The sequence below is a fragment of the Terrapene carolina genome, unplaced genomic scaffold (assembly GCF_002925995.2).
Source record: "Terrapene carolina triunguis isolate 2854851 unplaced genomic scaffold, T_m_triunguis-2.0 Scaffold66, whole genome shotgun sequence".
Lineage (NCBI taxonomy): Eukaryota > Metazoa > Chordata > Testudines > Emydidae > Terrapene > Terrapene triunguis.
In genome coordinates, this window is record NW_020664417.1 from 61,328,960 (window position 1) to 61,473,138 (window position 144,179).

General features: G+C 43.7%; 3 protein-coding genes across 5 annotated transcripts in view; 2 read left to right on the forward strand and 1 right to left on the reverse strand.

The window, feature by feature from the left end:
- UBE2K (ubiquitin conjugating enzyme E2 K) overlaps window positions 1-25,187 on the reverse strand; it is a 66,361-nt gene extending 41,174 nt beyond the window's left edge. The window contains exon 1 of the mRNA XM_026647976.2: window positions 25,031-25,187. Within this exon, the coding sequence (XP_026503761.1) occupies window positions 25,031-25,093 (63 nt within the window). The 5' untranslated portion in view covers window positions 25,094-25,187. The remainder of the gene's footprint in view (window positions 1-25,030) is intronic.
- Window positions 25,188-51,827: 26,640 nt separating this feature from the next.
- On the forward strand, window positions 51,828-113,714 carry SMIM14 (small integral membrane protein 14). Its single transcript, XM_024211702.3, has 5 exons — window positions 51,828-51,995; window positions 72,388-72,498; window positions 94,354-94,402; window positions 110,688-110,836; window positions 113,518-113,714. The coding sequence occupies exons 2-5, from the start codon at window positions 72,424-72,426 to the stop codon at window positions 113,548-113,550; spliced, it is 306 nt and encodes a 101-aa protein (XP_024067470.1). The 5' UTR covers window positions 51,828-51,995; window positions 72,388-72,423; the 3' UTR covers window positions 113,551-113,714.
- A 20,997-nt stretch (window positions 113,715-134,711) lies between these two features.
- The window catches only part of UGDH (UDP-glucose 6-dehydrogenase), a 21,027-nt gene continuing 11,559 nt past the window's right edge, over window positions 134,712-144,179 (forward strand). The window contains exons 1-6 of one of the 3 annotated variants that reach the window (XM_024211712.3): window positions 134,712-134,861; window positions 137,025-137,193; window positions 139,809-139,910; window positions 141,461-141,661; window positions 141,762-141,959; window positions 142,672-142,819. In XM_024211712.3, coding sequence (XP_024067480.1) covers window positions 137,032-137,193; window positions 139,809-139,910; window positions 141,461-141,661; window positions 141,762-141,959; window positions 142,672-142,819 — 811 coding nt within the window. In that variant the 5' untranslated portion in view covers window positions 134,712-134,861; window positions 137,025-137,031. Of the gene's footprint in view, window positions 134,862-134,896; window positions 135,286-137,024; window positions 137,194-139,248; window positions 139,297-139,808; window positions 139,911-141,460; window positions 141,662-141,761; window positions 141,960-142,671; window positions 142,820-144,179 lie in introns of those variants that run through there. The other 2 variants (XM_024211713.2, XM_024211714.2) reach the window with 2 other exon arrangements.

Sequence of the window (144,179 nt, forward strand, 5' to 3'; positions counted from 1 at the left end):
ACGATATCAGAAATAACTAGAGTTAAATGTCAGAGCAAGCCCAATGTGGTGTGCCTGGTGATCAGCATTAGCAAGAACACACAAATGTTTAGCTCATGAAGTATAACTGAGCAATTCCACCATGTAAAAGCCCACCAGCAGAACCAGTGGTGACATTATACCTGGTTGTACTGAGTTTACAAAAATTTGTATTACGAAGTTTATAAGATTTTTAATTACAATGAGAATTTGCATTAATTAATACCCATTTTGGACATTAAAGATGACTGGAAAAAACCTGCACATCAGCCATGCCCCTATATAACATATTACAAGTTTATTACTGGATGATGACAGCACGCAGATAAGTAGAATGGTGTGGGTTGAGCTAGAACTGATCTTCCATTTATTTTTAAATAACTACTGTTTGCCAAGAGTGACATAAAAGTTCAACATTATGCCACTCTTGATCCCAGGGCAACAAACTCATTCCAAATTCACACGAAGGTCAAAATTCTGCCCTAATTGTCCAAAATAGTCCAAAATGCTTTGATATGATAATGAAGAACATCTACTCAATAGTAAATAATGACAAATTTTCAAGATAGTGTACAGATTTAACTATGTCTTCCATTGAGGTCAAAACAAGTTCTGTAACTCACCTAAATCTTTGCATGCTACTTTGAACATTCACGCCAAACATTGGTGTACATATATGGAGCACACAAAGTAACTAAGTGCTTGTCTACACTTGAAAGTAACTAAGTGCTTGTCTACAGATGAAGGTAGGGTGTGAATCTGAAAAACTTTTCCTGAAAAACTCCATCTATAGAAATGCCCCTAACTCTACAGAACTAGAGTGTTTCATTTCAACAAAACTGTGCTATTTGCTATTTCCAGGTTCCGTGCATAACATTTTTTCTCCATGTCTTTTTAAACAGAGGTATCTTTCACTAGAAATGACACTTCTTTCTTCATATTTACTTTTTTTTTTTTTTTTTTTTTTTTTTTTTTTTTTTTGCTTTACAGCAAGTGCCTACTAGAAAAATCTTTAGGCACACATATATATGAACATAAACTATGTATGAGTTATCTATATAAACATGCATGACCACAATAAAATCAGATGGGCTTTAAAATTTGGCAGTGCCTTAGTTCTCGAAGAGTACAGCCTTTGAACATTTTTGGGGAAAATTTAAAAATAAGGTAAGTGACAAACGTGTTTAGAGGGTACATGCTAAGATTTCAGCAGAACTTAGTGAATATGGTCTGAAAAGTTTCCCCAATATCATCTGCTCACCCAAGGATGAAAAATACCAGTTCCTCACTCTCATCATTGCCCCACTCTCACTCCCCCAAAAAAGGCACATCTAATTTACTTCAGATTAGTTTTTGTTTGCTCCTCACCAAGTGAGGAACCTCTGCTCTGCACCAGTCTTCTACCACTTTAAAGGACACTCCTTATGCAGCACACCACATTCCTGGGTGCACAGGAAACCACTGGACACTCATCTCTTCATCTTCATTTGGACACACCTGCTCCTTCCCCTGCCTTCCAAGGAAAGCAACATATGCACTAGAGCCTTTGCCTTTTGCCACATACATAAGATACAAGTTTAACAAGAAAAATAGGAATAAAACATGCTAAGATATATACAACATTGCTAAATGTGCTGTTCTTCACTTGTAACAAGAAAACCGCAGGTTGAATGAATGTAATGACCCAGTAATTTCTATGAAAAATATATCTTCTCTTTTTTCTATCTTCCAAAAGAGAAAGTTTGTTAGATCATAAGCAGTACAGTAACTCCTCACTTAACGTTGTAGTTATGTTCCTGAAAATGTGACTTTAAACGAAACTACGTTAAGCAAATCCAATTTCCCCATAAGAATTAATGTAAATAGGGGGGGTTAGATTCCAGGGGGAAAAAATTTTGCCAGACAAAAGGCATTATATACATTTTAAACAATTTTAAACAAGCAATTTAATACAGGTATTAAACAGGCTGACACCCCCCCCCTCCCCCCATCAGCTCCCCTACGCCCCCTCACCCAGCGCCTCCCGCCCGCTGGCAGACCCCGCGGATCAGTGCCTTCCCCCTGCCTCCTGAACGCCACAAACCAGCTGATTGCCGCAGGCAGGAGGAGCATGGGGAAGGCGCTGATCCGTTGGGTCCGCCAGCAGGCAGGAGGCACTGGGGGAGAGGCATAGGGGAACTGATAGGGAGGCTGCCAGCTGTGGACAAAGCAGGTGGCCAAACGACGTTATAGCGGAGCATTGCACAACTTTAAACGAGCATGTTCTGTAACGGTGCAGGGACGTAACATCGAAACGTTAAGTGAGAGGACGTTAAGTGGGGAGTTACTGTACTTTCATCAGGTAAGCTGTTTCAAGAAAGATCTAAAATTTGATTATACTAAAAACTGCCAGGTCTTAGAGAAGGAAGTTTAGTTTCTCCGAACATCCAACAACATGGCACCCTGCTTATGGCCTTGAAGTCTCAGGTTCAGAGAACCTTTCATAAATTGATGACTATTAAAAACAGTTTCCTATAAGGATGCTCTCCCTTCTTATAATATTTTCTTTTACAGCCAGAAGAAGGATAACATTTAAGTCAAATTCTGAGTAAAAGATGCTTCTCTTTAGTTTGAGGCCTCTGTACGTAGCCATAGTAGCGAGTTGTACATGTTGCAATAGTAAAATTAATACTGTGGCACCCCCTTTATCCAATCTAATTGGGACTTGGACCAGATTAGATAAAAATTCAGATAATCTGAAGAATAGGCAAACAGCTTTAGCCCTGAGCCCCGTCACCCGGGGTTGACAGCCCGAGCCCCACTACCCAGGGCTGAAAGCCCCACTTCAGTTAGTACAGAGAGCCAGATAATGGAGCCTTGGATAAACGGGATTCTACTGTATTGTATTTTTCTTTTCTCTGTTAATTTGGACTAAAACCTGGCATGCTAATGTTTCAAGAAAACATGAAAGGGGGGGGGAGGGGAGGGAGGAAATCCATCACTGCCATTAGATATAAAATCAAGTACCAATATGCTGTTCAATATTATACAAGCCTCGGGAGACAGTCATAGCCTCAAGTACAATTAAGTTTAGTCTACTACAGTCACATACATATTGTACCTTGCTGCCACTAAGACTTGAGGCAATGTAGGCAGGTTGCTGGAGGCTAGTTTTGAAAGGCTTTGTGAAATAAATGTTTTTTTCGGAACCATTTACTAAAGGATGTGAGCTAAGGAAGACTGTTCCAAGCATAAGGGGTGGCATGGAGTATGGCATGAAGACAAACATAAGGATACAAAAAACATAGCTATAAGGGAGACTTGGAAGGAGCCTAGAGAGGAACAAAGGAAATGAAAAAATGACAGAAGTTTAAAATATTAGTAGAAATCTTAGTTCTCCTGTCACATTCAAGTTGTTGCTTTAATAAATCCTTATTCAATCTGGATCCTAGCTATCAAAGACTGTCTCTCTCCTTATGCAAAGGGCCTTGTGTACTCTGAGGGTTTGTCTCCACTTACAGTGCAGCTGTGCCACTATAGCCCTTAGTGAAGACACTACCTCTGCCGACGGGAGAACTTCTCCTGACAGTATAGGTACTACACCTCCCCAAGAGGCAGTACTACGTCAATGAGAGAAGCCCTCCCATCGACACAGCACTGTCTACACCAGGGGTTAGGTCAGTTTACATCGTTCAGATTAGTGGACAATCCCCACACCTGAGTGATGTAGTTATACGGACATACAATTGTAGTGTAGACCAGGGCTGACACACAACGGGACCAAGTTCTGTGAAAACCTAAGTTCCCTGTAAGCTGCATAGCCGTGCAGCAGCCTATTTAACACCACGCAGGTGCCCAGGGAACCGCCCGGCTAGGACCTGCCACGGCTGGGGGAGAGGCACCCCTCCCCTGGCCCCAACTCGGCCCCGGACCTGCCGTGGCCAGGAGAGGGGCAGCCCGAACACAGCCCCAGCTCAGACCTGCCGCAGCCGGGGAAGGGGTGGCCCAAACCCAGCCCCAGCCCAGATCTGCCGTGGCACCCCTCCCCCAGCTCGGGCGCCTATCCCACGGCCCCAGCCCCGGAGCTGCTGTGGCGGGGAGACACACCTCTCCCCTCCCAGCCCCGGAGCTGATATGGGGAGAGAGAGCTGTGGAGAGCCCTCTCTCCCTGCCATAGCCCCAGAGCACCCTCCTGCACCCCAAACCCCTCATCCCCAGCCCAGAACCCACCCCCCCAGCTGAAGCACTCACCCCCTGGCTCCCCAACGCTCTGCCCCAGACCTGAGCCACTCATTCCTGGCCCCACCCCAGAGCGCCAGCGCCCCCATCCCCTTCCCCCACACACACACCCCAACCCTCTGCCCCAGCCCTGAGCCCCTCATCCCTGGCCCCACCCCGGAGCTCTCACCCCACCCCCACATCCCAAACCTCTGCCCCAGCCCTGAGACCATCATCCCCAGCCCCACATCCCCAGCCGGAGGCCTCACACCCCTGCACTCCAACTCTCTGCCCCAGCCCTGAGCCCTCTCCCACACACCGCACCCCTCGGCCCCACCACATTAATTTTGTTGGGTGTACCAATATGAAGGTTATGTGTCACACATCACCTCCATATTGGTGCGCATAACAAAATTCATTCCGCACATGTGTGGGAAAAATTAGAGGGGACACTGGCTGACAACCTGTAAATTCTGAGCTCTGGTCTGTGCTACAGAGTTAGGTCAACACAAGGCAGCTAACTCTCTAAGCATCTACACTAAAATGTCACTCCTGCCAATATAACTCACCCACTACACCGACTTAACTTCACCTCCATGTGAGGCGTAGCATTTAGGTCAACATAGTTAGGTCAATGCAGTTTCAGTGCAGACACTGCATTACTTACATTGACTTCAGTGGCCTCCAGGAGGTGTCCCACGATGCCCCACCTTGACTGCTCTGGTACCCGTTTTGAACTCTGCTGCCCAGCAGCCAGGTACACATCCCTCCCAGTTAAAACACCACAAAATGTTCAAATTGCATTTCCTGTTTGCTTGGCTTGGAGAGCACTGTCCAGCTGACCACACTGCAGACACACTCTTGCTAGAGTACGTAGAAGGTGCTGGATCTCCTGGGTCTGTGGAGAGAAGACGCTGTACAGGCACAGCTCTGATCCAGCCATAGAAACCTTGATATCTATGAGGAGTTTGCTTGGGGCATGGAGGAGAAGGGCTACAAGAGGGACCTGCAGTGCCTCGTGAAAGCCAAGGAGCTGCAGCAGACATACTAGAAGGCAAGGAAGGCTAACAGTCGATCTGGTGCAGAGCACAGACATGTCACTTTTACAAAAAACTGCATGCCAACCTCAGCGGAGACCCCACCACCATTGCCAAGAGACCACAGATACTTAGGGGGAGCAGGAGTCACAGGCCCCCAATGCGAACAGTGATGAGGAGGATGGGGAAAAGGCCACTGGGGGATCCAGCAGCGCAGCAAGCCAGGACCTGTTTTTTACTCCTGGACAGTCCAGCCAGTCCCTACAGTCCAGCATGAAAAAGCCTGATGCAGGGTAAGGAACCTCTGGTAAGTATGCAGGTTTTTTTGAAATTGCAGGGACACATCTGTTGATTTACTCTTTTTTAACGTATGCTAGAAGAGGTAGCGAAAGAACCACTAGAGCTACAGTTGCTATCTGCTTCTCCTTCCCCCTGTACAGTTAGGCAGAAGGGGCCCTGCAGAACAGTTTGTTTATGTGAACCGGGATGTCCCGTGAATCCTCCATAGAGATCTTGAGGAAATTTTCCTGGAGTTAGTCTGCCATCTTCTGCCGAAGGTTTCTGGGGAGGGCTGCCTGATTTCTTCCGCCACCGTATGACACTTTCCCATGGCACTCAGCAATTACTTCAGCAAGCACCACTACAGCACATAGGCTAGCAGCATATGGCCCTGTCCTGCAGGACCCGTTCTCTTTCAGCCTTGGTTACCCTCAGGAGTGAGATACCAACTAAAATCACTACTGCCTGTGGAAAACAGTGCCAGTATTCAGTTCAGTTGCCCTATACCAGTGGTTCTCAACCTATTTACCAGTGAGCCACATATGCAGCTGTGTTATGTGGGCCGCATCCACACAATATATATACTACCTGTATGGCCCTGAGGTCACATGGGCTGCAGCTATATGCTGATTGGGCCGCAAGCAGCCCATGGGCCACAGATTGAGAACCACTGCGCTATACACATATACTCATACGTGTGAGCTAGTCCCCCCACCTTATGATCCCAACTCACTCCTTCCCTGCCCCAGCCATACTCACCATCGCTAGGACTACTGCCGTGCTCTATGAATCCCACAGAGAAGTGAGAACATGCTGCTTGCAAGTTGTGTGGGTCAAGGGGAGTGAGTTCAGTATATCAAGTTTCCATTTATCTTGTGAATACACTCACAATAGTACCTCTGTGCATTGTATCTTTTGCAGCTGGAAATGTGGCCTTGAGGGTCTCTCCATCCACATCAACGAAGCAGCTCAGCCAGATAAGGAGAAGAATTAAGAGGACATGTTCCAAGAGATCCTGCAAGCCTCTGCTGCTTTGGATACCGAGCACAGGACTTGGAGGATCACCCCCGCAGACAGCATGGACAGGGACAGAGCGGAGAGGAAAAAAGCACAGGCAAAGGAGAGAGACATGCAGCAGGAGATGCTAGCACTTCTCAGGCAGCAGAAAAGCATGCTGGAGACTCTAATTGACATCAGGTTCAACAGTCCCGTGCTCGCCTCCCTCTGCACCCCAGAGAGAATTGGATTCCAGGACCTCCCTACAACCCCCCACATTCCACATGGCGTCCAGGGCTGCTGCACTATCCCTACCACTCGCCCGGGGGAGAGTACAGGCAATCACAGCTGCACATACACCAACCATGTCTCTCGCACGTCAGTCTATGTGTTTGTGAAATGGAAATGACTGTTCTTTCCCCTTCAAAAGTTCTTTTCCCTGTATTTATAAAGTTTCATTCAGTTATAAATGTGTCTGTTTGCATGGGTTTGGAATAAAAGTCTATTTATGGAAACTTAATTGATCTTTCTTAGTTCACAACATATGCTGGCTGGGGCTGACATCATTCACAGATAATAGTAATAAGTGTATTTGCAATGTTATATTACTACACTCTCAGCACTCATCTCAAGGTTCATACCGGGGGTGCAAAAAAGCAATGCCAGGCAGAGCACACTACAGGAGCACACATTACTGTGGCTCACTATTAAAATGGTCTTTCAAAGCCTCCCAGAGCCAAACAGCTCTATGTTGAGCTCTTCCTTTAGCCCTGGTATCCAGCTACTCAAAATCTGCAGACAGCCATTCCACCTCCACCCTGGCAGAAACTCTTCCCCCTTTGCTTCACAGATATTATGCAGGACACAGCAGGCAGCTATAATCACTGGGATTTTTTTCACTGAGGTCCAATCTCATGAGTAGATAGTGCCAGCAACCTTTCAAATGGCCAAAGGCACATTCAACTGTCATTCTGCATATGCTGAGCCTGCATCTGAAGTGCTCCTTGGTGCTGTCAAGGTGGCCAGTGTACAGCTTCATGAGCCACCGAAGTAAGGGGTAGGCTGGGTCTCCCAGGATCACTACTGGCATTTCAACATCCCCAATGGTAATCTTGTGCTCTGTGAAGAAAGTCCCTGCTTGCATCTTTCTGAACAGGTCTGTGTTCTTAAAGATGCTTGCATCATGAACCTTCCCTAACCAGCCCACGTTGATGTCAGTAAAACATCCTCGGTGATCCACAAGCACTTGCAGTATCATAGAAAAGTAGTTCTTTCTGTTGATGTACTCTGTGGCAACGTGGTCTGGTGCCAAAATAGGGATATGCATGCCATCTATTGCCCCACTGCTGCAAAACCATCCACTATGTCCTGCATATTGCCCAGAGGCACAGTCCTGCACAGCAGGACGTGATTAATGACACTACACTCTTGCATCACAGCAACCCCCGTGGGTGGATTTCCCCAACTCCAGTGTCTCAATGAGTGGATTAGACCAGGGGTCTCAAACACACGGCTCGGGGGCTGCATGCGGCCCGCGGGGTTATTTTCTGCGGCCCGCAAGCTCCTCACGGCCCCCCCGCCCTCCCCCAGCGTTTACCTAGAGCGGCTCCGGCCCGACGGGCACTGGGGGCAGGGCAGGCTCCCTGCCTGCCTGCCCTGCCCCGCGCTGCTCGGGGAAGCCGACGGAACCTGGGGAAGGAGGGGCACAGGGGTGTGTGTGGCTGTTGCTTCAGGCACCGCCCCCAGCAGCTCCCATTGGCCGTGAATGGGGAACCGCGGGCAGCGTTGGGGTGGAGATTTCAGGGAAGGGGTTGGAATGGGGGCAGGGAAGGGGTGGGAAGAGGCGGGGCAGGGGCGGGGCCACGTGGAAGGGGTGGAGTGGGGGCAGGGCCGAGGGCAGCGGGGGGGAGGTGTCAGTAAATGGGGCCCTCAGGCCAATGTACTAGTCCTCATGTGGCCCTCGTGGTCATTTGAGTTTGAGACCCCTGGTAGACGATGGTGTAAGTAGAAGGGGTTTAGATTTATTAAGAACTGGGGAAATTTTTGGGAAAGGGGGCGCCTATATAGGAAGGATGGGCTCCATCTAAACCAAAATGGAACCAGACTGCTGGCATTTGAAATTAAAAAGGTTGTACAGCAGTTTTTAAACTAAGGGCTGGGGGAAAGCTTACAGGTGCAGAGGAGCACATGGTTCGGGCAGCGACATCCCTTAGGAGAGGATCTATTAATGGAGATTCTTTATGTCCTAGAGAGGAGGAGAGGATGGAAGATGATAAAATACAGGTAGGATCTTATGAGAAACAGTCAAATGAAAAGAAGTACCATTCAATTACATCATGTAATGATAGAGAACCAGAAAGTGACAAGTTTTTAAAGTGCTTATATGCCAATGCTAGAAGTCTAAATAATAAGATGGGTGAACTAGAGTGCCTAATTTTAAATGAGGATATTGATATAATAGCTATCGCAGAAACTTGGTGGAATGAGGATAATCAATGGGACACAGTAATATCAGGGTACAAAATATTTCAGAAGGAGAGAACAGGTTGTGTTGGTGTGGGAGTGGTACTATATGTGAAAAAGCGTAGAATCAAATGAAGTAAAAATCTTAAATGAGCCAAACTGTACCATAGAATCCCTATGGATAGTAATTACATGCTCTAACAACAACAACATAGCAGTAGGGATATATTACCGATCACCTGACCAGGATGGTGATAGTCACTGTGAAATGCTATGGGAGATTAGAGAGGCTATTAAAATAAAAAACTCAATAATAATGGGGGATTTCAACTATCCCCATACTGACTGGGTACATGTCACCTCATGACGGGATGCAGAGATAAAGAGATAGAGGTTCTTGACACCTTAAATGACTGCTTTTTGGAGCAACTAATCCTGGAACCCACAAAAGGAGAGGCAATTCTTAATTTAGGCCTAAGTGGAGCACAGGATCTGGTCCAAGAGGTGAATATAGCTGGACCGCTTGGTAATAGTGACCGTAATATAATTAAATTTAACATCTCTGTGGCAGGGAAATCACCACAGCAGCCCAACACTGTAGCATTTAATTTCAGAAAGGAGGACTACACAAAAATGAGGAAGTTAGTTAAACAGAAATTAAAAGGTACAGTGCCAAAAGTGAAATTCCTGCAAGCTGCATAGAAACTTTTTAAAGACACCATAATAGAGGCTCAACTTAAATGTATACCCTAGATTAAAAAACACAGTAAGAGAACCAAAAAAGTGCCAGCGTGGCTAAACAACAAAGTAAAAGAAGCAGTGAGAGGCAAAAAAGCATCCTTTCAAAAGTGGGAGTTAAATCCTAATGAGGGAAATAGAAAGGAGCATAAACTCTGGCAAATTAAATATAAAAATATCATTAGGAAGGCCAAAAAAGAATTTGAAGAACAGCTAGCCAAAGACTCAAAAAGTAATAGCAACATTTTTTTAAGTACATCAGAAGCAGGAAGCCTCCTAAACAACCAGTGGGGCCACTGGACAATGGAGATGCTAAAGGAGCACTCAAGGACGATAAGGCCATTGCGGAGAAACTAAATGAATTCTCTGCATCAGTCTTCAAGGCTGAGGATGTGAGGGAGATTCCCAAACCTGAGCCATTCTTTTTAGGTAACAATCTGAGGAACTGTCCCAGATTGAGGTGTCATTAGAGGAGGTTTTGGAACAAATTGATAAACTAAACAGTAATAAGTCACCAGGACCAGATGGTATTCACCCAAGAGTTCTGAAGGAACTCAAATGCGAAACTGCAGAACTATTAACTGTAGTCTGTAACCTTAAATCAGCTTCTGTACCAAATGACTGGAGAATAGCTAATGTGATGCCAATTTTTAAAAAGGACTTCAGAGGTGATCCCGGCAATTACAGGCCAGTAAGCCTGATTTCAGTATCGGGCAAACTGGTTGAAACTATAGTACAGAACAAAATTGTCAGACACATAGATGAATATAATTTGTTGGGGAAGAGTCAACATAGGTTTTGTTAAGAGAAATCATGCCTCACCAATCTACTATAAATCTTTGAGTGGGTCAATAAGCATGTGGACAAGGGGGCTCCAGTGGATATAATGTACTTAGATTTTCAGAAAGCCTTTGACAAGGTCCCTCACCAAAGGATCTTATAGCAAAGTAAGCGGTCATGGGATAAGAGGGAAGGTCCTCTGATGGATTGGTAACTGGTTAAAAGATAGGAAACAAAGAGTAGGAATAAATGGTCAGTTTTCAGAATGAAGAGAGGCAAATAGTGGTGTCCCCCTGGGGTCTGTATTGGGACCAGTCCTATTCAATATATTCATAAATGATCTGGAAAAATGGGTAAACAGTGAGGTGGCAAAATTTGCAGATGATACAAAACTGCTCAACATAGTTAAGTCCATAGTAGACAGCGAAGAGCTACAAAGGGATCTCTCAAAACCGGGTGACTGGGCAACAAAATGGCAGATGAAATTCAATGTTGATAAATGCAAAGTAATGCACATTGGAAAGCATAATTCCAACTATACATATAAAATATGGGGTCTAAACCCGTTCTGTTCATTACCGGGGCACCTGGCATTGGCCACTGTTGGAAGACAGGATACTGGGCTAGATGGACCTTTGGTCTGACCCAGTATGGCCATTTTTATGTTCTTATGTTAACTAACACATGCTAATTAACAAACACATGTTGAACTGATGAAGTTAAAGCATAGGGGGAACCTAAGACTTACCTTTACCAGTTAACACATTTAAAACTATAACTTAATTTATTGACGCTAAGATTTTAACGTGTGTTAGTTAACATATGTGCTAAACATACCCCTTGTCTTCCTAGTGAAGAAAGGACCTGTATGAAGGACACCACTGCTATAAAACAGACCAAACAGTTTTTTCAATCTAATCACTATTTCTCTCTCTTATGGTTTTCTCAATTTTCACATAATTAATCTCAGCCCAAAGGAGATTTTTTTATAGGAAGCTTCAAAAAGTCAGATTAAAATTTTACAGTTATGAAAGCATAGAAGAGTACATGCCTTTCTTGGAAAAAATAAGTGAGATTCCTTTCACACTTTAACAACAAAAAACAGCTCAGTCAGTAAATGGAATGTCATTTTTACTACTATATATGATACTAACAGAATATTTGAATGCACAGAATTAAGATGCAAACAAGAGTGTTCAAAAACATTAAGAAAAATTGAGTACTTGCATGGCCAGACCATTATTTTAAAATTTCTTATAATTTTAATTATGAACTAAATTTCTATTAATTTCCTAGGCAAGTGTAATTATAGAAAACTCAGTCCACAGCAACTTTAATTTTAATAACCAATGTACTTTCAGGTATCTGCAACAAAAACCACCTTAATTTTTGTTTAAACAAGATTACACACACACAGTTTAAAAAGCTCAATCAAATTTACTGAAACTGTTCCATATAAAAAAAGTTAGATTTGGGCTAATAAAGAGAGGTTTTAGTCCAAAAGGGAAGTTGTTGAAACCATTATGAAGAAGTAAAAATAGGTGTTTAGAACAGGATGGCCTCAATATGTTGAGTGTTGAGATATTACTATTACAAAATGTGTTGCTCCGATTACTCAAAGAGCGAATTAGTTTAATGAAATTTCAGAAAAGAGAGCTAAGAAGCACACACTTCTTCCTACCTTGGAATCTTATGCCTGGTCTATGCTGAAAAGATTTACTGGTATAATTATTTTGGCTAAGGGTCTGACTTTTTGACCAAAATAATTACGGGTAAAAGCATTTATATCAGTATAGTTATCCCCCTTCCAGTACAGGACCAGCTGTACAGGTATAAAGCACCTTTATAGCAACATAATTATGTCCACACTGGGTTGGGGGGGGGGGAGGGTTTATATTCCGTTAGCTATACTGCCATAGTTAAACTGTTACAACTTCCTAGCATGGATAAACCCTTGCAAACATGTTTTGGTAGGCATCACTAAACATTGAGAACCTGAACACCATTTGAGTGACAAAAGCATGCTAAATACTCTACAGGACACAGTGCAAGGGTTCCCTGCACCGAGGAGTTTACAACATAAATCATACAGAAAACAGTAGACACACAAAGCCCAGATGAAGGATCAACTTCACAGGGGCGTAAGATTGTATTTTTGTTTTGATTTTATACACCCTTTTCTCTTTGATGCTATAAAACTGAAAAGCTTCACAGACAAACTGTGTTTTAATGAGAAATATTAATTACCCACTATATGTGCAAATACACAAGATTATTGGTTACTTCAGACCTGATCCAGCAGTCAATTCCACAAGTTAATTCCCACTTTTGGTCACTAGTAGTTCTACATGTGAGGAGATTGCAGGATTACCCTTGTTTCAAAAGACTATACTCCTTCCTTCTCACCCACACAGTCTAAGACAAGACACCTTTAACTTCACTTTTAAATAAAAAGAAAATTAACTATAAACTTCTAACATGGAAGGATCTATACTATCTGCTTAAGTAAAATGAAGGAATTATTGATTTGGGATATTTTTAAACAATTATAAATGTTATTTTACAATTTGGCCATACATGAATTTGATTTTTTTTTTTTTTTTTAGTATGCAGACTCACTTATCAACCATATTAACTGTATTTTAGTCCACAAAATAGATTTTACTCCCCAAACTAAAAATATTCCTAAATCGGAGATTACAGAACAAATTTAGTCAGTCAGTTACAAGTGCAAAAAATAGACTGGGAACCCAGAGAGCACTGTACAATATTATCAAAATTAATGAACTTTATTACATAACCTTGAGCAAAATTGTTTACTTTTCTCCATAAAAAGGAGAGAAGTTTTGTTCAGAACTCTGTCAAAAAGTAAGACCCTCAGCACATTAGCTATGAAATATAATTAAATGTATTTTCAAGTATACTCATCTTTTCTTAGGCTACTATTGTTGGTGACTATTGTTCTAAAAAAATTTAAAAAATTACATGGACAGTGTAACAAGTCCTTAAAGATTATGAAAACAGGCTAGAAACTGGTTAACTCTTGACTATAAACTTAAAAATTACATAGTAAAGTAATACTAATTTAACAATCAGAAGGCAAAGTAATTTAAAAACTTGTTAGCACAGTTTGACATTAGGGTCCCAACCACTGCAAATGACATCACTTTTTTTTAAAGCAAAATTCCCATCAGCAGCAGTATCTACATCTAACTGTAATAGATCTATTTTCAAATACATTTCAGTTCAATGTAATGAAAAGTGTTACTCTTTTGGAAATTTCAGGCTGCTAGGTTACGTCAGATTAAACTAGAGGGTCATACACTTCATTGCTTATGTAGGTAGAACTGTACATCTAGCAGGGTCCTTCGCCTCCACTATGACCAGGCCCCTCACCCCTGTGTCGCCATTTGGTCATTCAGAATACAGGGGTAAGAGTCATGGTAAGGGGCGTGCTGGCCAGATCAGGGGATGAAAGGCTTCCAAGCATCCTGATTTCCACTAAAATCAGGCCCAGTATCTCCTTTTGGTGCTCTAGGCAAAGGAAGTTCTCTAGTACCCTAACCCCACCCTCATCCCTAACCCTGAGATCCCAACCTCATGCTCATCTCCATAGAAACTTTACTTCCCTCCCCACTGTCCTCTATGAGGTCGGTGTGTCACCGCTGTATCTTGAATTTAGTGAGCCTGATTTTAGTGGCTCTTCCAATTTTCCCCGAAATCAATAGGGTTCTGCCCATTGATATCAAAACATTTCCCTGAATGTTTGCAATTGATTAGCTGCAGTTTTCAAAAGTTATCATATTACATACATACAGGCAGAAATGCCATCAAGTTGAGTGGTGGACCTCAATTCATTTGTCCTATTATCCCGATTCCTTGGTCAACCCACAGGTCTAGTCAAATGGTCATGCACACGTTTAATGATATTTTACAAAAAGGGTTCTGAATACTTACAGGTCATAATGAAATACTACATTAGTGTAAATACTATTAATAGGAACATTAACACACTATCCAGTTATTCTATTAGCATTTGCATGAGAAAAATATTGATTTTAATAGTGAATACAGCACACTGGATTCAAAGGTCTTGAGGAGCAGCCATAAAATTCAGATAAACATGTTTAGGATAAAAATGTGAGTTAACAAGCAGGTTTTTAAAAGAGTACTCTCAGTTCTGGAGCACAATCTTCTGAAACCCTGCTAGTAAGTTCCTCTGCTTTGAGCAAGCTATTGAACACCACCTAACTGTAGTGCAGTCCCTTTAAAAGCCAGCTGACACTGCAGGATGATTTTGCATCTCATCCAGTACCATCTGCGGGACATACACCCCTGGCTTCCTGAATTCTATTTAACTCATGTTTGGGTATTGTACACTAAAGAGTGATAACATGCTATTAACTTTGTTTATGACAAATTGTTTGTTTACGTAATCAACATGGGCAGAGCTTGAAAATTCTACTTATGATTAAAGAGTAGAAAATTCCCTTCATAAGTGGGGGGTGAGGCAAAGAAGCACTCCAACCAATAGTTTCTGTAAAATTTAAAGATTGTCTTCACTATGACAAGTGACGGTCAAAGACAGACATTGTAGCATTCAATATCTACTCTCACTCCGTGATTCTAGTCCAAAAGACAGCTCAATATAAAAGCAAAGATATGTTCTTCCAACTGCTAACAATAAGAATTCAACCTGGGATCTGAAAATTAAGCATGGTTCCTTCTGGCTCATAACAATGGAAAATTCTGAAATCAGAGCAGAGATCCTAATCCGGCAAACTCGTAAAGTCTGTCTATATGAGAAAGCTTTATCAGTTATACCAACATAATTATACCAACCATGTGAGGACACTTGTTCTGGAACATGCGTGGGTTTTTTGGCTAGCATACACCCTTTCTCAAATGCCAAATCAACCATAAAAAGGCACTCCCATACTGGAATAAGAGCATCTACTTTATACCAGGGCTTTATAACAGTATCAGTTTAAAATTCACACCTCAGGTTATAGCCAAAAAATGTTAGCATGTAGACATGGCCTAACTTTATTCGTGCAAGTAGTTCCCTTATGCTCACCAACTGCACTCTGATTTCAATAGGACTACTCATATGAATCAAGTTAAGTGCATGTGTTGGCAGGAACATTATTGGTTCTGTTCATTAACAATTCTGTTGCTGATGCACAAGTCACAGTAGAAGCTACCTCACTCTTTCGTAGCTATATTGGTCCTGCAGTACTAACAGGAGCAAAAAGCAGCAATGTGCTATTTTTAGTCACTTTTCCAGAGTAGAACTGAATTTTAAGCTTCTATCTGCCAACCTGACAGGATGTCCCGGGATGTCCTGCTCATCCACCTGGGCACTAATGATATTGTCAGGTAGGCCCCTGCACAGTGACTGCACGGCTCTGGGAGCAAGGGTGATGTTCTTGTCCATCCTTCCCGTTCTGAGTTAGGCCCCAGGCAGGGACATCAACTCACCAATTTAGTGAGGAGGGCTTTAAATCAGGTTCAAAGGGGTCAAGTGATAAAAGCCCACAGGCAGGTATAAAAATGGTGACCTTAACAGAAGGGTCACAGGACCAACAAGAGGGAAACAGTGAGGGAATCTGCTCAACATCTTGAACGTCTATACAGAAATGCAAGGAGTAAGGGAAATAAACAGGAAGAACTGGAAGTATTAGTACATAAGCCAAAATATTACTTAACTGGCATCATGAAGACTGGGTGGGATAAATCTCATGACTAGAATATTGGCATAGAGCAGGGATAGCCAACCTGTAGCTCCGGAGCCACATGCGGCTCTTCAGAAGTTAATATGCAACTTCTTGTATAGGCACCTACTCTGGGGCTGGAGCCACCAGCACCAACTTTCCAATGTGCCAGGGGGTGCTCGCAGCTCAACCTCTGGCTCTGCCATAGGCCCTGCCCCCACTCCACCCCTTCCCGCCCCCTCCTCCTCCCCCCCGGGGCCTGCTGTACTCTCGTTCCTCCCCCCCCCCTCCCCCTCCGAGCCTCCTGCATGCCACAAACCAGTTGATTGGGAGGTGTGCAGAGGGAGGGGGAGGTGCTGATTGGCAGAGCTACCAGTGGGGAGGCGCTGGGAGCGGGGTGGAGAGCTGATGGGGGGCTGCTGACATATTACTGTGGCTCTTTGGCAATGTACATTGGTAAATTCTGGCTCCTTCTCAGGCTCAGGTTGGCCACCCCTGGCATAGAGAATTATTCCGTGTTCAGAAAGAACAGGCAGGGGGGAAAAGGAGGTGGTGTTGGGTTATACACCAAGAATACAGACATTTGTTGTGAGATCCAGAAGAAGGTAAGAGGCAGACCAGTTGAAAGTCTCTGGGTGAAAAGGCAATATCCTGGTAGGGGTCTACTACAGACCACCAAATCAGGTGGAGGAAGTGGATGAGGCATTTCTAGCACAAACAACAGAAATATCCAAAACACAAGTCCTAGCAGTAATGGGGAACTTTACCCAGACATCTGTTGGAAAAGTAACATGGCAAAACAAAAGATGTCCAATAAGTCATAGGAATATATTGGGGAAAACTTCTTGTTTCAGAAGTAACCCGGGGGGTGGGGGGGACACAGCCAGTTTAGACTTGATTCCGACTAACAGGGAGGAACTGGTTGCAAATATGAAGGCTGAAGGCAATTTGGATTAAAGTGATCACAAAACGATAAATTTCACGATTCTAAGGGCAGGTCTACATTACCGCTTAAGTCGATATAAAAAGTCACCCCCCTGAGTAACGCAAATTACAGCAACCTAAGCGCTGTCCATACTGGCGCTATGTTGGCAGGAGAGTGTCTCCCACTGACATTACCTCATCTCTGTGAGAGGCAGAAGCTATTATGCCGATAGGAGAGAGCTCTCCCGTCGGCATAGAGCATCTTCACCAGGCATGCTACAGCAGCGCAGCTGTGCCAATGTAGTGCTTCTGGTATAGATTAGCCCTAAGAATAAACAATGAGTGAGAGCAGAATAAGGATAATGGACTTCAAAAAAGCAGACTATAACAAACTCAGGGAACTGATAGGTAAGTCCCATGGGAAGAAAACCTAAGGGAAAAAAGTACAGGAGAGCTGGCAGTTCCTGAAAATGACCATATTAAAGGTGCAACAGAAAACTATCCTGATGCGAAGGGAAGATAGGAGAAATAGTAAGAGGCGAATATGGTTGCATCAGGATCTGAAAATCAAAAAAGAATCCTACAAAAAGAAGAAACAGACAAATTATTACAGTTGAATATAAAAGAATATCACAAGCATGTTGGGACAAAAACAAAATGAGTTACAACTACCCAGGGACATAAAGGGCAATAAGAAGAGGTTCTGTAAATACATTAGGAGCAAGAGAAAAACTAAATAAAATGTAGGTCCTCTGTTTAGCAGAAAGAAGAGCTAACAACAGACAACAGCAAGAAGGCTGAGGTATATGATGCCTATTTGGCTTCGGTCTTCACTAAAAAGGTTAATGAAGACCAGATACTCAACACAATTAGTATGAACAACAAAAGGGAAAGAATTCAAGCCAGAATAGGGAAAGAACATGTTAAAGAATATTTAACTGAGTTAGATGTACTTAAGTAGGCAGGACCAGATGAAATTCATCCTAGGGTGCTTAATGAATGAGCTGAAACAAGCTCTGAACTGTTAGCAATTATCTTTGTTAATTCAGGGAGGACGGAGTGAGGTCCCAGAGGACTAGAGAAGGGCAAGTCTAGTACCTATCTTTAAAGAGGGGAACAAAGAGGACCAGGGGAATTATAGACCAGTCAGTCTAACTTCAATACCTGGAAAGATACTGAATTAATTATTAAACAATCAATTTGGAAACACCTAAAGGATAACAGGGTAATAAGCAATAGCCAACATGAATTTGTCAAGAAGAAATCATGCCAAACCAACCTAATTTCCTTACTAAATAGGGTTGCTGGCCTAGCAGATAAGGGGAAGCTGTAGATGTGATATATCTTGATTTCAGTAAGACTTTTGACACAGTCTCCACGATGTTCTCATAAGCCAACTAGGGGAAGTGTGGTCTAGATGAAAATAATACGTGGCGGGTGAACAGCTAGTTGAAAGACCATACTCAAAGGGTCATTATCAATGGTATGTTCTCAAACTGGGTCTGAAATTAACAAGATGAAATTCAATAAAGACAACTGAAAAGAACCACAAGAACTGGGAAGAAAAAATTAAATGCAAAACTGCAAAATAGAGAATAACTGGCTAGAAAGTAGGACTACTGAAAAGGATCGGAGGGTTACAGTGGATCACAAATTAAATATGAGCTAACAATGTGATACAGTTACAAAAAACTAATATTCTGGGTTGTATTAACAGGGGTGTCATTTGCAAGACACAGGAGATAATTGTCCAACTCTACTCAGTGCTGGTAAGGCCTCAGCTGGAATACTGTGTCCGTTCTGAGCATGACACTTTAAGAAAGATGTGGCCACACTGGAGTCCAGAGAAGAGCAATTAATATAATAAAAGTTTAGAAAACATGACCTATGAGGAACTGTCAAAAAACTGAGCAAATTTAGTTTTCAGAAAAGATGCCTGGGGGGCACCTGATAACAGTCTTCAAATGTGTTAAAGGCTGTTATAAAGAGAACAGTGATCAAAATTGTTCTCTATGTTCACTGAAGGTAGGACAAGAAGTCATGGGCTTAATCAGCAGCAAGGAAGATTTAGGTTAGATATTAGGAAAAACTTCGTAACTATAACGATAGTTAAGTACTGGGATAGGCTTCCAAGGGATGTTGTAGAATCCCCATCATGGGAGGCTTTAAAGAACAGGTTAGACAGACACCTGTCAGGGGCGGTCTAGGTAATCTGGTCTTGCATCAGCACAGAGGGCTGGACTAGATGACCTCTCTACGTCCTTCCAGCCTTACATTTCAATATAACATTTCTATCAATGATGATTGAAAATGTTATGGTAGTCCAAATATGAACAAATATATAAGTAATGCAGTGCTGTCTTTCTGAGCCTGAAGACAATATGAGCCAGTGATTTGGCAGCTGCTCATAGCTTCCCCAGTTAAGTTAACTCCGGTCAGTTTCACAATTGCTATTTAGAAACTGTGGGCAAGATTCATCAGGACGCTATGAGCAGAGGCAAACACTGAAGCTATTCACTGGGCAACAGAACCGTAAAAGTGTAAGGGAGGTATACAGTACTAGAGAACTCACATTCCTTACAGCAGTTACTTTCCCCTTTCTTCTATATCCCCCCACCAAAAAAAACAGAAGCCTCCAAGAAGGAATGGGGCAAAAAAGCTCTCTACCTTTCAGCAACCAGAGTGAGGAAGGTGATGTTTCAAGTTCATCACCTATGGATTGTCTATACTTGAAAGATATTGCAGATTAAGGTAGACTGTGAATTTAAAGCACAATAGCTTTGCTGAAATAGCTACCCATGTGAACATTTATTCCAGAATAACAGTGTCCACATGGGGAGCTATTCCAGTTAGTTTCCGGGTGCAGCCAAGCCCCTACTAACTAGAGGCTGACACGAAACATTGGAACCAGGTAGAAAACCCAGCAACTTCCCAGTTGCTAGGAGGGAGCTGAGCTTCTCGCCAGCTCCTGGACCTTACTGGAAGTCCCATCACACCGTTTCTATCAGCCTGACTTATAGGTAACTAGTAAATGGTTAAAGTTAGATACAGAAACTATATTACCATTGTGCGTTTTCATGTAATCATGAAAAGCCTAAATTGGATTTGCTAGAGGCAGCACTTCTTGTCAATGGTAGACAAGAAATACTGTTTATTTTTAGATATATAAGGAATAAACTTGAAAAACTAAGTGAAGTAGTCTGTGGCTGATGTGGGGGCAGGGAGAAACGGGCAGAGACTGTTTGGAAAAAAAAATCAAGACCTTCTTTTCAAGAGCTAGAGACATCTTTCATCCACTGTACTACCACTACTGGCACTAGGAGAAGCTAGCTCAGGGGTCGGCAACCTTTCAGAAGTGGTGTGCCGAGTCTTCATTTATTCACTCTAATTTAAGGTTTCGCGTGCCAGTAATACATTTTAACGTTTTTAGAAGATCTCTTTCTATAAGTCTATTATATATAACTAAACTATTGTTGTATGTAAAGTAAATAAGGCTTTTAAAATTTTTAAGAAGCTTCATTTAAAATTAAATTAAAATGCAGAGCCCCCCAGACTGGTGGCCAGGACCCGGGCAGTGCAAGTGCCACTGAAAATCAGCTTGCATGCCGCCTTCGGCACCCGTGCCATAGGTTGCCTACCCCTGAGCTAGCTTATTCCTCCATCGAAAGTACTCTCCCTTTACTGGCTCCTCAGCCAGCCTCCATAACTTGTCCAGAGAAAAAGAACCAAGAACGAAAGTAAATCTTGTCATTAAAACAATATGCCAGCTCTTGATAGTGCTAGTAGCTCCTGCACTGAGTAAAGGTGCTGTTTCTCTAGAACAGTCTGTAGTTTTTCACCCTCCTCTCCATTTTCATCAGTTCTCATTTCCTGTGTTTGTCTAATTTAGATTGCAAACTCCTCAATGCTGGGACTCTGTCTTACTTCTGTAAAGCATATACATCTATAACACTACATAAAAATATTAGATCAGTGGTGGGCAACCTGCGGCCCGACAGGGTAATCCGCTGGCGGGCCGTGAGACAGTTTGTTTACATTTACCGTCCACAGGCACAGCAGTCCGCAGCTTCCAGTGGCTGCGGTTCGCCGTTCCCTGACAATTGGAGCAGTGGGAAGCAGCAGCCAGTCCGTGCCACTTCTCGCAACTCCCATTGTCCAGGAACGGTGAACCGCGGCCACTGGAAGCTGCGACAGCTGTGCCTGTGGACAATCAATGTAAACAAACTGTCTCACGGCCCACCAGAGGATTACCTTGACGGGCCGCATGTGGCCCATGGGCCGAAGGTTGCCCACCACTGTATTAGATCATAAGAGATTCAATGTGCCTGTTGAACTAAACCTGGTCCTCAAAGCATCTCTCCAAGTGACCACCTTATTTTTCAACACATACTCCCCACTGAGATTCTTCCTCCTCCACAAGCTAAATCCTTAGAGATGGACAGGAGGGAAGGGGCGATTCAATTACCTGTTGCACTGCTCCAGCAAGGCTACACTGAAATTATGTAAGATGCCTATTCTACTCGGCTCCCCATCAAAGCTACCTATCATATATGTCAAGTGGAAGAAAATTGGGCCTGTTCCCTTATTTGCTTCTTCATGATGTTTAAAGGCAACCTAAAAAAAATTTGCACAAAATATATTTTTGTGGTATTAGAAATTCTGAAAGTGTACCTTGTAAAACTAATGTGATGGAGAAGTAGTGAAATAACATCACAAGAAAATAGACTGAAAGCTGAGCAACTGAGGCCTTTTCTAGATTAAGATTTAAAGTGTGATATTAGTTAACACATGCTAACACATTATAAAGTTATAGTGCAGACAAACTATACTGCCTTTAACAACTACTAAACTGTTCAAGTTAAAAGCTGTGAAAGCAGACGCAATGAGGTTTTAACTTGACCAGTTTAATACATGTTAAACGCAGCTTGTGCCATGTCTATATTAGAATTTTTAATTACATTTGTTAGCACATAAACCAACATGTGCTAAGATAATACTCTAAATCCTAGTCTGAATAAAGGCAGAGAGAAGACAAGTCTTCCACTGTTTAAAACTCATTTTTGGTCATACCTGTTTAATTCAAATACACTAGGTTAAAAGGATGTCTGCTAAAAATTCAACATCCCACTCCTTTAGTTCAGGTGTGAGAACTCAAAATAAACTAATAGGCAAGAACAAAAAATATTTTTTTAAAAAGCATTCCAGGTCCTCACACAAAATAAGCAAAAGAGAGCACAAAATCAATTTAAAAAAAATCCTTGGCCCATCAACTTTAAGCCAGGAAGTAAAAGCAGGTCGGGGGGGGGGGGGGGGGGGGGAGAAGGGGAATTATCTTAAAGATACACCCAAATTAGCATTTCTCGACCAAAAAACAGGGCATTAGATATGAAAAGTATGGCTAGGAAATATACATTTTATAAATCTTTCATTCACCTCAGATTGAAAATTGGCCTGTATCTTATTGTAAAGATCTATGAATTGCAGAAGAAATTGAGTATTTGCCACATCCTCTTCTAAAACTGCCTCTGGCTGGCTCCCACTTAGCTAGGCCCAGAATGCATTCTGGGAAGAACATAAATGGAAAACTCTGTATGTTCTCTCTCCAAAATGCAATATGGGAGCAAATGCCATTTGGTGGCATTTATAGGGAAACAGATTGAGTGCCAGTTTTCATGTTCAGCTAAAGCTCAGCACACCACTCCAAGAAGGCTTAAGTGCAGATAAGATCAGCAACTTCTCCTTGATGCAAGACAATTTTATTTTAAAAGTAACACATTTTAGCTATATGATTTGTGACAACCATTTTTTTTTAAAGTCTGAGATTCAGATTGTCAATGCACAACTCACTTTATTTAAAAAAAAAAAAAAAAAAAAAAAAAGTTACCTAGCCTCAGCAGTTTCCTCCCTGGACCAGTAATATCTAGTCATCCCTCCATTCTCCTCCTCATATTGAATGTTTTCACACTACAGCTGAAAAAAAAGTTTACTCAGACTTTGAAAAATCAAGCCAAGGTATTCCCAATACAAGTATCCAGAATCAGTTTGCCATTATATTAAACATCCACAATTACATAAACGAACTATGTATTCAGAATACCAGTAGCAAGTGTGTAATGTAAACAGTGATTACTGTATATATGTATTGATAGTTTAACTACTAGTAATAGCTGAATACTGGAAAAGAGGCAATGCTCTCTTACATGTTTAATTTAAAAGATGAAGAAATCCTACAAAAGTAAGGGTTGTATCAAAATTCAGTCAACTGGGGGAGTATGTATTGTAATTTTTTTAATCTTCAACGCACTAAATACCTCCAGCACATATATTAATTAACCAGGAATTGAAAACAAAATTGCTCCCTGGTCCCAAGCTTTTTTATAAGAAAAGTCAAAGATCTGACTATGTTTATATCACTGTTGCATATATTAAGGTTTCTCTTTTCTAAATAATGCCAGGGCAAAATTTGGAGTGTTCAGTGAGTGCTTTCTAATACAAAGGCATATGCAATCAACTTTAAGCTGTATTGTTCAGAGAAAGTAAACACTATGGGCTATTCTAATTTCAGCATACGAATACACAGCTGACCACTCAGGATCACTTCTAATTTAGTATTTGGGTTCTGTAATCATTGTGCACTAGAACTCACATTGAAATCAATTTGAGTATCACACTGCACAACAGCTCTAGAAATTAGGCTTTAAGATTTTCTGGAGAATAGTTTATTTTGAGTTGCATAATAACAACATTGTTAGCACACTACATTCAAAAGCACATCAACTACAGCAATACTAAACATGTTTTCTGTAAGGAACACAAATCCTCAGGAAGTTACTACCATCTTGGTTTTCCGAATATGAATGTGCCTGATCTGTACAGAGTCTAAAACCATCAGTTTTCAGAGTCAAACTGCACATTAATATTTCACAGGCATACAACATGCCTCATCATCCTTCTGAGTATGATAGTGACGACACAGCCATCAAAACCTATCTGGCTGACAGTTACCAATAAAGATCTACAGACACAGTGAAAACAGCTCTGATACAATCACTATCAATCCTATTACACAGACCCTGGAAATAAACTGAAAGTTCTTTATCACTTCCCTAAAAGAAGTCAGTTTCTTTTCCCAATTACTGTACATCCCTGTTTCAGGGACGATTACATCTGATAAATAGGGCATCAGATAACTGGGATATCAGGGGGTGGAAGGGTTAAAGCCCTGCACACCCGGGTGACATAACCTGGTATAAAAGGAAGCCCCTGGATTAAGGAAATCTAGGAAAATAGGCTTTTACTTGCCTTCATTTAAAAAAAACTTATCATTCTCTGCAGTATCAGTCAGACGCCGACCAGGGAGCTGGATGAAATGCACCCGAGTCATTACCCGCCCCTCCTATCTCTGCCCCACCGCCTTTCAGATCCCATGGGAAAGCCTCTCCCCAGTGCCCCTGCCGCGAAATACAGGGATCACGAGCTGTGTCAGTGGGGAGCCGCCGCCCCCCACCCGCGCGCGGCCCGCCTTGGTATTAGGATCCTCTGAGCCTCCCTTTTGGGCCAGACCAACCCCAGGCTGGGTGGGGGAGGGGGCGCTTTACCCGGGGGTTTCCCGGCCTTGCCCAGGCAGCTCGCTCGCTGCCCAGCCGCACTTCCTACCCCTTCCAGGCCGGGCCTCTGGGTCCTTCTCCCCGGCCCCCGCCCTACCAGACTGCCGCTGCCCGCGGCGGGGGAGGACTCCCCGAGTCCCCGCGCTGTTGAGTCCCTCATCCCCGGGAGTCGCCGTTACCCTCCCCCTCTGCCGAGAGGCTGGGACAGACCCTCCCCCAGCCGCGGGAGGAGGAGGGGCAGGCGGCCACACCGCCGGGGAAGGGGGGAGCCTCTGACCTCCTCGCTCTTCAACACCTCCTTGAACTCCCGCTTGATCCTCTGCACCGCGATGTTGGCCATCTCCGCAGCCGGCACCCACTCGCCGCTGCCTCCGAGCCGGGCCCAGCGAGCTCCGCCGCTCCCGCTGGATAATTCCCGGCCCCACCAAAATGGCGCCCGCGCCGAGCATGCGCGCTGCGGCCCCCGGCGCCGCCGCTCAGGCGGGGCCACGGCAGCGTGTGCGGCGGAGATGCAGGGAGCAGAGCGGAGCGGCCCCTGAGCTAGGGCGGGAACTAGCGGGCGGGGGCGCGCTGGGGTCTGCTGGTGGGGGGAAGGGACTGCGAGAGGCTGCCCCCCCCCCCGTCCCTGAGGGGAGGCTAGTCCCCCCTCCCCCGCCGGTCCTGAGGAGACACCAGTCTCCCCGCTCCCTCTGCCGCCTGGTCCCCGGCCCTATCACACGAGGAACCGCTTTCAGTGCAGAGCTCGGGGCTCAGCTAACGCGCGATGTCCCTGCGGTGACACCTCCTCACAATCCACGGGTCAGAGCTAGGGTCGCTGTGTTGTGATGAAGCAGCTGTGTCATCCCCACTTAGGTGTTATACACAAATCCCTTCAGCCGCTTCGGGGGCCTTTCGAGCTCGCCTGGGAAAGGGTCGGCTAACATGCGTCCTAGCGTCCCCTCAGAGCCTGGCGTGGACGGGGCGAGGTAGACGCAGGGCTGAGTGGGCTCGAGGCTCGCCGCCCCTTGTGGCTGGAGCGCTGGGGAAGAAGGACTCGGGAGGCTACAGCGAGGAATGCTGGGGAAGGACCATTTAGCGCCCTGCCCTCCGAACAGAGATTGTGACCCCCAGGGGGCCGCCTTCCAGTGAGAGCTCAGGGGAGATGCCTGACCTGTGGTGGAGGCTCTCTGGAAGAAGTAGGAATGGTGTATGGGCCTTTCCAGGGAGGGGGAGGCCTGTAGGTTCCTCTACAAAAATAACCATGCCCTGAAAACCTGCCTGGCTTGCCTATGGAACCCTGTGAAAGAGGGGCTTTGGGGACTCAGCCCATGATTCTGAGCAGAGCTGGTAACCCCAGAGAAACCTGTATTTTGTTTACTTCTGTTGGTTTTGCTACAAGACTCCAGGAAGACAGAGTAAGGGACGAACATGCCAGTCCAGTCGATGCCTCAGAAGGGGTGGACTGTGTTTTCGCCAGAGGGCTAAATTAATATGCTGACAAAGGGGATAGAGCAGGAGCTGACGCAGTGGCTACACCTGATGATAGAAAGGTAGGCCACTGTTATAACAACAAAATATGAGGGTAGGTCTGGAGAACAGCCCACCTAAGATGTGATCTCACTCTTAGGAGTGTTGTTCACATGGGTATTAAAGTCTCCCAAGGAAATGAATGAGTTTCACAGAATAAGTTGGACAGCAACTCTTTTAGTAGTATAGGAAGCCAAGGACAGATATGTCACTTCCTGGATGATGCACAATGTGAATGTTGTACCCTGACAATTAGAGAATGATTCTCTAGTCTCAGTGATGCTACAAGGAATGGTTTCTTTAGAACTGACTCCAAACTCATTCATAACATGGCCGTCATCTGTGTGTGCTTTTATTTTTTTGTTTCCAGCAGCACACACAATGTGTTCAGTACTGCACAAAAACTAAAGGCACAGTACCTGTTGATGAAAGTGTGGGCAGCAAAATACTTGTTAAATATGGTTTCTTTTTGTGTGCCCTCTTCCTCTGTGATGTGCTTGACTGATGCATAGCATAATGGTCTGTTTTCTTCAAGCTGTATTGCACCAAGTGCATTCTTAGATGCATCTGTTTATAGAGTCCGCTCTTTTTTAAGATCAAATACCTTGCTTTTGACACAATAGGAGAATGGTATTTTACAAAACAAGCTTTTAGTTTTTACTTTGCAGGAGGAGGATCTTGCAGTTAAGACACTGGCCTGATAGGAAATCTGGCTTGATTCCTTTCTGTCTCAGACTTCTTGTGTGACTTTGGGCAAGTATCTTCATGACTCAGTTCCCCATCTATAAAATGAGGATAATAATGCTTCTCTACCTCACTAGTGTCTTGTGAAGCTAAATTAATGAATGTTTATGAAGTCCTAGGGTACTACCTAGATGAGTGCAATAGAAAAGCCTTTAAATAAACTAAATTAGCATCCCGGTTTTAAATGGATCTGCCTTTTCCCATCAATCCACAGTAGTAAGAAGCTGCATTTTTAATTTTCAGACTTTGCTCTGTAGGGAGCAGAGAAAACATTAACTCCACAAGTTGTCTGAAGTCTTTCTGTTTTTCCCATGAGATTGCCAGTACTTTCTGGGTGCTGGAAATCCAGTAATATCCATAATAATGTAAATGGCAGTGGATTTTGTCTGTTTTGTGTATGGAACTCTCATTTCCATTTGATAATGTACAATTCCCATAGTGTAAACAAACTGATCAAATTAATTCAGATTACTATAACACCTTTTTATAACACCTTCCATTTAATTTGCTGCACTCCTTATCCCTATTTTCCTCATCTTCTCCCATCCTTTATTCATTCTCCCTCTCATCTCTACTCCAGACTCACCTGAGTCTCACCATATGCTTTTCCTGTTCCTGCTCTCAGTTCTCCTAAAGGGGAAATAGGAAAGAATAAAGATGCTGAATTTAGTGGCATTCTGAAGGTTTGGTTGTGCTAAGGTTATTGCAAGAGGGGAATTTGTAGGATTAAATTATGGCTTTTCTGACTACCTGTTTTTAATGCCTTGTCCCTTCAATTTTCCCATTTTATTCTAGTCAGATTAATGGGAATTTTGCTACTATGACTTCTTAGGGTTAATTTAGAATTATTCAAGTTCTTCCTTGGGTTCAGAACATGAAAAAATGCATTTTTATGACAACTTTCCAGTGTGCAACTTTAGGCCCTGATCCTACAAATGTTTGTGCACATGCTTAATTTCAAATACATGAGTAGTCTCATTGGAAATAAAGTTAAATACATGAATAAATGTTTGCAGAATTGGGTTATTAAGGACTCAGTTTTCCAGTAGAGTCTGCATGGATGTCCACTCACAAGTCAGTACGTTTAAAGGCCATCTATGTGTATTCCTTTGCAAGCTTAGCCCTTAAAATGTTATTTCCACTTTTCTAATCTCACTAATACAGAGTTGTTGAAAACAGCTTAACGTTTCTTCTCTTCCTTCTGACACTTTGGGGGTTAAGTGATAAGTAAAGGCAACCTTCAAAAGATTTATTTTAAAAATTCTGTTTGCCCTTTTTTGCTTCTTTATGATATATAGTGAGGCCTGACATCCCCCCCACCCCTTCTTGCTTTTTAGCTTGGAAATATCAGAAATGTCAAATCCAGTCTTCCCTGGTTTTGTTAGCAGACTTCCTGTAAGAGGGAGGGATGCCTGAGGAGATACATACTGGGACTTCACACACTTTAGTAGAAGGAAGAAGTGTTGACTCTGTAATGAAGACATAGAACAGGTCTAGGCTACAAATTTTTGCCAGCATAGCAATGTTGTTCAGGGGTCTGATGAGATGTGACTTGTGACTGACATGGCTATGCTGGTAATGTAAACAGTTATACCTGTAAAACTGTGTTTTTTGACAGTATAGCTTATTTCACTTGTGGAGGGGGAAGCTGGAATAAACTATACTGGCAAAAGCACAGCTTGGCAGTATAAGCTGCATCCACACTAAGTGCATTGCTGATGTAAGTATCAGGCACTCCGAATGTAGACCTAGCCATGGTTTGATTTTTGTATTGTTAGTCCTTGTGAGCCATCCAGAGATGGAATAGTATTACTGGCCACAGTAGGGCTTTTATACAGCATGGTATGTTCATTTTATATCAAAAGTTATTTAAAATCTTTATTAAAAACAAATGATAAAACACAAAATCCAAGATGGGTGCAGAATCCTCAAGCTCTTCTTTATAATTCTTATCCCCCATCCTCTTCCTCTCTTTTTGTTACCCCTCATCTTCTCTTTTTTATATATATTAAGCTCTTTAGGCCAGAGGCTGCCTTCTTATTTGTGTGTAAAACATCTAGCACATTTTTGGGTACTGTAAAAATAGTAATTTACAATAACCATGCAGTCAAGTCTATCAAATGGAGTTCCTCCTATGGCAGCTTCTGTTTCAGATAAATCTTAATCAGGTTGGCAACTTTGTGACTCAAGTGATTCAAAGATCTAGAGTCAATAGAGTATTAGCTTTATCACAAAAATAACTGGTTCTACAAGTCTACCCAGTTTAAGCTGTCATCAGAACTTTCCTGTTGTTCCTCCTATAGGTTGCAATGTCCTGGTTTGTGTACAAGTGTAACACTGCCCTCTACCGGATGGAATATGTCAGATGTGCCTGCTCATGTAAAACAGATCCTTCTATTGACTGAGCTAAAGTAGCACTGCTATTACTAAGCCATCCAGTCTGTTTTGTGAGACAATTCAGAGAGAACTACAGGAGTCTTGCGGTCGGAGAAAAATTAAAAGAAAAAGGATTATTTGATTTTCACCATATGGAGGTGTACCATACAGTACTACCAGCTACACTTATTTTAAATAGTATCTATTTCCTGTCCTTACTAGCTTGATTATATATTCATACAAATATGGTTAGTGTATAATTGATATAATGAGCCAAATTCACCTGGTGAACTCAACTGACTGAGTCTAGTTACACAAGAGATTAATTTAGCCACTGAGTTTACACCAAATAACAACCTGCAACTTAAACAGCAAATTATAGAAAGAAGAAAAGAAAGAAGAAAGAAATAGTGGAGATATCCCATCTCCTAGAACTGGAAGGGACCTTGAAAGGTCATCGAGTCCAGCCCCCTGCCTTCACTAGCAGGACCAAGTACTGATTTTACCCCAGATCCCCAAGTGGCCCCCTCAAGGATTGAACTCACAACCCTGGGTTTAGCAGGCCAATGCTCAAACCACTGAGCTATCCCTCCCCCCCCTATAGTAAATTCTTTGCATAAGGATTATTTATAACTCATTTACTAGGATGAATAATAGTAGCACACTGCTACTATTTACATGTTGAGCATAACTGCAAGTTTTTATTAGAAAATGCACTCTCATCTAGATCTTTCATCATTTGGCTACCTCCCTGACTTTAGCTTCTAAATCAATCTGTCACACATGAAAACCAACAATATCAAGCAGCATTATTGTTTTCTTAAAGGTTTATTTTCCTGCCATTCGGAGGGATAGAAAGTGACTCCTACCATTGTAAAAAACGGTTACTTACCTTCTGTAACTGTTGTTCTTCGAGATGTGTTGTTCACGTCCATTACACATTAGGTGTGCGCACGCCGCGTGCACGAACGTCGGAAACTTTTTCCCTCAGCGGCTCCCGTCAGGCCTGCAGGGTCTCCCCTCCCGCCAGAGCGGCGCCCCGCTCTAGCGTATATATACCCCTGCCGGCCCGACCCTCCCTCGGTTCCTTCTTGCCGGTGACTCCGACAGAGGGGAAGGAGGGTGGGAAATGTAATGGACGTGAACAACACATCTCGAAGAACAACAGTTATAGAAGCTAAGTAACCGTTTTTTCTTCTTTGAGTGATTGTTCACGTCCATTACACATTAGGTGACTCACAAGCTTATCATTGGAGGAGGGTAGGAGTCAAGGAATAATCGACTGAAGCACAGCTCTACCGACCGCCGCGTCCTCTCTGGTCTGATGATGGATCGCGTAGTGGGCTGTGAACGTATGCACCGACGACCTGGTGGCCGCTTTACAGATTTCCTGGAGTGGAACCTGCGCCAAGAACGCTCCGAGGACGCTTGGGCCCTAGTAGAGTGAGCCCTGATCTCCGGGGCTGGTACATTAGCGAGCTCATAGCACGTGCGTATGCAAAGCACAATCCATGCCGACAAGCGTTGCGTCGAGATAGGTTGGCCTCTCATTCGCTCCGCAATGGCAACGAACAGTTGAGTCGACTTGCGGAATGGCCTGGTCCGTTCTAGATAAAAAGCCAATGCCCTACGGACATCGAGGGTATGCAAGCTGCGTTGGCTTGGGTCCGAGTGTGGCTTAGGGAAGAACACCGGTAAACAAACGTCCTGTCCCATATGAAAATGCGTGACCACTTTCGGGGGGAATTTCTGGTGCGGTCTGAGCTGCACCTTATCCTTATAAAAAACTGTATAGGGAGGTTCCGAAGTGAGGGCCCTCAACTCCGAGACCCTCCTAGCCGATGTGATGGCCACGAGAAACGCTACCTTCCATGAGAGGTGCATGAGGGAGCAAGAGGCCAGGGGTTCGAAGGGCGGCCCCATGAGCTTAGTGAGGACCAGGTTGAGATTCCACACAGGGACCGGCGGGCGCGAGTAGGGAAACACCTTGTCCAGCCCCTTGAGGAATCGGGCTACTGTGGGGTTAGAGAACACCGAAGCCCCCAACTCCCCAGGGTGGAACGCCGATATGGCAGCCAGATGCACCTTAATTGAGGCGGGGGCGAGCCCCTGATGCTTGAGGTGCAGCAAGTAGTCCAGAATCGATGGGACTGAGGCCTGCAGAGGCTGGATGTGATGAGGCTCACACCAGTGGGAGAACCGTTTCCATTTGGCGAGGTAGGTCGCTCTTGTGGAGGGCTTCCTACTACCAAGGAGGGCCTGCTGGACCTGATGGGAGCACCTGTGCTCCATATCGTTTAGCCAGAGAGAAACCATGCCGTGAGATGTAGCGACGGTAGGTTCGGGTGGAGTAGGCGACCTCGGTCTTGCGTGATGAGGTTGTGATGGAGGGGGAGGGCGACCGGAGTGGTCACGGACAGTTCCAACAGGGTCGTGAACCAGTGTTGGCGTGGCCACGCCGGGGCAATGAGGATGACTGTCGCCTTGTCCCTGCGGGTTTTGAGGAGGACCCTGTGGATGAGCGGGAATGGGGGGAAGGCATACCTCAGGCTCCCGCCCCACGGAATTGCGAAGGCATCTGCCAGTGAGCCCAGACTGAGGTTCTGGAATGAACAAAATTGAGGGCATTGGCTGTTGTCCTTGGTGGCAAAGAGATCCACCTGGGGAAACCCCCACCTCCGGAAGATTAAATGCAGGACGTCCTGTCTCAACGTCCACTCGTGCATGTGATAGGACCGGCTGAGGCGGTCCGCTAACCCGTTTTGGGCCCCCGGGAGATATGTCGCTAGTAGGTGGACTGAATGGGCTATGCAGAAGTCCCAGAGGAGGAGCGCTTCGTGACAGAGGGGAGAGGACCAGGACCCGCCCTGCTTGTTTATGTAGAACATGGCGGTAGTGTTGTCCGTCAGAACTGACACACTGTGGCCTTCTATGGTAGCGTGAAAGGTCTGGCAGGCGAGGCGAACCGCCCTCAACTCCTTCAGGTTGATATGAAGCAACTTTTCTTCCCTGGACCATAAGCCCTGAGTCCGCAGGTCCCCCAGGTGCGCCCCCCAACCCAGGTCCGACGCGTCTGTTACTAACGTCAGAACGGGTTGCGGGGTGGCGAAAGGGACCCCTGCGCAAACTTGCTGCCGATCGAGCCACCAACGGAGGGAGTTCGACACCCGAGCCGGGATCGTCACGACCAGGTCTAAGGGGTCTCTGTTGGGGCGATATGTTTGGGCCAGCCACAACTGCAATGGCCTGAGTCTTAAGCGGGCGTGTCCGACTACATGAGTGCAGGCCGCCATGTGCCCCAAAAGTTGCAAGCAACATCTGGCTGTGGTCGTGGGGAATTGCTGGATGGAGCTCACGACCTTCTGAATGGCCAAGAACCGCGATACGGGAAGACTCGCCCGTGCCGCCACTGAGTCCAGGACTGCCCCTATAAAGTCCAGTCTCTGCGTGGGGACCAGCGATGACTTGGGTACATTGACCAGTAGACCGAGCTTGCGGAACACTTGTAGTGCCAACGTCACATGGGAGCGAACCTCGGCCTCCGACCGGCCCACAAGGAGCCAGTCATCCAAGTATGGGTAGACGCGCATCCGTCTTTTTCGAAAAAAAGCTGCCACCACGGACATGCATTTTGTAAATACGCGCGGGGCCGTTGCCAGGCCGAAGGGCAAGACCGTAAATTTAAAATGGCGCTGGTTGATAGTGAAGCGCAGGAACCGCCGGTGGGCCGGGCGGATGGCGATGTGAAAGTAGGCATCTTTCATATCGAGGGCAGCGTACCAATCTCCCGGATCCAGGGACGGGATAATAGTACCAAGGGAGACCATATGGAAACGTGTTTTGAGCAAGTATTTGTTTAGTTTGCGTAGGTCCAAAATAGGACGGAGGCCCCCTTTTGCTTTGGGAATGAGGAAGTATCTGGAATAGAACCCTTTCCCTCTGAGGTCCGGAGGAACCTCTTCCACCGCTCCTACTGTGAGGAGGGTCTGCACCTCCTGCATGAGGAGTTGCTCGTGAGAGGGGTCCCTGAAGAGGGACGGGGATGGGGGGTGGGAGGGAGGGGGCGAGGAGAACTGAAGGGTGTAGCCCGCCTCCACCGTGCGCAGGACCCAGCGGTCCGATGTTATATGTGACCAAGCACGGTAAAAATGGGACAGGCGGTCCCTGAAACACAGAGGGGGATCCGGAATAGAGGTTGGTACTCTGTCCTTGATCGCAGCTTCAAAACCCTTGCTTGTTTCCCGGCTGCGGCTTGCTTTGGCCATGATTCTGGCCCTGGTTAGGCGTGTTGTTGCGTCTACGCCTGTTATCCCTGCCCCTCCTGCGGTACGGTTCCTGTCTAGGACGAGGGTGGTACTGCCTCTGCGGAGGTTGGGGCTTAAAGGGCTTCCTCTGCGTCACTGGGGTGTGCATCCCCAACGACTTGAGGGTAGCTCGAGAGTCCTTGAGGCTATGCAGTCTGGCGTCCGTCTGGTCCGAGAACAAGCCTGATCCCTCGAACGGAAGGTCTTGGAGGGTATTTTGCACCTCTGGGGGAAGGCCGGAAGCCTGTAGCCACGCCGAGCGCCTCATTATCACTCCTGACGCGACTGTCCTAGCGGCTGCGTCTGCGGAGTCAAGGGAGGCCTGTAGAGAGGTCTTGGCTACTGCCTTCCCTTTGTCTACTATGGCCGCAAATTTGGGTTGCGAGCCCTGAGGCAAGGCTTCCTTGAACTTGGAGACCGATGCCCAGGAATTGAAGTTGTGTCTGTTCAGAATCGCTTGTTGGTTTGCGATCCTCAACTGGAGGCCTCCGGACGAGTAGACCTTTCTCCCAAATAAGTCCAAGCGTTTTGCCTCCTTGGCCGTGGGGGCCAGGGCTTGCTGGCCATGTCGCTCCCGTTCGTTGACCGCAGAGACGACCAGCGAACATGGTGTTGGATGAGAGAATAGGAAATCAAACCCTTTAGATGGGGCGAAGTATTTCCTCTCTACGCCCTTTGCAGTAGGCGCACTGGAGGCTGGTGTTTGCCATACTGTCTTATAATTGGACTGGACCCTTTTTATGAGCGGGAGCACGATCCTGGAGGGGCCCTCCGGGCTTAGAATGTTGACCATAGGGTCCTCCTGCTCAACAGTCTCCTCTGCCTGCAACCCCAAATTGAGGGCTACTCGGCGGAGCAGGTCCTGGTGCGCCCGATGGTCAATCGGGGGAGGACCGGACACGGTTGTGCCCGCCACTGCTTCGTCTGGCGAGGAGGAGGAGGTCATGGCCTTTTGCGCGTCTTCCTCCTCCTGCAACTCCTCATCGGCTGGGTGCTCCTCTGGAGTGCGTTCCCTGACGTGGGTCTGGGATGGTGCCGGGCTCGGTGCCGAGTCAGCCCTTTCCCTCTCTGGCGGCCTGGAGACCGTGGCCTCTTTGCGAGAGGGTGGGCGCCACTGTGGAGAGCGGGACCGGTGTCCCGAGGGGCCAGATCTCGAGGTCCTGGACGGGGGGCCGTGTTGGTGGTAGGCCCAAGGGGTCCAGAATGGCCATTGTCCTGGATGGCCCCACTCTGGGTGCCAAGTGGCTTCGTGCTCCCTACTGGCCTGTGCTCTGTGGGCATATCTGCTGGAATGGCCCGAGTCTACCTCCGAAACTACGGACGGTGATCTAGAGGGCCACGGCGGTGCCGTGGAACGGTGCCAGTCCGGGGTCGGAGATCGGTGCTTTCGTGACCGGGAGTAGCGCCTTGCTGACCTGGACCTGGATCGGTACCCGTGACCCCGGGACCGGGATCGACTGCGGGAGGACGGTCTCGGGGATCGCGCAACCGATACGTCCCGGTGCCTACTCGAGCAGGGCTGCTGGGCCGGTGCCTTGCGCTTGTTGGGGCCTGATGGTTGTGCGGCCCTCTGCGCGGAGGGAAGCCGGGAGTCCACCGAGGCGGAGCTCGACTGGGACCGGCGCCGTGAACGGTGCCGAGATGGCGACTGTGATGTGCGCATCATCGCCGGCTTGCCTTTGGATGGCAGTCTCGGCGGAATGTCCTTAGCGCGGAGGGTGCCCTCAGCAGACAATTCAATGAGGTCCTTTGCTGCCTCAAATGTGTCCGGGGTGGAGGGCTGTTCCAAAAGTTCCTCCAGCCCTTCCTCCTCACTCGACGCGCCTATCCCGGGGCTCGGCGGGCCTTTCAGCGCCGGAGCCACTGGCACCGGGATCTGTGCTGGGGCCGCAATGGCCTTAGGAGCACTTGTGGTCTTCGCGGGCGCTACCCTCTTGTGCGGGGAACGTCCTTGGGCCTTGGGTTGGCCCTTCGATTTAGACGGCGAAGATGACCGGTGCCGGAGGTGTTCCCGATGATTCGGTGCCGTGGGCTTAGGTTGCCCCACCGGTGTCGGATCACGAACCAATGCCAGGGCACTCCGCACCGAGGTTGACGGTGCCGTTGAAGTGGAGGGCTGTAATGCCGTCTCCATGAGCAGCTGCTTCAAGCGAAAGTCTCTCTCTTTTTTAGTCCTAGGCTTGAAAGCCTTGCAGATCTTGCAGCGCTCCTTTTGATGTGCTTCCCCCAGACAACGGAGACACGAGTCGTGTGGGTCGCTTACTGGCATAGGCTTGCGGCACGTGGCACAAGCCTTAAAGCCTTGGGCGTGCGGCATGCCCCGCCGCCCAGGGCTGGTGCCGGGGTTGGTCAAACACCGGACACAAAAGAAGTTTAAGTCTTTCTAAATAGCCAGGGGCTTAACACTAACTACTGAAGAACTGATAACTGAAGATAACACTGAGTACTATGCTAAGGGACACTCTCAGACGAGAGATAGAGTTGTTCCAACGTCGCCACGGACAGTAAGAAGGAACTGAGGGAGGGTCGGGCCGGCAGGGGTATATATACGCTAGAGCGGGGCGCCGCTCTGGCGGGAGGGGAGACCCTGCAGGCCCGACGGGAGCCGCTGAGGGAAAAAGCTTCCGACGTTCGTGCACGCGGCGCGCGCACACCTAATGTGTAATGGACGTGAACAATCACTCGAAGAAGAACAGAAATTACGGATACTGACTTCTTTCTACCAACAATATGACCAAAAAAAGACAGCTGCCTTCTTAGGGATCCTTTAAAAAGTCAAAGCAAACTTTAAATATTAATGATACATTTCAGGACCTGAAAGAACTAAAAGTTGTATAGATACTGAAGTAATGATGGGAGAGAAGTGAGGATTTGGCCATTATCACAAAACATAAATTCACCATAATCCATTGGTGCTGTATTACATACCATTTGGAAACATTATTCACCACTGTGAGATAAGTATTTGTACTGGTATAAGTATTTTCTGCATTGCTAGTATTACCATCTAATAATTTTTAAAACTTATATAGTGTGTTACATTTTCAACGCCTTGTCATGTTTAATAAGTTAATGTTACAATCTCCCTATAGGATACATAGGTGGTCTCATTTTATCCCCTCCTAGCATCCTTTAGTAGAGTCCAGTAGGATGCATTGGGGGTGTGACTTGAAAGCACTGTGCTCAGACAATCCCTGCTCCTTCTAAAGCATGTGAAGTCACAAAATATATCTCTTGAGACATCCCTTCCTCTCACAATAAGTCCTTAGGGGTGCTCTGTTTTGCTGTCTTGCCCTGTTGTTAATGATGTTGCGTATGTCCTCTTCCCCTGCTGGTACTGCTTCCTCACACCAGAAAAGCTAGTTCAGAGAAGTTAAGAGCCCAGTTTTGCAAGGCATGGAATTGAAAATGCTCAATACCTCACATGACTAGGCCTCAAATGATTTGCCAAATGTCACACACTAAGTCAGCAGCAGAGCCAGGGTTAGAAATAAGGAATATCTGGCTCTTTGCTTTATGATTGTTCCATTACATCACCTTACTTCTCTGTTTAAAAATAACTTTTTGTATTTTCGAATTGCCCTGAAGCGTGCTGTCTGCCTTACAAAGCAAGTAAAGACATGGTCCCTGGTTAACAGGACACAATTAGTTAGGGTAATAAGAGAGGAGGGGAGGGAAGGACAAGGATGAGAATTATAAGATGATATGGCTATTCAGTCAGGCACAGGGATCATGGATCAGTGTTCACATCGCACTCCCCATCAGTACCTGGCCCAAGCTGGGGCTGCTAATGATCCAACTAGCGGACCAGATTCAGTGATGAATCCTAGTCACATGCCACCTGAGGCACATTGCACATCCGCTAAGAAGAAGAAATCAGGCAAATACACATCTTAACGGTTCTGTTGTTGGTTTTTGTTTACCTTTCCTGCCCCTCATCCATCATAGGCAAAATGGCAGAAGTGATTTTTTTTTAGGAGGGATTGAAATGAAATTAGGGAGGTAGGGTGATCAGATGTCCCGATTTTATAGGGACAGTCCTGATATTTGGGGCTTTTTCTTATATAGTCACCAATTGCCCCCTACCCCGATTTTTCACACTTGCTTTCTGGTCACCCTAGAGGGAGGTGACTTAGCCAACAGGTTTGGAGGGCAGTATTTGGGCATAAGGGACAGCCTGAAAGAAGACACAAAGACATTTGTAAGAGAAAGGATATCAAGGCTGAAATCAATTAGTGTGGGAGTGATGTGCAAAGGACCCACAAATCATAAATGTAGGTAGGGGTTGTGCCATATCATCCTTGAAGACTAGAAGTTAGAATTTAATGTGCAGTGTAGTGGGTAGCCCGTGATGTCTCTCACTGAGGAGAGTGACACAATGGAAAAGACAGATGGTTTGGCAGCAGTATTTTGGATGATCTGGTTGGGGTTGAAGTTAGGGTGCATTACAGAGTGCTGTAGAGTAAAAATGTGGACGTGGGACTGGAATAGCAAATGATGCTATAGTTCAGAATTGAAGAGCATTGGTAGATCTGCCTGGGAATCCAGAGAAAAGAATCTGTTTTCAGACAATAGATGCAATCACAACATAGTCACATTCACACAACACTGGAACTAGATCCCTGGTCCATCAGCAGCTAAATCAGATTTCTATTCCTTAAACTTAAAGGAGAGCCATAAGTATATATTAACAGATGTAAGACACTGTGTATGCAACAGCAAAGAACTTCCCCCAGCAAAGAGTTTATAATTTAAAGGCATAAATAAGTACAATACAAATAGTAATGAACAACATGGTATATGGATGTGAATGTGCAGGTAGACTTCACAGAATATGTGGGATTCTCAAGTGAATTGAAGGAAAAGCCAGTGTATTCCAGGGGATCGAACATCATCTAGTGTTGTGAAACCCTCTATGGGATTCTATATCCTGTAATGCACAAAGATCTGAATTAAAGATATTGCCACAGTCCTAACTTAGAATTTTCCTTAAAAAATACTTTAAAAAATCTAGAAATGTACTCGTTTTGTTCAGTCTACTAATCTTTTAATGTTTCAAATTTCAGAAGCACTTCCCACTCTTAATTTAATTTTAAATTACAGCTGGCATTTCTGAGCCTGTTTCTAGTGGCAGCCATCTTGCTAAAAAGGCAATATAATCTGTGATGGTAGGAATCAGTCTTCATCTGGTGTAAATCTTTTGTAATATCAAGTAAATCTTTTAGGTCTGCAATGTAAATTTACAAAAACGTGGAAAAATGTATGTTGTTTTTTATAAATTAGTAAAGTCTTGGATCTTGTTGCTTGCATTAAGATTGGCTCATCCCGAAAGTGACATGGAGGAATCTAAAAAAAGTTGTTGGGAACACTGATTACATTTATGTATGTTAATAGTAGCCTAGAACATCTGTATTTTGGAAAATGGGACAGTCCTGTATAAAAACTCTCCATTGATCTTATTGTGTTGGCTAAACAGAGTAGTAATATAGGGCCAAATCATGAATTCTTTCTCAGGCAAAACTCTTGTTGAAATTAATGGGAGTTTTGTCTCAAAACAAACTAAAAACCTAGCCAAGAATTCAGAATTTGACTACAGGGTTATTGGTTTTTGTTGTGGGTTTTGTTCTAACACTATATTAAGAATACATTTAGAATTGTGTGCGTATGTATCTGTCACATACATCTTCTAGTGCAGGGGTGGGCAAACTTTTTGGCCTGTGGGCCACATCTGGATGGGGAAATTGCATGCAGAGCTATGAATGTAGGGCTGGGGCAGGAGATTGGGGTGTGGGAGGGAGGGGGTGTGGGAAGGGGTGCAGTGTGCAGGAAGGGGCTCAGGGCAAGGGGTTGGGACAGAGGAGGGGTGCGGGGTGTACGAGGGGGCTCAGGGAAGGGGGTTGGGGTGCAGAAGGGGGTGCACAGTGCAGGAGGGGGCTCAGGGCAGTGGTGCAGAGAGGGGTGTGGAGTGCAGGAGGGGGCTGGGGGTTGGGGTGCGGGTGGGGTGCAGCAGGGGGTTGGGGTGCAGGGTGCAGGAGTTCGGGGTGCAGGCTCCGGCCCAGCGCTGCTTACCTGGAGCAGCTCCGGGGTGGCAGTGGTGTGCACCGGGACCAGGGCACGCTCCTTGCCTGCCTGTCTGCCCTGGCCCCGGCCCCAGCCCTGCGCCGCTCCAGGAAGCAGATGGCAAACGAGGCCCCTGGGGGAGGGAGGGCAGCACGCGGCCAATGGGAGCTTTGGGGGAGGTACCCACAGGCAAGGGCAGCACTTGGAGCCCTCTGCTTCCCCTCCCCCAGGGGCCACAGGGACGTGGTGCCAGCCGCTTCTGGGAGCAGTGCAGGGCCCGCGGTGCCATGGGGGTGGCAATCCCACGGGACAGATCCAAAGCCCTGAGGGGCCGGATCCGGCCCGCAGGCCGTAGTTTGCCCACCCCTGTTCTAATGGCTGCTACTTGTGGCTGCAAACACAGTAAATAGCTTTACAGAAGAAATAGTGATATGTTGCAGTGTATTTTGTTTAAAGATTTGGAATGGTGCTTGGCACTGGGGCAAGTTAAAACAACTGTTATTTTGTATCTGCAGTCAGAATTCACTCTTCAGAGCCTGAATTTTAGTGGAATTGAATTCTATAGCTAAGAGCCAAATAACACAAAAAACATACAATCTATGAATCCTTTTGCAAGCTGAAAAACAGGGAATGTCCTGGTGAGTAAGAAAGCAGAACATCTTATACAAAGTGGGAGTTATGCCAAATAAGCCTTACACAGCAAGTATAAAAATATTAAAATGAACCCTTTACTAAATACAGAAGAAATTCTTTTAGCATAAAGATAGGATAGGCAGACTTAATTCATATAGCCAATATGACTTTTGAACCTTGTACGAATAGAAAAGAATTAACTGGAAAACCTACAGACAAAAATTACAATAGTTAGTTCTTGATGTGACAAAAGCATTGATTAAAATGTCAACCACCTTGTGGCCAGATATTTTCTGTCAAGTATTAGCAGTGTTGAAAGAGGAACTAGACTATGAGTTGTTTCAACTTCTCTGACCTTTGAAGGTAAAATTTACAACCCCTCTGCATTAAAACTGTCTATTTCAAACAAAGCTCTTTTCAAAATAACAGGTTTCAGAGTAGCAGCCGTGTTAGTCTGTATCCGCAAAAAGAACAGGAGTACTTGTGGCACCTTAGAGACTAACAAATTTATTAGAGCATAAGCTTTCGTGGGCTACAACCCACTTCTTCGGATGCAACTTTTCAAAATAGTTTACTTATGTTTAGCCTATGTCTCTGACCACTTTCTTCCTGAGTCCTTTGGTTTATCACTGATTCAGTTCAAATATCTTATCCACATGTTCTCATGGTATCCCTTGTATATCCTGAAGACTTCTAACATATCCCCTCTTAAACACCTTTTCTCCAGTTAGAACAATCCTTGTTCTTATAGCATTGTTGCATAGGTTATCCTCCTAATCTCAGGATCCTGAAAGAGGCATCAGAGGAGATTACTAATCCAATAACAGGTTTTTAACAGTTACTTGAAGAGAGGGGAGATACCATGAAAGAATTGGAGATAAGCAAAAGAAAACACAATCCTAATCTTTGAGGAGAGAGAATAGGGAGGAGCAAGTAACTGTCTCATCAGTGGCAGGCCAAATTGTAGGCATTAATTAGGGATGAGATCACAAATAGGATTTATATATTTCCGTTTAAAACAATATTGCAAGTCTGGTGTTAAGATCAAGTCCTATCATTATTACTACTGGGAGAATTCTGTGCCAAAAAAATTAAATTCTGCACACAATATTTTAAAATTTTGCAATTTTTTTTTGTCAAAACAATGCAGTATAATCCAGCTAGTTTCAATTATTTTGGTAATTTATTTAAACTACAATACAATGGATGGAGAATGAGAGTGGGCAGCATTGGAGGAAATCATCAACCCCCCTCTGTCTAATAGTAATGTACCTAGTATTGACCCTTTACTTCTAATTATTAGTCAACAAATAATATGCAGCTGTATGCTCAGTGTTACATCATAGGGAACTGAAGAGCAAGTGATGGCTGGGGACTCAAACTCACAATTTATACTGGCTACTGACCATCTCCCAAAAGGTCAGTAGTAAACCGTTCATGGAGCATATTTTGTTAGGAAATTTTTTCAGTACAAAAATTTAGACCAATTCTAATCACTAAAGCACCATAAGCATTTATAAGGCCTTACTGTCCTGTACAATAAGGCTCCTTTCCACCACTCTGGCAATGTAAAGGAGCCTTAAAATGTTTATACCTGTTTTATACTCCTGGGGGAATTCACAAAGAACAATGGGAACAATTCACTAAGCAGGCAGGCTGCTACATTCTCCTCTGTCAGAGGGAACAGAGCCTGCCCTATGCCTACATCTTCAGAAATACACCAACGCCCTGCCCCTCCACGCCGAGCGTGCTGCAATAGTGAGCGAGAGGGACAGTGTCTCTCTCTCTCACACACACACACGTGACTACCCAGCCCCTCCCTCCAGGCGGTGATTTACATCTCTGCCGGTTGCTCTGGGTGCCTAAACCGACCCGTCTGCCTGCTGCTGTCATTTTTCTGCAGGTAAGCAAAGAAATCTGTGGCCGCCATGAATTCTGCGCAAGCACAGTGATGCAAAATTCCCCCAGGAGTACATTATGTAAGCGGGGGAATGGTCCCACTATTCGGGGGAACTTTCCTGGCTTATACACTACCCTGGTGAAACTGGCTAGTGAAAGGATCTGAGTCCTTGCTCCCACTCCCTTTACCCAGATGCCTGCCTGACCTTGAGGAGCTACCTTCCACTCTCTTGTGGTCACTTAGGACAGGGGCTAGTGTGTCCCCACTCTGGGGTACTCTCTCCGCTCTGGAAGCTTCACTGACACACTGATCATTGCATATGGTTCAAGCAAATACAATTTATTAAACAGCAATCCATTTTAAAAATAAGGGGAAAAATGGGAAAGGTTAAAGGAAAATACATAACCCTGCTCTGTGGCATGGGGATATCATAAACAGCAGTTTCTGGACTATAAGGGAAGTTCATAGTCTGTCCCTCACATGGCCCAGGCCTCCTTTTCGGGCCCTGACTGTGCTGCAGGAATGCCACGGATTGGACACTTGCTCAGGCTCTGGGCACATGCCCTCAGGCTCTAGGTGGCAGGACCCCTCCCACTGTCGGCCCCCCAGTCGGGGTTACGATCCCTGCCCCCCAAGTCTGGCCTGCCAGGCCTTTTCGCTGGGAGCATCTCCCTGCATTGGGCCCTCTGCCCAGGGTTCCCCTCGCTCTTCCCAGCTGCTCGCTGCTCCGGCTCCAGCACTGCTGCTGGTGCTCTGCCTCCACCTCCTGGGCTGCTCCTCTGGCCAGCGCAGCTCTGCTCCCCAATTCAGCTCAGGCTCCTGCTCTCTCCTTAGCTTGGCCCTGTTCTGGCCCAGGCAGTTCCAACTCACACGGAGAATGGGACCCCTGGAGTTCTGACTTCCTCATTAGCCTGCCGGCCGTGTCAGTCAGGCTGACCTGGAGCTTTGACCTCGCCCCATTGTCCTTGAAGGCTGTCAGGGTCCTGGTTTCCCATCAACCCTTCCCCTTTTTTTTTGGTACTGGGAGCTAGCCAACCAAAACCCCCCACTAAGTTTTAATAAGGGGCCAACAGTCCCCTTACAAATAAATATTAGATCTATCTATAATGCTGTGATAGCTGAGCTCCTGATCAAGATTGAAAAAGTCTGACATTTTTTAAATTTTCAAGTTTCTTGTAATTGTCATGCAAATAAATTTTAAGATTTCAGTTATAGATGGCTATATAATTACAATACTCTTTTCTAACATTATTCAATATTTTCTGTTGAAATAGGAAAATTCTCACTGAGCAAAAACAAATACTATGATCATACTGCAAAGCCAACAATAACTGAACTTCTGATGTTTTGTTTACTCATTTATATATGCATAATGCCTGTTGTATTCATTTAGATATAATATATGTGCCAATAGTGTTAACACAACCCATCACTGTCCAACATTAAACAGTGTTAAATAAGATCCCGGGTTTGTTATACAGAGACCTCAGCCTGCTCAGTACCATGGTGCAAACACCATTAAAAATCCATTTAACGTTTATTAAAAGATACAGACGCTCCCCGACTTACGCAAGCGTTCCGTTCCGGAATGCCTTGTGTAAGTCAAATTTTGCTTAAGTCGGGAAGGTATACCTGACAACTACGCAAAAAAAAAAAAAAAAAAGCTTACGGAACTTTTCCCGTAAGTGCGGATTTGCATAAGTCGGGTTTGTGTAACCCAGGGAGCGTCTGTACAGAAAACGAAACAGTTAAAGCATTTATAATCTAAAATATTAAGTAAGGCTTTCATTTTAACAACGTTCCTTGTTCCCTTTTCCTTTAGCTGAAGAGAGCTTTTTAAGAAGGAAAAAAAAAAAAACATTTTTGACAGTCTTTTAGATGGCACTAAAGGGAGTAACTGTCCTTTTGGGTGAAAGAAAGGACGTTCTTTGATATGGGCTAGAGCTGCTGCTGCTGTTGTTAAAGTCCAATCCTGTTTCATCCCAGATGGTGTTTGGGATTCAGCTGGAGCACCTGTAGAGGTGGTGAAGTCATCTGGGTCCCTCTCAGGCCCAGTCTGGTCAGGACATCTCTCAGGATGATGAAGGCCCTGGTTCTCAGGAGACAGTGGGGTGGCAGCCGCAGCCATGATGGTGAAGTTTGCTCCAATAGCCAATTTTTCTCCTCAAAAGCCTTTTCTTTAAGGACCCTGTCATAACTATAAAGGGAAGGGTAACAGCTCTCCTGTGTACAGTGCTATAAAATCCCTCCTGGGCAGAGACTCCAAAATCCTTTTACCTGTAAAGGGTTAAGAAGCTCAGGTAACCTAGCTGACACCTGACCCAAAGGACCAATAAGGGGACAAGATACTTTCAAATCTTGGGGGGCGGGGGAAGGCTTTTGTTTGTGCTCTTTGTTTTGGGGGTTGTTCGCTCTTGGGACTGAGAGGGACCAGACATCAATCCAGGTTCTCCAAATCTTTCTGAATAAGTCTCTCATATTTCAGACTTGTAAGTAAACAGCCAGGCAAGGCGTGTTAGTTTATCTTTGTTTTCTCAACTTGTAAATGTACCTTTTACTAGAGTGTTTATCTCTGTTTGCTGTACTTTGAACCTAAGGCTAGAGGGGGGTCTTCTGAGCTCTTTAAGTTTGATTACCCTGTAAAGTTATTTTCCATCCTGATTTTACAAAGATGATTTTTACCTTTTTCTTTAATTAAAAGCCTTTTTAAGAACCTGATTGATTTTTCCTTGTTTTTAGATCCAAGGGGGTTGGATCTTGATCCACCAGGAGTTGGTGGGAGGAAGGAGGGGGGATGGTTAATTTCTCCTTGTTTTAAGATCCAAGGGGTTTGGATCTGTATTCACCAGGGAATTGGTGAAAAGTTTCTCAAGGCTTCCCAGGGAAGGGAATTAGCTTTGGGAATGGTGGCAGCGGACCAGATCTAAGCTGGTAGTTAAGCTTAGAAGTTTTCATGCAGGCCCCCACATTTGTACCCTAAAGTTCAAAGTGGGGAAGCAGCCTTGACAGACCCTGTTACAGGGCTCAACATCCACCACTAGATTGGTGCCTCCTCCTGGTACTCTGAGGATTAGCTCAAGGCCGATACCCCCTCCCCTCCAATCCACAGTTTTCACGCTGTCACTCTGTCTCCGCTGTTCTCCTGAAGCCTCTCTTGCAGCCTCAGGAACCACAGTGTCCTCTTCGTGACTCAGCCCTCCGGCCATGTCACTATCTGTGTTCCCCTATTCCTGAGGAGTTTAGCTATTCAGTAGTCCTAGGCAGTCCTCTTGCTCGCTACTTCAGTGCCTCTCGCCTGGTGGCTGGTAGGGAAACCCAGGCCTGCCCTCTTCTTCTGGTTCTAGCCCAGAGACCCTCAGCTCAGCAGTCTGGGACTTCTCTCTCTGGCCTCACTACTCTATCCCTGAGTTTCTTCCTACTGCTAGGTCCCTTTTTCTTCCTGGGCCTACCAATTCTCCAAAGTCTCATCCCTCTTTTAGGGTTGCCAGGTGTCCGTTTTTTGACTGGAGCGCACAGCACAGCTGACCGGGCCACTAAAAGTCTGGCTAGTGCAGAGCTAGCAGGTTCTGTGCCCGGCTCCGCGCGGCTCCCGGGAAGCAGCTGGCATGTCCCTCTGGCTGCTAGGTTTAGGGGTGGCCAGGGGAGTTCCGTGCGCTGCCCCTGCCTGCAGGCACCGCTCCAAGTACCGACTCTGCAGCTCCTATTGGCCGGGAACAATGGCCAATTGGAGCTGCGGGGGCAGCGCCTGTGGGCAGGAGGGAGCCCCCTGGCTGCCCCTCTGCCTAGGAGCCACAGGGACATGTCGCCACTTCCTGGGACCTGTGTGGCCTTCCTCCATCCCCGAGAAATGCCGGGGCCTCCTAAGGTCAGCACCACCCGGAGCCTGCACCCCAAACCCCCTCCCACACCCTAACCCCCTGCCCCAGCTCGGAACCCTCTCTCGAACCCAAACTTCCTCCCAGAGCCTGCACCCCAACCCCCAGCCCTGAGCCCTCTCCCCTTCGCCAAAACCCTCAGCCGCAGCCCGGAGACCCCTCCTGCACTCCAGACCTCTCATCCCTGGCCCTACCCCAAAGCCTGCACCCCCCCAGCCAGAGCCCTCACCCCCTCTGCATCCCACCCCCTTCCCCAGCCCAGCGCTCCCTCCCACACTCCAAACCCCTCGGCCTCAACTCGGAGACCCCTCCTACTCCCCAAACTCCTAATCCCCAGCCCCATCCCAAACTCCACCCCTCCAGCTGGAGCCCTCACCCCACCCCACCCCCGCATCCCAACCCCCTGCCGGTGCTGCCTCCCACACCCCAACCCCCTGCCCCATCCCTGAGCATCCCTCCCGTATTCCAAACCCCTCGGCCACAACCCAGAGACCCCTCCTGCTCCCTAAACCCCAGCCCCACCCCAAAGCCCACATCCCCAGCCGGAGCCCTCACTACCCCCACATCACAACCTCCTGCCCCAGCCCAGTGAAAATGAGCAAGGGTGGGGGAGAGCAAGTGATGGAAGGAGGGAGTGAGCAAGCTAGGGGGTGGGGCTTCGGAGAAGGGCAGGACCTCAGGGAAGGGGTAGGGCAGAGCAAAGTGTTCCATTTTCTTCTATTAGAAAGTTGGCAACCCTGCCCACTTCCCAGGGAGTGACTGCAATTTCCGCTCACTCCCCCGTCTCCTGGGAGTGTCTGCCTTTTCCCAGCAGCCCCTTCTCTTTCAACTCCTGGGCTTTATAGGCCCCGCCTATTCCTGTCTAGCTGAGCCTCCTTAATCAGCTACCTAATGGGTTAATTAGCTCATCTGGCCTGCATTCAAACCTGCAGGGTGAGTGTGGGGTAGTCACCCCATCACAGACCCACGAAGGGAATGGTGGGTGGAATAGTCCATCCCCTCATTATTTTGTCTGCCAATTAGGCCTAACTTCTGACACACCAATTTTGGTTTGCTAATTTCTGGTTCTACATTTTTCTTGTTTACCAAGCATGAGCTTAACACCGTCTTTGAGTTTTATCAGTAGGCCTTTTTGTTTGGACTAATTCAGTTTTTGTGTCTCCCTTTCGTACCCTTTTCCATCAACATTTGTTGTTACAGGTTATTGTGACATCTTATGAATAAGGCTGAGAGTCTTTCACAGAGGTCACAGATTCTGGGACCTCCGTGACTTCTGCAGTGGCTGGTGCGGCTGACCCCAGGGCCACCGGAGCTCGGACAGCCCCAGGCAGCTGGTCCTAGGCGCTGCCCTGGAGCAGCAGCCAAGGAGCAGAAATGGTGGGGCCCCGGGCTGCCCCCTGCCTGGAGCAGCAGCAGTGGTGGGGCGCCACCCCCTGCTCAGAGCAGCAGTGGTGGCAGGGTCCCAGGCCATTCCCCCCCCACACCCGGAGCAGCAGTGGCGGTGGGGTGCGGCCCCATACCCAGAACAGCATCAGCTGCGGGGCCCCAGGTTGCCCAGTCTGGAGCAGCAGCAGCAGCAACGGGACCCTGGGCCGCCCACCCCCCAGCAGCAGGATCGGCAGGGCACAGAGCATCCCCCCAACAGTGGAAGGGCTCCACAGTGCCCCCCCCGAGCAGCATCTGCAGGAGTGCCCCCCCCCCACAGATTTAGTTAGGGGTGTTTTTAGTAAAAGTCATGGACAGGTCACAGGCAGTGTCTCTTTGTTTATTGACTGTGACCTGTCCATGATTTTTACTAAAAATACCCGTGACTAAATCATAGCTTTTTACTGTGAACTTGTAACTTATGGTAAATTTGTAGGCCCATTTATTGCAACAGGACCATTATACTTACTGGATAGCTTATATTTTTGAGTTTATTTACTTCAGCTTGGTATCAGTGTCACTGTGGTGGGGAGGGAAGGTCTGTTGTATGCAGTACACAATGTTAGTTACTCCTGGGGGAATTTTGCGCCACTGCGTGTGTGCATAATTAATGAGCTGTGCATACTTTTAATTTTTTGCGCAGAAAAAAGCTTCTGCTGAAAAGTTGCTGCAATGCCACCTTTTGCCCACCAAAGGGCACTGTGGCGCTAGAACACAGCAGCAGCTCCCAGCAGAAAATCTCTTCTGTAGTTCCTCCTTTTTCCCACCAGAGGGTGCTGTGGCAATAGAACACAGCAGCTGCTCCCAGCCAGCTAGGGAAGAGAAAAAGCCTGCAGAGTCTTCTCCACAGTGCCTGTCAGGCCACGTCAGGAGACAAGAACTATGGGGAGACAGACAGTGTGGGGTGCTGGGGGTTCAGACAGAGGGGGTGCAGGGCCACATGGGGAAGGGGGAGTGGGTGTCTGAGTGGGGATGGAGGGACACTAGTGCCTGACTGAATCGGAGAGGCTAGGGGTCAGCCAGGGTCTGCATGGGGGAAGCTCCCTAACAGTCCCTCCCCCCCACCCCCCAAAAAAACAACAACAACCTGTTCCATACTTTTCCAACCCATACCCAACAACCCTCCAAATTCACACCCAGGCTCCTTCCCAGCAATTATTTCCCTCTCCCTCAGCTCCTTGCACTGCTTCTGGGGGTGCAGGAAATACATTTCTGTATTGTAATTTAAATTAATTATTACTCAGAGAGCTGTATTAACATGCCTAGTAAGGAATCTATTTGTCAAGAAACATTTTCTGAATCTTTCTTGTTGTCTGTATTGTTCCAGACATACTTGCTGACAGGTATTTTGAAATAAATGACCAAAAATAATTGAAACTGGTGTGATTATATTGTGTTATTTTGACAAATAAAATATGCAGAATTTTGCAGAATTTTAAAATATTGTGTGCAGAATTTTTTATTTTTGTTGCAGATTTTTTTATTTTTGGTGCAGTAGTCCCCCCAGCAGTACTAGTTAATGATTGGGCTGTCTGTCAGGCAGCAGTCTATTGTCTCCAGAGGGCTGAAAAGAGTGGGTCATCTGTGGCTTCTCCACCCCCTTTCTCTTCAGTGTTGCTAAACTCACACATTGGGGGGGGGGGATACACTCTTATATGCAGCACAAGCTTTATGATTAATAAAACCCCAAGCAAGAGTGAAGACACAGCTTGCTGGGATGGAAATGTGAATTCTCCACTAGTTCTCAGTGTGTGTGTGGGAGTCTCTCTGTGTAATCAGTTACTGTATGCCTCTTCCTCCGGTTCCATTTATGAAAAGGGGCATCAAGCCATGAATTGCTTAGCCTATGCTAGATCCTGAAAATTGAGAGGCCCTAAAGTAGTTGCTTTCCTTGTGTGTATCACTAACTGTACACATACTGGTGATTTAAGGGCAGTGCTCTGCTCAAAAATTATATCACTTTGCACCCCTGGGATATGTAAATATTTTGAGCCGATTCACTAGTATGCACTGTGATGCAAAGCAGCTCCAGTGATGCAAAGAATTTAGATACTAGCATAGAAAGTACACTTATAAAGTTTGCAGACGATACCAAGATGGGAGGGGTTGCAAGTGCTTTGGAAGATAGGATTAAAATTCAAAATAATCTGGACAAACTGGAGAAATGGTCTGAAGAAAATAGGATGAAATTCAATAAGGACAAATGCAAAGTACTCCACTTAGGAAGGAACAATCATTTGCACACATACAAAATGGGAAATGACTGCCTAGAAAGGAGTACTGTGGAAAGGGATCTGGGGGTCATAGTGGATCACAAGCTAAATCTGAGTCAACAGTGTAACGCTGTTGCAAAAAAAGCAAAGATCATTCTGGGATGTATTAGCAGGAGTATTGTAAGCAAGACCCGAGAAATAATTCTTACGCTCTACTCTGCACTGATTAGGCCTCAACTGGAGTACTGTGACCAGCTCTGGACACCACATTTCAGGAAAGATGTGGACAAATTGGAGAAAGTCCATAGAAGAGTGACAAAAATTATTAAAGTTGTAGAAAACATGACCTATGAGGGAAGATTGAAAAAATTGGGTTTGTTTAGTCTGGAGAAGAGAAGACTGAGAGAGGACATGATAACAGTTTTCAAGTACATAAAAGGCTGTTACAAGGAGGAGGGAGAAAATTTGTTCTTCTTAACCTCTGAGGATAGGACAAGAAGCAATAGGCTTAAATTGCAGCAAGGGTGGTTTAGGTTGGACATTAGGAAAAACTTCCTAACTGTCAGAGTGGTTAAGCACTGGAATAAATTGCCTAGTGAGGTTGTGGAATCTCCATTATTGGGGATTTTTAAGAGCAGGTTGGACAAACACCTGTCAAGTATGGTCTAGATCAGTGGTTCCCAAACTGGGGTTCGTGAACCCCTGGGGGTTCACGAAATGTTACAGGGGGTTCTTGGGGAAAAACTCCCTAATGGCGGACAGAGCTGTCCCTAGGAACCCTGGGCAGCATGGGGCCAGCAGCCTGGAGCCCCTGAGATTCCAAGAGCTAAGCAGATCAAAGCAAGCATATCTATCACACTGAGGAGATTTAAACTTCAAGACTCCTTATAAGAAATGGAAAGGGAGGTGGATATTTTTTGCTGATTCTATAATTAAATAGGCAGCTAGTATTGTTTTTAAAATTATTATGAAGAACAAGTTTAAGCTTTGTTGTAACGTGCGTTGTTTGCCAGGACTGCTCAAGACCTGAATGCTTGTGGAAGGAGGAACTCTTTGAGTTGGCTTCTTAAATACCTACATGCTGTTTCACATCTGATACTCCTTGATGAAACATAGGAGTCTTGTCTTATAACAGACTTATTCAAAGTGATACAAGCTATGAAAGTGAGATCTGGGAAGAGTGTTGCCGTTTTCATAATGTATTAACAATACTGTTATGATAAATAATAATTAATAATAGTGTGGAATAAGCATGTCATAAAAACAAATGTTATATTTCCAGGATCACTGCTTTTATAATTTATACTCAGGTAAAGGAGAAAATCCCTGGAAATATTCATTTTTAGAAGCGGGTTCGCGAAACTTGACATTTTAGTGAAAGGGGTTCACAGGTTGTTAAAGTTTGGGAACCACTGGTCTAGATAATACTTAGTCCTGCCTTGAGTGCAGGGGACTGGCCTAGATGACCTCTCGAGGTCCCTTCCAGTTCTATGATTCTATAAGACATAAACCCAGTTTAATTGGTCAGTTAAATTTAAATTGGGATTATATATATTTGGCCCTTTGATAGGTCATATATAAAAATGTTACATGGTATGCCTGACACTGGGCAGGTAACATTCACAATCCAGGATTTCAGATTATTGGTGTAGGCAGTTTTTGGCCATGTAAATACAATTAGGTGCTATGTGTCACGTTGTGGTGAATTAAAGGATTGGCGTGGGGGATTTCTTTCCCCAGTGTCGTTTAGTGCCTCTCAGGAGATCCAGCTGTGTGTTTCAAATAAGACCTTCATAGCCCCACTCACCAGCTGTCTGTTTGTGCGTGTGGAAATCTCCCTGGTCTCATGATGGCCTGAGACACGAGCCCCTCACCAGTGAAGGATGCTGTGTCTGGCGCCGCTGCATCCTGGCTTTTCCTGCATGCTGGGGACACCCCCGTCTGCATGCAGTGGGCAGTGCCAGGCGCTCCGCACCGCCCAGTTAGACGTGAGAGCAAAGAGAGGGAGGCCGGGAAAGCTCTTCCCCCGGCTCTGAGCCGGCAGATCCGGGTCTCGTGGTCTAGACTGACGTGGTCAATCGAATCAAAACAGAAGGGGAAAGGTTCCGCAGGGCTGGTTCCTGGAGCTGAGCCGCGGCTGCTTCTGCCTGTCGAGCAGCCGGAGCGAGAAGGCGGCAGCAGACACGGCACCAGACTCCGCGGCTAGGTGAGTGTCTGCAGGTTTGAGCTGTTTCCACATTCACGGTAGGGTTTGGGGGCGACGGGGGGAGAGGGGCGCAAGGAGACTGCCCCTTCCAGCTGTGTTGCTGTGCAGAGCCAGATTCTGTCAAAAAAGTTTCAGAGGAACCCCTCCCTTCAACCCTTATTTACTCTGAGATCTGATAGACTGGAAAAGCCTTTCAGGGGAAGGGGGAAAAGCCCCAACGTTGGAGACGCTGAAAACTAGACTGGACAATAACAACACTGCACTTACAATAACAACGTTGCACTGACCCCAAGGCCATGGGTTAGTTGGATCCGGTGAGGCTTTGTGAGCTCTCCTTTAAATTTGATCTGTGATTTAAAGCCTGTTGAAGTACAAAAAAATCTCTTGACTTCTCTTACACAGACATCTATAGATGTCAAGAAAAGATGCACTGCTAACTGTCTGGGAGATCTTGTTTTTTGGGGGGGGAGGGGAACCCTAGTGAAACATCTCTACCCTTTATATTTGGAAATGTAATTTACATGCAAAGTTGTTAATATCTCTCAGGCAGTGCATGACATAGTCTGGGTTCAAATAATATTTTGTTAGCTAAATCAGTTTTGTATTCACTCTTTGGCAATGTAACTATTGAAATTTTGGGTGAATTTTTTTTGAAAAATAAGTTATTGGTGGACAGACAGGTAAACCACAATATGTAGGTATGAGCTATTATGCTTTCTGAAAAAGCACACACTACTAAGTGGGAGAAATCAGACTATATTTTGCAAGCCATATTATGGCAAAAAGATATAGTGTTATATTATCAATTAGTTCGTAGAGGTGTTTGGAATATTTGATTCTGCTCAGTGCTTATTCACAGTGCTATAGTAGCATGTGTTTATTATACTAAAGTAGGAACCTATTTCAGAACACACAGGTACCATATATGATTATTTATATTCATAACCATTATGAGGTCAAATTCGTAGAGAGGTGCTGACCTGAAACTCACCCAGTGACTTCAGTAGGAGTTCTGAGGGCTTAGTAGGTGCTCAGCACCTCTCTAGATTTGATCTGTGCCTCAGATTTTGGATATTTAATTTGAGTTACTGAAAACTAGCAGCCATTTTTTAAAATATTGGCTTTAATGCATGTTGTGATCACTGATGAAGGTCCCAGTCTTGCAAGGAGGAACAAGCACTGATGGGTTGCCCCCTTCTAAGAGATTTTTGCCAGAATGGGGCCTTACTGACCTTGGTCATTTCTATAAACAGTGCTTCACAAAAGCAGATCTCATTTGAAAGACCTCAAAATAAAAAACAAACAAACTAATTTTGATTCCTTGTTACATACAGTTACAGGAAATAAATCCTAGATAATCCCACTGAATTCTCCATATTCTCCTGACCTGTTCAGATTCAAGAAATCTGCCTAATTATTATTACTGACAATCAATTTAAAGTTTAACCTTGTAGTATATTCATGACAATCTTAAGAATGTGGTCTGAATAGTGAAAGCAAATGACAACAGAGAGAGTGTATATATTGTAATGGTTAGAGGTGAGGGCAATGAGTTAAATCCTGATTGTCATTCCTTCCCTTGCCACTGCTGACTTGGGAAAGTCAATTAATGGTTTTGGTTTTTATTTTCTCCTTAGGCAATATATGGGAATAACAATTCTTGCCCACTTCAAAGTGGTGGTGTGTGGATCAATTGATATTTCTGAGGAGATTGAAGATCCTTGTATGAAAGGTGCTATAGAATTGCAAAGTAGTACATATTAGAATTATTGGTCTCCTTACGGATCAGCTCAGCTTTGCTTAATTGCTAGTGCACTACACAGATCCACTGGTCATTCTTTGGCCCTCTTTTGGAGCATGAACAACAAAACCCTACCACAGATTTGAGATTGCAGTAGCAGCCACTGAGTGGCTGTAGTGTTTTTCTGTGGCCTAAATGGCTAATTTCTCCTATTCTTGATTCCCATAGAATCATATTAATTATATTTATTTCTATCTAGTTTCTTATACTGCACTCATCACCATGGTTTTAGAGCACCCGTCCCAACTTTATCTCCTCTGCGTTCCCAGCACACAGCCCAGTAATTTGGTCTATGTGCTGGGACCAGTATTGGATCCTGAATCTAAACAAAAATCAGCATGATAAGAATTACTGATGGCATACATAGTTATTAAAGATGTTGTCAGCATAAATGGCATTTTGCAGTGCAGTTTAGGATTTATTCATCATTTTATAAATGGAGAGATAAGGTCTGTTTTTATAAGGTGGAGTTCTGACTTTGGAGAAAGTTAGCTTCTTATTCACTTCTTGTTTGGTGGTTTCTCATTTCCTCCTTTCATATATTTAGACTTGAGAAGTACTGATGTGTGGGATTTATTTGCATAACAGACTTGTCATAAAAAAAACTGATAGTCATGCTTCAGAGTATATTTTAGCTGATATTTTAGGTACTAAACTACCTCCTTAAATGCCCAGTCTTGCTCCTGCTGAAGTCCATGGCAGCAGAATTGGTCACTAATTTTGTACATCGAGAGTCTCAGTAGGGCCTCAAACCAGAATAGAAGAAGTGGCATGACCATATCTCTGAATGTGACTGAATTTGATGGAGGAAACTAGTATTTGTTTGGCAATACAAAATATCACAATCTTATTTCTGTGTTTTTACACTGATCTAATAGTTCTTAATAGTAAATGCAAAAAATATTTTAACACACTATACATGGAGAAATGTATATCCTAAATATATCTTCAACCCACATTCTAGAGCAAATCAGAGCAAACTGAACATGATTTGCATACACTTAACTCTCAGGTAAACCAAAGAATGCATTTAATTCAAGCTTTGTAGTCTGCATATTCCATTTCTTAATATTTTCTTTATAAAGCTTTTTTTGCTTTCACGGACTGTTCTTGCATTCTAGTTGTTAATATAGAACCCAGTTTTGTAAGGTGCTGAATCCCTCTTGGGAGGTCCTGAGTGCTCTCAAATCCCAAGTCAAATAGCAGTTGAGAGTACTCAGTACCTTGCAGGATCTGGCTCGTAGAGTCAGTTCCTCCAGTTCCTTTTCAAGTAAGAATTGGATTAACTTCAGCAGCATGGCTCCCTTCAACCTCTAGTGTCTAGGTTCCCTTCATTGGCAGCTGCCTCATGAAATTTCCCTAGAAAGGTGTTCCTCAGAATGTAAGGCAGGGGTAGTCAATTAGTTTTTGCTAAAGTCCAGATTTCTTGGTCAAGGTAGAGTCAAGGTCCAGACTCCAGAGAAAATAATGACAATAACAAGTAAATAAAAAGATTTCGGAGTCCATTCAAAAGTATCTGGTGGTCTGGATTTGGCCCGCAGGCCGCCTATTGGCTACCCCTGATGTAAGGGATCCACACTCAGGAGCTTATACAGCCTTAGCTTGTATTAACTCTTTAGTGACTTCCCCATGGGATTCGATAGAGGTAGAGGGCAAGTTTATGTTTCGTGCCCTGGTCCTTCTATACCAGCATTTCTCAAATGCGGCCACCATGGCCACATGCGGCCATCAGAGGCTTTTCTTGTGGCCACAGCCACCTGGGTGGTGATGGGGGGGGGGGGCAAGAATTTACCCCTCCCCTGGGTCTGCAAGTACAGGTTGGTACCTGCCCCCGTCTGGAGCCACAAACGCTAGAGGAGCAGACAGCTGGTGTCAGTTCTCCACCTTCCCATGGGCAGTGGGGCTCAGGCTTCTGGCTTCAGCCCTGGGGCGGCAGGCGGCAAGCTTTGGCCATGTGGCGGCAGGCGGCAAGCTTTGGCCATGTGGTGGCAGGCTCCGGCCACTGTGCTTCAGGCTCACCCTTCCCGCCCATTGCCTCTGGCCCCCGTTGCCTCCCCCGGCCCGTGACACATCCACCCCATCACCCCTGGCCCCCAATGCCTCCCTACCCACCTCCCAATCCAAGGCGAAATTTGTCCCCCGGCTTGCCAGGGCTGAGTAAGTCTGCTGTGAAAAGTGATATTTGTATGTTTGTTAATATTACTTTTCACTGCCTTCCAGCTAGCTAACAAGTCTGTTGCTGTGAAAAGTGATATTTGTATGTTAATATCACATTACTTTTCACAGAAACAGACTTACTAGCTAGCAAGTCTATTAAAAAACAAACAGAAACCAAAAAGCAAAAGGAACAACAACAAAAAAGACAAGAACATGCAAAACACCTTATTTATGTTTCTATTCTGTTTAGGTCCAGTAAAGAATAGAGACAACTGTACATTGTTGTTATTACTGAGTCTGCAAAAAAAACTCTAAATAAATTACAATGATTTGGACAGGTATATGTGCATATTTATTTGTTTTTCCTAAAGCTAATTAAGTAAAAATTGTCATTCTGGCCACCAGCAAGAGTTAGTGGCTGCACTTTGAGGCCACCAAAAAATTTGTTGCGTGAACCCCTGTCTATACCATACCCATTCATTCAGGATCCTTAGCAGTACAGAGGGGCCACCTGGGACAAAAGAGAGTGGTGCTCTGGAGGTGAATGATCTTGCCTTTAATGTAAGTTAAGAGATCCTCGCACAACTTCCCCTCCAGATGTTGTTCCTGAGCAAGACGATTAGGGTGTTATACATTTGCATGGATGCTGCACAGACTTCAGTTAAAATAGTTACCTTATATTTTAAAGGTAATGAGACACATTCATATAACTCTGTTGAAGTAAATGGAGTTACACCAGGGACGAACTTGGTACTGAGTCCAATCTTGATTCTGGGGCTGCAACAGATGTACACTCATTAAAACTTCTGACTGTCTTGCATCAGAGTAAATACGGTTTAATTCTTACTACAGCTAACACAATTGTCTGATCCAAAGCATTTAACATCTTAAAAGAGAAAAATCCATTCTAGAAAAGAATAAAGCAGCCATTTAAAGATATAGGGCCAATTTCTGTCTTGATATAAGCGGGTTTAACTCCATTAATTTCCACTGACTACTCTCAAACATCTGGTGACCTCTCTGGCACAAACACAGTCTTTTTGGTGTAATCCACTAAGTCAATTTGTATATTTCTTATTGGTCTGTCATAAAAGCTTTATTTTTAGTAGGACAGTATTTTTAGAAAACTTGAAATATTTGATCTCTGCATTTTATATTTAGAAAGCCTAGTTAGAAAAAGAACAGTCCAGTCATATGAAGATGTGATATCTCTAAAGACAGCAGTTAGCTGTTTAAATAGTAAAAAAATAAATAAAACATGAATCCTTGTACCTGCCAAACCTTGCTCACATGAATAGGCCTTACTTACCCAATGGAAGCCCATTATAATTGTTGGCGTTTGCTCAGCACCCTTAATAGTCAGGCAACTTATTTAGATGCCTAAATATGAAATTAGGCACCTGTTACACTAATAAAATAATACCAACAGGATCTTATAAGAGGGATGAGGCAAAATGCCAGGTTTATTGTAAATACAGAGAGAGAGCAAGAAATCAGGATACGCAATTCAATATTATTTTACTACCATTCCTTATTCATTCACACACTCATTCATACAAGTTCTGCAGAGTTGTTATAGTTACCAGCCTAGAGGTTGCTTGTGGCAGAGTACTGGCCAGGTAGCCTGCACACGAGGGTGGAGCCAAGTCCTTGTCAGATGCGCATCCGATGCTCGTGGAGGGTGGTTGCAGAACCAGACTCCAAGTCCCTTAGTTTTTGGTGCTGTTCTTATAAGATTTTGTCTTTATACAAGTCTATGGGAATCTCTTCATCATGCTGATGTTTGTTTGAAGTGATTATCAATCAGCAGATGGCACATCCCTGACGGCTGAGTGTTATCTTGTTCTTCGGAGTCTTCAGCCGTCCAGGGGGGGGGGGGGGGTACTTGGGTGTATTCCGGCTTGCCCTGCGGGGTCATCCGGTTATCTCCGTGCTACGGATTCTTCGGCCATGGGAGGTCACAGTTATAACTCTTAGGCTGGCACCTTTGATTTGCTAATTATTTATTTGCATCACACATATTCATCCTTTATCTTTAAATCACATCTTACACTATTGTTTTACTACCTCCTCTTCCTTGATATCCTTATTTTACAATTCTGTTTTCCAGATGTGACAGACTTTCATCAGTCTATTTAACCTTTTTAATACAATAGCAGAAAACAAGCAGGATAATAAACGAAGGGGATAAGGGATTTCTGCAAGACAATTTCACAGCACAGTTGTTTTTACAACAACTCTTATCACCTCCTCGGATGTGTAATTTTTCACCTAGAGATACAGGGAGGATGGTTTTAATTAGCTTGTCCTTGGTGCTTGAGTGTCTATATTCCTTTCTGTTGGCTTGATTTGGTTTGGGGCCTAAAAGGGGATATATCTATACCTATGAAATTACAAATATATATATATATATATATAACTATCAATATCTCAACACACCCACGTTCAAAAATTTGTCAAAGCTTTTATGATAGACCTATAGCAAGTATATACATGTTCTTATTCATGGACTACACCATAGTGACTTTGTTCGTGAGGTTGCTGGATGGTTGACCTTCAAGAGATAATGGCAATGGAACCAAATGCGGGCACAAGATAATAGTCTCTCACTTCTGTACTGCGTAAAGACTAATGCAAAGCTGTGATGTGTATTTTGAAAGCAACTAACTCTGATCCTGCGCTAAAGCTATATTACAATGACTTATACTAGGTGATGCTATCCATTTTTTTTTTTTTAAACCTTTCATTAGTACTGATAATACTTTGCACTCATTGACAATTGCAATTCAGAATATGGCATCCATACTAGCCAGTTAGTCTGCTGAGTAGAGGGGCATCATTCTCTGATAAAAGCTGGGTTTTCTTTTAATTGAACATCAGTGAATAAATCAGGTGTCAAGAAATCCTATTGATTAGCACAGAATTCATGTGGTATACGTATTGATTAAAGATAAAGGGGTGGAAGAGTGAGGGGAATGAAACTGGACTGCCAGTCAGAAAGCAACTTGTTCATGACAATAAAGCAAAGTGAACCTTTTTAAAAACAAAAGCAAACATACTCTTATTGATAAACCAGTATTGGTTGGTTCATGTATACTAAGCATTTGACCAAACTCCTACTGAAGTCAATGAAAAGACTCCCATGGGCTTCCTTCAGGTTCAAAGGGGAAACATTTGCTCAGTGGCAAGTTATTAGAAATGTGTCATCTTTGGAGGGAAAAAAAAAATCAAAATATTCCAGAGAATTTCAGCATACTTGTGTACTTGTACAGGACTGGAGTGGGGCTAAGGATTCAGTGTGTGTTTGTACAGTTTAGAGGATTTATTATGTATTTTATTAACCTAGAGAATTGTTCAAGTATTGAACAAATCTCTCTTTCTATTAGCAGGCTATATAGCATATTGTTTAGGGCATTAGAACTATAGAATCTGGAGTTGCTGGTTCAAGACAACAGAAAAACTTTACTTTTTATTTATTTTAAAACTGTTTATTCAGTGGAGGAGTAAATAATGGCATTTGTATGGTTTTCTGTATTTTTCACTGCTTCTTTGAGCAAACTAGATATAAGGTAAAAATTTCAAAATGACACTTAAGCTCCTTAGTGCCTAAATCTCCTTTGAAAATAGAACAGAGGCTCCTAAATCATACAGGCGCTTTTGAAAATTTTACCCATAGGCCATGTCTGCACTACAAAGTTTTGCAGACAAAAGTTATGTTGGCTACTGCCACCGCAGTTAGTATATCACTTATGCACATGGATACTTTGGCTCCTGGCTTTAGCACAACTTGTATTCACAAGGAGTGCTTGTGTCAATGCACAGTGCAGTGCACCATGGGTAGGTATCCCAGTTGCAACCCGCTACCATTCAGCGTAATGTCTTTTGGATAGTTTTGGCAACACCTGGTGAGGCAGAAACGACACACGCAGTGATGACTGGGAGCAAGGGGGCTTCTACCCCGGGGGTTCTGGCAGCAGGGCTCGGGTGGCAATTTAAAGGGCCTGGGGGTCCGGCCGCTGCTACCACAGCGGAGCCCTGGGCCCTTTAAATCTCCACCTGAGCTCTGAGGTAGTGGCGGCAGCCGGGAGCCCCCGGGGCTGCGTCGGCAATTTAAAGGGCCTGGGATCTGCTCATAGATGTCGAAGTTTCTACAGCTGGTTTGGAGCTCTGCCTGCACAGCCTCTTATTCCCACAGGCCCAGGAGATCCAATATCTCCAGTCTGCTCAAGGCAGGAGCGCGTCTGGCAGTGTAGCCAACATGGTCAGCTTTGCAGTTGCACAAAACAGCAGATAGAGATGTGCTCACCAAATTGGATAACCAGGAATTTCCCAAATTTGCAGGAGTTCTAAAGGCAGGGCTTTTGGTCTGCATGACCCCAGGCAGTGGAGCTAATAATTGTGACCAGAGCAGACTACACAGCCGTATTAAAGCGCTGCCGGGGCAGCGCTTCAACATTGCTAGTGAAGACATAACCTTAGGCATTTAAATTCCATGGGAGTTCTTGTCTAAATGACGACTGCGGAATTTGGCCCCACATTTGTTCTCTAAGCCAATCAGAACAGAATAGGTCAATAACTTTACAGTGAACAGCACCCTGTATTGCTTTTGCATCCGTCAGGCAAAATGATTAAATCTCTTTTAGTCATTTGATATAATAGAAATAAATTCAGTGTCCTTAGAACTCTGTCACAGTCTCCTACTTTAGAAATAATTGTTGAAGTGAAGCTGAAACATTTATCTAACAGCAGGAGGATATTATCTTTGCACAATGTTCTAGTCAATTGATATAAAAGCTAATTAATGAAAGATGTCAAGAGATATTTCTTACAGAAGAATTCATCTTTTTAACAGAAGGGTGACCAGCTGCTGACAGTTGGATTTTGCCAATAACTCTATATCAAATAATATAAAATGGGCTTTAAAATGTTTAGATTTCTTTCTGAACCATGACTGGATCTGGCTAATTTGCTCCTTTTCAACTATTTTGACCACAAGAAATAAGCCACCTACATGTGAATAAGTAAATAAATTTTAAATATAAAAGTGGTTCTTATTTAGTTTCCTCTGTGAATTCAGTGCTAATGAAAGATGCCAAACTGTTATCCTTGGAGACTGAAATATTCTCTCTGTCTCTCTCCACAGAATGGGGAATGCCAATATGTATACCAATTGGAACAATGGTTTTGATATATAGACACTTGTCCTCTAGGGCAGGGGTGGCCAAACTTCTCGGTACCCAAGGGCCACATCCGGGTGGGGAAATTGAATGCAGGGCCATGAATGTAGGGCTGGGTCAGGGGGTTGGGGTGCGAGAGGGAGTGCAGGGTGCAGGAGGGGTGCAGGGTGCATGAGGGGGCTCAGGGCAGGGGGTTGGGGTGCAGAAGGGGTTGTGGGGTGTGTGAGGGGACTCAGGGCAGGGGGTTGGGATGCAGAAGGGGTGGGGGGTGTACAATGGGGCTCAGGGCAGGGGGTTGGGGTTCAGGAGGGGGTGCAGAGTGTAGCTGGGGGCTCAGGGCAGGGATTTGGGGTGCAGGAGGGGTGCAGGTGTACAAGGGAGCTCAGGGCAGGGGGTTGGAGCGCGGGGGGGTGCATCAGGAGGTTGGGGTGCAGGAGGAGTGTGGGGTGCAGCAAGGAGGTCAGGCAGGGGTTCAGGGTGCAGAAGGGAGATCAGGACAGGGAGTTGGTGCAGGGTTCAGGAGGAGTTCGGGGTGCGGGCTCTGGCCCGGCGTCGCTTACCTGTAGCAGCTCCAAGGTGGCAGTGGTGTGCACCGGGGCTAGGGCAGGCTCCCTGCCTGCCCTAGCCCCGCGCTGTTCCTGGAAGCTGCCGGCACCACGTCCCTGCGACCCCTGGGGCCCTCTGCCCTCCCCTGCGGGTACCTCTCCCAAAGCTCCCATTGGCCGCGGTTCCCCGTTCCCAGCCAATGGGAGCTGCAGGGGGCGGTGCCTGGAGGCAGGGGCAGCGCATGGAGCCTTCTGCCCCCCACCCCCACGGGCCTCAGGGACGTAGTGCCGGCCACTTCCAGCAGCAGTGCGGGGCCTGCAGCGCCATGGGGGTGGCAATCCCATGGGCCAGATCCAAAGCCCTGATGGGCCGGATCCGGCCTGCAGGCCGTAGTTTGCCCACCCCTGCTCTAGGGACTGAACTAAGACCTGGTCTTCATACAAACTTGTACCAGTTTAATTATACAGATTAAAAACTCCTGTGGGGACACTCTCTTTTTTCAGTATGCGTGGCTTATTTAAGTTTAGTTTAAATCTGTTCCTATCAACTTACTCTAAACGGAAATAAGCCCTGCTCAAACCAAAATAAGTGTCCACAGAGTCTTTTGGCACTGCACTTAAATAACACCTTGAGTTAAACAGATGTAACTTGGCAGGTAGACAAGCTTTAAGACTGTCCCGCATCTTGTATAAGATGCCAGACAGCCAATAAATGGAAGTGGTTTCAATTGCTACAATCTTGGGACCACATCCTGCTCCCATTGAAATCAATGTGAATTTTGCAGATACTGGAATGGGAGGAAGATTGTGACCCTCAGCAGGACATGAGCTGATCTACCATAGAGGTGGGAGATTCCATCTCATTACTTTTCTGAGGCAATCTTGTACCACCCCTTATTTTAAAGTCTATTTTGTAACCCTGAATTGCATTTCACACTCTTTGTGTCTTCTTGATTTTTTTTCCTCTCCTTCTGCTCGGGACTCTCCTCCCACTCTTTCTGACCTTGTCCACAGTGTGGACTTTCTGAAATTCTTCCCTCATTTGCAGCTCCATTGCATTGGTGCAGTGCTGCTGTAGACTGGTTTCCTTCCATGTGCCTCCAGAGCAGATGTAAATGACATGGTGGTAAAAATCCTAGTGGCATGACACGATTCACCATTGCTAGAGTAACTGGAGATGCACTGGTGCTAGAGAAACCATGGGAGAGCATCAGAAAATCCTCAGTGTAGTTACAGCTTCTGTGCTCAGAACTTTTCTCCACTTAGTATTCCCCCTCCTCAACCTGTCCTTGCTCTGGATCCCCTTCCTTAGCCAATGCATATCCCTGAAGTACCTCCAGTACTCCTTCATTGGCTGTATGAGCCCTTTTTTTTCGTTTTTATTTCTGTTCTTATTCTTGTTTCTTCTTCTTAAATGTTATCTAAAGTGAATTTGGTGCTTGTGAGAGGTGCCAGATGGACAATCCTGGAAAATGAAGTCCTAATTTACTTACAGATAAAGGGCTTCACAGACAGCAACAGTGCAAGCTTCCTCTTCAACGACCCCACTCTAGCATGCCTCAAACCTGACTTAGTTCGGAGTAGTTTACTCCCCAGGCCTATAGTATCCTTGGCCTCTTTGATCAGTGTTTATGATGTGTGTGTTTAAGTAGACTTTCCATAAAGAAATGAACGTCGTTTAATTTGCATTGAAAAGTTCAACTGGGATCTGCTTAATTATCCTGAGTAAAGTTTCAGTGCAAAAATAAACTCACCAACTCATCAAACTGCAGAAAGAGTTCCAGGGGACATGTGTAGCTGCTTTCAAGTACAGAAACGGCTTTTTCTTCTTGGAATAATGAAGAAAGGAGAGGGGAAGAATTATTTTAAACTTGTAAAAGTGTTGCTATGGCTGAGAATACCCACTGGGTCCTGTAGAAGCCACATAAACCCTTTCTGGGTTGTTGTTTTTTCAGTAGACAACTAAGTTAAGTGGCTAATTTGAATCTGGGAGGAGCAGGAGGAGAAAGCCCTAGCAGGAGCCACATTTGAGCCATGGCAGCACTCATGATGTCAGGATCCACTTTCACATTTGAGAACAGTGCTGCTGCTCTTCCTTTGTAGCCCAGTCAGCCAGTTTTTCTTTTGCCCTAAAAACTCAGCCAGGAGATCCTTAATGTCACCAGTTGAATTTCTAAATAAAGACTGAAACTGCACAGGTAATAGGCCATATGAGGAATGGCCATGAATAGTGCTCTGGAAACCTGTGGCTCTCTGTAGGGCACTAAGTCCTGGTTCATTGAAGGTCATTGGGAGTTGTATCACTTGCTTCAGTGGAACCAAGATCAAGCTGTAAGTGGGGAGAGATGCTGAGAGAGAAAATTGCTTTCCAATAGAAAGGGGATTAAAACAATACCATGGGAAAAAATGCAATGTCTGAGCTTCATATAGTGCAGAGGAATATTTGCTTAAACAGTTTGCCCTAGAATATAAAGGGGAACAAATCATGGAAATATTTTAATTGGTTTTAGGTTCAAAACTTCTTTTTACAAAACCTAAATTTGGACCAAATTTAATCCAAGAATGTCTCTTTGTAAAGGTCTTTGGCCCTTATAAAGACTTCAGGGCTGGTCTTGCCTGTTCTGGTGCTCGAACCATCTCCGCCAGCTCCTGAATAAGGAGGGCCATGCCATCTCCCCTTGGTTCCTGTGAGAAGGCATGACTCTGCCCCTACATTCTGGATCAGTGGTGGGCAACCTGCAGCCACTGGGAGCTGTGGGGGGCTGTGCCTGCAGACGGTCAACGTCAGCAAAATGTCTCACGTCCCGCAATCAGATTACCCTGATGGGCTGCATGTGGGCCTCAGGTTGCCCACCACTGTTCTGGATCATATTTCTAAAATGTATTGGGGATTATGATGTCTGTTGTGATATATAGTATTGAACCCCTCTACTGCCTTAGGGATGTGTATTCTCTAGCTCCATTCAGCTATGCAGCCTCCCCCCTCAACACATTGTCTGTTTATCTTTTCTTTCTACATTATTTATATCCACCTTCTTTTTGTGATGGTTCACACCTACTCTCTTCTATCCTCTGATCCTCCTTTTGTTACCCTGCCCTCTCCCCTAGTCACTCCTTTCTTTACTAACCTTTTTTTAAAAAATGTGTATGTTCTTTCTGGTACAGCTCTGCTCTTTTACGATTAATCTGTTGGTAGGAAATTTACAAGCTTTCTGATGCACCAGAGAATAGTGATTCAGAGGCCAGGATTCTCATTAAGGTTGTTGCAAGTGAAGTCACCCTGTGGTGGTTTAACACTCTCATCTGATTTCTTTATTTAGGCTACATTTAAAAGAATAAAAGTGCTACATAGAAAGAGAGACACTTACAATAAATTCATTTGTAATTTTTCTAACTATTAATTATGCTCTAGCTCAACCAGAAGTTATGTGCAGGAAACACTTGGTGCAATTCTATGGCCTGGATTATGCAGGAGGACAGGCTAGATGATCATCATGTTCTCTTCTGGCCTCAATTTTCATGAATTTATGAATATGTAGTACATTTCTGCACAGTTATGAGTGATGTTGTAAGAAGGGAGGGGAGAAGATGGAGACTTCCAAATATATTAGACTTAGGAAGCCATTCATCTTTTTGCTGATGTTTCCTAACTTTGTTTTGTCACATGCTTTTTCTAGAAAATATTTATATTCAGAGGTGGGCTTTACCCAAGACCATCATCTTGCAGTAAAGTCTTAATGCTGAATTTATGTTATCACTTTAGTTTCTTTGGCAACAGCCAGGATGTTACCAAAACAGCATTATGACTTCACTGACATAACCTCGGTAGAATGACTTAATTGAACAGAAATGTAGTCCATGATTCAGCACATAAGCTTGTGCTCAATTTAAAATCCCTTTGATTTCTATGGGGTAGGCACACATTTAAGAAATTTCCTGAACTGGACACTTAACAGGTACCTGATGGGGTGCGTAGGAGAGAGGTTCAATCTATTTATACTCTGGAAAGTGTGCACTTCATATGTAATTTTTTCCTTCTGTTAGTGGAATAGAAGTGACACACAGAGAATTTTTTAATGATTATGTCTAGTAAAGAGTATACTTCTTAAAGTAACTTCTTTTCCCAAGAATGAAATAGTGGCTCCAATGAAGTTAATGGGAGTTTTTCCATTGACCTCAAAGGAACCAGTAATTCACTCTCATAGTTCAGTCTTGGTATTGATCCTGTGGTCATAGTCAGTCCCTCTATCTGGTAGTTTCTCCAGATTACAACTCAAGTTGCTGGATAGACCAACACGTGCTACTTCCATAGTACAAGCTTAGTATGTTACTTTAGACAGTGGGAAGCAGGGCCGGCTTTAAGCCGATTCGGCCGATTCCCCGGAATGGGGCCCCGCGCCTAAGAGGGCCCTGCAATGTCCAGGGCTGCCGGCGGAGCGGGAAAAAAAAAAAGCCATGTCCTGCTTCTCCCCCCTCCCTCCAGCACTTGCACCGCCATACAGCTGATCAGCGCAAGCCTGGGAGGGAGGGGTGAGGAGGAGGAATGCGGCGTGCTTGGGGAAGACGCGGGGCCAGGGCGGGGATTTGGGGAGGGATCCAATGGGGCAGTGAGGGGGCAGGGCCAGGGCGGGGATTTGGGGAGGGATCCAATGGGGCAGGGAGGGGGCGGAGTCGGGGCGGGGCCAGGGTGGAGTTGGAGCAGGGGGAGTGCGAGACAATTTGCGTCCCGGCGTGGGGCCCCGCACCTGCTAAAGCTGGCCCTGGTGGGAAGGGAATATGTGGAAGCCATTTGGGTGAAGGGTCAGATTACTTGAAGTAAGGGAGATTTAGGACTTGTAAGATGCTGGGAAGGGAATGTTTGCAGGAAGGGTTGTGTGCCTAAAGGGAAGAGCTAGATGTGAAGACAGGTTGAGTGCAGGTGGGGAGGGGCCGGGCAAGACGTGCCCTGTTTATGGGGAGAAGGATTTTCTGGCAATCACGGAGGAGTGGGGAACTTGGCTGATGCACTCGACTGGATTCCGAGCTCACCCCAGGACAGAAGTAAACTCTCTGAATGAGATGCTTCAGACTTGTAATGGCTTGTAATTTTTAGCCCGTTAGCACTTTTCAACAGGGCCAAAACAGCTATAACAAATTGTTTCCTTTGTCTTTAAATAACTTCATTTGTACAGTGGTTTTTATTAAAGCTGATTTCAAAAGCAAAATTAATTAAATGATTTGTTATAGCATTTTGACAGGTGCTTTTAGATATTGCTGCTATCTGAAACCAAATAGCAAGGAGAGGATTAGGAGGACAGTCTCTTCAATCTTCTTATAAAATTCCACAGTAGCATCTGTGTGTAAAGACAAGACTCAGTGATCTAAGGTTAACACTAATGACAACAAATTTGGATAAACCGAAAAGGTTTAAAGCACTGTGGAAAAACTCCAGCATTCCTCCACTGAGTATAGTGGTATGAGGGTCCATGGGTCTGGAGCCTAGGGTTGCAGGGTCCTGGGCAACTAAAATCTATGTCACCACTAAGGAACTAGATGTAGTAGCACCCAACAATTACTAGAGGGGTAGACATCACAGGAAGTATTGCCAGAAGAGGCCAGAGCTACAGGACTCTGCAGCCGCCTGATGCACACCAACTATTTAAACCAGGAAGTTACCCCAGAGAGCCGTCTGAGCAACAACACAGACTCTGGCTTGCTACTGCTATAGACATCGTCACTTGCTCTTTACTCCTGCCTTTGACTCCGGCCTAGCTTGACCTAGGTACCCATCTCCTGCTCGGCTTGGTAACTAATCTCGACTCCTGCCCTTCAGTCCCAGCCCAATGGACACTACAGGTCCAGCTGTCTAAACCCCAGCCATTACCAGTGCGCTGTGTCTAGAGCTACATCCACCCAAAGAGCTTCTAGCAGGAAAGGAGCAGTACAATTGCAACACACATTGACAGGCAACAGAACAGTTTCCTGTGGTGGAAATATTAAACCAGTGTTATACACTGGCCTAGAGGATGTCAGATCATATCTCCCTGTAGTGGCAGGCCCTAGGAAAGAGAAGAGCCTGCTACTTACTCAAAGTTAATGGAGTTATTTTGGTAGCTCAGGGAGTCAAGGTTTGTGTTTTTGGTGCTGGAGGTGCAGAGTTTGATCCGTTCTAATATCTGTACTGTCCGTCTAGGCACATATGCAACCACTGTGTATTCTAGCCGCAATGGGTGTTTCTTTGAAAACCTGAATTTTAAAAGATTTTTTTTAAAATTGCATTTTCTTCCCAAGTAAATATGTAGAGCCCTGCAAATCGGCAGATATCCTCTTTATATCCTCTGATATCCACAGAGCATTTTTGTGGATTGTGGATCGGTTGCGGATAAAATTTTGTATCCACACAGGGCTCTATAAATATGTACATACTGACCTTTTACCATTAGCGCTAATCATTGGAATCGTGGAGCCACACCTGAGAGCTTCTAGCATATGGAGAATGTACAAAGCTTCCTGCTTGCTTTGGCACAGGAAGTTCACTCTTGTAACAAGCAAGATGATTTCTGTGAAATGGAAACAGTATATTTTGTCTCCCACTGCTCACCAGCTGCAAACTGTTTACTCAGGAGAGGTGTTGCTGAGCTGGAAAAGAATATATAGTCTTTTCTGAAGCTGGGAAGTAATTTAAGGAAGAGAAGACTCCATAGGTAGAGAGAATCAATCAATTTGTGTTCATAAAGATTGTTTTATTGATAGTGCGATATATCAAGTATAATACACAGCTGCAGGACTGTTATTGGGTGAGATAATGAAAGAGAAAACATCAATTCACAACAATTAATGTGATAGCTGAGAATGCTAATTGTTAAATCATAAAAAACTAGAAATATGCTCCAATATATTATTTCTTCCTGTAATTTCAGATAGTTGCTCAAGTCTGGCGATAATGGTGGTTTTTCACATCTGGCTAAAATAATTGAAGATCCACCTCCATTTTGCCCCGAGGACTATATAATAACCTCAGCTGTGTGACAGCAATACATTTCAATTTCAGTAGTAATTATTTTATGATTGTTTCTAATGTCCTCCTAAACTGCAAAACTGTAGTGTTAAAGGATTGTGTTACATGGTATGTAACGCAGTTTAATCCCCTCTACACATGCAGTTGTGTATATCAAATGTTATAAGATAGTTGAGAGATAGTATGTTACAACAAGACCCTGCTATGAAATAACATTTGCTGTGTAGAAAGACCCTTAAACTATGCAATCACATTGTTCTGTTAAATGTTCTATACACTGCTAGGTCCTTTCTATCCTAGGGTTTGAAACAGAGTTATTTCCTTTCTCGCAAGCAACACTTAAAATAGTTCTTATTAATCCAATTTGAACTCTGTATTTGATGTCCCTTACGGTAGGTTGCAAAAGAAAAAAGGCTGGTTTCGGTGCCCCTTTTTCTGTTTTCTGATAAATTACCTAAAAAAAATATTTTCAGTCCTCTTTAAATATGCTTGTTTTTACCTTTAGAAATATCAGTCAAGTGTGTGTGATTTTTTTTTTCACAAATTCTGCTGGAGTACTTGTAGTATACAAATTGTAGATTTACTGTCATTAAAGTGCGGGGGGATGTGAGATCTTTAACAAACATACCTTTCTTCCAATTGCTTATCGGTGGTTTGAGATAAATAGTGAGTAACAATAACAAGGAAAAACAAAAAGAATTTCAAACAGAATAAAAATAACTCTCCTGTCATTTTAACTAGTTTCTATTTGCTTGATATCTCTAATGTCATAATTCTTCTAGGTTTTAAATTGTGCAAAGAGTCATCTAGGAAAAACAAAAAAGACAAAGAACTGGATATCTAATGGTAGGAGGAGGAGAGGGAGGCATGCAGATGGAAAAACCTTTTTGGAGAGGAAAAAAAATACAAGCCTTCTTTATACACCATAAGGAAGCAAAAAAGGGCACAACCCTTCTCCCTCTCATTCCTTAGCGTCTTTATAGATGATCTACCGTATTTACAAAAGGCAGAGTTGCTGTGACTCATAGTGGAGAGGGATATATGACAGAACTGGGTGTAGGGATGGGTAGGAACTGACATAAGATAAAGTGTGAGGTAAATGGAAAATACATTGTGCAATTCTGTAACAGGATTTTGATACCAAGTATGGCCAAAGAACACACATTGGAGCCAAGATATACTATTGGATTATATGCTCCCATGAGTCTAGCTGGTAGAGACTGCTGAGCAGATGTGCTTGATTCAGCACATCTTCTGGTTACCCTTATTACATGGCTTCCAACTTGCGGACTAACACTACTCATATGAGGCTATGATGATGCCCTACTGCCAGAGGAAGGGTTGCAGCTGCTTTCTGCTTCTATAGCCTCCAAACTTGATGATTTTTCCACCTCAGGGGCCCTGCGCGGCCAGCACAAACCCAACCTGAATCTAGCCATGATAGTACCAGGTTAACAATGATGTTTTGACCACAAGTATTCTGCAGAAGTCATCTGAAGATTCTTACATTGTGTTAGTAGAGCGAGAAAGCAATTCTGATTTGACTGCAGGAATGGAAACTACGGGCAATCTGTCACCCATTTTTGCCATTAATTAAACCACTGAGAAGACTATTGATAAATGATAAAAATACACTTGTAGAACCACTGGAGTGTATGGTGAAAACTTGGTTTTAACAAGTGAATAAACTAGAATGGATTCCCCACTGTTTCCTATTATAATTTCTTTGAACTCTGAATCAGTATCACTAGTGAATTACCTTCTTTGATCTAAAATTAGTGTGTGAGGCGCTTTCTTAAAATAGCTCCAACTACATCCTTCTCCACCCTCCTTCTGCCTGTTTCCATTAGATGGCAAGGGTCATTGTGTCTCCCAATAGTAAATAAGTTACAGAGTCTTAATTTTTATTCCTTGCATATACTAGAATGTTGACCTAGGGGAGAATTTTATAAGTGTCTAATAAAGGGCTTAGGAGTACAAGTCCCACTGATTTTCAAGGGGAATTGTGCTCCTAAATCTCTTAGGTGGTTTTTAAAATCTTCCCTGTAGAGCAGACATGGGCAAACTAAGGCCCCGCGGGCCACATCCTAGTCCCCGGCCCCTCCCCTGCTTCCCCCCTCCCCTGCAGCCATGCCGCCGCACGTGCCGCGCTCTGGCCCGCCGCTCCCGCTGGGCAGCGTGGGGAGTGCAGCTGGCTCTGGCCAGGTGTCACAGCTGTGAGCTCCTGCTGCTGGTAACGAGGCAGGGAGCGGGGGGTTCTGGGTGGCAGACAGGGAGGAGGGGGCGGTTGGATGGGGCGGAGGTTCTGGGGGTGGTGGTCAGGGGATGGGGAACAGGGAGGGTTGGGAGTGGGAGTCCCGGGGGGCCTGTCAGGGGACGGGGATGTGGATAGGGGTTGGGAGGGCAGTCAGGGGATAGGGAGCAGGGGAGGTTGGATAAGGGGGTGGGATCCCGGGGGGGCAGTTAGGGGCGGGGGGTCCCAGGAGGGTGTGGTCAGGGGATTAGGAGCAGAAGGTGGTTGGATAGGGGGTGACAGTCCCAGGGGGGCTGTCAGGGGGCGGGGGTGTGGATAGGGGACAGGGAGCAGGGGGGCTGGATAGGGGGCGGGGGTCCCGGGAGGAGGCGGTCAGGGGACAAGGAGCAGGGGGGTTGGATGGGTTGGCAGTTCTGAGGGGGGCAGTCAGGGGGCGGGAAGTGTGAGGGGGCAGGGGCCAGGCTGTTTTGGGGAGGCACAGTCTTCCCTACCCGGCCCTCTATACAGTTGCACAACCCCGATGTGACCCTCGGGCCAAAAAGTTTGCCCACCCCTGCTCTAGTGAATTCTTTCAGTGGTATGACAGTATTGAAATTTGTCCAGTTCTAACTTGAACCATATTGTTCTCAAATCTATTTTGGAACCCCTATGCATGGCATGACCTTTTTGGGATGCAGTGTCTTGCTTGACAATCTTCTGAAACAAATCCTTGGTTATGACTGACTTCTGACACTACTGAATTTAACAGAGAGAGCTTCTTTACTATACTTTAATATACTTTACTATACTTATATATTTAATATACTTTAATATAATTAACTACTACAGTGATGGGATAAGAACCTGGATGGAGATTAAAAGTATTCTGTTCTTGCTTTTCAGTTCATATGTGGAATAGACTTTTTTGTCTTAATCATCTACATAATTCTTTTTTGCCCCATATTTCTGCCCCAGTCTCCTCCAGTAGGAGTTGTGGGAACTCAGCACATTTCAAATTTAAACCATTTATTCTTGCAAGAAACTCTTACTGATGTAGTGGAATGAGTATGGAACATTTCATAAATAGAAATTTTGCAGTTAACCAACTCACTGCAGCTCAGACAGCGATTTTACCTTTGTAGTTTTGTCTGTGAAGGGATCTTTCATAATGGCCTGTGGGAAATCCAGATTGCACACAAAATTTAGTAAAAGTTATTTGGACCTCTGATTAAGGGTTTACCAGACACCACTTTAAAAAAAAAAAAAAACCCACTACCTCCTACTCTACTTTTTGATTTGTTAAGTAATCAAACATGCCAGTTTTCTCTGTTCATCCTGCCAAAAGGAATATTATTGGATTGCTATGTTTTGTTTTGTTTTTTCCCGTTGGACTAAATGAAGTGAAATTTGATGCATTAGTCTCTGTAAAATAAGGTCAATTGAAAAAGAGTTGATTGTCCTTTTTATTATTGTTCTTTCTAGGTGTTGACAGCCAAGTTTAGATTTCTCCGCATAATCATGGCAGAAGGTGGATTTGATCCCTGTGAATGCATTTGCTCGCATGAACATGCAATGAGAAGGCTGATCAATCTGGTGAGGCTAACATGAGGACGCTGCTTTTTTTTTTTTTTCCCCAGTGCTGACTGCAGCAATTTTATAATCACAGTTAAATAGGCTGCTGCCTCCACATGTTCTATTGTGTGTGCATTTAGAATGACATCTTCTAGATTTTTAGCATGGTTTTAATTTAAAGATGATACCTTTCTGTTTAAGATATTTACCAGGGTTGCAGTTGAACAGCATATACTATAGCTGCACAGCTGCCTTCTGTATCCATTGACTTATGTCAGTCAGTATAAAACCTAAGGCCTCAATTCTGCAAACACTTGGACTTCATAGGATGACACACATGTAAAGTTTCTCACATGCACAACATTTGCAGGATTAAGTTCTAAATTTGGAAGACCAAGACTGTAAAAATGAAATAGTTGAAAGGCAGAACCTAGAAACGGTGTGGTTTTCCCTGCTCTGCCACTGACTTGCTGAGTAACCTTGGGCAAGTTGTTTTACCTGTCGGTGACTTAATTTCTGATCTGTAAAATGGGAATAATTATTCTTTCACCCATATTTGTAATGTACTTGATGTGTGGAAGAAAACAATTTCATAAACATTTGTTCTAAATATTGACAGGTGTGAACTGTGTCCAGCTAGGGAAATATGGTTACAAGTTTAAATATAATTTGGCTATTTTAAATATTTTAAGATTAGACTTATGCTCGCACCTACAGCCTCTTCCTTTAGAGTAGACTACTTCCCCTTTTTTACTTTTGCAGGTTTATTTTATTTCAATTCCTGCCTTAGGGCTGGAATTAATGCCTTTTTGAGGTAGTGAGCACCCTCAACTGCTATTGAACCCAATGGGAGTGGAGAGTAGTTGGCACCTTGCAAGATCAGATCCTTTTTCCAGTGCTGTACTACCAATATTTTAACAAGGGCCCACAACAAATATTTCCCCCCTTAGTTTGTGACTAACTCCGTGTTCCAAGGGTATGTATGGCTAGGAATGAGGAATCTATTAATTTGTTTTCCCATTTAAACAAAACCACTTTCTCCTACCCACAATCAAGAAAGGAGGCAACAAGCTTATATTAAACTGCATTTTGAAAGGAGTATTCATACCTTAGACTTGGTTCCTGAAAGTATACTGAGTCTATTGGTGGTGTTGCTCAGTGATCGACTTCCGAAGTGGGAGTGGAGTTTGGGATGAAGATTTTTGTAAGGAGGAAGGGGTAACCTCACATGGTAAAATACATGTTTGGTGCAATCTGGTCCATTTTAAAAGACAAAACGTTTGCTTTTAAATATTTGTAAGGGTCATGCTTGGCACAGATAGTTCAGCAATATCCAGAAAGAGGGTGAGTCGGAGGCAAGGAAATCTCCTACACTTGATCAGGGACAGAATTTTAGCAGGATGCTCAGTCTAGCCCCAAGAATCCCATCCAGCATATTGCTTCAATAAGAGCCTTTTTTATGAGTTACCAGGGGCATCCTTAGGCATATGCAGCATATGCGGCTGCGTAGGGCGCCCGAAAATGTGGGGCACCCCTGGGTTTAGGATATGTCTTCACTAGCAACGTTAAAGCGCTGTTGTGGCAGCATTTTAAAGTGGCTGTGTAGTTGCAGCACCAGTGCTGGGAGAGAGTTCTCCCAGTAATGTAAAAAACCCATGTCCACGAGGGGAGTAGCTCCCAGCGCTGGTGCACTGTCTACACTGGCACTTTATAGCACTGCAACTTTCTCGCTCAGGGGTGTGAAAAAACACCCCCCTGAGTGCTGCAAGTTTTAGTGCTGTAAAGTGCCAGTGTAGACAAGGCCTAAGGGTATGGCTACACTACGGGATTAATCCGAATTTATATAATTCGAATTTGGAAAACAGATTGTATAAAGTCGAATGTATGCAGCCACACTAAGCACATTAATTCGGCGGTGTGCGTCCATGTACCGGGGCTAGCGTCGATTTCTGGAGCGTTGCACTGTGGGTAGCTATCCCATAGCTATCCCATAGTTCCCGCAGTCTCCTCCGCCCATTGGAATTCTGGGTTGAGATCCCAATGCCTGATGGGTCCAAAAACATTGTCGCAGGGGGTTCTGGGTATATCCTCCCCCCTCTCCAGGAAGCAACGGCAGACAACCGTTTCGCGCCTTTTTCCTGGGTGAACAGTGCAGACGCCATACCACGGCAAGCATGGAGCCCGCTCAGCTCAAGACAGCAGTCATGAACATTGTAAATACCTCGCGCCTTATCGTGCAGTTTATGCTGAACAAGAACCTGGAAAACCAGGCGGCGAGGAGCAGGCTACAGCAGCGCGGCGACGAGAGTGATGAGGATATAGACATGGAATTCTATCGAACCGCGGGACCCGGTGCTTTGGAGATCATGCTGTTAATGGGGCAGGTTATAGCCGTGGAACGCCGATTCTGGGCCCGGGAAACAAGCACAGACTGGTGGGACCGCATAGTGTTGCAGGTCTGGGACGATTCCCAGTGGCTGCGAAACTTTCGCATGCGTAAGGGCACTTTCTAGGAACTTTGTGACTTGCTTTCCCCTGCCCTGAAGCGCCAGAATACCAAGATGAGAGCAGCCCTCACAGTTGAGAAGCGAGTGGCAATAGCCCTGTGGAAGCTTGCAACGCCAGACAGCTACCGGTCAGTCGGGAATCAATTTGGAGTGGGTAAATCTACTGTGGGGGCTGCTGTGATGCAAGTAGCCAAAGCAATCACTGAGGTGCTGCTACAAAAGCTAGTGACTCTGGGAGATGTGCAGGTCATAGTGGATGGCTTTGCTGCAATGGGATTCCCTAACTGTGGTGGGGCGATAGATGGAACCCACATCCCTATCTTGGCACCGGAGCACCAGGGTACCCAGTACATAAACCGCAAGGGGTACTTTTCAATGGTGCTGCAAGCACTTGTGGATCACAAGGGACGTTTCACCGACATCAACGCGGGCTGGCCGGGAAGGGTTCATGATGCTCGCGTCTTCAGGAACACTACTCTGTTTAAAGGGCTGCAGCAAGGGACTTACTTCCCGGACCAGAAAATGACCATTGGGGATGTTGAAATGCCAATAGTTATTCTTGGAGACCCAGCCTACCCCTTAATGCCATGGCTCATTGGACAGGAGTCAGGAGCTGTTTAACTACAGGCTGAGCAAGTGCAGAATGGTGGTAGAATGTGCATTTGGCCGTTTAAAAGGTCGCTGGCGATCGCTACTGACTCGCTCTGACCTCAGCCAAAGAAATCTCCCCATTGTTATTTCTGCTTGCTGTGTGCTCCACAATCTCTGTGAAAGTAAGGGGGAGACCTTTATGGCAGGGTGGGAGGCTGAGGCAAATCGCCTGGCTGCTGATTACGCGCAGCCAGACACCAGGGCGATTAGAAGAGCACACCAGGAAGCGCTGTGCATCAGAGAAGCTTTGAAAACCAGTTTCATGACTGGCCGGGCTACACTGTGAAATTTCTGTTTGTTTCTCCCTTCATGAAAACCAGCCCCCTTTATTGACTCATTCATTCTCTGTAAGCAACCCACCCTCCCCGTTCCCCCAGCTTTCTTTCCAAGGAAATAAAGTCACTACCGTTTAAAAATCATGTATTCTTTATTAAGTGATTATAAACATAGGGAGAGAACCAAGAAGGTAATCTGGGTGAGGTTTGGGAGGAGGATAGGAGGGAAGTAAAAGGCCACTGAACAAATTCAATATAATGACAGCCTTTTGGTTGGGCTGTCCACTGGGGTGGAGTGGGAGGGTGCACGGAGCCTCCCCCCCCCCCGCGTTCTTACACGTCTGGGTGAGGAGGATATGGAACATGGTGAGGGGGGAGGGAGGTTATACAGCGGCTGCAGCGGCACTCTGTCATCCTGCTGCCGTTCCTGAAGCTCCACCAGACGCCGGAGCATGTCTGTTTGCTCACGCAGCAGCCCCAGCATTGCAGCCTGCCACCTCTCATCTCGAGCGTCCCTCAAGACCTGACGTTCACTGGCATCTTTCCTAAATTTAGATACAGTGTCCTTCCACTCATTCAAATGAGCTCTTTCATTGGGGGTGGATTCCATTATTTCTGTGAACATGTCATCTCGCGTCCTCTTTCTACGCCGCCTTATCTGAGATATCCTTCGGGACGGAGGAGGGAGGCTTGAAAAATTTGCAGCTGCTGGAGGGAGGGTTGAAAAAAAGGAGAGAAGTTTTTAAAATGATACATTTTACAGAACAATGCTTATACTCTTTCATGGTGAAAAACACTATTCACATTACATAGCACATGTGATTTCAGTACAAGGTCGCATTTTCCATCTTAATATTGAGTGCCTGTGGCTTTGGTGTTAGAGATCACAGACGCAGGTCCGGGCAACAGAATTCAGCTTGCAGGCAGCCATGGTAAGCCATTGTCTTTCGGCTTCTGCGCCCTCCTTTCCCACATACCAAGCAAAGCCTGTTGACTGCTGCGGTTTTCCTGTTAACCTTCAGCAGCAGAAAACAAACTAACCCCCCCCCCATCCAATTCTCTGGGATGATCGCTTTATCCCTCCCCCCACCGCGTGGCAGGTATCAGGGAAGATCCCTGCAGAAACCAAACTAACCCCCCCGCCCTCCCCCTCCCGCCATGAATTCCCTGGGATGATCAATGTACCCCTCCCCCGACCGCGTGGCTGGTAACAGGGAAGATCCCTGCTAGCCAAACGCGAAAAGCTCATGGCCAATTCCCCCCCCTGTGCTTGGCTAACTGCAGGGAAGGATTTCTTTTCAGCCACAGGCAAACAGCCCAGTAGGAACGGCCACCTCTGTCCCCTTAATTAAGTTCCCGTATTTCAACCAGGTTACCATGAGCGATATCACTCTCCTGAGGATTACACAGCAAGATAAAGAACGGATGTTGCTTGAATGCCAGCAAACACCGGGACCATACGCTGCCAGGCTTTGTCAGGCAATGATACCAGATTACTTGCTGCAAGCATGGCGTGGTCAAGTGTCCTACCATGGAGGACGGAATAAGGCTGCACTGCCCAGAAACCTTGTGGCAAGGCTTTTGGAGTACCTCCACGAGAGCTTCATGGAGATGTCCCTGGAGGATTTCCGCTCCATCCCCAGACACGTTAACAGACTTTTCCAGTAGCTGTACTGGCCGCGAATGCATCCCAAGTCCTCAGGGCAAATTAATCATTAAAAAACGCTTGCTTTTAAACCATGTTTTATATTTTAAAAGGTAAACTCACCTGAGGTCCCTTCCATGGGGTCATGGTCTTGGCTACTGGCTTGGGAGGCTTGGGAGGGTACTTCAGTCAGGCTGAGAAAAAGATCCTGGCTGTTGGGGAGAACAGAGTGCTGGGTGCTCTCTGCAAGCTCGTCCTCCTCCTCCTCCTCCTCCTCTTCCCCATCCGCAGAATCCTCAGGTGTAGCTGATGAGACTATCCCCGACCCGGAATCCACGGTCACAGGTGGGGTAGTGGTGGCGGCCCCCCCAGAACTGCATGCAGCTCGGCGTAGAAGCGGCATGTCCGCGGCTCTGACCTGGAGCGACCATTTGCCTCCTTTGTTTTTTGATAGGCTTGTCTGAGCTCCTTGACTTTCACGCGGCACTGATCTGAGTCCCTATTGTGGCCTCTCTCCATCATGCCCTTGGAGATTTTTTCAAAAGTTTTGGCATTTCGTCTTTTCGAACCAAGTTCTGCTAGCACTGAATCCTCTCCCCATATAGCGATCAGATCCAGTACCTCCCGTACGGTCCATGCTGGTGCTCTTTTTCGATTATCAGCCTGCATGGTTACCTGTGCTGATGAGCTGAGCTATCTGTGGTCACCTGTGCTCTCCACGCTGGGCAAACAGGAAATGAAATTCAAATTTTCCTGGGGCTTTTCCTGTCTACCTGGCCAGTGCATGCGAGTTCAGATTGCTGTCCAGAGCGGTCACAATGGTGCACTCTGGGACAGCTCCCGGAGGCCAATACCATCGAATTGCGACCACACTAACCCTAATTCGAAATGACAAAATCGATTTTGGCGCTACTCCGCTCGTCGGGTGGAGTACAGAAATCGATTTTAAGAGCCCTTTATTTCGAAATAAATGGCTCCGTTGTGTGGACGGGTGCAGGGTTAATTCGATTTAACGCTGCTAAATCCAAATTAAAGTCATAGTGTAGACCAGGCCTTAGTGTCCACCCTCCCGCCTCTTCCTATCCCTGTTCTGACCCTTCCTGCAGGCTCCCACCACAGCTGGCTGTTGCAGCCTGGTGAGTCTTCCTCCAGAGGGGATTTAGTACTTAAAAGTGAAAAAGCCTTCCAGCCTGCCAGACCTATTAGCACAACATTGAAACTGTTAAAGAGCCATTCAAGTGGTAATGAAGCCATTTAACAGGCATTTGCCAATCCCCAGATATATACTGTCAGTTTCTGAATTTACTGACAAAGGGCTAGTCTGCACTGACAATACTAAAAATCCCACCTCCACGAGGCTAGTCTACACTGGCGCTTTACAGCACTGAAACTTGCTGTGCTTGGGGGGGGGGGGGGGAGGGGAGGAGTGTTTTTTCACCCCCCTGAGTGAGAAAGTTGCAGCGCTGTAAATTGCCAGTGTAAACAAGGCCAAAAACAGTTGTGCATTACTGCAATATTTACTCAGAACCTGTTAGTTTAAAATTTGCTTTAAAAATATTTCATTAGTGTGTTGCTGAAGATTATAAAATCACATCTCTAAAAAATCCTTGCATAGATTTTTAGATGCACAATCTGAGTATTCACCTTTAGCCTTAAATGCTTGGATCTTCAGACATATAGTTTTTTAAAATAAATCCTTCAAAAGACCACCCTTATCTAAAATACACATGCAAGCCCGGGCTGCTATCGGGCATAGGAGCACCAGTTTAATAATACTACATAGGGCCCCATAAATCCTAAGGATGGCCCTGTGAGTTACTCTTCTATGGCCAAGTCCTGCATAGTTGAAATAAATGGAAATTTTGCCAATAGCTTCAAAATGACCAGGAGCAGGCCCAAGGGACTCATTTTTCAGAGGTGCTGAGCACTCACAGCTTCTTTGGAGTTCTGGGTGCCTAATGCCTCTGAAAATCAGGGCCTAATTTAATGCAGTTGTTAGCTCCCTCAACTAATTTGAAGCCAGTGGGAGCTGAGGGTACTCAGTATTTTACAGGAGACATTCAGTATCTTGTAGGATTGGACCCTCAGTGTGAAAGCTTTTTATCGTGGAAAGATACCCAAATTCACTGAGTTATTTCCGTTTTTTCTGTGTTGTAGTCACAAAATGTCTGGCTGTACGGCATTTGTCTTAATTCTTGAAAATGTGCAATATACCTTGTTAGCGTCCATAGGTGTATTTACAGAGACATTACAAAGATTCCCAGACAAACACTACATTAAAATGGAATTAAGATTGGGAGTACATGTGGTGAAGTCCCAAACCATTCAGTTATGAATGTTTCAGACACCTCTGGCCATTCAGATTTGCCCTTTACTCTTAACTCAGACCATTTTAGAATCTTATTATATACATTGGTGTAGTCTGAAATAGTATCCAACATACCTAGGTGTCTTGGCAGACAGGCCTGGTGCAAACAGCACAAAATTTAAAAAAGGTGATTAAAATAGAACTACACTCCTTGTTGCAAATACTTTTAAAGTTTTTAAAGATGTCACAGCACTTAAACCTGATTTAAACAACCACTCAAGCAGCCAACAAAGACTGCTTACTTATCTGTAATTAAAAGTGGATCAGAATTGCATTCATCGCATTTGCGATACCTGGAGATGGTCTCTTAAGGTGCGGAAACTTGTACAAGTTTCATTATAACTTCTTGCACTGTGGATTCTGTGATAGCACCTCTCACATCTGCTAGCCTGGAACACTTCTCAGCCAGCCTCATGGGACAGTAGCAGTGCTGACTCATGCTTCTGCTCAGATCCTTCTCCCAAGCATTTACAAATCTGGACCCACTCTCTTCTCCATTTAAAAATCTGTGGATGCACAGGACTTCCAGCCAGTGCTTTGGCTTTGAATACTGGATTGCCTTCAGCATCTTTGCACTACATGAAAACTGATTTAAGAGAAACCTTTTTAAAAAACCAATAAAGAGTTGTTAGCGGAATATGGATATGTTTCCACACATAACTTTTGAGTCCAGGGAAAATTGGGGTGAGTAAGGTGTCAGTGCATATAAGTTCCACTCTTACCACCTAGGACAGTCTTTTGTGCTTAGTTATTGCTCTCTACTTTCAGTTCAAAAGCATAACTAAATTAAGACTTAGGAAGTGCGGAGTCCTATGGTAGTTCCATAATTTAGATATCAATAGGTATTGCTGCTCCAGTTAATGTACCTGCTTGCTGTATTGCAAACTAAGGATACCTTGGAGCACAGCCACAGTAAACTTTAAGGATTAATACCTCTTACCATATTATGTGTTTCTTGTTTTATAGCGAATATCAACCCTACAAAATTAATGGAAAATAACATCTCCAAAATCCCATTTGCCTCAATACATTTATTAGTCAGTAGCAACTTATGAAGATAATTACTGTGTTCAGCTCTTCTTTGACTACCGTGAACCATGCTTTTAGTAGATATTCCAGCTAAGACAGAGTGAATTGAATCAAGTGATGAAATGTCAAGCCAGTCAACCAAGCAGCTAATACCAGTGTTTACAATTATTGGATGTTTTCAAACACACAGGGCTACAATTACATTTTCATCCCCTCTTTGTTGAATTAAAAAAATTATCTATTTTGTTCTTGTCTGTATTTTTGCAAGGTTTTATATATATAATAGGAATAGATTCTTCTGATGTTATAGAAGATTTTAAGGCCAAATAATATCTAGCTCTTAGACTGTGCTTTCCATCACTAGATCTCAAAGTGCTTTACAAAAGAGGTCAGTATCATTATCTCCATTTTTGGGAAAGTGAGGCACAGAGAGGAGAGTGACTTTCCCACCTCAGGTGTGTCTATTTACCTGGTTTTGCATGCTTGAAGAGGGAAAAGGCAGGTGGCTTTCTGCCCTTTCTCTACTACCTCCAAATTTTGGGGGCAGCCAGGGTCTTGTTTGGCTTTCAGCATAAGTTTTAGAGCATTCTCAGGGTTGTTCTACCTTGTGCTGGCCTATATGGTCCCTATGGGGCTGTTCTGGCAGGATTGGTTGAGCACATTGCCCTTGTACGCTGGCTTGCTCCCAACACACTACCTGTGCCAACGGAGTTAAGAGCAGGTGAGGTAGAGCTAGCTGTGTGGACTTCATGCTACTCAGGGATTACCATATCCAAGCGCTCTTTAAGTCGGCTTTCCATTGGTGCAAAGGGGACAGAGCAGAGGCCAAGAGCTGCAAAAGAATATATTTCTATTTATACTCCTTAGAAGGAGACCAGAGGTTGGGGGAAGCTGAAGAAAAATTAAGGAAGCATTTTCCTTTCCCTTCCTGTGGACCTGCAGGAAGCAACAAGCGCCAATGACGCTTAGGAAGCTTGTCAGACCACCTCACAAACCTTAGGAGGCCTTATGGGGTCACCCCTGACTCTCACTGAGCCTTAGACTCATTAGGGACCTACATCCTCCTCTAAGCATTAGGTGGCTCAGAATGACCACACAAGCACTAACGAGCAATCTCAGGCTCTGTCTACACTTCAAGTGCTGCAACAGCACAACTGTAGCCGTGCCACTGCAGCGCTGTAGTGAAGACACTTGCTACAGTGATGCAAGTATTTTTTTCCGTAGCTTTAGTAAATCCGTCCCCTGAAGAGGCAATAGCTAGGTAGGTGGAAGAATTCTTCCATCGACCTAGCTATGTCTGTGGGGATTAGGTTGACCTAACTGAGTCAGGCAAGGAGTGAAATTATTCACAGCCATGAGCAATGTTGCCAGGTCAACCTAAATTTTAGGTGTAGACCAGGCCTAAAATTCACAGAGAGGATGTCATTAGCCATCTTTGACTATGGGGTTGGGACCCTGGTGACCCTCCTAAGGTAGTGTGAGCCACAAGGGAACAACAGTGGGCCTGAACCCGCAAGGTGCTGGGTGCCCCCTGAGTGCTCTTTGTTTGCATTGACTTCCAGCCTTCTTGAGTTCAGTTGGATTAAGGGTTCTGTCACCTTGCAGGAGTGAGCCCATAAAATGTATAATGAAAACAGTGGTAGCTAATTGATATCTAAAACAAGCAGAATACATGTGAACAAGTCCAGTCAGTTCTAGATCAAACAGTCCAAGTGGAGGCAGATTTCTAAGCAGGTAAAAGTTAATTATAGCTGTGTCTGTCTCGGGGAGACCACTTTTCCCATAAGAGAGTTTAATTTGAAAGTTCAAGACAGCTGTCATTCTTTCCATCTCCCAATTCTGAGCCTTACACTATGCTGATTAACTAGTAATAATAGTAATTTCTCTGTGATCACTCATGACTACCTCGACTTGAAATGTGTTTACATTGTTTGACCATTTTATTAAAAGTAATAGAGAGACTATTGATTGTACATTGAAAATTTCAGTAACTCTGTTTCCTAGGAGTAGTTATAATCTGTATGTTATGTTGTGGCAGGACTGTTTTTGATCATCTGAACCTTTATGTCTGCCTCTTTTCCTTTTACTGATAAAAAGAAATCATACTGTATCTCTAGTGCCACCAACTGACTGCTCAGTCAGTTAAACTATGGGTCATTAAGGTTTTGATCCTTCAAAACCATCTGCCTGGAAATGCAGCTGTAGGTGTCACCCCATATGGGTCACTTTGCAGAATAGAGCCCTTCCATTATTTGGTCCAAAAAACATGCATGTTCTTTGTTTGTATGTTAGACATAAGTCTGGTAGTTCCCTCTCAAGATCTGCTTTTGTTGTTCAATGTTATCCGAGGCAGTCTTATTATTATGATCATTTCTGGTCTCTCCGATTTGTTGTCTATTATTCCGTGCAGCCATTGGCATTGTGGGACTCCCTGCTAGGTTCAGCTTGAATGATGGAGGTGTGAAGGTCTCTTCCCCTGACTTTTGTATTGATACCTTGCTCTGCTGCTTCACTCCTTTCTGTGTTCACTAACAGCAGGGTATTGGTGACATCCTAATCTCCCAGCAAAGCAACACAATATAGAAACAATATAGGCTATGAAGTTGAAGTCAGGGGGGAGGAGAAAAGGGGGACTGGTATGACTGAGGGGAGAGATAAAGGGAGGAGCAATTCCTTGCCTGGAAGACAACCATCTCCTCTCTGCTGAACTGTTTCTCTTCTGCATTCCCCTCCATATTATTTCTGACCCTTCAATAATAAAATGAGCATAATGTTTCTGTGACAGGTTCCCCCGGGGGTGCCACTTGGAACTGGGGTACCACTGAGCCCGCCTGACCCACCAGCCTGGGTTCCCTTCACACTGTACTGCTATGCAGCCTGTCAAGCCCTTCCCCAGGCTTCAGATTGCACTTTACCAGCACACATACAGATAGGGACACACCCAGCTGCAGCTACCCACACATGCTGAGATCAGCTCTGCATGGGAAGGCTCAGCTAAGGAACTGCCAGTACTCAAGTGCACACCCCCTCTGGAGGGTAAACCCAAAATTATACCGTCTTGTGCTGCACAGAGAACTGTACAGCACAAGCTCATAAAATTTTCCCCCTCCCTCAGTGTGGAGAGAGATATGCAACAGCTTTCTGCCCCAAGTATGGTTTCCAAACACTGGTTTTAGACAAAACAAAAACAAGTTAATTAACTACAAAAGATAAATTTGAAGTGATAGCAAACAGATCAAAGCAGATTGCTGAGCAAATAAAACAAACACTCAAACTAAGCTTAAGGTACTAAGGAAACTGGTACAAGTAGCAAATTTTCACCCTAAATGTTGTTTTAGGCAGATTGCAGAGATTCTTAAAAACCAAGAGCTCTGGCCTGGTGGTAGGGGCCGGGTGGCAGGCGAGCTCCCTCCCATCCGCACTTCAGGCCATCCGGTGGAGCGCGGGTCCGCTGCTCTATCTTGGCGTTTACCTTTCTGCCACGCATCCATCTCCGCCGGAGAACTGGCACGGTTTACAGGGCAGGGTGACGGAGCGGCTCCGGAAATGGACAGGACTACTCCGGTGCCTCTCCCTTTGCGGGAGGGCACTGGTACTCAATCAACTAGTCCTGTCCATGCTCTGGTACCGTCTCAACACCCTGGTCCCGGCCCCGGGCTTCCTGGCCGACCTCCGGAGGGCGATTCTGGAGTTCTTTTGGCCAGGACTGCACTGGGTCTCTGTGGGGGTCCTCCATCTGCCCCTGGAGGAGGGAGGGCAGGGCCTGAAGTGCCTTCGCACTCAGGTCCATGTCTTCCGCCTCCAGGCCCTGCAGAGGCTCCTTTATGGTGCAGGTAGTCCGGCGTGGAGAGTACTGGTGCACGCCTTCCTGCGCCGCTTCCGAGGGCTCCGATACGACCGGCAGCTCTTTTATCTCGATCCGAGAGGTCTTCCGCGAGACCTCTCCGGGCTACCGGTCTTCTACCAGGACCTCCTCCGGACCTGGAAACTGTTCTCAGCGACCAGGTCCGTGGTGGCCACCGGGGGGGGCAGATCTCCTCGCGGAGCCCCTGCTACACAACCCCCAGCTTCGTGTGCAGGTGGCGGAGTCCCCCGCGGTGCACCAGAGGTTGGTCCTGGCAGAAGTCACGAGAGTCGGAGACCTCCTGGACTACGACCGGGGAGTCTGGCTGGATCCCCTGACGCTCGCTCGGCGCATGGGGCTCTCCAGGCCTTGTACTCCCCGGCGCGTACTTCAGGAGGTGAGGGCCGCTTTGCCGCCCGCTGCTCGGGTCTACCTCGACCAGGTCCTGTGCGAGGGCACGCCCCGCCCACCCTCCACCCCTGGTCCTCCGGACCTTTTTATTGGGCCCCTGCCCTGTGGACCCAACCAGCCTCCCCGCCCCTTCTCCGTGAGCCGGCTGCACGACTTGCAGCCGGTTCGTTTCCTGACCGCGCCAAGAAAACATCTATACACGCTCGTGCTCCATACTCTTCACTTCCTCACCCTCGTGTCCCGCCCCGATACGAAGTGGCGGGACCTCCTGCCACCTGTCGAGGGTGAGAAGCCCCGGTGGGCCAGCCTCTATTCCACCCTGGTCCCGAGGCCCGCCGGGGATGTCAGTTGGCGGCTCCTTCATGGGGCCGTGAGCACGGGCGTGTACTTGGCGCGGTTTTCCCCTGTCCCTGACACCTGTCCTTTCTGCGGTGTGAGGGAGACCCTGGCTCACGTTTACTTGGAGTGTGCCAGGTTGCAGCCCCTACACCGGCTCCTCACCGACATTATGTTGCGTTTTTGGTTACACTTTTCCCCTCACCTTCTCATTTATGCACTCCCTATCCGTGGCCCCACAAAGTCACGGGACCTCCTGGTCAACTTCCTCTTGGCCCTGGCTAAACAGGCCATCTATAAAACCAGGGAGAGGGGGTTGGCCGATGGAGGTTCCTGTGACTGTGGGGCCTGTTTCCGATCCTCTGTCCGTTCACGTATCCGGGCAGAGTTCCTCTGGGCGGCGTCCACTGGCTCCCTTGACACCTTTGAGGAGCAGTGGGCGCTGTCCGGGGTTCTCTGCTCAGTGTCCCCATCAGGTTCCCTTCTTTTGACCCTTTAATTGCACTCCTGTCCCTGTTTTTACATTAGTTGTCCCCCGTAATCATTTGGGTTTTAGGTCCTGTGGGTCCTCCCCTTAGGCTGGGGGGAGGATCCTTTAGCAGTGGGCGGGTTTCGCCCGCCCACTTCCCGGAACCCAATAGGTACACTGGCCTGCAGCTTGAAACTTCAGATATTTCATCCACAGGCTAGACACCCTTCCAGCCTGGGCTCAGCAATTCTCTTCCCCTCAGTCTTATGTTTCTTAGAGGTTTCCAGCAGTCATCCTGGGTGGGGATTCAGTGAAGAATGAACCTCGATTATGTCACTCCCCTGCCTTAAATAGGTTTTACATATGGTGGCAATCCTTTGTCTTCCAGTGTGATTCCCACCCCCAGCCAGTGGAAAAGTACTAATTTTATCATGGAGTCTAGTGTCAGGTGACTTGATCACATGAACCTTACAGCCATAACTCAGTCTATTTGCAGTGTCCAAGGAAGGCTTTCCAGGAAGGTGGGAGATTAGCATCTTCAAAGACCTATTGTTTTTCCCAATAGCCCTTTCCAGCCAGCAATCTAGACCAATTGCCGTCTGTCTAGTTGGTGTTCCCCAGGTATAAACACATTGGTAATAGGTGCATAGACAATATTCCTAACTTCATATACAAAAATGATACATGCATACAAATATGATAATCATATTCAGTAAATCATAACCTTTCCAATGATATCTCACATGCTCCATCGTGCATAAAATACATCTTAGTTATGCCATTATTGTATTATAACAATATTTCTATAAATAATATGGGGTGTAGTGTCACAATTTCCCCCTCTGATCACCACCATTCCCCCTCCTCCTACCTGGATGGTATGATGATGGCTCTAGATTCTGAGGTATGCTTTAAAATCCAAGTATTCTGTCCCAAAATGCGCCAACCCCCCCCCCCCCCCCCCCCCCCGTTGTCAATGGGAGAGTGTGATGGGTTGGATCATAAAAACCCCGTTGGGGCTGCCAACTGATGTGCCAAGACTACTTCTGCCCCTGCTTTCCTGCCCTGGCAGCTTGGGACTTCAGTGCCCTGCCTGGTTTGAGCCAGACCAGCTAGTCTGCTGCAGACCCAAACCCAGGTCTGAACCTCAAGCTGCAGACTTAACTTAAAGCAACTTAAGAAGTGTTCCTGTCTTTAACACTCAGATGTCCAACTCCCAATGGGGTCCAAACCCCAAATAAATCCGTTTTACCCTATATAAAGCTTATGCAGGGTAAACTCATAAATTGTTTGCCCTCTATAACACTGATAGAGAGATATGCACAGCTGTTTGCCCCCCCCCCCAGGTATTAATACATACTCTGGGTTAATTAATAAGTAAAAAGTGATTTTATTAAATACAAAAGTAGGATTTTAAGTGGTTCCAAGTAATACCAAACAGAACAAAGTGAATTACCAAGCAAAATAAAATAAAACATGCAAACCTATGCCTAATCCAGTAAGAAAACTGAATACAGATAAAATCTCACCCTCAGAGATGTTTCAATAAGCTTCTTGCACAAACTGGATGCCTTCCTAGTCTGGGCAAAATCCTTTCCCCTGGTACAGCCCTTGTTCTAGCTCAGGGGGTAGCTAGGGAATTTCTCATGATTGCAGCCCCCTTTGTTCTGTTCCACTCCCTTATATAGCTTTGGTACAAGGCAGGAATCTTTTATGTCTCTGGGTCCCCCCTTCCTCCCCTACTCAATGGAAAAACACCAGGTTAAAGATGGATTCCAGTTCAGGTGACATGATCGCATGTCACTGTAAGACTTCATTACCCACTTGCCAGCACACACATATACAGGAAGACTTACAAGTAAAACAGAACCATCTACAGACAATTGTCCTGGTTAATGGGAGGCATCAAGATTCCAAACCACCATTAATGGCCTACACTTTGCATAATTACAATAGGCTCTCAGAGTTATATGTCATATTTCTAGTTTCAGATACAAGAATGATACATTCATACAAATAGGATGAACACACTCAGTAGATTATAAGCTTTGTAATGATACCTTACAAGAGACCTTTTGCATGAAGCATATTCCAGTTACATTATATTCACACTCATTAGCATATTTTCATAAAATCATATAGAGTGCAACGTCACAGAGAGGATGGGACTCCATTTTTTTTACTCCGTTCTCATACCTCCAACTATTATTCTATCATCATCTTTCCACTTGCTTAAAGCGTATGTGGGAGCGTGGGGTGTTTTAGTTTCTCTTTGCCTATTTCTCCCAAGGAAGCTAATTTTATTTAAGGGACAATTTAATTCCATCAATACGCCCTCCCTCTCTTTCTCATTTATCTTGCCCAGCTTGTAGGTGTCAGTTTCTGCATTTTTAAATATGAACTTGATGGATAGTACTAGGATTCAGTTTGCAACCTGGCTTGTACTCTGTGCTGGCCTATCAGACTGGCAGCAATTTATTTATCATGTTGTTTACTAAATCATTAATATCCTTTTGACAGAACAGATGCGGCTGCCCAACTAGACTAAAGCAGTGACTTCGTTATCCAGAAGCATCAGATTGCAATCAAGAGCATGCCATGCCGTTCTCATATTCTAGCATAATTGGAAAAACATGAAGTTTATGATTGGGACAACAGATAATTTTTGCCACAGTGCAGAGATTTTGCTTTTCTTGCAGAAAATGTTCACCCAATATTAGCCATAATAATATATGCCTATCTCATAGAACTGGAAAGGACCTTGAAAGGTCATCAAGTCCAGTCCCCTGCCTTCACTAGCAGGACCAAGTACTGTCCCTGACAGTTCCCCCTCATCCCTAAATGGCCCCCTCAAGGATTGAACTCACAACCCTGGGTTTAGCAGGCCGATGCTCAAACCACATTAAGGGGAGCAGCTACTGAGACCATTTTATTATTGTATTGTGGTAGCACTCAAAGGCCCCAAGTTTTGCGGTTTCATTGTGCTAAGAACTGTACAAACTCCTAGCAAAACTTAATACCTCTTGTAATAGGAGTAGTGGGACACATCCAGGTTTTCAGCATGCTTCTTGGACACAAGTAAAACATGGTAAGGATCTGTCTACACTACAAGTTGAAACCTGCTTTAACTGTGTCATACTCCAGCTGGATTTTAACACTGCTGCATTAGCAGCGTGGACTGGGACTAAGAGAGGTGCATTTGGAAAAATGTAAGGAGTTGCTTGAAACATTAATCAGAGGGGTTCTTGTCTTCTGAACTGGTTGGTTTTACAAAGCCAAAAATATTCACTTGAGTCAGAGGGGAGGGGTGGGATCTTCCCACCTGATCTAGAAATACCTGCCTCTTCTTCCCACTCACCATGCCCTGGGGTTCCCATTTTAAATATTTCAATAGGTGGGTCGTGACCTCTTGTAATTCAACAACGGGGTAGGGAGTCATTTTTAAATCTTTGGTATCTTTACACTCCAAAATCTGCTTAAAATAAAGCAAACCCCAAAACTGACACAGGAACTCTTCTTGTATGTTTGGATGGTGTTTTAGCTCATTTAGCCCTGGAAAGGGACATTTTAAAAAATGTACTTGGAAGGAGATAAAAAGGACATTATTAGGTTTAAAAAATATTTTTTACCTGTATTACCAGTAAGGCTTTAGATTATTGAAATTGAAAATTTGAAACTCTAACTTCTTCTTCGCCCTTTCGGTTGGTTCCATTTTGCCTTTAACTCAATTTGGACAATAAAACGTTTCTGGTTCTTATGTACTAGTACAATGCTGCAACATTGGGGTGGCAGACACTAAACAGGAAACCTCTAAATCCAAACACAAAACACTGACATGAAAGAAAATAATAAAAGCACTTTTGTAAGTTCTCCCTCTCCCAGCTCCTTCCTTTTTAAACAAAGCCTAATTGCTTAAACCCTAAACTATCTGACAGTGTCCTTTTTAGGGGCTTGATCCAAAGCCCGCTTTAATCAATAGAAAGACTCCCATGGACTTCAGTGGGCTGTGTATCAGGCCCTATGATTAAGATGCTAATCCTGAACTGAATTTGGTTTTTTTTTTGAGAACATGGAAGTCTCTCCATGGGAAAACAAATAAAAACAACACTAATATTCATTAATATTTTTATACCTTTGAGCATAAAATGTTATCCTATTTTAGAATTAACATCTGACTGTCCTCAAATCAAAACCACACCTCTCCCAGCACCATACCATTGAGATTGTCTTTCAGTTGAACTGCAGCTGAGCTACTTTATCTTCCTTTTCTAACTGAAGAATGGAATTCATTGGTGAAATCTGTATTTTAAAATAGAAAAAGTAGTTTCATTTTTAAATACTGTTATCCCATAAACCTTCACCCACAACTCCCCACCCCTTCAGACCAAAAAATTTAAGTACAGAAACTGTTCACAGACTCTGAGAATTGCTCCTCTTTCATATACGATACTTGAAATATACAATATTCAGAATTTCTAATAGTTACTGTGTCCCCTATGGAAGCAGTTAGCAGGAAATAGGCAGAGTTGGTAAGAGAAGAGGCATTCTAGTTCCAATAAGAAGTTTTTTTTAGCTTTCCCCACTATTTAACTTACATATGCCTCCTGTAAGATATAGTGGAGTCTCTTTTTCTTTCATTTAGACCAGTGGTTCCCAAACTTGTTCTGCCACTTGTGCAGGGAAAGCCTCTGGCAGGCCGGGCCGGTTTGTGTACCTGCCGCGTCCGCAGGTTCGGCCGATCGCGGCTCCCAGTGGCCGCGGTTCACTGCTCCAGGCCAATGGGAGCTGCTGGAAGCGGCGGCCAGTACATTCCTTGGCCTGTGTAGACCTGCCCTAAATGAGTATTGTGTGGCCAGATCCTCTGAAAATCAGCCAGAGTATTCTGACATCTTTACTCTTTAAGGGTTTATTAGTATATTTGTTTATGGATAAAACCGACCTTGTCCATGTATTCAACAAGAAAATATTTTTCAGTTATGTCAAACAATTCTTCTAGTGCAGTGGTTTTCAACCTGTGGTCCATGGACCCCCGAGGGTCTGCAGACTATGTCTGAGATTTCCAAAGGGGTCCATACCTCCATTAAAAAATGTGTAGGGGTCCGCACATGAAAAAAGGTTGAAAATCACTCTTCTAGTGGCACTTACCTTAAGATAGATCAGTTACTTTGAATATTTCTGCCACTTGGCACTTCTATAGCTCCTTACATCCAAGGGCCTTAAAGTGTCTTTCAAATCTTAATGAATAAGCTTCACATGGTGGTTAAAATACCAATGGTCAGCCTGCACTAGAGCGCCCACCATTGCTACTGCTGGTGGCACTGCATTAGCGGTACAATGGAAAGAAATGGAGGGAGGGGAAAGTGCTAAAAGCCATTTTAAGAACAGTGTAAAAACTATTCTGAACTGGGTAGGGTGTAACAAGGCCTGGGTTAGTGCTTAGAGCAGGAGTAGATGAGACCGTGTTCAAAACACCCATGGCCTTTAGCCGCTGTCTACACTAGACAGAGGAGCTGCCTGGGTGGTAGCAACGCTGGGAAATGTTAAAGGGGAAAGAGCTAGACTAGACAGATGTTGACTGATATTTGTAAAAGTGGCCTCCCTTATTTGATTTTGCTTTGAGCTTCCCTCTGATACTGTTTCCATGTGAGCGGTAGCTAGATTAAGAGATGGCTTCAGTGGGAGCTTTTAAGTGCACAAGAGCTGCAGGTGAGACTCATATGTAGGAAGGGATGTGCATGGTTAGGAGGAGTCTCCATAAAATGTCTGCAGATTACGTAAACCAGAATAAAAGTCCTCACATATTTTACTGTAATTTTCCACAGATTTCTTCTGTGCCCTGTATCAAAGTTGTGAATTTTGCTTACACCGTTGTCTTCATGTGGCAAGTAATTGGTACTACAGGTCCATGTTTATAACCATTGGGTAAAATTTTCAGAAGCGGCTAAATCCCCCTAGAAGCCTAAATCCTATTGAATTTAAATGGGATTTAAGAGCGAAAGTGACCTAGGCACTTTTGAAAATTTTACCTATTTCTTTTTGCGTAACCATCAAAAAAAGATCTTTATTACAAGTACATGAAGAAATTGTCGTTGTTTATATGGGAAGGGTTTTGTGTATATTAAAGAATGTATGATACATGCTAGTGAGTCTGTATTATGTCTCAAAGGTCAAATTGTATATCTTTTGTCCATTTAATATGCTGGGATTGACCCACGAGTGCTGACCACCTGCAAACCCCATGGCCTCCAGTAGGGATTGTAAATGTTTAGCCCCTCCCTAAATCAAGCCCTTTTATGAGTGGAATTTATCCACATCATTCACCTCTTTAAACTGTAGATACACCGATGTCCAATCCTTACAGTCCAGAATATTTCAGTAACAAAATATTCTAAGTCAGTATAATTTGGTAAGAGAAGTTCATCCTCTTATAAGGATGATCTGCAAAGGTTTGTAATAAAAATTGGGCTTGTGCCCTTCTTTGTGATATGTAAAGAAGGCCTGGAAGTAGGTTTGGTTTGCAGTGTTGTTTCTGGGGGCGGGGGTGTCTTCTATTAGATTTTTTTTCTGCTTGTTTATTAACCATAGAAACATCAGGAAAGTTAATTTTGGTTTTCCCTGGTTTTGCTGGAGGCTTTCTTGACAGTCTCATAGCATGTTTATTATGAGCTCGTAACACCTTCATTGAAGGAAGTGTTGTGATAAATCTTTAGTAAAGGTTTCCTTTCTCCAAAATGTTCATTAGTCATTGAAGTTAAATAGATATAAACTGAGTTTTAAATGTTCTGACTAAAAATCTCTTCCTTTCTCAATTGCTCAGCTTTTGCTGTCTTGGCCTTTGTGAAGTGTTGTGCTTTGTATAATACGTTATGTGCTTATAACAAAATGAGTGATTATACCTGCTACACCAATGTAAGGTAAAACTTGGGGGAAATTGTGAGACTTCTGCACAAGCTACTATATTTGTTTAATCATGAACAATTACACTTGTACTATTTAGTGTTTGTGTGTGTGTGCCTGTATTGATTAATACACCAAAGTCATAGTGAGCATCCCATTGTGACAAGAAGAGATAGATGCTCCGATACTGCTATTAAAGCACGTCTTTGAAATTCAACATGGTGATTGTTTTGAGGCCAGAGACCTTTTGTTCATCCCAGGAATTTTTATGCAGATTTGCCTGAGTAAAAATTGCTTCTTGAAAATCACCATTTCCTATCTCCAGCCTGTGTTTTGCGAAATATAATTTTGGTAGTATGTCAGAATCCCTGAACATTCTAAGACCAGGTCCTCACTGCCCCTCACGACACCTGGGAAGAGAGAGAATGTGGCAGCAGAATAGATGCCCAGTGATCAATCCCTGCCTCTGCGGTCATATCCTGCAAATGTGACATGAACCCCGGAACAGAAACAAACACCAATAATAATGGGGAACCAGGACAACATGAGTTCAAGACTCATTTATCATTAATGTTAATATTTCCCTTCACACCTTTTATAATTAATCAATATCTCATTTTCCACTGAGAGGTTGCACAAGCAGGAATAGAGCCCAACTCCCTAATAGGCTGGACACAAATCGCATTCTCTTAACCAGGCTGCTTCTCAAAACAAACCTGCGACATCTTTCTGCAGAATTGAAAGGCCAGGGTTCAACCTCTGCTAATGGGGCTGGTGATATAATTGTACATAATAGAAAATGTTTCTGCATTTTTTTTCCTAAACCTAACAAACTAGGAAACTGTATACAAAATATACTTTCTTTAAAGAAAGTTATTAGGTTGAAAAATCAAGAATGCAAAAGATGGGAAATGCCAGAATTAAAGTGCAAATGCATTATTTTAGTATGATCACATATTAATAGATGATCCCGTGGTATTTTAATGTAGCTTTTTAATCTGATTGTAACAGCACACATCCATTATGAACCTCACAGTATATACAGGTTTATAAACTTGAACTTAAAAAATGTATTCAGACTTAAACCTTGTGTAACATACCAGGAATGTTGATAATGGAAGCAACAGTATTTTAGTCAGTCACCTTAAAGTACATTGTATAAATAGTTATTTAGAAACCTCATAAATAACTAGGATTCTTCACATACCAAAAACCTGGTGTGAGGCAGCAATATAGCAGTTACAATCTTTCTTATCAAAGATCTCTCATGGTTTCAGTTCAAAAATTCAACCTAGTATTCCCTAATATTTTTTTTAAACTCTGTATAGATCCATTATGTTGAATAAATTTAAACTATGCAATAATTCAGATCTGTCTTGCTACTTTTGAACAGCTGATCAGGTCCCTTTCCTAACGATGAGGTCTTTCTTTTTATTCATTTCAGTTGAGGCAATCCCAGTCATACTGCACAGACACAGAATGCCTTCAAGAATGTAAGTAACCGTGTTCTAACTGGAAGTGTATGAGATTAGGACTCCTGTGAAAGTCAAAATAAGTAGCAATAATTTAACTAAAATGAGATGTTGTATGCCTGGATCTTTTTTTCTTTCTTGCAGAGTTGTGGTTTGAATTAATCTTTGTCAGATTTAAATGAATGTATGTTATGGGCCACATCCTGGGCTGAGCAACCCTGAAACCCATTGGTGTCAATGTGAGTTGCAGGAGTGCAGCACCTTTCTCAATTTGTCCCCAAGTCTAATGGAATTTAGCCTAGTAACTTTCAGGGTTCAAACTTGACCTTCCTTGCACCTGCAAGGACCATGGTACTAAGTGGGATTCACCCGAGGCAGGAGAATCATGGTTTTTCCAATACACAGAGGTTGTGCCAGGGGAGGGTGGTTTTAATGTCCACATGTAGCACTATGGGAGCCCTGCCAGCGAAGACTGCAGTGGGACTGTGCTGAATCAATACATCCCCTGAATGCCTTGGTCATGCCCCCTCCATGGCTAGTGCCATTCACTTGTAGGATTGTGCAGTCTCTTTGAACCACTGTGACCCCCCCACCCCCACGCCAAGAAGAGTTTCCTTCACAGAAGGGCCTCTGCCAGCATCTGCCTGTGAGGGAATCTGATCCATTATGCACCGTATACACGGCAGGGGTTCTCAGGACAAATTATTTGGTGGCCTCAGGGTGCGGCCACCAACTCTTGCTAGTGGCCGCTCTCACACTTCTTCCTAAAATATTTAATTACCTTTAGGAAAAACAAATAAATATGCACATACACACATCCAAATAATTGTAATTTATTTATTGCTAGTTAGTAAGTCTGCTGTGAAAAGTGATATTAACAACATACAAGTATCACTTTTTACAGCAGATTTACTCAGCCCTAGGAAGTCTGGGGACAAATGAAGCCCTGGATGGGAGATCGGGGTAGGCAGCAGGGGCAATTGGGGAGGGCAGGTTGGCTGGGGAAAGCAGCGGGGGGCCAGAGCCTGAAGCCCCACAGCCGGAGCCCAGGGCTAGAGCCCAAAGCCTCACTACCAGAGCCTTCCTCCCCGCTGAAGCCCAAATTCTGAGCCCCACCGCCCCCACCAGCTGCCCAACTCTTGCTGGAAGCCCCAGCAACCAACACCAAGGCTGTGCATCCAGGAGCACCAGGGAGGGGGAGGGGCCGCTGCTCCCCCCCCCCCCCCCCATCACACCCCAGTAGGCTATGGCCACAAGAAAAGCCCCTGGTGACCGCATTTGAGAAATGCTGCACTAAAGTAGAGTGTGATGGCATTTCTCCCTGACTCAGTGGCCATTTCACTAATACAGCAGTGTTGAGGTGTATGTTGGCTTAAAATATGCTGTAAATTTCCTGTAAATAATAAGTGCACACTGACTGGACATCATCATGTTAGCCAAATGGGATCAATTCAGACATGGAAGTGAATCTGTGTGGAGATTCCATTGAAGATTTTGAGTGGCAGAGTGATCACCGCCTGGTAGAATTGAGCATTATGTAGTTACAATTTGTAGTCAGGTAATACAAACATTATTGTCTGTGAATGCATTTGGAGGGGGAGTGAGCAGCAGTGGGCAAGGGAAGTGTAGTTAAAACAATAGAGTAAAATTTTCAAGAGCACCTAACTGAGGAGCCTAATTTAGTCTTTGAAAAGCATCTCATTTAGGAGCCTAAGGCCCATTTTCTAAAGTAACTTAAGCCTTAGGAGCCTAAGTCTGACTGAAAGTCATCTTTGAAAATGGGCCTCAGGCTCCTAAATGACTAGATGCTTTAGGAAATTTTACCCCAAAGCTTGTTAATGCATAAAACCTTCAATGACACATATGTCCAGGCAGCATAATGCTCAACCAAGTAGTGGCAAAAAGAACAGGAGTACTTGTGGCACCTTAGAGACTAACAAATTTATTTGAGCAAAAGCTTTCGTGGGCTACAGCCCACTTCATCGGAAAGCTTATGCTCAAATAAATTTGTTAGTCTCTAAGGTGCCACAAGTACTCCTGTTCTTTTTGCAGATACAGACTAACACAGCTGCTACTCTGAAACCAAGTAGTGCACATACATGCTTGACTAAGCTGCCTGTTTCTGAGGGATGGATTTTTAGCCAATTGTTTCCACATGCATACCTGTCCTGGTGCTACAGGAACAAGCCTATCCTCATTAATTGAATAACGAGCACCTAGTGGGCCTGCTAAAAGACCATCAGGGCTCAGTTGGAGGAAAGTGCTGAGAGAAACACAAGCCCTTCTAAGACCACATATACACTACACCTTATGTTGGTGTAACTTACGTTGCTCAAGGATTTGAATAAACCACCCCCTTGAGCGACGTAAGTTATACTGACCTAAGCGCTGGTGTAGACCAGGGTTCTCAACCTTTTTCTTTCTTAGCCCCCCCCCCCCCCACATGCTATAAAAATTCCATGGCCCATCTGTGCCACAACAACTGTTTTTCTGCATATAAAAGTCAGGGCCAGCGTTAGGGGATAGTAAGCAGCACAACTGCCTGGGGCCCCACACTATGGGGGGCCCTGTGAAGCTAAGTTGCTTTGGCTTCAGCTTCAGCCTCAGGTGGTGGGGCTTCGGCTTTCTGCCCTGGGCCCCAGCAAGTCTAATGCCAGCCCTGATTGGCGGACCCCTGAAACCTGATTGTGGCCCCCCAGTGGGCCCCAGACCCCTGGTTCAGAACCACTGGTGTAGACAATTCTCCTGCCAACATAGCTACCACTGCTCATTGGGGCTGGAGTAATTAAGTTGACAGAAGAGCTCTCTCCCATCAACTTAGAGCATCTGCTCTAGCAGCACTACAGTGGCGCGCAGCTGTATCAGTACAGCTGCGCCACTGTAAACTCTGCAGTGTAGACATAGCCTAAGAGAGAGAGGAGCTCCCAGAAACCACAGGCCCCAAGGATGAGAGCTATGCAATCCCTGAGGCCAAGGGGAGAGGCTATAGACCAGAGAGGCCAGGACTGAGAACCACAGGACTGCACCCTTAGCAAGTTTGCAGATGACACTAAACTGGGAGGAGTGGTAGATACACTGAAGGGTAGGGATAGAATACAGAGGGACCTAGACAAATGAGAGAATTGAGCCAAAAGAAATCTGATGAGGTTCAACAAGGACAAGTGCAGAGTCCTGCACTTAGGATGGAAGAATCCCATTCACTGTTACAGACTAGGGACCGAGTGGCTAGGCAGCAGTTCTGCAGAAAAGGACCTAGGGGTTACAGTAAATGAGAAGCTGGATATGAGTCAACAGTGTGCCCTTATTGCCAAGAAGGCTAACGGCATTTTGGGCTGTATAAGTAGGGGCATTGCCAGCAGATCGAGGGACGTGATCATTCCCCTCTATTCGGCATTGGTGAGGCCTCATCTGGAGTACCGTGTCCAGTTTTGGGCCCCACACTACAAGAAGGATGTGGAAAAATTGGAAAGAGTCCAGCGGAGGGCAACAAAAATGATTAGGGAGCAGGAGCACATGACTTATGAGGAGAGGCTGAGGGAACTGGGATTGTTTAGTCTCCAGAAGAGAAGAATGAGGGGGGATTTGATAGCTGCTTTCAACTACCTGAAAGGGGGTTCCAAAGAGGATGGATCTAGACTGTTCTCAGTGGTACCGGATGACAGAGCAAGGAGTAATGGTCTCAAGTTGCAGTGGGGGAGGTTTAGGTTGGATATTAGGAAAAACTTTTTCACTAGGAGGGTGGTGAAGCACTGGAATGGGTTACCTAGGGAGGTGGTGGAATCTTCTTCCTTAGAGGTTTTTAAGGTCAGGCTTGATGAAGCCCTGGCTGGGATGATTTAGTTGGGGATTGGTCCTGCTTTGAGCAGGGGGTTGGACTAGATGACCTCCTGAGGTCCCTTCCAACCCTGATATTCTATAATTCTGTGACCCAAGGAGAAGGGCAGTGTAAGACCTGAGCCCAAGGGGAGAGACTATATTTGAAGTCTATTTGTATTTAATAAGTAGAAGCCTAGCATGGGAATTTTGTCTTACGCCTGTTTGGACTTCGTGGAGTTCTGAAAGAGTCCTGAGAAAAGGGAAACTGAGGCAGGAAGTGCTTGCGGCGCCACACTAGGTCAGCAGGGGATGCTCTGGTGCAGACATACCTCACCACACCTGGGCTCCTATACATGTCTGCACTCTGGCAAGGACAAACAACTGAATATATTAAAGAATTTTTATGGGTTTGCACCTGCAAAGTGCGGAGACAAATGTGTCTGAGTAGAAGCTTGCTGAAAATACACATCAAAATGTGTTGTCCTAATTAGAACTCCATTCATGTTTACTCTTAAAGCTTATTATTATGTCCAAGGCTTTATCTTAGTTACAGGATTCAGATAAAACACAGTTGAGTCCTGTCCACATAACAGATACAACTATGCAGTGCAGTGTCGTAATGGGTCAGGACACAGCTATGTTGTAACCAGGTTCTCTGACTAAGTTATGCTTATAGTGCAGATGTGCCATTAGATTTTCCCAGTTGCCATTAAAAGGAATGAAAGAAGGCAAAAGAATCACAGCTTGTACTTTAATTATCATTATTCATATAAGAAGGCTCAACAATTTAGATTTATTTGGCCTTTTAGAATGGTTGAGTTACAAATGCTTTGCTTTCTGCAATCACCTGATATTCATGCAAATTGCATATAATCATGGCTTTAAAAATTTACTTACTGTTTGTCCAAAATCAGCTATCTGAAGAGTAACTGTCTGCTCAGCAAGAATCAGTGTAAAGTTAGTCCAATCAGATAAGGATTGGAAAAGGACATCTTCTTCTTCCAGCGTGGTGCAGCTGCTTTGCACCATGCCACCACTGTATTCTGGTTGTAAATCTGGTTCAACTGGTCCAGGGAGGATGATCCTAATTTAAAATGATCCTTAGATGGCATTTAGCCTCTTTCACAGGTATGGAATTTTACAATGAGTTGCAAGCATCCAGTCACTTCTGAGAAGGAGAAAGGGGCATGTATGTCAGGGGATAGTGATAGCATGGTCTAGCAGTTTCAGAATTCACCTGCGTTGGGAGTTGTGTTCCTGTCTCTGCCACAGACTTGCTTTGTGACAAGTAACCCATCTATAAAATAGAATGGTAATACTTCCTCCTTCCCAGTTGGGGGGAGGGGGCATGAGACTTAGTTCATTAATGTTTGTGAAGCACTTTGAGATCCTTGGGCTGATGGGTATTGTATAGAAGAGCCAAGTTCTATTCAATTATTTTATAATGTGCACAGTTTAGTTCCAGTGGAGGGTCGCTTTCTGTTAATGGCTTAGGATGACATTTTGACTGACTGTTTTTTAATTGGGTAAACAACAAGTGTTGTAAAACTCTCAAGAATCAAATAACAGAATAAACAGATTGAGCTGGAGAATCTGCTGGAACTGTTGTTTTCTGAGGTGGGTTATGACTATTCTGGGCCTTGCTCCATGAGAACATCACATCCACCCTCACCCTCACTCTCAGACAGGCATGAGGCATGACTTCCATTCATTGCCTCCTTCCCCTTAAATCAGGTTGTCATGAGTCTACAGTTGTGATGGATCTAGAATCCCGCTCCTTTTTCCTAAGTCCTGCACCAGCAGCAAGTGACTAGCTGGCTAGCAGCAATCAGCTCGGTACTATGCTTCCTGCCATTTACTGATTCATAGTTCTTCACTGCTGGGCCCAGATCCCAAAATTCTTGCTTTAATTCTCCCCTGACAGTTCATTCTGGTGGTTCATGTTTCCTTCTGGAAAGCCAGCTGCTCATGTTGTTATGGACAAATCCTATGGCTACAGATCATAGAAGTAACTGCTGAGATTTATGTGTGTTTTGGTTTGGGAAACAACAGGGCTGTGGCTCAGTGATGTCATAGGTGTATCATGTTTTTCTGTTGCTACCAACTAAGGAGAGGCAACGACAGAAATCCATGTAAACTCCCTAAACACTGTGGATTATGATTCTTTCTGTGAAATGTATCCTTTAACCCCAAATTTAAGATTTTTTGGAGCTTGCATCCAGCTAATGTTTATTTTTACTATCTCTCTTAGGGGTAGGTATCATTAGAGTTTAGCTTGTATTGCAAACTGGACCTGTTCTTCATAGTGGAGGATTTTAACTGAAAGATTTCTTGGGGAGTTGTGTAACTACAAACTAAAGAGGTCATCTTAAAGCCTTTTATATATCTCTTTAGGGTAACAAGGATTCTAATTTATAACTTAGGCAAGGAAGCACATGATACAATAAGGGAGTGCTGCTCAGGGTAGTTAGTAATCGTACATTAGCACTTTGAAAATACTGTATAAGGTGCTACACAAACATTAGAAGCCCTATTCCTCTCGCCTAGCTATCTCTCCTTTGCTCTCAGGATCCTGTACAGTGACCAGGGAACTGAGTTTAACAAATGTGCTTAAGCACAGTTTGTAGCTGAACTAGGTTGTAATATAGTTTGGATGGGTCCAAGTGTGTTAGAATCAGGTTCTAGCCAAACTTAGGCTATTCACCAGTTATCCTAACACTGTTTGGCCCCATTCCCACTGCATCTCAGATCCCAGTTCAATCACAACTGAGATTAAGGTTGAACTTGCTTCCTTTACCTGTATGCCTTAGTTAGGGAGGGTGTAGGATTCTTCAGAATCTGTTACTCAGGAAATCTCTTAACATAAGTGGAAGGGGAGAAGCCACACTTTACGTAGAGTGGATGAATCATAGCTTTTTGCCTCAATTCACAGATCAAGCGACAGAGCAGTTGCAGCTATTAGGTGAAAGGTAAGATGACATGGACTCAAGTGCCTGCAGTATGCAGATGGCACATAGCATTACCTATCTTTCACCAGATAGGATCATACTACTACCGACAAGATGATCCACTGTTTGTATAGGATCAGCTCATGGATGGTTGAAGCGGAACCCGAGAAGAGAAGGATGATGTTTGTGGGCAAATGAAAGCACTCTGAGACTTTCCAGCCATGGTAGAGGCTGCTTTAATTGAAGGTGCACACCCATAAATTGGTCATTTCCGTCTGTAGTTTAGGAGTGCTCATGAATTCCTTGCTAACACAAAGCTCTCACGTGGCAGCATCTGCAAGGATGCTTTCTACCATCTCCAGTTGTCTAGAAGCTTCTGTCCCATCTTGGCAGATGGTGACCTGTCTCAATTATATATACCTTTATCACCATCCATCTGGACTACAGCAGTAAAGCCATCAATGCTTAGGAATCTCCAGCTGGAACAGAACTCTGCTGCATGTCTCCTTAGCAAGGGTGGCTACTCCAACCACATCAAACCTGTCCTCCATTCTCCACACTGTCTTTGCATAGAACTTCAAGTCATGTTCAAGGTCTTGGTCCTTATTGTCAAGGTGCTCAATGCCTTGGCCTTAGCACTTCTAAATGATAGCTTGAAGTTCCAAGATGAGGACTTTGGTCATAAGTTCTGCTTCTCTGGCACAATGGAACTTTTTGCCTTCACTGTGCAGGAGACAGAGCTTTCTTGGGGGTTAATCTGAGACTGTGGAATTTAACTCCCCCAGAAATAAAGGACTATAGCTGGGCTTTTTTTTTTTTTTTAAATAGTTCACCAAAAAATGCAGTTTTGGGTCAACAAACTTCATGAATTTGACACACATTTGCTGAATAGTTTTGGACAAAAGAAAATTTGGGGCTAGATATACAAGAGGACTTAGACATGCACTTATACGCACTATCCCAGTGGTTAGGGTATTCATGTGGGAGACCCAGGTTTGAATCCCTGCTCTAGACCAGGGATTTGAACTCAGATCTTCACTCTGCAAGGTGAGTGTCCTAACCACCAGGGCTATAGCATATTCTGGGGTGGATTTTTCCATCTCTTCTGTTGAAGCTGTTCCACTTTGTATAAATAATCATGTATTCACTGGGCCAGGTAGAGAAAAAATGACTCTCTAGCCTGGTGATTATTATAAAAGTCTAAAAATGCCCAGAAAAAAACCAAGAAGTTTTGGGTCCAACAACATTTTGTTCGACCTGAAATGAACTTGTTATTGACTTTTTAGATTTGTTGAAAATTCTGAAAATATTTGGGGTTGGGTGGAATGAAAAAATTCCCCCCTACCCCTGACTGCCAGAGACTGAAAAATCAGTTAAGTGCCCTGCTATACTAAAAGTCGTCACAGACCTCACCATCTTTCAGTCCAAGTGCAAGGTTCACTTCTTTGACCTGTCTTCTCTAATAGAAACACAAAGCAATGAGTACATTAAATGCATACACACAGTTCTCCTCCTGCCGAGAGAGAAAAAGAACAAACCATACATGATAGATGCTAGTCACATCGCTTAAGGCACTACTAGAAGGCTATTGGCTCCTGGAGTAATGACGTGGTATAAGGACCTATGCAGAATAGAAGTTGGTCATCTCCTGACCTTTCAATCAAGGTCTTAGAAAATAGACCCTCTCTCTGGTGCTCTTTTGTTGTTTGTCTGGTCACTCAGCTCTTACAGTGCTGACTCCCATTGTTTCTGCATTCTGAGAATATGCCATACTGAGGGAAGGGAAAGAAGGGCAACCAGTAGTTAGCAATGGAGTACTTTGTGTAGTATTTCTTTTCTGCTCTCCCACTGGGAGGAGGTCCCTCCTGGATCTTGAGCCTTGTAGTGTTTAATCTCTGTTTCTGGCAAGGTCAGTGCATGGTCTACCTTGCCCTTTCAATTTGATTAGGCCTTGTCTACCCTACAAAGTTTTGTTGACAAAAGGCAGCTTTTGTCGACAAAATAGTGAATGCATACACACTGCGAGGCGACTTTTGGTGGCAAAAATGCCCTGTTTTGGTGACAAAATACAACCACCCTGACGAGAGACATAAGGCTTTTTCCTTTACATTTTTGTCAACGAAGTGCCAGTGTAGATACCATGCTTGATTTTATTGCTTAAATTGGCCTCCAGTAGGTGTCCCACAAAGCCCATCATGACTGCTCTGGTCAGCAGTTTGAACTCCAATGCCCTGCAGCCAGGTAAACAACCATCCGCCCCTCCCCCTTAGAAGCTCTGGGAACTTTTGAAATTCCATTTCCTGTTTCGTGGAGAGGTCTCATCTCATCTTCCCAGGTGACCGTGGCAGGTTATCACTGCAGAGCTGCTAGATGTGCTCAGCATATGGGGAGAGGAGGCTGTGCAGTCCCAGCTGCGCTTGAGCCATAGGAATTGTGATACTTACAGGCACATTTCTCAAGGCTTGTGTGAAAAGGGTTACGATCGGGACACACTGCAGTGCAGAGCGAAGATAAAGGAGCTGAAGCAGGCATACCATAAGGGAGCTGCACCTGAGACCTGTTGGTTCTATAAGGAACTGGGTGCTATCCTCGGTGGTGACCCCACATCCACCGCCAAGAGTCCCATGGATACTTGGCGGGACTGGAGGCGGTGGAAAGAGGACCTAACCCAGAGGACAAAGTCATTGATGAAGAGGTGGAGTTAGATGATGATGTGGAGCTCCCGGCAGGGTCACCTGGTGGGGCAAGCAGCCAGGAACTGTTCACCACTCCAGAGGTGTCTAGTCAGTCTCAGCAATTGCTCTCCAGCGAGCAAGAAGCAGGAGAGGAGACGTCTGGTAAGTGGCTGTGGTTTGTGTAGTGTGGAGGTGGGTTCAGGGTATAGAAATGTACAAGGCTGGCTGTGTTTCTGTGAGCTGGACATTCCCTGTGTAGCTAATCAGTATGGGAACAGGGTGTTGATGCACGCTGAGATCTCACGGGAATCCTCCAGAGAGCTCTCCAGGAAAGTTTCCTGGAGGTACTGGTAATCCTCTGCTGAGGCTTCGTTGGCTTTGTTCTTTTCCCCATTGTAGGAAAATTTCCCGCACCATTCGGCAATCACTGGTGCAGGGACCAAAGTGTCACACAGGCGAACAGCATAGGGAGCAGCGCGGAAGCCACAAACATGTAGTAGATGTACCCTCGTTTCTCTGCTTACCCTTAGCAGTGAGATATCTGCTAGAATGACCCCTGCCTGTGGAAAAGTGTGTGAGAATTTTAGGATTTTTTCCCAAGTCAGCTGCACCACAGCCCTTGCAGAGTGAGTGCCTTTTTCCCCAGGTGGAGCCCCCCTCCCCACCCCGCCAACACTCACCATGCTTTGGGTGTTCGCAGAGATGTGTACTTGCCAACGGTCAGTGAGAAAGTGATTGTTATGTTGCAAAAGGTGTATTTTATTGAAATATTTCAATGCTGTGTGTGAATTTAACAATCATGCTTCTGTGCATTGTTCCTGAAGATGCACGTGTGCGTCGTGCACCTTCCCGGACCACCCTGCATTGATGTCAGTGAAATGCCCATGGTGATCCACAAGTGCTTGCAACACCCTGGAGAAGTAACCCTTCCTATTGATGTACTCTGTCACAAGGTGGTCTGGTGCCAAATTTGGAATATATGTGCCATCTATCGCCCCTCTACAATTAGGGAACCCCGTTTCTGCAAAGCCATCCACTATTTCATTCACATTTCCCAGAGTCATTCTGGTGTCCTTGCGCCGCAGTGCTGGGGTGAGCTCCGCACATAGTTCCAGGAAGGTGTCTTTCCACATCTGAAAGTTCTGTAGCCATTGCTTATCATCCCATACCTGCATGATGATACGATCCCACCATTCAGTGCTTGTTTCTCGAGCCCAAAAGCAACGGTCTACCCTGTGCAGCTGTTCTGTGAATGCCAAAAGCAATCTGAAGTTGCTCCTATCCATATCACACAGCATGTCAGGCAACTGGGAGTCTTCTTCAGTTAGGAACTTTGCGATTAACTCCACTGCCCTTCACGATGTCTTCATGACAGTTAACAGAGCATAGGAGAGCAGTGCGGGATCCATCCCTTCTGACAAAGATGCCGGGGTGCACAGCAAAGAAGGGTCATTGAAAAATTCCACAAAAGAAAGCTGCAAGCCCATGGAGTGCTGGGACAGAAAGCAATGCCTCACGGAACATTGAGCCCGGTCCCAAGATGTGCTGCGATCCACTCCGCCTTCCCACAACACCTAGCGACAAAAAGTGTCGAGCTGGACTGTGGGATAGGTACCCACAGCATATTGCCCACACTGTCAGTGATAAGAACAGGAGTACTTGTGGCACCTTAGAGACTAACAAATTTATTAGAGCATAAGCTTTTGTGGGCTACAGCCCACTTCTTCGGATGCATATAGAGTGAAACATATATTGAGGAGATATATATACACACACATACAGAGAGCATGAACAGGTGGGAGTTGTCTTACCAACTCTGAGAGGCCAATTAAGTAAGAGAAAAAAAACTTTTGAAGTGATAATCAAGATGGCTCAGTACAGACAGTTTGATAAGAAGCAAGTGTGAAAATACTTACTGTCAGTGATAGTGCTCCAACTGTGGATGCACTCTGCTGACAGAGGGAGCAAATGTGAACATGACATTCTGATTTTTATTATGCCGATTTTTGAGTGTCAACATCAGTTTTGTGACAAAACTTGGTAGTGTAGACAAGGCCTAATTTTTTCGTAGATTCTAAGGTCAGAACAGACCATTTTGATTATTTAGTCTCGCTTCCGGTATAACACAGACCATAGAACCTCCCCAAAATAATTCCTAGCTCATATCTTTTAGAAAAACATCCAATCTTGATTTTAAAATTGCCAGGGATGTAGAATACACCATGACCCTTGGGAAATTATTCCGGTGGTTAATAAATTACCATTTCTTGATCATGGCCACAGAGGCAGGAGAGACTAGAAAGAGATGTGTTCTATAGGAGGCTAACCTGAGAAGGCAGGGCACATCCCTGCAAATCTGAAGATTAGTGAGGGGGAGGAGAAGGGAAATCAAAGACCATAGGGAGAACTGGAGGGGAGGAAAGAACAGAAAAAGAGGGAGGATCAGAGAACTAAGGGGGGAGAGAAGAGGGAGCTGGCAGATGGTAGTGCAGTAGGTTGGACTCCCTTGACTCTTACAAATGAGCACAAGATGAATAACACTAATTTATTTCAAAGTTTATCAGACTAACTGGAAACAAAGCAGGCAATATTTAAGGAGTAGTCATCTGTGACTGTTAATGTTGCAAGTCAGTACAATGACTCAGAAAGGTAGTCTACAATTTTAGTATGGTAAATGCAGATCAGAACTGATGTAAAGTCTCTTGTGATTCATGGATGAACTTTAAGGGTATAATTCAGATCCTTCACATGGGTGAGAACTCCTATTAAATTAAACAAAATCTTTCTGGGATAGAGCAGATATAGGTAGGATTAATAGATTATTAGGTCAGTTGAAAAGTTCTAATATAGCACACTTAACCTTCTCATTTTGAATCAATCCCAACTCTGAAGTATTATAACTTAAATTCTAAAGACTTTGAATCATCTTTGGCCATCCAACATGGGCCATTTACACATGAGGGAACCAGTTACACATAGTAATTTCCCAGCACACTTAAACTATGAGTTGACCTTGCAGTGTACACAGGACCGAACTGTTTTTACCATGTACCCTGCATGTTCTCTAGTCCTGCAACACCAAGGCTATAACCTGATTTAGGGACACAACTAAAATAGGGCTTGTTCTCTGTCTGCTCTGCAAGACCAAGGCATGTCTTAACTGTATCATGGGATGTAATTGGGTCTCCTTATGCCGCCCCTCTGTACCTGAGTGAAATTTACTCAATGGGAATAAAAAGAACGTGAATACAGTCAAAATACATTAACATGGCATTGCTAACACAACTGGGTTTTTGACAATTGAAGTTTGTGAAACTGGCTAGTCAGTTGAGTTTCTGCTGAACATAGCATTAGGGTAGCCAGTGCTCCCTCAAGTGATATGTGACTTTAGGACCCAAGTTAGCAAAGCATTTAAGTACTTGCTGAACTTTTATGAACAGGGGTGGTCTTAAGCATGTGCTCAAAGTTAAGCTTGTCCTTACGTGTTTTGATGACTTGTTAATGTATATACATTACAGTATACACTCTTGTAATGAGTAATCTAATCTCTCTGTAATATTCCCTACTGCGCTTTAACACAGTACTGTTTCAAAAGCACTACATTAAAGCAGTGGCGGCTCTCAACCTTTCCAGACTACTGTACCCCTTTCAGGAGTCTGACTTGTCTTGCGTATCCCAAGTTTTATCTCACTTACAGACTATTTGCTTACAAAATCAGACATAAAAATACAAAAGTGTCACAGCACACTATTACTGAAAAATTGCTTACTTTCTCATTTTTACCATATAATTATAAAATAAATCAATTGGAATATAAATATTGTATTTACGTTTCAGTGTATAGTATATAGAGCAGTATAAACAAGTCATTGTCTGTATGAAATTTTAGTTTGTACTGACTTTGCTAGTGCTTTTCATGTAGCCTGTTGTAAAACTAGGCAAATACCTAGATGAGTTGATGTACCCCGTGGAAGACATCTGCGTACTCCCAGGGGTATATGCATATCCTTGGTTGAGAACCACTGTGTTAAAGCACACTAGGGAACCTTTAGTGCACACCAACAGGATCTGCATGGATCAATCAATGTGCAATGCATTAGTACACTTTAAAAATCACACCCCTGTAGTCCACACTACTTCTTCTTTGTGTAGACAAACCCTTAGGTACAAGTAACCATTTCCAGTTCTTTTCTGGTAATAGGATATACACCAGAGTTTTTTTATTTTTATTTTTTTAGTATCAGGAATGTTTTGTTGGTGTTCATTGGTTAAAACCTAAAATCAGAAGCCCTAGAGGGACCTCAAAGGTCAACTAGTCTACACGTCTGTTCTGAGGCAGGGTTAGGTATTATGTGATGGGGATGTGATGTATAAAGGCCTCCCAAAGTTTCAAATATTGATGCACCAAGCTGATTAATGTTGTTTCACTTGTACAGAACAAGACTGCAAGCTGAACGCTTGCCTGCACAATTATACATGCTGTTCTGAATCAGTATTTTATGACATAACTAGCAAACTGAAAGTTACATTTCCTGTTACTATATGTTCTCATTTTGCACCTGCTAGATCTCCTTCTGACCCATACCCAGAGTGGCTGACCTTCAAACTCTCATTAGAATGTTTTTTTGTAATTGGCATTTATAGTTGAACCTGTTTATGTTAGCAGCTTTTCCAGATTTGAGATGTCTCCATTTCAAACATTTGAAAAGCAGGAGTTTAATGGCAATTCCTTTAGTTCATAAAATCAAAAGAGTTCTCTCATTGGGTCTGAGAAAGTGCTGCTGAGGTCTGATTTTTCATAATTCATCCCAATTTTTCTGTTATATTTTTGAGTGAATTTTATGTACGTGAAGGATATCAGATCGATGGCTCTGGATCATGAAGTCTTGTATTACAGAAGAGCTGTGTTGTGGGCAGCAGTCCTGCAAGCTTCCCCACCATAGCCGATTAGCTTGCCTTAACTCTGTTATGTAGATATCACCTTCGTGGATGAGGGAATAGTTCTCTGTGCCCACTGAGCCCTTGGGCTCTCTTGAAAATGCCATTAAAGGGGACAACAGTGATAATAGTTTTCCATTGTGAAAACTTGTGCTCAAGGAACTTGACTGACCCCACCCCACTCACTGCAAATAGATCATCAAACAGCTATTACTGGTGGTAACTTCCAGCGAACATTGACATAGGCCAGATTTAAACCAGCATGGTAGAGGTGAAAGACTCTATATGTAATTGTCAAAGATAATAGAAATGAGTGGCTGCTAAAAACCTGCAAATTTCAAGGCCCTGGTTCTCTCTGTGGATTTTCCCCAGACTTTGAGGTTTTGTACAAAATCTAAACTTTCATAAATAAAATCATCTAGCTTTTCTTGTTCTGAAGATTACCTCCCAATAGCATTGCATTAGTTACCTTCTGATGAGTAATACACAAACTACACCACGTAAAGTCAATGACAATTTTGCTGTTGGAGTCAAAAGATACATTATGAGCCTGAAAGAGAAGGAATTCAGCGTGATGGGATGATAAATCAAATGCTTAATTAAGGTAATTTTAAATACTAGCATTTCACTACTACTTGTAGCAGAAATGTGCAGCTAATGTGCTAAACCTGGCAACACTGATCTCAGGAAAAAGGCTGCATATTTTAAATATGCAAATAATCAGATATTTGGGAGACTTTAAATACTTATTTCTCCCTGGTAGTACAACCAGACAACTCCATTCAGGGGAATTTCTCAATTTTGTGGAAATATGCTGTAGTTCCATTTGTTATTTTGTTGTAAATGTCAGTATATTGGCTTCCCTTTTTTATCAGTCCCTGCCTCTGCCTCCTGCAGCACTCTTCTTCACAGAAATTAAGGACCTCCTGCACCCTGACACACCAATATTTTGGTTTTAGGAAGAAAGGGAAGTAGTTTATAGTAGTTATGCCACTCTGTTAGGGAACATGATCTCAGCGACCACCACACAGCTCACATATTGAGTCAAATACTTAAATGAGAAATCTTTGCCACACCAAGCTCATGACTAATGCCAAGACAGACATCTGTTTGCACAATCTTTGCAATACATAATTTTGAATTTCCATCAAATTTAGAAACATCAGTCTCCTTGGAAACAATTGGAGAGCTAAATTAACAGTAAACAATTTATTCTGAGTGGTTTGCAAACTTCTTTTCGCAAGTAGGTATAACGATCCTCTGTGCTTGGGCTGTGATAGCAGGGTTTGAACCTGGACCTTCAGTGTTAAAAGCAAGCTTTTCCCACTAGCTTTATTAGGCAGCAGTTGTAGTAGACTCCTCCACCTATGTAGATCAGCCAGTAGAGGGGAACAAAGACTCATGCTCATCTACTGTGGGTTACACAAAGAACTAGACGCCTTCCTTGTTCCTACATACACAAGATTGCTTAAGAGCAAGTGGAGGCTAACAACGCTGCATGGTGCATTGGGGTTTGCAGCGTGAATGGCCTATAAAAATGGGCTATGAAAATCATACACCATTCCCCCTACAAGTGTGGAATATTTCACTTATATTGATATATGTATAATATTATGTTGTTGTTTTGCACTGATATCAGTTGTAAATCATTCTGAACCTTGTCTTTGTATACTCTGCCCACAGTAACATAGTGTGCTCTTTTTATCTGCAACCCATTAAGAGGGAATTTAATTGCAGCTTTAGGAAATTGGCACTTTTTTGTCAACCTTACAAAAAATTGTGAATCTTAAAGCCAAGCAGACAGAATAATCACAGCTGTGAACCAAAACTGTTGTAGTTTGGTCTGATACTTGTGTTGTTTACACTTTCATGCTGATAAAAGGACTCTGCTCCCACACGCTTTTATAATTTAGTTTTCTCTGTCTGTAGTGCCAGGACCAAATTCCTCTGGTGATAACGGCATCAGTATTGCCATGATAATGATGGCCTGGGTGGTTATCGCTCTTGTCTTGTTTTTGCTGAGACCAACTAATCTAAGAGGATCCAACATGGCTGGAAAACCAGCCAGTCCACATAATGTAAGTATGTCTGTGTCTTGAAGCAATCTGCCTAAAGAATCTAAATAAAATATCTAGATTTAGGAACATTTAAAAGTACACTACATTATATTCATTAGTTTTTCCCCAAAACTGTTTTCCTATGCTTTCTACTGCTATTTTTTGGTACCACATTAATATTAAAATGTATATGTTCCCTTCTGCAAAAGTCTCTCAGACTAGAAATAATTAAGTCTTTTGTTTAAAGTGTGGTTATATTCTGAAAAGTAACTGTAAAAACAGCATCTTTTCAGTGAATAGATCTGCTCCCTCTGCCTATTTTATTGACAAAACTAAGGCTATGTCTACACTGACACTTTTGTCGTTAAAACTTTTGTCACTCAGGGGTGTGAACAAACACTCTCCTGAACGACAAAAGTTTTAACGACGAAAAGCACCGGTGTGGACAGCGCTTTGTCAGTGGGAACCATGCTCCTGGTGAAAAAGCTACCACCCCTCATTGGGGATGATTTTATTTTTTCACCAGGAGAGCTCTCCTAGTGATAAAGAGCAGCTACACAGTGCACCTTACAAAGACGCAGCTGCAGTGGCACAGCCACACTGTTGTGAAATGTGCAGTGTAGACATAATGTAAGTTTTCACTGATTATACTTCTCTGAGTCCTGCAGGCCAGCACAGCTAAATCACTCTGCCTTAGATTGAGCTGGATTCTATTCCTTGTGGTGAACCATAAACTGAAGTGTTATGTTCTGATCAGTAATACCCACCAGATGCACTTGAGTAACAAGATGCACAGGAGTAACCAAGGGCCTCAATTTGATCTGCAGAATCTTTATCAAGATGGCAAGAACTGAGATGTGTTTTTAGGATGGTGATTAACACCCCCCACCCCCATTTTTTTTAACTTTACACTGAGCGCATATGATGTGGAAATAGTTGAGATGATAAACATGGTGTAAAGGACCAGGGCATAGATGGTCTGACCTAACGGTCATAGGTGGGGTGAGTTCTCCCCATCAGGGCCAGTAGTCACCAGGCAGGAGTTGGAGGACTCACAAGGGCCAGGTTCCATAAGCAAGAGTCAGGGTCAAGCTGGAGTCAGAGGCCAGAGATCAAGCAAAGTCTAGCATTGCCACAGGCCAAACTCTGTGTGGTTACCCAAACAACTTTCTTGGGCAACTCCTGGGGTTAAATAGGACACTTAGCCAATCAGAGGGCTGCAGGGTACTGTCACTCTGGGTCTCTTGGATGGTGCTTCCTGCAGTGCCTACTCTCCATAGTGCTCCTGGCTATAGCTTTGCATGGGCACTGTGGGAATATCAGATGTCCCAGGCTCTGCAGACCCAGGTTCTAATTCCTAGATCCTTACATATGGAATATCACAAAGTCACCCATCAGAGTAGGACTCCACTTCCAAAACAAAACCAAACTGAACATAGACTTACTGAGGCCACCCTTGGAGTCTGCTGTACAGAAGAGCACAAGTGGGATAGAGTGTGCTGTGACGACAACACTGCTGGATTCTGTTGGAAATCATTTTCCTAGTAATTTTATGTTTATCATGACTCAGTTTCCACAGAAGCACTTATTGGTCCAAAGGCCATTAGGCATTGGTTGCATCCAAAATATCAGTATAAGCATATATGCTCTGATATTCTATGCCCTAGCAACAATTACAGTTATAAGCGTTGGCTGAATACTCACAACAGGTTCAGTCCTGGGAGACACCTTCCCATCATAGCATGGCTCCAGGGGGTCAGGGAAAGCTCTGACAAAGAACCCCTGGAAAACTTTGCTTTTTTTATACACTGTAACAAACAAGTGATCTCATTGCTGATTATCAGAACTTGACTCAGGTCAGATGAAACAGCTTAGGTCTGAACCCTGTCCTCTGCTCTGGTCAAGACAAGATTAGTGATTGGGCCTGTTTCTTCAAGGTTTTCTTATGTCATTTTGCCATATTTCTTTCTAACCACTAAACTAAGCATTGTTTTATAACAAATGAAAAAGACCAATTATTTACTGCACCTGGTATCTAATTAGCTATATTTTCTTGATTTCTGTTATCTCAACCCAAACCTTAAATAAGATACGCTGGTATTTTAAAGGTCACTACAAGTTTTATACAAACAATCCTCCTTTTTCATTATCTTATTCCTTCTAGGGTTGCCAACCCTCCATGATAGCCCTGGAGTTTCCAGGAATGAAAGATTATGTTGTGATGAAACCTCCAGGAATATGTCCAACCAAAATTGGCAACCCTAATTCTTTCTGGTCACATGCTTTACACCTATCACTCATGCTAAAATCCAAACTCAATTTAAAACCATAGTTCACTCAGGCCTAATGTAGGCCTAAATTCCTACATACTCAAATAACTCTCCTTCAGTTGAAGCTGCATCCATCCAGTTGTCTTCAACCTGCGAGAAGATCAGTGATCCCAGCACACTGTCAATGTGGGAGGAATGTAAGCAAACAAATAAGAGTAGAAATGGGACCTTTGGGACTGTAGTTGGGGGTTGGCAAAATCCATGCTGAAGGGAAAAACAGAATTGCGTCTGTTTGTTATTTACTTTGAATATTGGAGGAGGATTTAAAAAACAGGAAGCATGTATCTCCTTTGTATTCATTCTTTTTATAAGTCATGCTTGGTAGACTAGAATTTCTAAATCAGTGCATTTTTTTTCCTTTTGTACAACCAGGGACAAGAACCACCAGCCCCACCAGTGGATTAGACCTTGTAATTCTGGAAATGCTCGACAGCTAAAACCTTGCACGACCAAATGAACGCAAGTGATCAGAGTACTAAATCCCATTCGATACTATTTTCCTTTTGCATTTACATAAAGCAGGATGAAGAACAGGAGTACTTGTGGCACCTTAGAGACTAACAAATTTATTAGAGCATAAGCTTCCGTGGGCTACAACCCACTTCTTCGGATGCATATAGAGTGAAACATATATTGAGGAGATATATATACACACATACAGAGAGCATGAACAGGTGGGAGTTGTCTTACCAACTCTGAGAGGCCAATTAAGTAAGAGAAAAAAAAAAACTTTTGAAGTGATAATCAAGATCGCTCAGTACAGACAGTTTGTTAAGAAGCAAGTGTGAGAATACTTACAAGGGGAGATAGATTCAATGTTTGTAATGGCTCAGCCATTCCCAGTCCCTATTTAACCCTGAGTTGATTGTGTCTAGTTTGCATATCAATTCCAGCTCAGCAGTCTCTCGTTGGAGTCTGTTTTTGAAGTTTTTCTGTTTTAAGATAACCACCCGCAGGTCTGTCATAGAATGGCCAGACAGGTTAAAGTGTTCTCCCACTGGTTTTTGAGTATTATGATTCCTGATGTCAGATTTGTGTCCATTAATTCTTTTGCGTAGAGACTGTCCGGTTTGGCCAATGTACATGGCAGAGGGGCATTGCTGGCACATGATGGCATATATCACATCATCAGAGATCTACAACCTATCCTGAAAGATGATCCTTTACTCTCACAGATCTTGGGAGACAGACCTGTCCTCGCTTACAGACAACCCCCCAACCTAAAGCAAATACTCACCAGCAACCACACATCACTGAACAAAAACACTGACCCAGGAACCTATCCTTGTAACAAAGCCCGATGCCAACTCTGTCCACATATCTATTCAAGTGACACCATCATAGGGCCTAATCACATCAGCCATACCATCAGGGGCTCGTTCACCTGCACATCTACCAATGTGATATATGCCATCATGTGCCAGCAATGGCTACAGCCTACTTCATCGGAAAGCTTATGCTCAAATAAATTTGTTAGTCTCTAAGGTGCCACAAGTACTCCTGTTCTTTTTGCGGATACAGACTAACACGGCTGCTACTCTGAAACCTGTCATAAAGCAGGATGATATTATTTTGGTATGGAACAGCTAGTAGCTATTTCACTTTTAAATTAATTCTTGCTTTATATATTACCATTCCTAGTAAGTGATATTTGAATAAACAATAAGGAGCTGCAGGGGGTGGGGTTTTGGTTGTTGTTTTACTGTGGACATTCCACTCATTCTCTTTTTGTTACAATGGTTACAATACATAATTTCTTTGCAGTGGTCTCTGGCATAATTGAAGGAAAATTTAAATCCTTGTGCATTTATAGTCATTAAAAGTTATTTTTCAGATTAATTCTCTTTTTTCCCCTACATATTTTGGAAACTTAGTTGCAAACATTAGCTTGAGTTTTAGGTAGAAAAAGTGAAATTACTTTACCTTTACCTTGCTGTTCAGAGCAGCTTTAACTCTTTGGACCGCTAACCTAGTTTTTAGGCTGTTGCAAAAGCATGGATCATCTGCTGTAATGAATGTACATCTATGTGTGTGTGCATGAGTATGTGTCTGAGAATTATCACCATCAAAAACTTGTCTGATGTGTAAGGAATTTACACAAAAGATTATTATCACCAAAATGAAATTAAATACATTCACCAATAAATGAGCTGTCTGATTCAGTATATTTTTAAAGACAACTAAAACTTGGGCTACTAAATTCTAAAAGAGAATTGTTTACAAACTTTACAAAAAGAAAAATCTAGTGACAAGTATCCATTATAATTTTCTGTCCTGAGTATAATCTTATAATAATCAATATCTTAATTTTTTTGCTGCAACACGTAACAAGATCAAAATGTTATTAACCAGTCATTAACTTCAGAAAATTGTCACTTACTTACAATTTGGTTTTTACTTGTATATTGTAAATATATAAGTAAAAGTAATATATATATTACTTTTGATTCTTATCTGTTTGTTGTTGGTTTGTTCAAAACAGAAATTGCAGGTGAAGATATACGGCATATATTTTCCCTTTAATGTTTGTGTGTGTGTGTGTGTGTGTGTGTGTGTGTGTGCGCGCATATGCATCTTCCGTTTGAACTAGTGAGAGTGACTTTTTTTTAAACATACATTAAATAATTTAAGAACATTTTAAAGATGTACAGAAAAGTAACACTCTATATTTTTCTTATCAATTTGAGAAATTAATGAGAATAATGTAAAGGACAGTTTTGTGTGACCAGATGGCTATGGAGGTACTTTCCACAAAAGTAAGGAGAACAAATATGCAGGGAATTAATGGCCTGATCCTGCAAGCTTTTACTCACATGAGAACTGCTTACTTTTGAAAGTAGCCATAGGAGGTACTCACATGAGTAAAGATTTGCATAACTGGGCCCTGGAAGAATACCATGTTGGATCCCTTTGTTATCAGAGATAGGGTTGTCCTCCTCAGGGTAAATGGCAGGTCAGCCAAATTGTCTTGTAAACATACAGTACAGATCTGAAAAATTGCTTTTATAATTCGATGTACATAACTGCACCACTGAGCTTCTCTGTAGCAGTATGCTGTGTAATACAGCACCTATAGATAGGGAGCATTAGTAAAATAATAATATTGGGCCAAATTGTCTGTTAGCCTGATGCAACCTTACTGAAGACAGTGGGATTGCAACAGTGTAATCGAGAGAATTTGTCCCAATATGACTGATGGCAGTATAGGCCACAAACACTGTAAGGACATTACTGGGATACGCTATCCAACTGCTAGTTTTTACCTAGTACATCTTTGTTTGGAATAACATTTTGAACAGTGTAGGTAATGTGGTATCTTTTTATGGAACCAACAAAAAATACTTACATTGCCTACCGTACCTGTGTCCCCCCTAAGAATCAGTGGCCAGGGTCGTCCCGAGGGGTATGTGGAGCCCAGGGCGGAAATGACAAATCCGTCACTTCCAGGACCAACCCGTCACTTCCGGGACCGACTGCGCTGGCCAATCACGCTGGCCTGTGGGGCCTCCCAAAGTGCGGGGCCCAGAGCGGTCGCCCCAATTCACCATACCCTAGGGACACCTCTGTCAATGGCCAAAAGTCTTCAAACTTGGGTGCATTCAGTTAGAAGCCTATCTCCATATGTAAGCACCTAACTGGAAGGGGCTTCATTTCAGAGGTACTGAGCAAACCCTGCTCCTGTTGAAGTCAGTATGACTTGCAGGTACTCAGCACCTCTGAAGATCAGACCACTTCTATTTAGATGCCCTAATATGTATATAGAAGGCTTGCTTTGTGCACCCTGCTTTGAAATTTTGGCCAATATATAGTCATGGATGTTTGCACGTTGTAATCTGAGAAATTTTTAATTGTGTTCTGTGTTGAATCAAGTTTTTTTTTCTTAAAATTTTGCTAGTCAAAATGTTGTCCAAATGGTTTTATACATATGTATTTTCCTTATGTAAATTTCTATTTTAAATTTTCTATGTGAAAGAGAAGCAGTGGAAATATTGTATAGCAAAATGTTTTGCTACGTAGCCAGGCCACTATCTCATGCCAACATGTATCCCTTTTAAATTCTGAGATATTCTCTCCAGTATGTAAACTTCAGACCAATATTACTGCTTAAAGTAAAAGTAGCTATTATAAGCCTGTATTTTGCCACTTTTATTCATGTTATTTTACTCAACAAGTAGTTCCATTGTAATTAGTTTGACTATTGTCAGAGAATGTTCTAACTGCAACATCATTAATAAGGGTGGCAGAATCTAGCCCATAATAATAATTTGTGATGAAATAACTGCATCATGATTACAAAACTGAACACTGTAAATTTTAAGAGGAACCCCTTGGAAGAGATTAGTGGGATGTAAAGTTTAAGACCATGATCAATTTTATATTAAAGGTTTGAGGCTCAGCTAATAAGAGACAAGTTGTAGAAATTAAAGAAATAAAGAAGAGAGTTTGTTTATACCTTCGTTTATACCTTCGTTAAAATAATAGTATTTTAGCATCTGCTTAACACAATTATATTCTGAAATGAAAAATCATGTGTGTTCATATAGTGTCTGCAGATCACTTAGCCATGTAATGTTTGTTACCGAAAGATGAAAAATGATAATGTGATGTACCTGATGTAAATTGGTGGTTTAAAATGTCTGAATCATGCCAAACAAAAATAATGTCTGTGCCATTTGAGGTTTACTATTAATCTTCTACTGAGTATTTGGAACTGGGATAAAGGGCTTGTACTATGCACTTTTTATTGACAAATAAATTTCAAATCTTAGTAACCTTTTGTTTTTGTCTGAATTTCTTGATAGAATCAAGATTGCACAAATCTAAGAACAACTTTGACTAATTTTAAAGCTCATCTAAAGTGATTTAGCAGTTAAAAAAATAATCAACCAGCAAATAGCAACACAAGATTAGATTGTTAATCAGGGCTAATTACAAAAAACAACATTGTCATGCATGGGTTCTAACTTTTGATATGAGCACAGACCTACATACAACCCAAGCTAGTCAGAATAAATGGTAGCAAGTTCAGAGGTTTAAGATACTTTGAGGACCAAGACAGGGATTTCCCCTCTGCCCTTTGCATTGGAACCTTTGGCCCAGAAAGTTAGAAATAGCACAATAGAAGGGGTAACAATAGCAGAGACACAACATAAAATTGTGTTATAGTAGAACCTCAGACTTATGAACAACTTGGAAATGGAGGTTGGTTGTAACTCTGAACAAAACTTTATGGTTGTTCTTTCAAAAGTTTACAACTGAACATTGTCTTAATACAGCTTTGAAACTTTACTATGCAGAAGAAAAATGCTACTTTCCCTTTATTTTTTTAGTAATTTACGTTTAACACAGTACTGTGTAGTATTTGTTTTTTTTTCTTTTTCTTTTTTTCTGGTCCTTGCTGCTGCCTGATTGTGTCATTTCAGTTCTAAATGAAGTGTGTGGTTGACTGATGAGTTCGTAACTCTAGTGTTCGTAACTCTGAGGTTCTACTGTATAAGTATATTGTCACGTTATTTGAAATCAAAATCTGTTAACTCAGGGGTTCAATACTTTTTCCATCCATGGTTTACTGGAGTGCTCCACTCAAATACCACAGTTTTAAGTGTCTACATTGGATTGTGGGATTTAGGTAGATACAGCCAGAAACTGTTTCTGCATTTTTAGGATGCTGCATGGACTGGGGGAATGTAGGTGGGGCTGGCTGGTGAGAGACTGATACAAGTGCTTCCTCCCTTTCTACCCATACAGAATTCAGCTCCAGGGTAGTACCATTTCCTCCAGAGCTGAGCACTGAGGAAAATGTGGAGTGCTGAGGAGATGCTGTGGGCTGGGTGGAGCAAAGAGAGTAGCTGCAGGAGGAAATGACCTGTTCCATCTCTCTGCTTTCTCAGTTTTTGTTGGGTTTTACTAATTACAGGATGTTGGTGCTTTTCTTCTCCCACTAGCAATAGGGTGCAAACCAATGAGCATTGCCTTACCACCGGGGCAGCTCAAACCCCACTAGTCAAGAATTCCTGTACTACCTCACCCTAGGAGATAACAAAGGAAATCAAAAATCCAGGAGGGTAATAAGCAATAATTAAACAGAGAGAGGCAATAAATATCCCAGAATGAGAAACAAATTTTGATTTAAACACATGATAAACTCATTTAAAGATTTAAGAGTGCTACTTCCAGCCAATTTAGAAATGCTCTATGATCTTAATTTTGGACCCCTCATATGTCATCTCAAAAGATTGACAGTTGGAAAAAACGTAGTTTATCTTCAAAAGACAGAACATCGGCTATAAAAATAAATGCACTTCCTTAACTATATTTCCTGTTCCAAATTTTACACACAAGCATACATGATAAAATGATTGCAGATATATGAAATAGCATTATAAAAATCATTTGGAAACAAACAAGGAAAACCACAGAGTTTACCTTACTAAATAAACAGATCAGAAGGAGGTTTTCCAGCTCCTAATACTGGATCAGTTATCAAGCCTGCCAAATAAAGTTCTGGTAGATTGGTCTTTCTCAAAACTAGAAGAATGTTGGATCCTGTTAGAACAGATAGAATGTTCAGGAGAAATGTATCAAATCTTTGCCATGGTCAATAAAACAGATTGCCCTCAAACATATCCAATAATACTTTGTTTATAGGAACTACGCTGTGTGTGTTTGACAAAGCATTAGGCCAACTAAACTTTTTTCTATCCTCACTAATTTCAACACTAAACAACCCAAAATTTAACCCACAGAAAAGATAAGGCAACTTTGAAGAACAGGAAAGCTCTTGTCATGGGCCAGATCCACACTTGGTGGAAATCAACATAACTCGATTAACTTCACTTTACACCAGCTGAAGATCTGGCCTAATTATATAAAAAAGATAAATTCATGACCTTGCAAAGAATGTCTGATAAATTTCATTGACCAACATTTCCTGTGTCAGTAAATAAGATAAAAATGGGTCAGATCCCGGAACCTGCACCACCCCCATTGTAATTAGATGTAGTCATTACCATCTGTTTCCTATTACATTGCGATTCCCTTTAACAGCTACAACTCTTGCTGCTAGACAAACAGAATGGGCGAAGACATAAAGAATTTGTTTAAGCATTTCATTTATTTACCAATTATCCCAATTAACAGGATACACTCTTGTTCTTAAGGAAAAGCTTATTATAAAATGTTTATGTAATGCTGGTTCAGAGTAGAGCAGCCATTCATCATCAAGAACGACAAGCAGCTACTTTATAAAACAAGCCTACTACATTTACAGCTTCTATTAGATCCTCAAGCTTCATGTGATGACAGCTGGATCATTAATGTATTTTGTGCTTCGGACTGTTAAAAAAAAGCAAAGAAATATGCTACTACTGTTATGCTGCTTTCAAAGCCATTTCTTTTCTTAAAAAAGCTCTTCAGGGTTACTGTTTGCTGCTAACACAAAGATGAACAGAAATATTTAATGTAAGAACAGATATTAAAGATAGCAAAGTATGCTCAGTAAGCAGATTTTTTTTTTTCAATTTTTTATGGAGGGTCACAGCCATTAGCTGAATTAAAAACAAAAAACACAGACACGAGGTAAATCACAGAGAAGCTGTAGAATCCCATTTAACAACAAACCTTGTGGGTAGAAGGAAAAATTGTGCACTGAAAATTGGCAAGAAAGATATCCAAAGAAGCTCTCTCAGGGGCTGGGCACTACACCAAGGACTGTATTTACTGTAACGTGTTTTTGTATATGAAATAGAGATTACAAGTTGCTTTGTGCTTTAGAATAAGTTATACTTTATGCCTTTACATTTGGTTAAGGTATTTGACCATGTATTACATGGAGTCTGAAATTCAAAATGGCGTGCCTACCAAACAACAGCTTGACTCCATCTTTGTTTAACTTCTTGTTGAAGTTTTCGTGCCCTTTTGGAACTTTGGCGGGAAAGGCAGCCAACGGTCAGCATAGAACTGGTTCAGACAGGTGCCACTCAATTTGAATAGTCCCTCCAAGATGTGCTGGCTAACTACCTTGTGAGCGTTACCCCAGGAGCAAACATTTGAAATCCAGGTATAGAGCCAATACTCATAACTTCAAATACAAAAATGATACATGCATACAGATAGCATAATCATAACCAGCAAATCATAACCTTTTCATAGACATCTTACATGCCACATGTTGTACCAGATTTGTTGTAAATATATAACAGTGGTTGCAACAATGAGCTATATGGTCATATTTTAATCAGATAACGTCACACCCGCCACCATGGGCACAATCCTGAAAGATCTCTGCAAATGAGGATCCTTATGCCCACATAGAGTTCAGCTGTTTTCAATAGGACTCTGCATGTGCATGAGTCCATATTTGCATATTCCTCTGCAGGATGAGCCCAGATGTGTAGCAGAGACCTCCAAAATTACTAGCATTTTTTACGAGGTGTGCATGCAACTGGATGGTTATGCCACTGTAAATATAAAATTTACTGCATTAAATATACTGTTTCTCTACATTTGGCTTATCCAGATATTTTTCAATAAAACAAGCATTCCAAATGTGCAAGATGTTCCTCTCCCTACCACCCCCCATCAAAGTTATTTAGGTCAAAAACTTTTACTTGAGAATGCATCTTTCCTAAGGTTCTCACACCCATCCTTCTGCCTGAGTGATTCTCTCAAGCTTCAGTATGTAGAAGAAAGAAAAGATTATACCACTTTTTCTTTTAGCTTTTTTTAATCATGGCCCAAATCCTGCTCACTTTATTCACAAGCTACCTCAAAGTCAACAGGACAATGCAAATGAGTAAAGCCCCATATATTGTTAAAAAAAGTCATGTAGCAATATAGTTGCTCCTCCAATTGGGGCTGGGTGAAAGAAGGCAGCTCCTCCTGATCTTATATTTTGACTTCCACTGCATTTATTTTAGCATTTAAGATTTCCTGTGTGTTTTATTGACATGGTTGTTATGCCTGCAGTATCTCTCCTGTTGGGAGATTTAGTATGCTTCATATTCATCAAAGCAATTCTACTGCTAACAGCACTGCTTCTGATGGAATAACTTTGATGTCTTCTAGACTAATGTATATAGTTTTTTCAAAAGAACATCAGAAAAAAAAAAGATGTTTACTAAACAATAGATAAGCCCTTCAAATGTAATCATCCCTGGGACGAAGTGTGAATAATTTCTCTGTCTGGTGAGAGATGGATTTAAATAATTTAATTAGGAAGAAGGTCATTTGGTAGAAAACAAAGTGCTATCATCAGACAACTAAAGGAGTGGAGGCTTAAAAGGATATTCATATCAGAATTTTCAGGGTGTTTTTCCTCTAAGTTTAAGTGCTTTTTATCCTGCATGGGTTTTGTTTTTATTTATTGCTATTTTATATTACAGTAGTGCCCAAAGAACCTAACCAGAATTGGGGCCAAATTATGCTGGGCACTGTACAAACACAGAAAGACACAGTCCCTAGCCACAAATAACCATATCTGGGGCAGATTTTATCACTATAAAGCATGTTTACTAATCCTTTATTCACTGTTGTGGCTCTTCTCTGAACCCTCTCTGATTTGTCAACATCCTTCTTGAATTGTGGACACCAGAACTGGACACAGTATTCCAGTAGTGGTCACACCAGTGCCAAATACAGAGGTAATATAACCTCTCTTCATCCAAGAATCACGGTAGGCCTTTTGGCCACAGCATCGCACAGGAAGCTCATGTTCACCTGATTACCCACCATGACCCCAGAAGTCTTTTTTCCAAGTCACTGCTTCCCAAGATGGAGTCCTCTATCCTGTAAGTATGGGCTGAATTCTTTGTTCCTAAATGTAGGACTTCACATTTGGCTGTATAGAAATGCACATTGTTTGAGCCCAGGTTACCAAGTGATCCTGATCACTCTGTATCAGTGACATGTCCTCTTCCTTATTTACCACTCTCCCAAACTTTGTGTCACCTGCAAACTTTATCATTAATGATTTTGCTTTCTTCCAGGTCTTTGATAAAAATGTTACATAATGCAGCACCAACAACTGATACATTCAGGACTCCACTAGAAATACCGCCTCTGAATGATGACTCTCTGTTTACAATTAAATTTTGAGCCCTATCATTTACCCAGTTTTTAATTAATTTAATGTGTGAAATCTTCATTTGATATCGTTCCAGTTTCTTAATCAAAATGTTATGTGCTACCAAGTCAAATGCCTCACAGATATCTAAGTATATTAATCAACACTATTACCTTTATCAACCAAACTTGTCATATCTGAAAAAAAAAATCAAGTTAATTTGACAAGACCTATGTCAAGGCTGCTTCCCCACTCTGAACTTTAGGGTACAAATGTGGGGGCCTGCATGAAAACTTCTAAGCTTAACTACCAACTTAGATCTGGTCCGCTGCCACCATTCCCAAAGCTAATTCCCTTCCCTGGGAAGCCTTGAGAAACTCTTCACCAATTCCCTGGTGAATACAGATCCAAACCCCTTGGATCTTAAAACAAGGAGAAATTAACCATCCCCCCTCCTTCCTCCCACCAACTCCTGGTGGATCAAGATCCAACCCCCTTGGATCTAAAAACAAGGAAAAATCAATCAGGTTCTTAAACAGAAGGCTTTTAATTAAAGAAAAAGGTAAAAATCATCTCTGTAAAATCAGGATGGAAAATAACTTTACAGGGTAATCAAACTTAAAGAGCTCAGAGGACCCCCCCTCTAGCCTTAGGTTCAAAGTACAGCAAACAGAGATAAACACTCTAGTAAATGGTACATTTACAAGTTGAGAAAACAAAGGTAAACTAACACGCCTTGCCTAGCTGTTTACTTACAAGTCTGAAATATGAGAGACTTGTTCAGAAAGATGCAGAGAGTCTGGATTGATGTCTGGTCCCTCTTAGTCCCAAGAGCGAACAACCCCCAAAACAAAGAGCACAAACAAAAGCCTTCCCCCCCCCCCCCCCAAGATTTGAAAGTATCTTGTCCCCTTATTGGTCCTTTGGGTCAGGTGTCAGCCAGGTTACCTGAGCTTCTTAACCCTTTACAGGTAAAAGGATTTTGGAGTCTCTGGCCAGGAGGGATTTTATAGTACTGTACACAGGAGAGCTGTTACCCTTCCCTTTATAGTTATGACAACCTATTTTCCATAAATCCATGTGTGTTTTACATTGAGCTAGCTACTGCAATGTAAAATCCTAGTGAAACAAGGCACAGTAGTTTTTACCTAAATCTATCTAATCGAGGTTAACTCCAGTGCTCAAATTATGGGAAAAAAGTAGAGGGGACCTGAATGTCAAGTGGCTTGCTTCAAGCCAAACAGCAGTGAGAAATATGGGGGACATAAGACAGAGATGAAGTAACCCCTAAAAGTAGTAAGGGGGCCCTCCTCCTAGAATTAGAGCACTAGTCAACTCTATACTCCCACCTGGATTTACCTTGACTAGCTACACTGAGCTTAAAACTACAGCCCCTTTCTCTCCATTAGGATTTTATATGGCAATAGCTATCTCGAGTTAGATATTTCAATGTAAAAACACACTTCTGAAGTTAAAACATAGCCTTACACTATCGCTACTGAAGGACAGGCGGGCTGATGAGTATAGTGTAGGACGGGGCGGGAAAACTTTTTGGCCTGAGGGCTGCATTGGGTTTCCAAAATTGTATGGAGGGCCGGTTCGCGGAGGCTGTGCCTCCCCAAACAGCCAGGCGTGGTCCGGCCCTGCCCCCTATCTGCCCCCCCCCGCTTCTCACCCCCGGACGGCCCCCCCCGGGACTCCTGCCCCACCTAACCCCCCCTGTTCCCTGACCGCCCCCGGAACCCCTGCCTGCCCCTGCCGCCCCATCCAATCCCCCCTCCTTCCTGACTGCCCCCTGGGGACCCCTGCCCCCATTCAACCCCCCGTTCCCTGCCCTCTGACCGCCCCGACCCCTATCCACACCCCCGACCCCTGACCACCACCCCAAACTCCCCTGCCCTTGATCCAACCCCCCTGCTCCCTGACCATGCTGCCTTGAACACCGGTGGCTGGGAGCACTACAGCCGCGCCACCCAGAGCACCAGGACCGGCTGCCGCGCCGCCCGGCTGGAGCCAGCCACGCCACCACACAGCAGAGAGCACCGGGTCAGGCCTCAGCTCTGCAGCTGTGCTGCCCCAGGAGCTCTCAGCCCCGCCGCCCAGAGCATTGCGCCAGCGGAGCAAGCTGAGGCTGTGGGGGAGGGGGAACAGCAGGGGAGGGACTGAGTGCTAGCCTCCTAGGGCAGGAGCTCAGGGGCCGGGCAGGAGGGTCCTGCCATAGTTTGCCCACTTCTGGTGTAGGAACAAATAGAGGGCCAGATTCTCCTCTGCCTTGCACTATGTGCAATCACTTACACGTGTTAAGAGATGTAAAATGTTAACATTCTGATTTGGTAGCACTTTACACCAAATTTGCACTCAGTTTGCATAGGTATAAATGATTGCATAAGGTAAAAGGCAGTAGAGAATCAGCCCTTGTGTGTCCCAAAAAGTGCAACATATAGGTTAGTATGAATGGAATGGAGAAGAGGGAAAGGTAAGAGGTGTTTGTGACACTTACTTAGTTTTTTCACATCCCAATCACTGTGGTATAAACATACAATTAAATATTCTGAAAACACATTCTAAATATGTGAAAACACATTCATTTACACAAAAGTCAAGAGCAGCGAACCAGGGCATTCACATAAATAAGAATCAGGCCCTTGGTCTCTGAAGTTCTACTGTGCACCATAACAAGAAAGATCAAAGCAGCATTTATATAAAAGTTCAGTATGTGCAAAGCAGCAGAAAAATCTGGCACCCTTACCCATGTATGATAAGTGGTAGTTTGTGCTTTATAACGTACACAAAAAACTGAAACAAAAAGTAGTTTTGAGACAGAAAATTTAACATTCTGTTCCAAAAAGTCCTAAATTTTTTTTTTTCAATTTTTCTTTTTAAATGCACTTTCATCAAAGATTACATGTTTCTGCAAAACATTTTGGTTACAACAACTTGGCATTTTCCAAAAGAAAAATGTTCCACTGAAAAATTTCCACGCAGCTCTAATACCAGGGTTATAGCTCTCAGACATCTGAGCATACCTCTACTGCTTTCCTCTCCTGGCCTCAATAGATTTTTTTAATATATATATTTCTAAAATGATACATATAAAAGAGAAGAAAAATGTGAGCAAGGTGTAAGTGGGGTGCTCCATTACTTTATAAGGACCACTTCAGTTCAATTTAGATCCAAAATTCATGCTTGGTAAGCACAAGATTTTACAAACTCTTAAGACTGCATAATTCCAGTTAAACAATTTTTTGTTCATGTTTAAACATTTTCTTTGGAGAACCCAGACATTACAGTGCACTAGTGCATGAGAAATGAATATAGGATTTTTAACCTTCCAATATTATTTTATAGGTGCGTGCCTTCATTCTCAATGTCATTTTCATTGAGGAAGGACTGCACTAGAAGAGCGGAAGAGACAAATTAATGTAAAATATATTTTGTCATAAATATTAATATTATTTATAGAGAGGATTTCATCCTGAAATAGCCCAAAGTGCTATAAACATACTGTACTCCACCAACAAAATGCAGCTACCTCTGGTATAAAGTGTGGTATATAGCATGCTGCACAAAGGTGGAAGGAGTGACTTTTGGCCAGAGATACTGAGGCTAACCCCATCTCTCAATAATAGAATAATGGGATCTTTAATGTCCACATACGACAAACAGAACCTCCATTCTTAAAATCTCATCTGAAAGACTTACACATAGTAAACTGCACTGAAGTCTAATTAGGCCTGACAGAATATGAATTTTTTTTATAACTTCAATGGATATCAAGGTTTATTTTTAAACAAATTTCTACATTAATTGATTTAAATTTTCCCAGTTGCACCTAATTATGGGTTTTAAGCATTTTTTATTTTTATCAATTTAAATTTTCACAATTGCAGGAAATTATCAGGGGTCAGATGGGACTGGGGCCAAACAATCATTTAATGATAGTAGACATTGAGATATAAAAAGTTAAACTTTATTACTAATAAAACACAAATTGTCAACATCACATGTCACAATACACAAAGTAAATATCTTAAATTAAACTGTAATAAGTTCTCAAACATATCTATTCCCACTTTGCCTATCTCCAGAGGCGGATTAAGATTTATTGGAGCCCTGGGCACAAATAATATTTGGACCCCCCACACCGTGGAGGCTTGGGGTGCCGGAACTGGGAGCATCCATGCCTCCCCCTTTTTAAAAATGGGAGGGCCATGCCTACCCGCTTTTTAACATGGGTGAAGCCTTGGGCAGATGTGGAGTGGTGGTGGCAGGAGCTGTGCTTTGCAGCAGGGGAGCTGATAAAGCTACCCCGCTGCGAAGTGCAGGCCCTGCTAACAGCACCAGCCTCTTCCTGGTGGTGGGAGGGCTCAGGTTGACCTTATTCCCCCCCCCACACCATGGGGCCCTGTCCCCTGCTCCCGCTTTCCTCCCCGAGGCCCCTAAGAGTCGCTCAGGGAGCCTGGACCACTGTGGGGAGCCCTGGATCCTCCACCTGCCCTGGGTGGCGTGCCCTGGTGGGTAGAGACACAGGCTGGGGGGCTGCTCTTGGTCCCCCCAGCCTCCCCACCCAGAGGAAGTGGAGGGTCTGGTACTCCCCACAGTGGCCCGGGCTCCCTGAGCAGCTCTTACCTTGGCCTGGCTCCAGCTTTCAGTCTGGCCAGGGCCTGCGGGGGAAGAAGAGGAACGGGGATGGGGCATCAGAGGAAGAGGAGGAGCACAGGTGGAGCCACAGTTCCGGTGCTGGTAGCCCACCTCCATTCTACACAGGTTCCGGTGCTCCTGGGGCCCCCAAATTGGCCAGGACTCCTGGGCACAGGCCCTATGGGTTCGTGCGTTAATCCACCCCACCCATCTCTAAATTATATTATTATTGATGGAAATATATTTTCATCCATTTGTATGTGTTCAGTTAAGTTAATGTTTATTGACATTTACCAATACAAATCTAACCTTTCTAAGGGTACGTCTATACTTACCTCCGGGTCCGGCAGTAAGCAATCGATCTTCTGGGATCGATTTATCGCGTCTTGTCTAGACGCGATAAATTGATCCCGGATCAATCCCGGAAGTGCTCGCCGTCGACGCCGGTACTCCTGCTCCGCGAGAGGAGTACGCGGAGTCCCCCCCTTATTGGAAACAACTGGGAGGTGGGCGGGCACAAGCCCGCCCACTTCTAAAGGCCCCTCCCCCAGCCTAGCAGGAGGGACCACTGGACCCAGGAACCAACTAATCTCTGGGGACAACTAAGGAAAAAACAGGAAGTGGAGTGACGGTCAAGAGTACGCAGAGTCGACGGGGGAGCCTGCCTGCCGCGTGTGGACCCGCGGTAAGTTCGAACTAAGATAGTTCGACTTCAGCTACGTGAATAACGTAGCTGAAGTTGCGTATCTTAGTTCGAAGTGGGGGGTTAGTGTGGACCAGCCCCAACCCTAACTAATTTATCTTACTACATGAATCTGTACTTGTAGTTACAGGGAGCCTAGGGACTTCAAGATAAACTACAGCTATTTTGTTTCAACAGCGATATTTTTTCTAATAAGTACACCTGCCCGGATGCCCCTATATAGTTAGAAATTTACACTTGCCAGAGCTATGAATTGAAGAGCTATTTTGTTGCAGTCCTTTTATACATTGTAATTTCTGAGAATTAGCATAGCTATGAAGAAATAGAAGGCATAAAAAGACTTCAACAAAATACTTCTTGTAACCTTGAAAAGTGAGATTGGGCTGTATCACGGGGTCACTGCAGGGCCTGGTTACAAGGCATGTCAAATTCCCAGAGCATAGTTGTTTGCCATGATTAGGATAATCCATGCTTTAATACAATTTTATTTGCAACAAGGTCAGGGGCGGCCCGTCCATATAGGTGAACTAGGCGGTCGTCTAGGGTGCCGAGTTAAATGGGGCACCAAATTCAAGGAAAAAAAAAAAGAAAAAAAAAAAAAGAAAAAAAAATGAAAGATGAAAAAATACAAATAAAATAAAGAAAAAGACATTATTTCAATTCCTGTGCGTGTACAGAGGGAATATGAATTATAATTCATTTCTCTACACCTCTGATCATTTATTAATATGTCAAATCTTTTATTTACTGCAAAAATAAATAATATTTTAGCGAGATTTTTTTTTAATTTGTGACACAGGGTCAAGATGACCCACTCTGCAATTTTGATAAGCAATAACTCAGCCACAATGAAACACATCCGCCAGCGGCAAGAGCTACAATGCTAGTGACACCTAACTCGAATATACATCAAGGTTGCATAGCTGGAAATTCATGTAGAGCGGAGATATTGCGAGTTGATACATGTCAAACGGTCATTTTAACACACGTTGCAGGTAGATAGTTAAGAATCGAGCGAATACTATGGAAAATTGTGTTTCTTGGTGCCAAAGAATAAAGAACAATGTCTTTCAGCATTATAAATCCAAAATGTGAGTATCTTTAAGACTGTATAATGATGAACTTTTCTTTGTTATAACTGGTTCACATGTAATAAATAAGGTCCATAAAAGAAAAGTAACAGCGTTAACGCTTAATAGACTATGAAAGTGATGATGTCACACTCCAAGCGGGTAACCGTGAGGAAGGGGATTACTTTCCAAAGAACCGGTGTCGGGTTATAACGTCAAAAAAGGTAATTTTGTTTCCGTGTAAACGCTGAGACTAACTGTTTTAATAAGTAAGTGAGTATATGTTACTAATCATTGAACCTTTAAGCAATGAAAAGACGTGTTGGGATGGCTGCAATGTGGTTTAAATGCCAACCACGTGGTGGGTGTGTCAACCATCCTTAACGCTATAATGCTTACAGTCGGGAGCACAGTACATAACAATATTCAAATGCCCTATGGCAGAAAGAGGAAAAATAAAACCCTCAGGAGATGAGTATTGTAAACAAAAGGCTGAGAAGGAAAGGAACCAAGCAAAACAGCAGGGATCCTTCTTGAAATGTCTTCTCTTTAATCCAAATAAAGATGGAAGCAGTTCGCAGCATCCAGATGAAGGAATTTTACTTGGAGAGGAGGTTAGCTCACATCCGCATGGAAGCAGTTTGGAAACTCAAGATGATGGAAACTTACTTCTAGATGAAGGCAGCTCACAGCATCAGACTAATATGGAAGTGGAGAAAATTTATTCACCTTCAGAGAGACATGCAGAAATTGAAGTAAATGAAGTAGAAGGAAGAAAGGATGAGGAAGTTACAAACAAGTTACAGTATGGGGACCCAGCTTCATGGCCCAGATGTGCGACAAATTCTTGTGGAACATGGACCCGAACAAGTTCATGAATTTCCCTTCCCTAAGGATGGAAATAAAAGACAATTCTCTGCTCAGGATTACAAGAGAAACTTATTAATGGGGAAGAAATTAATCAAAACTGGTTACAATATTCAGTGTTGAAGGTCTCTGTGTTTTGCTTTTGCTGCAAGTTGTTTAGAAATCAAGCAATTGGTACAACACTTACTGAAAATGGTTCGAAGGACTGGAAAAACATATCTTCAATTCTCTCTTCACATGAAAGAAGTACAGAACATTTGTAATGTTTTCAGAATTGGAAAGAACTTGAATTATGATTGAAAAAAGGAAAAACTATTGATGAAGAAAATGTACGTGTGATCAAGGAAAAAGAAGAATATTGGCAACAAATATTAGAGCATCTGATTGCTTTAGTGAGAGTTCTCGGTGGGCAAAATTTAGCATTCCAAGGCTGCGGTAGAAATGAAAAATTATACACTACAGATAATGGAAACTTTTTAAAATTTGTTGAATACCTAGCTTTGTTTGATCCAGTCATGAAGGAGCATCTACGTAAAATAACTGATCATGAAACACGGGTTTATTACTTAGGAAAAAATATGCAGAATGAACTGATTCAAATCCTAGCAAATGCCATTAAAAAGAAAATTGTAGAAGCTGCCCATTCTGCAAAATACTTTCAATAATACTGGACTGTACACCAGATGTGAGTCATGTTGAACAAATGATGATGTTAATTCGTTTTGTGGATATGGAAAAGTCTGCAGATGACAATAATGTTGAAGTGCTCATAAAGTAACATTTTTTGGGTTTCGTACCACTGAAGAAGACGACTGGAGCATTTATGACAAACTATTCTACAAGAACTTGAAACAATGTCATTATCTGTTGAAAACTTAGATAGCCAAGGCTATGATAATGGGAGTAATATGAAGGGTAAAGGCAATGGTGTGCAAAGGAGAATGATGGAAATCAATCCTAGGGCCTTTTTTTTTTCATTCCTTGCAGTGCACATTCTCTGAATTTGGTTGTCAGTGATGCTGCTAGATGTTGTTTGGAGGCAAGCAGTTTCTTTGACCTGGTGCAAGGTGTTTATGTGTTTTTCTCAGGATCAACACACCGTTGGGAGATTCTGACTCACCATGTGAATTCTGTAACTGTGAAACCACTTAGTCAGACAAGATGGGAGAGTCTCATTGATGCTTTGAGGCCTCTTCACTATGAACTTCAAAACATTTATGATGCCCTAACTGACATTTCTGATGATACTACCTTTACTGGATCATCTGGCAATATGGCACGTTTAGATGCAGAAGCTCTTGCAAATGGCCTTTTCAAGTTCAAATTTGTGACTTCACTCATTTTGTGGTATAATATCCTTTTCAAGATTAACCTCACTTGTAAGCAGCTTCAGGAAAGAACCTGAACATACATTCTGCTAATCAAAAACTGCAGCAAACTAAAAATATTCTGGAGGAATTCAGACGTGATGAAGGGTTCGAAAGAACACTGGTAGATTCTCTTGAACTTGTTGAAGAAATAGACTTTCTGACAGAATTTGAACCAGAGCCAGTTCGCATTTGGCAGCAGTTTTAGTATGAAGGACGAGACACACCCATTCAGAACCCAAAACAAAGGTTCAAAGTGAATTTCTACTTTGCAGTCCTTGATACTGCTATTCATTCGGTTGACAAAAGATTTTGACAGATGCACCAGCTAGAGTCAGTATTTGGCTTTCTATGTGATATTCACAGCTTGCAAAAGAAAACAGCAAAACAGATAAGAGAATTTTGTATAAAACTGGAGCCGGCATTGACTCATGAAAATTCAAAAGACATTGATGCCACAGATTTGTGTAGTGAGCTTCAGGCTTTTTCAAGACGACTTAAGAAATATTCCACTCCTGAAGAAGTACTGAAGTTTGTTTATGAAAATAAATGCAGTTTTCCAAACATTTTTATAGCTCTATGCATTCTTTTAACTTTGCCAATTTCTGTAGCTAGTGGAGAACGTAGCTTCTCAAAGTTAAAATCAATAAAAACATATCTGCGTTCAACAATGGTGCAAGAGAGACTTGTTGGACTTGCCACAATGTCAATAGAGCATGAATTAGCTGGAAAACTGGATCTAAAAGAACTAGTGACTGAATTTTCAAAACTTAAAGCAAGAAAAGTCATGTTTTAACAGCACAGAGTGTTTTTTATTTGGAGTGTTTTGTAAATACAGGTTAAAGTTAATTGAAAAGTTTTCTTATTTCTTTCTGTATTGGATGTGGTGGTAATGGCAGTTAAAGCAGGAGAGCGTAATGGATGATTTTGGATTTGTAATAATAAAAATTATAATTAACATTTTTAATGCATTTTTATTTGAAATCAGACTGAAATATCATCTAGCTGTCGTGTACAAATCTATTCTGAAAATTTCATGTCTCTATTTTATCTTATCTCAGAAGCATTGGTTGGACAGACGGATGGATGGACAAACCAAATAATTAAGCCTCTGTTTAAAATAAATGCTTAAAATACATTAAAAGGAAAAAAGGGGCAAACCATTTCCCAGTTTACCAAAAAACCTCAGCCTAGATCTCCCTTGGGGTTTGGGGGTGGGGGCGCCAACTGCATGGTTCTCCTAGGGCACCAGTTGTTGGCAGTTAGTCTAGGGCCACCCCTGAACATGGTCCTGTAACTTTGTCCCACTTAACTCTACAAACAAAAAGTGTTAGATCATAGATTCCTCTAGCCATACCAGACAACCAAATGCTATCACACTTGTAGTGACAATTGGCACTTATGTGGGCCAAACTGGGTGCAACTCACAGCATTTCATCAATGGGTATGTTTATGTGTGTGACAGAGGAGCTCATTGATAGAAAGTAAAGACATGAATGTTATGCACTAAATTCTGAAGGAGGCTAGCCACAGGGTCATTCTTATCTCTTGTGGAAGTTCCCTAATTTAGGTTCTGCTCCTGGGAAAGTTTTGCCTCCCTCAATCACAAACCTCCCCTACTGGTCAACAGTTTTCATTGTTCCAAAGCAGCCTGGAAGTGGGAGATGAGGGTTTTCAGAGGAAGGGAGAGTGCTGTGGAGGGCTTTTACTCCTGGGGTAGATATCTCGAACAGGCCTTTCTCAACTGGGATTGAGTGCAGAGTGTGACCTGTGTTACTAAACAGACTGGGTCCTTCCTTGGGAACTGCAACCTAGAGGTCACCCACATGTGCATGCTGAAGCCAGGTTTGGGGCTGATGGGATGGGGCACAGTCTTTTAAGCCAGCGGCTCTTAACTTTTTCAGACTACTTTACCTCTTTCAGGAATCTAATTTATTTTATGTACCCCAAGTTTCACCTCACTTACAAACTACTTGCTTACAAAATCAGACTTAAAAATACAAGTGTCACAGCAAAATCCTACTGAAAAATTGCTTACTTTCTAATTGTTACCATATAATTATAAATCAATTGGAATAGCAATACTGTACTTACATTTCAGTGTATAGTATATAGAGCAGTATAAACAAGTCACTGTATGAAATTTTAATTTGTACTGTCTTTTTATGTAGCCTGTTGTAAAACTAGGCAAATATCTAGATGAGTCGATGTAGCTCCTGGAAGACCTCAGCCTACCCCCAAGGGTACATGTACCCCTGATTGAGAGCCGCTGTTTTAAGCAGCAATTGGAAGGGTTTTTGGCCACTATGGCTATTCGGACCCAGACAGCCCAGACAGGCCGCCCTCACAGAGGCCACCGCTTCAAAGCGCCCCGCAGTGGCCTCCCTGGGCCCTGAGAGGGGCTATCTGGGAGCTGCTCAAACCATCAAGACTAAAATCCGCTTGCAGCCACCGCTGACTCCAGCCGCCTGTGAGCGCTGGTGAGCCAGCCCGAGAGGCAGGGAGCGGGCCCAGCACAGAGGCCTGTGTGTTCAGGGAGCTGAGGCGAGGACTCAGCAGAGGGGACAGGCCCCGCTGCAGCGCGGGCGGCGGAGCTGCTGGCCCAAGGCCGCCGGGGAAGCGGAGCAGAGAGAGGGAGCGCGCAGGTCACCTCCTGCCCCTCTCCCCGCCAGCCAGCTGGGCCCGGGGATCCTGCCGCTCCTCGCCCACCGCCTCAGCCGGTGCTGAGCTGTCCTGCCGGCATTCGCTGGCTGCGGGTGGGCGGGACGCGGGGGAGAGACCCCAGGCTCCCGCCCGTCCCAGCCTGGGTGCGGCTCAGCCCGGCCCCTCCCCCGGGAAGAGACTCTTTAAATAGCGGCTCGAGCCTGGCCGCTGCCTGGCTAGGCGCCTGTCCCCGTCCCGCCACCAGCCCTCGCTCCGGCTGCATCTTCATCTCCCGCTCGGAGGGACTCGGAGCGTCGGGATCCCCGGCCGCAGGGACGGGAGCGGCCCGCAGCGTTCGCGCTGTATGTATCCGTATCCCCTGCCTTGTAGGGGCGGGATTTTCCTCCCTCTTCCTCCTCCCCAGCCCTCCGAGCCCCGGCGCGCTCGAGATCGTCTTCCTTCGCTCCCTGAAGTGTTGGGCACGGTTCTTCCCATATAGCTTGGGTCATCTCAAACAGCAGGACAAAGGGCTGGGTAGGGACCCGTCCTGCCTTGGCCCCGGGGAGCATGGATTAGAGGGGCTCTCTCTGATTTCCGTGTAGGTTACTGTGCCGTTGGTGGTGGTTTTCCTGCCCTTTAGCTTCCAGGGATCAGAAGCACACAGTGAACTTCCACCCAGGTCTGGGGCATTGCCGGAGTCTTGCTTTGTCCAACTCTTTCAAAGACTGTTGCATTTCTTTAAAAGCTTTCGCAATATCCGTTCTCTACAAGGCTGCCCACAAAAATGTGAAGTGTTAGTATCCTGCTGGCTGGTGACTGTTGAGTGTAAATCTGTTATGCTGTTTCTTTTTTAAAATCTTTTTCTATAACCACATTTTCTCTTCTGTTGTTGAAATGTTACATGCCTAGAACATAGCCTTGCTCACCTTAAAGACTGAAGTCCTCTTTCTGTTCACAGATGACATACAGGATACAGCATGAGCAATAGCACGCACTGCAAGCTTTCCCCATGCTGTCCTAGAAGGAAGTGTAGTGCTAAGGCCCATTCAGTGATCTCTCTACTGAGATGGCTAAGAAGGGGGCCGGTTAGCATTCACTTTATTGTAACATTTCACGTTTTTGCAGGGGTGGGGTACCCTTGTCTAGAATGCACACTACCAAAAGTGATGTAATAGTTGTTAAAATAATCAGTGATTGATAGAAGTATCTTTTGTCAGCGGTGAGACAAGTTTAGTTAAAAAGGAAATAGTGTAATCACATTAATAATGTACTAAGAATTCTTGCCTCTCTAGAGCCAATTTATTGCATATACAGTAATACTTCAGTATATATTTTGGGGAGCGGGAGGAAAGAGGAAGGCAATCTCTACTGCTGTAGTAAAAGTAATGTGATGACCTGGAAAATGACTGATAACTACATCCGGTAAGATTTAGGAATTGTAGAGCACAATGGGAAATAGAGCTGAATCATGTCATGATTACAGTGATCCTAAAATACTGAGACAACATGATCTGATATAATTGTGTAGTTTTAAGGGCTGAACTTTGGCTCCTATGAAAATCAGTGGCAAAACACCTACACATTTAAATGGGAGAAGGATCAGGGCCTATTGTTCATTGTGTTCAAAGAAAGGTGTGATAGATACGCTTTAGAAATTTCTAAAATGAATAAATTAATGAGTTGTGGAAGAAAAGGCTAATTGTGAGAAATTTCTCATCAAAATTAGTATAAGCTATATCAATGTTATTTCTAAAATTAATTTTGATAACTAGACTTAGTTGCATGCTATGTCACTGTTCAGCATGGTTGATTTGATAGCTGTATTTTGATGTATAAATTTTCAAAACTTTGTAAGCATTTATCATTTCCATGGTCCAGTCATTGAAGTGGCTGAGCACTATCTAGTCCCAAAGACTTCAATGAGAGGTTGCTCAGTTCCAGACAGAATAGGAACTCTGGTGATTAATTTTGAGAATCGTTACTGTTTGGTTAGCAGTGAGTGGTTTATCATGATTTACCACTGCTGAAACTAACTAAAATTAAAATTAGACTGTGAAGTAAAACTATTGTTAAAAGAGTAGACTCAATTTACGCTTTAGACCATACAATATTAGTTTTTCTATTAAACAGGAATGATCTTTATGTTTGTCATATTTTTAGTTCCTCTTTTAAGATGGCTATGGAAAATACGTTAGCATTTTTCTAATGCTCTATGTATGTCTCATTTCAAAGATGCTAGCAGAATTTCCCTAGCTAGTATAGCTAGGATTTAAGTCTTTCTGGACACAAGAGACTAACTAGCTAATTTCAATGGCTGCTCAATTGGGATGCTCTTTTTATGATTATACTAATTATGTAAGGAAATGTTTCTGATAGTCTCCTGTTATGCTACCATAGTCAATCAGTGGCTTTTACTGTTTGAATTACTGTACAATGACCGTGCCTCTCTCTCTCTCTCTCTTTTTTTTTTTTTTTTTTTTTTTTATCTCGCTCTCTCTTTCCCCCTCTGTCCCTTTCTCCGTTAGAGCAACCATGTTTGAAATTAAGAAGATCTGCTGTATTGGTGCAGGCTATGTTGGTGGGCCAACATGTAGTGTCATTGCACATATGTGCCCTAAAATCAAGGTTACAGTTGTTGACGTTAATGAAGCTAGAATCAATGCCTGGAACTCTGATACACTTCCAATTTATGAGGTAAACTTGTGTTTATTATAGCATTTCTGTCTTTAATATAAAGTATTTGCCTCTGCTCATACAGTCCCCTCCCGCCCCCCGGCTCTCTTTGACTCCTAATGTCTGTTCTAGGAACATCAAAACTACATGCCTCATTGAAAAATAATGTTCCTTCAACAACTACACATTAAGCATGTGCGGTAAACAAGGGTTTGAAATGACCACTGGCCTCCATGAACTTAGTGCTGTCAGATGCTGGAGCGTGTTTCAGAGATGACTTACTTAGGCCTTGTGCATCCTGGTCAGGAAAAAATATTTACTGTATCCAGTAAATCATACAAAATCATGGTTCTTTTTGGGCCCTGTGTACACTACACTCTTATAGCTGAGTCAGCAGACCGAGTTATGACAAAGTTTTTCCTTTGTTACAACACAGTTCCAATATGTAATGTGGATGGCAATCTGTGTCCCAGAGGGATGCTTTGGACCACTGTGGTTAGGTCACATCCACATTACAAATTGTAACCAAGTTGTAAGTCAGGGGACAGCCAGCCATATTGCAGTTATGTCTCCTGACTCTGTAACTGTAATGCAGCTGAGCTCCTAGAAGGGAGAGAACAATTTTCCTGGCTGGTGGAGACAGGGCCTAATTGTGCTATTCACACCTGTGCAAACAGGCCATCAACATTTAAGGAGGCAGTGAAGAATTCACCACTTTCTCTGTACACCATTGCAAATGGCTGTGAAATGGTGAATCAAACTTTCACCTAGCATACAAGTGATTTAGCAACATACAGGAAAATGAGAAACCATTGTGGGGCTCATTCTGCCACTCTTAAAGTGAGTAGTACCTCACTACACAAGCAGTCTTGCTGATTTTTGACTGGTATCAGGGTAGCAAAATCTGGTCCTATGCTAGTTGTTCACTGGAATCTGGTGTTCCTTAAAGTTAGGATTTTTGCTAGAGCTTTAGTCCTTCCTATAAGGAGTCAGCTTTTTTTTAAACCTGAATGATACCCTGATGATCACCAGGGGTGCCAAGAGCTTTTCAACTCCTAACCAGTAACACTTCACATCTTTTTTTTGTTTTTTTTAGTTATAAAATAATTTTTCAGTTAGCACATACATTAATTTCAGCGTCAGAGATCTGTTGATATGTAACATTATCATTGCTTTTTACACTGCAAAAGGATTTCCATTGTCTTGTATACTTGTATAAAAATTACCATTTTTAGCACTTGATATTTTACAGTTTTTGCTCATTAAAGAGTAGCTCTCGCCACCCCCCACTCCCCTGTGTTGTTATAAATAACAACATTGACATGAGATGTACTGACCCAGGGCTCAAGATGTACCTGCCCACACTTTTTAATGGGAAAAGCTAATGTTTTTGCTCAACTCTCAAAAGCAAGGAAAATAGAATTTTGCAAGGCTGCCTTACATTGTTCTTTTGGCCATAATAAGAGAGAAACTTGTTTCTTGTCTTCTGATATTCCCTCTGATTTTTACCCTTGCTGTAATATCAAATACATGACAAAGTTGGTCTGTTGACCTTTGTTCAAAAAAATCAAAACCATAGCCTTTGCTCTTGTTTCCAGAGCTTGGTTAAAATTTAACTAATGGTAAAATTTATAGCATTCGGATTAGTGAATAAGAATTGTGGAAAGAATTGAGTACAGATCTTAACATGGATGAGCAAATGTTTTGTTTTTTATTAAAACTTAAACTGTTTGAGCAAATTAAAACACAGCTAGTCTCTTCATACCAGAAGCACATCTGTTTCCCAGCAGGATATCTATTGCTTACAAAGAATACCCCAAAACTTGTAAGAATGAGTTCAGACATTTGCAATTTTTGACCCCCTGACACTTTGTGCTCCACCCCCTTCAACTACCATATAGGAAGATACAAGCTAATCCTTTGGTTTCTACATGAGCAGTCTTTGTACCTGAATCCCAGCAAAAATTACAGCTGGAATGTTAATCTTATTCATAATTGGGTTCTGTTGTTTGTTTGAAATGGCTCAGGTTCTGTGGTAATGATTTTCTACTTGAGTTAATTTTTTATTTCTGTTAGGTCAGATGTCTAGTAAACAGTGAGACAGCAAAAAATGTCTTTGTCTAGGTAAGGTTCAACTTCCCTCCCTTCCCCCAAACTGAACCTTTACCTTGACGCAGTTACTGAAAAAGGATCTTGTGTCATTCTTTTGATAGTACTTTTATAAGTAGGATTGGGTGAAATTCACAATTCTTTACTATTTTATTTAGAATAGTGGCTTTAGTTTCTGTCGAATAATTCAAACATTTTTGTATGAAGTCCTAATACATGGAGTTTGTCCAGGTATATGAATAACCAGAGGCCCCATGCAAGTGGGGGGAGGCATTGGGGAAGCATCCCAATGCTATGTTTCTGTGTAAGAGAGGGCTATAATTAGTTTGTACTCAGTGTGATCCTCTGTGAATCCACACAAGTTTTATTTTCTGACAGATTTGAAATAACTTTTAATAAAGATAAAATTAAAAAAAATTGAAAACAGAACCTTTGTTGTACTTAAAGTTGTGTGCTGCCTGTTTGAATATACTGTTACCTGTTTTAACCAAATTTTGACTATTAAATACTTGCCTGTTTCTCCCTAGCCAGGGCTAAAAGAAGTGGTAGAGTCCTGCCGAGGAAAGAATCTCTTCTTTTCCACCAGTATTGACGATGCCATTAGAGAGGCTGATTTGGTATTTATTTCTGTAAGTAGTTTCTTTTGCACTTTGATATTTATTATCATTATTATATTGCTGTGCTCAAATGTATGTGTGGGGGGGAGGGAGTTCAATTTTTTTTTTTACATGTCCTTTATTTTGTTTGAAGAGGTAATGTAGTTTTAGGAGGCATAACAGACTTGTGCTGCACTGTGCAGGTTTTACCAGGCAGGTATGCTTAGCTTGCAGTGAGGATGATAAAACTCTTAAATCTTCTTCCTTTGCTATTATTTATCTCTCTCTATCTGAAAAGCACCCAACAAACTTTTGGACTCTCTATATACAAATAATAAGCTTGTTACTTCACATAGCTGAGTATTTTCTGAAGACACAATACAAAATAAGCCCACAGTTTTGTAACTAGTGTGGACTTCTATTTGTAGCATTCCACTGAAGTTGATGGGACTCGTGCAGAAATAAGAGTCCATTAGCAGGTTTCATTGTAGGATTGGCAATTAAAATTGTATAATAATTATCTGGATATAAAGACTCTTTAATTTTTTTTCAGTACTTTTTAAAATTCAGTTAATTAGTGGAGAGGAGAAGACTGCAGCATTTTTTTTGTTTTTAGATAGTCTCCTATAGTTTTTAATATTTCCACTCTCTTGAAACACTAGGAAACAGGTCCTATTAAACACAACACTTGTGGCATTTTGCAGTGTCAAAAGTCATGTACCTAGTTCCATATCCAAAGAACTACATAATAAGCTCTGGGGCTGCAGACCAGTTATTGTTCTATTCTTCAGGTACTTTACAGAGAGCTGTGATATTGGGAAGAGCCCTTGTTAATAAGCTCTCCTCCGTCCCCTGGGAGAATCTTCTGCATGAATCAGTAAAGTCTAATATTAATGCTATGAAATCACTGAGCCTGTAGATTGCCAGCTGAGTTCCTGTCCCTGGCTGGTAAAACATGCTGTGTTGTTGTGTTTTAATTTCAATATTCTTGCCTTCAGCTTGTAACGAGAAGGACCCTCTATGTTCAGTTAAGTGAAATATTGCCCTACATTGACACTTCCCCCCACCCTACTCAAGTACAGCAATTTTCAGGAGCTCTGTGGCTGGTCTGCGCTTAGCTTTTCCAGTCAGATGGTTTTGGGGGGGTAGCCTCCCTACTATTAGCATCAGAGGAATCCCTCAGAGTAGTGGGAAATAAGGGGGAATTGAATCTTTGCACGTATTGTAGCTTGAGTTGGGGAGAAGACTAGAAATAGCTCTTTGTGGGTATGGGGAAGCAATTTTGAATAAAGATTAGACTCTGCTGAAGCCTGCAGAGATGCTATGAATAATGTCCCTTGTGTAAATCCTATTTGATGATGAACAGAGCTTAGTGATATTTTTTTACAACTTAGAATGAGTAATTGATACGTCTGCTAGCTGTTTGTTGATCTGGCAGCCAGTTACTGGCTGAATCAGTAAAACAGAAACTTTCCTGTCCTTGGAGTGTAATCTCATGTATGCAGGAGTTCCAGTATCTTCAGACTTGTGAAAATTTTGTAAAGACTGTAATAACTTTTTCCTTCCCATGAATTTGTAACTAGGTTAACACCCCAACAAAGACCTATGGGATGGGAAAAGGCCGGGCAGCTGATCTGAAGTACATTGAAGCATGTGCTAGGCGGATTGTACAGAATTCAAATGGTTATAAGATTGTCACTGAGAAAAGCACAGTCCCAGTACGTGCAGCAGAGAGTATTCGTCGGATATTTGATGCCAATACAAAACCTAATTTGAATTTGCAGGTAAATATCTAGAAGTTACAGACTAAAGTGTCCCCTCCTCCTCCCCCTTCCCCCCAATTCCTTGTTTTACTTCAAACTTTATTTTCCTGTCTGTTTGCAGGTGTTGTCTAACCCAGAATTCCTAGCAGAAGGAACAGCTATCAAGGACCTAAAGAACCCAGACAGAGTGCTGATTGGTGGAGATGAGACTCCAGAGGGACAGAAGGCAGTCCGTGCGCTATGTGCTGTGTATGAGCACTGGGTTCCCAAAGAAAAAATCCTCACAACCAATACTTGGTCATCTGAGCTTTCCAAACTGGTTCGTATCAGTTATGGTGCTATGTCAATCAACAAATTAAATACAAAATATCAGCACTGATATTACTTAGGGCTGGTCCACACTGGGGCGGGGGATCGATATAGGAAACGCAACTTCAGCTACGAGAATAGCGTAGCTGAAGTCGACGTTTCCTATATCGAACTAAAAGTACTTACTTCGGGTCCACGCGGCGCAGGCAGGCTCCCCCGTCGACAGTGCTTCCTCCTCTCGGCGAGCAGGAGTTCCGCAGTCGACGGGGGAGCGCTTCTGGGATCGATCTATCGCGTCCAGATGAGACGCGATAAATCGATCCCAGAAGATCGATCTCTACCCGCCGAATTAGGCGGGTAGTGTGGACCAGCCCTAAGAATAATCCTCCAAAAGCCATAGCAACTAGTTATCTGAATGCTTATAAGAGATTCCAGTGTTGCATATCAAAATTGTTTGTTCACAACTTACTAATAGGCTTTTCTGTATCAGAAAAGACCTTATCCCAAGTCAATTCTATTTTGGTAATGAAATCATACATATTGGAAACAGCAGAAAATGGTAACGTCAACCAAAAAACAAATCTTGTGTACACATTGAAGTAATCCCTTTTTTTTATCTGTACCACACACAAAAAAACCAAACCACACTTCTCCATTGGCTTACAGACATCTTATTTACAGACGGGAAAACCACCTCTGTGGTGTTTGTGTTTTATTTACAGGCAGCTAATGCTTTCCTTGCCCAGAGAATCAGCAGCATTAACTCAATCAGTGCTCTGTGTGAAGCTACAGGAGCTGATGTTGAAGAGGTAGCAAGAGCCATTGGAATGGACCAAAGAATAGGAAATAAGTTTCTGAAGGCCAGTGTTGGTAAATGAAGAATCTTTTTCTCTTTTTAGACTTGGTAGGAGAACTGTCTCTGTCCAGCACAATAGCTCAACTGGAAACATTTAAAAATAAGCACTGGTATTCTGAAGTGACTGTTCATTGCACAACAGCTTACAAAAGACCTACTGTCGTGCTGTGGTTGATGTAGTGTTTTTTGGTGTTTTAATGAAAGAGATTGAGGATTCAGATAATCCTCTTTAGAGTCTCACACTTCCGGTTGGCATGGACTAGCTAGGACACTGAGCATCCATCAGGGAAGAGAGGTTACAATTTCATCCTTCTAGAGCATTCCCTACTGGCTGGTTGATGGGTAGCTTTCTAGTCACTACATAGTCTGTCCACACTCTAGTCAGCAGAGTGAATTCAGTTATCCAGACTTTGGTATTGCAGACTGAGATCTGATATGGAAAGCTATCAGTATGCAAATTCTACAGATCCAGTCTGACTGGCCAAATATCCTGAGGCTCTGCCTTGGGGACAAGAAACTTCGTGGAGCATGTCCATTAGCTGGGTTAGTGGGAAAAGATGCAACCCTATTCACATGGCTACATCTCCATACTAAAAGTATTTAATTTTTAAAATTACTTTACCAAATGTTGTCTTTTCTACAAATGTTTATAATAGAGGAATGGCAAGTAGCAAAATCTGTTATCCAAATATGCCCATTTTTCAGATACCTACCTCTCTGGCTTGGTAGCGGGGAGTCTGAGAGTTCTGGATCCTGCCACTCATTATCTTAACCCCCTCATCAGCTTTTTGTTCTTCTTTGACTCCTGACCATGATAGTGAGTGAGAATCCAGAACCCTTTTAAAACTAGTTTAAATCTAATCTCTGGGTAGTGGTCCTTAGGGGAAGAAGCAGCAGGTCTCTTGAAGTCAGTGGCAAAACTGACAGGATTTTAAGTCCTATTAGCTGCTAAAGTAAATAGGATTGAAGAACAAGATTTGGAAGAATCCTAGGAGTTTAGTTAAAAAGACTGGCAGCCCATCCCAGGAAAACTATTCTTGATATTTTGGTCAATAACTGCCAAACTTGGGGAGTGCCATTTTAAAGTGTCTGTGTTGTGGAGGGGCATAGATTTACTCCCCACCTGACTCCCACCCTTGGCCCTTGAGCCCCTATACCCATCTCCTCCTAGGAGCCTCAGCCCTGGAGGGAGCCCCTTTACCATCCCCTCCCTACTAGTAAACCTCGCCCTCAGGACTGTCCCACTCCCCAGATGGTCCCTGGTGTTGAGAGGAGCCTCTGCGGTTTCGGAAGCCGGTAGATGGGGGCATGGCAGAGTGCATGCAGAGCAGGATCCAGGTGCAGGCCACAGTGTGCTCCCAGTTGTGATATGTG

What these genes read in the sequence shown, in the direction of transcription:
- SMIM14 (XM_024211702.3), top strand. Translation starts at nt 72,424, where the DNA reads ATGGCAGAAGGTGGATTTGATCCCTGTGAATGCATTTGCTCGCATGAA. An exon ending in TGAGAAGGCTGATCAATCTG is followed by an intron (nt 72,499 to 94,353) that starts GTGAGGCTAACA and finishes TATTCATTTCAG; the next exon opens with TTGAGGCAATCCCAGTCATA. An exon ending in AACCAGCCAGTCCACATAAT is followed by an intron (nt 110,837 to 113,517) that starts GTAAGTATGTCT and finishes TTGTACAACCAG; the next exon opens with GGACAAGAACCACCAGCCCC.